General features: G+C 41.1%; 7 protein-coding genes and 1 long non-coding RNA gene across 16 annotated transcripts in view; 1 reads left to right on the top strand and 7 right to left on the bottom strand.

Moving 5' to 3' along the window:
- The window catches only part of pde4a (phosphodiesterase 4A, cAMP-specific), a 78,950-nt gene extending 19,932 nt beyond the window's left edge, over window positions 1–59,018 (bottom strand). Inside the window, exons 1-6 of one of the 2 annotated variants that reach the window (XM_086072123.1) lie at window positions 58,020–59,018; window positions 7,289–7,474; window positions 7,174–7,210; window positions 7,007–7,077; window positions 5,188–5,237; window positions 3,668–3,780 (exon numbers count right to left, since the gene is read on the bottom strand). In XM_086072123.1, coding sequence (XP_085928249.1) covers window positions 3,668–3,780; window positions 5,188–5,237; window positions 7,007–7,077; window positions 7,174–7,210; window positions 7,289–7,474; window positions 58,020–58,321 — 759 coding nt within the window. In that variant the 5' untranslated portion in view covers window positions 58,322–59,018. Of the gene's footprint in view, window positions 1–3,667; window positions 3,781–5,187; window positions 5,238–7,006; window positions 7,078–7,173; window positions 7,211–7,288; window positions 7,475–10,079; window positions 10,378–58,019 lie in introns of those variants that run through there. The other variant, XM_086072209.1, reaches the window with a different exon arrangement.
- On the top strand, window positions 35,375–47,106 carry LOC147182352 (uncharacterized). The gene is made up of 3 exons (XR_015094457.1): window positions 35,375–35,446; window positions 35,538–35,687; window positions 35,899–47,106. It is a non-coding gene; the product is annotated as an uncharacterized LOC147182352 (long non-coding RNA).
- Window positions 59,019–70,177: 11,159 nt separating the features above from the next.
- raver1 (ribonucleoprotein, PTB-binding 1) lies at window positions 70,178–87,970 on the bottom strand. 5 transcript variants are annotated; one of them, XM_086071671.1, is made up of 15 exons: window positions 87,562–87,970; window positions 86,597–86,663; window positions 84,978–85,447; window positions 82,375–82,566; window positions 81,306–81,426; window positions 81,141–81,241; window positions 80,937–81,008; window positions 76,492–76,570; window positions 76,227–76,405; window positions 75,778–75,859; window positions 75,555–75,691; window positions 74,958–75,029; window positions 74,742–74,864; window positions 74,491–74,556; window positions 70,178–71,405 (listed from the first exon to the last, which is right to left on the bottom strand). In XM_086071671.1, the coding sequence occupies exons 1-15, from the start codon at window positions 87,937–87,939 to the stop codon at window positions 71,259–71,261; spliced, it is 2,286 nt and encodes a 761-aa protein (XP_085927797.1). In that variant the 5' UTR covers window positions 87,940–87,970; the 3' UTR covers window positions 70,178–71,258. The 5 variants fall into 5 exon arrangements, with proteins under 5 accessions (XP_085927797.1, XP_085927877.1, XP_085927956.1 ...); XM_086071751.1 differs by having other exon boundaries at window positions 74,958–75,023; XM_086071830.1 differs by having other exon boundaries at window positions 80,973–81,008.
- Window positions 87,971–88,801: 831 nt separating this feature from the next.
- tyk2 (tyrosine kinase 2) lies at window positions 88,802–106,683 on the bottom strand. Of its 4 annotated transcripts, none has more exons than XM_086071316.1 (25): window positions 106,522–106,683; window positions 103,579–103,777; window positions 103,370–103,487; window positions 103,196–103,300; window positions 102,793–102,916; window positions 102,561–102,724; window positions 100,312–100,666; window positions 100,062–100,232; window positions 99,076–99,233; window positions 98,875–98,992; window positions 98,605–98,791; window positions 97,395–97,510; window positions 97,163–97,315; window positions 97,000–97,087; window positions 93,373–93,500; window positions 92,228–92,363; window positions 91,464–91,615; window positions 91,231–91,381; window positions 91,062–91,153; window positions 90,798–90,987; window positions 90,056–90,174; window positions 89,679–89,851; window positions 89,446–89,563; window positions 89,248–89,358; window positions 88,802–89,177 (listed from the first exon to the last, which is right to left on the bottom strand). In XM_086071316.1, the coding sequence occupies exons 2-25, from the start codon at window positions 103,763–103,765 to the stop codon at window positions 89,040–89,042; spliced, it is 3,552 nt and encodes a 1,183-aa protein (XP_085927442.1). In that variant the 5' UTR covers window positions 103,766–103,777; window positions 106,522–106,683; the 3' UTR covers window positions 88,802–89,039. The 4 variants fall into 4 exon arrangements, with proteins under 4 accessions (XP_085927442.1, XP_085927516.1, XP_085927676.1 ...); XM_086071390.1 differs by having other exon boundaries at window positions 98,605–98,788; XM_086071550.1 differs by lacking the exons at window positions 103,579–103,777; window positions 106,522–106,683 and having other exon boundaries at window positions 102,793–102,920; window positions 103,370–103,422.
- A 1,452-nt stretch (window positions 106,684–108,135) lies between these two features.
- LOC147182348 (hsp90 co-chaperone Cdc37-like) lies at window positions 108,136–115,544 on the bottom strand. The gene is made up of 8 exons (XM_086071081.1): window positions 115,015–115,544; window positions 114,159–114,440; window positions 112,324–112,429; window positions 112,119–112,234; window positions 109,509–109,631; window positions 109,237–109,419; window positions 109,090–109,161; window positions 108,136–108,958 (listed from the first exon to the last, which is right to left on the bottom strand). The coding sequence occupies exons 1-8, from the start codon at window positions 115,120–115,122 to the stop codon at window positions 108,818–108,820; spliced, it is 1,131 nt and encodes a 376-aa protein (XP_085927207.1). The 5' UTR covers window positions 115,123–115,544; the 3' UTR covers window positions 108,136–108,817.
- A 143-nt stretch (window positions 115,545–115,687) lies between these two features.
- On the bottom strand, window positions 115,688–116,121 carry cmc4 (C-x(9)-C motif containing 4 homolog (S. cerevisiae)). The gene is made up of 2 exons (XM_086071200.1): window positions 116,004–116,121; window positions 115,688–115,919 (listed from the first exon to the last, which is right to left on the bottom strand). The coding sequence occupies exons 1-2, from the start codon at window positions 116,059–116,061 to the stop codon at window positions 115,783–115,785; spliced, it is 195 nt and encodes a 64-aa protein (XP_085927326.1). The 5' UTR covers window positions 116,062–116,121; the 3' UTR covers window positions 115,688–115,782.
- A 93-nt stretch (window positions 116,122–116,214) lies between these two features.
- On the bottom strand, window positions 116,215–128,126 carry LOC147182346 (vascular cell adhesion protein 1-like). Its single transcript, XM_086081322.1, has 10 exons — window positions 127,773–128,126; window positions 126,565–126,837; window positions 126,142–126,480; window positions 125,118–125,369; window positions 123,819–123,967; window positions 120,964–121,030; window positions 120,577–120,654; window positions 119,488–119,754; window positions 118,239–118,571; window positions 116,215–117,057 (listed from the first exon to the last, which is right to left on the bottom strand). The coding sequence occupies exons 1-10, from the start codon at window positions 127,810–127,812 to the stop codon at window positions 116,786–116,788; spliced, it is 2,070 nt and encodes a 689-aa protein (XP_085937448.1). The 5' UTR covers window positions 127,813–128,126; the 3' UTR covers window positions 116,215–116,785.
- A 2,055-nt stretch (window positions 128,127–130,181) lies between these two features.
- Window positions 130,182–142,535, bottom strand: LOC147182345 (basement membrane-specific heparan sulfate proteoglycan core protein-like). The gene is made up of 11 exons (XM_086070952.1): window positions 142,369–142,535; window positions 140,323–140,592; window positions 138,299–138,628; window positions 137,544–137,783; window positions 137,165–137,428; window positions 135,874–135,981; window positions 134,608–134,868; window positions 134,256–134,414; window positions 132,060–132,278; window positions 130,965–131,207; window positions 130,182–130,588 (listed from the first exon to the last, which is right to left on the bottom strand). Exons 1-11 carry the CDS (start codon window positions 142,424–142,426, stop codon window positions 130,386–130,388), a joined length of 2,355 nt encoding a protein of 784 aa, XP_085927078.1. The 5' UTR covers window positions 142,427–142,535; the 3' UTR covers window positions 130,182–130,385.
- Between the last annotated feature and the right edge of the window lie 803 nt (window positions 142,536–143,338).

The following is a 143,338-nucleotide window of genomic DNA, read 5'->3' as shown; positions in this document are numbered from 1 at the left end:
CGCAAGTGGACCAGTTGGGGAAATGGTGACAGCAGCGCCGCAGGATGACCCGGGTACCGAACGATGACGAAGGGAGACGCGAGAACATGGGGAGGATAGCGAGCAGGGATGGGTGAAAGAAATCCGGGACAGTTCCTTATAGCCACAGTCTGGAAAAACAGGCTCCTTCTCCCTGCGTCGACCGCCCCTCCCCCACGGTACGGCTCCAAGAGGGCCAGTCCTCGTAGCAGTGGATCAGCCCCGTCCGTCCCCAGTCGAGCCCGACGTCCCGCTCCGTGTCACTCCGATGCGATCCCCGCCGCCTTAGGCAGACGCTCCTCCTCCTCTTCCGATGCTGTCGCCTCTAACGCCTCTTTTTCCCCAGGATGCCCGAGACGGCTCTCGCAAGCTAATCAGGCGGCGTGCCTGCGCCCGCTGGCTCCTGCTGGCGGCACCAGCACGCATGCGTGGCGACACGGCGTGTACGTCTGTCGAGAATATGTGTGTGAGTGTGTGAGAGTGAGAGACTGAGTGGGAAGACGGTAGTCAAGTGTCTCTATGTTGGATCTCTGAAGCCTCTCGTTTAACCCCCTTGAGAGATTTTGACACCACATGAGCACAGACAGACGCCCGACTGAATCCTGATTGTTTACATCCAGAGCATGTTAAATATGAACAACACAAGAGACCTTGCGCAATAGAACAAACGGTGCCTGTCGCTTTAAGATGGAACACTACCACAAGAGCGTTGCCTGCGATGTCATTGGATCTCGTGCGGACCACATGGCTTGTGGTCAGAGCGGCGAGCCAATGACGGAAAGGCAGAGGCAGAGCCTGCTGCTGTTCGATAGCAACCAAGGTTACAGCGGAGACATCAGCATCAGGACCACTAGCCCACCCCCCCCCCCCCCCCACCCCACCCGCCACCTCCACGCTCATGTCCTCACCACCGACCATCACTAGTCCTCCCTCGTTGCTCAAAACGCCATGAGGACGTAGTAAAGCACAAGATGCCACACGTAAGAGCTGTGACTCCCAGCTATTGATGAACATTGACAAAGCAGGACAATTAAATGCTCTTCCATGGCAGAATGTGCACAAACTATCAGATTTTTGTCATCGAATTTAATGTATTAGTATTATGCAACTTGGCTGCATAAAGAAACTGAAAAGTATAGTGAACCATTCATTAATACAGTTAGAGACATAGAGTTTCTTAGGTTGAATGTACGTACAATTAACACCAAATTAAGACCAAGGTTTACTGGAAAATATGCCTATAAAAAGGTTAGTTTACCATTTAATTTATTTTTTATTTTTTAACTCATTCACTGCCATTGACGGCTATAGACGTCAAAAATTCATTTGAACTATTTCTTAACATTTTTTCCCACTTTTGTTAACAAGAGTATGAAAACCTAGATTTTTTTATTGTTCATTTAGAGCAGATATAAAATGTGTGATTAATCTTGAATTAACTAGTGAAGTCATGTGACTAATTACGATTAAAAATTGTAATTGCCTGGCGCCCCTAATTTTTAATAATCTTTTCTTTAAAAAAATTGTTTTTGTTAAAAATTAAACAAAAAAGGTTTGTTTTTTAAAAGAAGAAAAGATTATGAAAAATTAGGGCCGTCAGGCGATTAAAATTTGTAATCGTAATTAATGGCATGACTTCACTCGTTAACTCACGATTAATCACACATTTGATATCTGTTCTAAATGTACAAAAAAAATCTAGGTTTTCATACTCTTGTTAACAAAAATGGAAAAAAAATGTTAAACTAATAGAAATAGTTAAAATGATTTTTTTTTTAAAGTCTATAGCTGTCAATTGCAGTGAATGAGTCAAAAATGTCAGTATAAATGTGCACTTATACTTTATCTGTCTCTTTATCTGCATAAAGCTAACCATAGTACATTAGTACAAATGATCTGTCAAAAATATTGTCCTTCCCTGGCCCTGTGCTTTGGATTATTATTAATTTTTTTTTATTAACTTTTCCCAACCAATCACAGTCAGAAAGTGCGAACGATGCGGACATATGGTGTCAATTTGCTGTGCGTTGGTGGGTAATTAGCTGGTCACCGACACATTCCCACACACTGACCTGTTAACTTGTCATCAGTGTTGGGCAGTAACTAGTTACTAGTAATGTGTTACTGTAACTTAGTTACTTTTTACGATAACTAATGCTCTAATGCATTTCTTGTTTAAATACAGTATCACAGTTACAGTTGCAATATGGTGCGTTAGTCAATTACTTAATTGTGCGACACTCGTGAGGACAAGCGGTTCAGAATCAAATAATGAATGGATGGCTGCTGTGTACTGTACTACTTCCTGTTTACAACGGATTGCCGCTGCCGAAGAAGACGCATTGTGGGCTTTTTTGTTGAAGTACACTTTAAAAATAGATTGGTTAAAATAACTACCAATCTAGTAGGTTAAGCTCATATTTGCTTGATTAACCAATCAATTGGTCAGACTTTGATCATTCCGGGTGATTACGGGCATACCAATTTTATTGGTTAGCCACACAAGCAATGAAATCGGTTACAGTAGCAAGTAAATCGAGATAAATTGAACTCGCACGCCAATCGTTCAGTTTATACCTCAGCACTGTAATCATCAGAAGGTCAATAGTTTACAACTATATGACACACAGTAAATTTTGTAGAGTCAATTTTTCTCCAAAAAAGACTGTATTTGGTCAACTTTACACTTGGAAGAGAGTAAAATACTGTACTAAAAAAAAAAAAAAAACTCAAGGGTTGAGGAACGATCCCACAACCTTCAGCATGGAATACAGCCTTTTTACCATTTGAGCTATGCTAGACTTATAGCTAGTTAGCATATTGCTGGTGCGTCCAAAAGGAGACCAAAAATAGAGTGACGAGGATTCCACTTGACTCCTGCAATATATTCACACAGAGCATGAGTGGTATGGGTCAGAGGTGAGATTGGCTGCCTCTGAACCTGAAGGTTCTGTGATTGTTCTTCAGCTGTTGAGTGTGTGGTTTTTTTTCCTTTTGGAATATTTTACCCTCTCATATATGAAGTGTATAAAGTTTACTCTGTTTAGACTGGGACCGAATATAGTCTCTTTCAGAGTAAAATTTACTCTACCATATTTATTGTGCACCTGTTAGAGGGGCCTTTAATTGTGGGCAGGCAAAGCACACCTGTGCAATAACCAAGCAGTCTAATCAGAATCTTCATATGTGACACTTGTGAAATGGAAGCAATCTCTTAAAAAAATAAAAAAGGATAAGTGCTCACTAAAAGATTTGGATTTGATTTAAGATCTGGGAAAATCGTTTTTTTTAATACATCGAACAAGTCTTTAAAAGCTCAGATAGGTTCCAAATCACTCGTGACCCTAATGAGTACAAGACCTATATAGAAAAGGGATGAATAGAATAAATCGGAGGTTGACCAGCGTCCGAGCACAGATTGCATTGGACCTTAGCGATTCCATTGTCAATTATTGCTACAGGTTTGTAAATATGTCAAATCGGCACCAATTTGCTTCGAGTAAGTGTGAGCGAGGCACTTTGATATTTTGCTATAAAGATACGCACGAAACAGGAAAGGCTTAAAGGTGGCCGATTGGGCCTCCTGACTAACATGATGTTAGACAGTAAAGTCTTGGAGTTCGTGTCATGTTTGTGTTGAGACGGGCACCTTGTTGGAGGCCATCTCGCTGACCGAGCGGTGGGTCTGGATGGTCTCCAGCTGGTCCAGACACCAGTCCAACTCTTCCAGTGTCTCCCGAGCCATCTGCTGGTATGTCTCCTCTGGGGGGTGGACAGGGAAACACACACACACACACAACCATTTCAACAAATATACATCAACAAATCTGATTTATTGTGAAAAACTGATTTCCTACATACTGCCATAATTCATGCCAAAGACGTTTTGAATACATATAAATTAGGGGTGTGAATTGCCTAGTACCTGGCGATTCCATTCGTATCACGGTTCATAGGTCACGATTTGATTCGATACCGATTAATCCCGATACGAATCTATAAATTGATTATTGCGATTTTTTAAAACTCAAATTTAGAAAATACTAATCAGTAAACTTGTACATGTACACTGTAGGATTTGTATGAACATTTATTTATTTATCTGAAAATTCAGGATGCAGTCTGTTTCATGTTTGAACAGCACTGAAATAAGATATTAAGGCTTAATGTTCCATTAATATAACATTCTTTCATGCTTAATGTGTGACTCTCAACCCTCAGTAAGATGTTTTGTTGAATATTCCCATAAAAAAATGATGTTTAAAAATCGATTCGGCCGCATATCGAATCGATTTGAGAATGGCGCGCTGTAATATCGCGATATATTGCCGAATTGATTTTTTCTAACACTCCTAATATAAATGAACATACTTTTCACAAGGTCCAACATTTCTTAATTTCTACACTAAATATCTTGTTTTCCTATGTGATATTCACATTTCTTGAAATGGTGAATTTATTCATACAGTACATACAAATCATAATATATTTAAGTAACAATCTTGACAATATTCATAATTTTTTTTTTGCTGCATTTATACAAAAACAAGATTTTCATTGTGCACACTATTGAGACACTTCGTTCGGCACACCTTCTCAATTTATCTAGAGCTGACCTGTGCCAAATTGTGTCCCTCTCATGTAGGTAATTGGAAAAACATCTGATCAAACAATAGCAATAATATACATTTGAAAAATGTGTACAAAATCAATTAAGATACAAGTGAAATGCTACACTGATTACATCCAATGCAGAAGATGGCCAGAAATCATGAAAATAAAATAAAATAAAATAAAATGAAAAAAAAAAGCACATTATAATTTCTCTGTGGAAAGAATTGTAAAAGTATGGTTATATTGTGAATATTTTCATTGTCAATTTTATTTTGATTGTAGTTATATTTTATCTATCGTTTTAATTACTCATGTTTTTTTTTATGAAAAAGCAAAAAAAGCACACGTTTTTATGTTATAACTTTAAATATTTTAATTTATCCTGTACTTTTTTGTGTGCGTATTTTGTATAATTTTTTTTACGAGCGTTTATTAATATAATAATTCGTTTTAGCTACATAATGTTTTATCAATATTAATTTTTTACAATATTATTATTATTATGACTCAATTAACTTTTTAACGTATTTGTTGTTTTGGATCAAATAACCTTACCAGAGAGGGTTGCTTGGGGAACGGTAGGTTGACTTGTAACGGGCGACCTCCTGTGGACAAAAACAGCATTACATCAAAAATCAGAACTGCACGCTGCTGCCCTCTGTCGATCTTTGACACACCTTTCACCATGAGTGCAGCAAATGCTCTTGACACACTCATGGCTTATTTTCACAAATTGCCACACTTATCTTATTCAGTGTGTTTGCTTTATTCGCATGACTATTTACATTGTGGATTCTCACTGAAGGCATCAAAACTAAGAATGAACACGTGTGGAGTTATGTACAGGTGAAAAAACTGAAAACATATTTTAGATTTTTGTTCCTTCAAAATAACCACCCTTTGCTCCGATTACTGCTTAGCACACTTTTGGCATTCTCACCCCTGGAAACTCCTTCAATACTGTTGGAAAACCATTTCAGGTGATTTCTCTTGAAGCTCATTGAGAGAATGCCAAGAGTGTGCAAAAAATCATTAGAGCAAAGTGACTATTTTGAAGAAACTAGAATACAAAACATGTTTTCAATTGTTTCACCTTCCTTTATTGAACAGATCATTTAAGTCTAACCCTGAAATGAAATTATTAATACATCAGTATTTTGTTCAGTTTTTCATGTTTTCTAAAAATAAAAATCAATTATTAACTCATTCACTGCCATTGACGGCTATAGACGTCAAAAAATCATTTGAACCATTTATATTAGTTTAACATTTTTTCCACTTTTAGTATGAAAACCTAAAAAAAATAAAAAATTATTGTACATTTAGAACAAATATAAAATTTGTGATTAATCGTGAGTTAACTAGTGAAGTCATGCGATTAATTATGAAAAATTGTAATCATCTGACGCCCCTAACTTTTAATAATATTTTCTTCTTTTTTTAATTAATTTTAAAAAGTAAAAATAAATAAATAAATAAACTTTTCTTTTTTTTTTTAAAAAGAAAAGATTATTAAAAATTAGGGGCATCAGGCGATACATTTTTAATCATAATTAATCGCATGACTTAACTCACGATTATTCACCAATTTTATACCTGTTCTAAATGTACAATCAAAAAATAATAATCCTCAAAAAAGTGGGAAAAAATGTTAAACTAATAGAAATATGCCGTCAATGGCAGGGAATAAGTTCATGAACATTATTTTAGGATATGTAACTCATTCTACAAAACGGCGGTGCACATGCATTGAAACGCTGAATCACGATTAAAGCTTTAATGCTCCCAAAAATACATAAAACCGTTCTTGTTATGCTTGAAATATATATATTTTTAAAAAGTCAAAGTGTGAACCGTGCTGTTTGTTTCAAATAGCCTTCATAATTGAGCAGCGAGGCGGGAGGCCTTTTCAGGACACCGCTGCATAATTATAGAATGCTGATCATTCTGCTGCATTGCTTTATATATCATTTTGACGCGGAGGCTGAAAGCCTGCCAAAAACAATCGGCTTGCGTCTACTGCATCACAAAAAAAAAAAGAGCATCCTTTTTAGAGTTATTGACTATGTGGTTACACTACAAGGCAGTGAGAGAAATGTGTGCCAGCTGCTGGAGGAGGCGGAGGAGCATCACATAAAGCTGGATAGGGGATACACATACTGATAATTGGGACCGATTTTGAAACCGATCATTCAGCAAAGGCTTGATTCTCAGATGTCTCTGAAAGATTATCTTAAGTGATTATCCTGTGGTGTGTTGAGAATGATTTATTCTGTGTCAACTATCAAGAGTGATTTGAACCCCCAGCCTGCTTGAAAAAAAAAAGGATTAAACTTGCTCAACATTTACGATTGGTGGTCGGGTTGATACTGACTTGTTAGTGGGTGTGGTGACATTGGCGAGGATGGTGAAGTTGCTTCTTACAGATCGTAGGCTGGCCAACACCTGAGGATGGGGGAGGTGAGGGAGGAGAGAGGTGGGACCACCACAATTAGGCACAACTTGAATTATTGGAATGCTGTTGAACAATCAGCAACGCACCTGAGCGAAAGGGGTGACGATCATGTCTTCAGCATGCCTGTGGAGGAAAAGCGATTGGTACCAATTTGGAGCCCCGTGACTCGTGACGGATTCAGGTGGATGTGTGTGCGCTCACCCCTCGCTGTTGATGGAGGAGTTGCGCGACATGGTTTTGGGGGATGTGTCGTAGTCGGAGTCGGAGCGGTACAGGAAGGACTCCCTGCGCTGGCTCTGGGGGAAAGAAGGGTGCAGCACCAAGCCAGGACTCGCCTGCGAATCCATGGGACTGCGTCCCGGCGACGGGCCATTCTCCGAATCGAAGCTGGGGGAGGAGGATGCCAATGTTGATATGTGACCTCGTTTGATAGTGACACCGAGATGCGATACAATAAAGCGTCGCGGGCCGTCACTGCGTGTGAGGCAAAAGATGTGACAGGCGCAGCGTGCAGCTGTTGGATGGCACGCCGCCCGCCACAAGGCTGCTGGAAATGACGTCTACTGACACATTATATTCGCCAGCTAAATGATATGCATGAATCCAGCTTCATACTGTTTCAAAGATTGCTGTTTATGCTCCTTAGACACTTGTCTTGGACAGGAGCGGCGTCAAAAAGGATGCTTTTGCAAAGATAATGGAAAGAATAAATCCGTTTTTGTATATCTGAATCATGACATCAAGATCCATATTATTCATTCTCCTCACACATAAACTTTTTTTACAAAATAAAACATAAAATTCAATAAACACAAATGGAATGCATTAAACATTTTTATTAGGGGTGTCACAAATTAGTGCGTTAATTTTGAGTTTATTTAAAGTTCCTTTAACGCCACAAACTTTTTTAAAGTGTGATTAATGACCGACCCTTACTTGGGAAGCCTGTACGGGGGACATCTAGTCGCAATGCAGCAGACACGTCCACGTCCAAATTTAGCAGTGATACATTTCATAATAATGCATTTATTTGTGGAGACTGGGGTCAAGTTGTATTTTACAATCTTAAAAATATGCAGAATTTCTTCAAGTTAAGTTACTTCATGTTAAAGGTTAGATAGCTCTTAATATGAAAAGAAAAATGCACTGAGCTGTCACCAATGTCTTACAAATGCAATTATGCCATCTAGTGGCTGAAAAATGACCCCAACACAAATCAATATCACACTTGTTTTTTTGTTTTTTTACAGTGCAGTACAGCTTTTAAATTTTAACTCAATTTTATAAATTATTATAAATTTATAAAATTACTGTCTCAATTAGTTTAACACTTTTTCCCACTTTTATGTTAACAAGAGTATGAAAAAAATATTATATTGTACATTTAAAACAGATATAAAATTTTCAATTAATCGTGTGTTAACTATACAAGTCATGCGATTAATTACGATTGCTATTTTTTATATAAACTCGGCACTTAAAAAAAAAAGCTAAACTATGAATATTATATATACTTATATACTCTATATTCTACAACCAGGCTTGGGGAGTAATGGAATACATGTACCGCCGTTACGTAATCAGATTGCAAAAAAAACGTAACTGTATTCCATTACAGTTACAGGAGAAAACATGTAAACAGATTACAGGTACATTTATTAAAAATGGGGATTACTTTGAGGGATTAAAATTTCTATGATGAGAGAGAGTGCGAAAGAGGGCGAGAGAGAGAGAGAGAGAGAGAAAGAGACAGAGAGAGAGCGTGCGTGTGGTTCCTTACAGTGGTGACTGGCATGGTGACACATTTTATATTTAATTAATACAGAGGACTGTGATTTACAAGATTAATACATTTAACAAAGTTCTCATATCAACAGCCAAAGGGGGCATGACTGAAATATGCAAATTTTCAAAATTCCTTTACTAATTAACCTCTGGGGCATGACTGCGATGAGAGTGATCCATAAAATCTGTCTAGTAAACTGAACTATGTCAATCCCAAGCTCAGGACCCCAATGAAGGACAGTCGGTCACTGGGCTGGCGACCTCACAATGTAAAAATAAATAAATAAATAAATAATGCTATGGAAAGAAATCAACCTGCAAAGAGGGGGAAAAACTTGCGGATCAATATCCTCCTAAGGACTGAATGACCTAAGGTCAAATGTTAGCAACAAGCGGTAAATCATTAACAATGCCGTAAACATGTTCTGTTGATTGTGTGATTAATGACATGTACTGTACTAACAGGAAGTTGGGGATATTCGGGATATTTTTTTTAATTTAGTTGCAAGGAATTCCAGTGTCAGTTTTCAGTTTATTTTGTTTGTTTCTACATTGTTAATTGTCACTCATCTGGTTGCGTAATTAATGCTGGCTTGTGGTTTGATGCAGCCGCCATTCATCATTACTTTGGCAGCTGCGTGGGTTTGCGTTCAATATTGCTGATTATAATGCAGATTAATTTATGGGGAAAAAAGAAGAAAATATATATATATATATATATAGAAAGAGGAAAAAAATCACAATCGCAATAGTGAGGAAAAATATATAGCAATTTGATTATTTTGAAAATCATTCAGCCCTTTTATAAATTATCGGCACTATTGGTAATTACTTGTCCTCGGACATGGCCTTAAAAAAGTAAACGTGGTTTATCCATCTCTACAAAACAGAGATACAGAGAGACTGGAAGAGTCACAGAAAGGCTCAGAAGTTTCCCCGTCATAAAACTGCAGTTAAATGTGTTTGTCAGCAAGAACAGTCCTACTCAAACTCCTTTGGACATGTGCATTATGAATTTTGTAGACGGTCAAATAAAGTTCACTTTTACAGGTTATCATTTATTCGGGAAAATTCACCCAAAGCCCAACATTTTTTGTAGGTAGACTATATATGTGTATACAGATTACATAATGTTTGTCAGGCCTGTAAAACAGCACTAGTTTCTGATCCAGTAAAAGCCCTCCACAGAACAGGTGCTCAAATGTACCTGCAGTAACTCTGAGACGAGCGTCTGCGCTCCTGAATGCTGCGGTTGAGTTTCAGACGCCGGAACAAGGCGCAGCCTGCGTATCCGCGAGAATGCTCGCCCGGTGACACGGGTGAGGTGAGCGAGCTGGCCGGAGGTGGCCCCTCCGGACCGTCCCATAACGTCAGCTGTCGCGTCAGCTTCTTCTGAGTCATGGCCGCACTTGGCCCCGCTTCAAAATGTCCGTCCTGTCCTGTACGAGCGTTCCCAACGACCTGGACTCGACTTCAGCGCCACCGTGTCAAATAGCAAAGCCCCCCGATCGTCCCTTCGGTCCCGCCCGCCCGCCCGCATGCCAGCCGAGTCCAAGTGCATCAACATGCATATCCCGCGCGCGGATCCTCGGGCCTCGGCTGCTTCAAATCCTTCCGCTCCCCTCCTCACTTTTCTCCAGATTTATGCAGGTCTCCTTAATCCGTGCCTGCGTCGGGGTCGTTTCAGGTTTGACGGTTAAAAGGAGCGAAGGCAACCCCCCCCAACCCCTCCTGATATTTCATCACCTCAGCTCCACTCCCACCAGAAAAGAACACTCCCACCCTTGCTCCCCGTGAGAGCAGCCGCTTACTTTTCCTAATTAATCAACTTCACGCCCTTCAAATGAATATATGTGTGACAACGTTTGTCTGCCCCCCCCCCCCCGCCCCCCTCACTCTTCACCTCCTTTCCCTGTGGGCCCCGCGAGCATGTGCTCTCAATGTCCTTATCTCATGGCTCACAGTTGCTCTGCAGCAACAGGAAAGCTGATCAGTAACAAACAGACCACAGGCAACAACAACAACAACACGCGCCGTCTGTGTGCGTGTGCGCGCAAGGAGGATTTGCAAGATAGAGAACCACCCAGAAAGAGAGAGAAAATAATAATAATAATAAAGTTTGGAAGGCAACGGTTGACTCACGACCCCCCTGCGCCAGTGTTTACACGTTCCACTATGGTGGCGGCGGGGAGGGGGGGGGGGGGGGGGTTGCGCCCAAAACATTCCAGTGTTTTGACATCAACACCCTTGCTGGGAAGCAACACTTTGTGTGGCCTTTAGATGGGAACAGACACAACTTCGGCTTAATCATCATTTCCACCAGCCACAATTAGACCATTAAATAGCTTTTTCTACCAAGGTGCGAGCGGGTCAAGCACAACTAATTAGGCGATGACATCGGAGATAGGAATATTCGACAGCCTCGGGGGTTTGAGGGCGTTTTTTTTCCACACTTACATGGCCGGATGTTAAAAGGCGGCATTGTTTTTGCGTGTACTATTAGAAGCGCTGCTGGCGGAACGAGCTGAGCTGTTATTTGTTACGTCAATAACAGGAGCCCGCATCGATTGTTATTAACAACATTAGGTTCACACTGCACTTATGGCATTTGGACACAGCGCTGGTACATGTGATTGCTTCACTGCGAAAACGAGAAAGAAGCATTTGGGAAGGGAAGCTCAGCGTGAGTGAATGTGAGAGACCGCTTACATGATAAGAAAAATAATTTTGAAAAAAATCGCATTTTGTGCAGTTTACATGCCTGGGCATCGTGCCAAAAAGATGAAGATGTAAATTGGGATTTGTGATCGTAAATATTGGACAGGTTTAACATTTATGATTGTCTGCTCGGATCATTTACTGAGCATTGGACTGCTACTCACTTTGGATCATCTCGGATTCTAATCAGAATCCTCCTCAAATTATTTAGTACTTAGCAAGTGTCCAAATCTGTTATGGTTGTGCTCTCACTGCGTTGTGTTTTATTTTTTTTCAGTCTCTGATTGAGTAGAGGGGCGTGTCCTCCTGCGCCCGCACCTGTTTCTCATTCACAAATCAACGCTTTATAAGGACTGGAACTGCTGACACTCCTTTTCCGAGTATTGACCTTGCCACGTCCTTGACCAAGAGTCTGACTAAAATCTTTCAATTCCTTTCACTAGCTTCGTTTCTTGTTTCCAGTATCTCACGTGAGTCTTTTGACACGTAGTTTTATGTTGTTGTTTCCTCGGCTTGTTGCCCGAGTGCTTGTTAGGCACGCGTTGAGCCTTTTTTGCTCCGTAGTTTCGTGTTTCCTCAGCTTTACGCTTGAGTGATTGGTATCCACGTGTCGTTTTTCCCACGTCGCTTTTAGTTGATCCGCTTTGTATTTTGTTTTTTCTTATTCGCGTTGTGTGATTTCTACAGCCCACAGGTGAACGGATTGACGGTGCGGCATCGGAATTGAAACTGCCTCCCGAATGCGGTTTCAAACGGATTTCACGTGCTTTGTGACATACAGACTACAAAAGAGCCAGTTTCAGTCTTGATGGGCTAAAAGTTGGATTTTGGCTGGCAGTCTGAACAAGGCCTTTGATCGCATATTTTGCACAATTATCCGTATGTGTGTTACCTGCTTAATTAGCTGATTTTCATCGCATGGGAGGAAAAAGGCTCAAATTTTGAGCAATTATCAGTATGTGTTTACACCACTGAATCAGCTGACACTCCGTCCGTGGTGAATTTGCAATCACTATTATTGAGCAAGTTTAACATTTACAAATTCTTGACCGATTTTCTAAGCAGGTCATAGAAAACCCCCCCGCTGTTAACACAGCCCATGCCTTTGGATAATCGCTCAGGATTGTCTTTAGTCATCAATCAGGCCTTTGATTGTAAGCGTCTAAATAATCGGCATGTACATACCCCGCTGAAGGCAGAGCTCACTCATGAAAACTCCTCACGTTTCAACAAAGACAACTTCAAGGGGGAAACGTCAGGAATCATCATGCTCATGACAGTTGCCATTGTGATTTGCAGAAAGCTGACAATGACTCCATCGTGTGTCAAATAGTGAGCCCGGGCTGCATAATAGCTGATGAAAGCTGGCTAAGTGACTCATGCCCACGGAGGGAGGACCAACACACAAAAAAAAAAAAAACACCCCCATGTTGCACTCTTTGTATTTGGTGTGTTTTCATGTTTTCGCTCACGCTGCAGCAGAAAGGCATGCTCGCATAGGACGCAAGGTGGCGACAAGCCGCGGCCGTGGGCAGCTGGCGTTGCGCGCGAGGAGCATTTCAAGTGCCGACACGATGATCCGAGGCCTTCAGCGGGACGCCGATTTGTTGCAGTTGAGCGGCTCCTTCTTTATGGCAGATAGCGACGTGTCTGCGCTGTGGATGCAGAGGAGCACATTAACTCTCACTGCTGGATGACGCCTGAGGTAAGAGATGTTAGGAAAAGCCATATTTCTGGTGGAGGGATGCGATCGCTGACGTGGAACTTGTAAAAGCACTCGCTACACTCCAGGACTTCAACCAAGCAAAATGTGCCTTCAAAATCTACCGAAACTCGTCAGACTTCAGCAAATGTTGTGAGACGAGAGCAGGGGTGTCAAATTGATTTTTGGCATCGACCACATCGCACTTGTGAAACCATAGAGATATCTGATCTTATTACAGTCGACCCCCGCTGTTCAGGGCGGATAGGGACTGGGCGAGTCTTGCCAAAATATAATATGCCCATTTTAAACACTTTTTTTTTCAACCCTTAAATGGAAGAGACTGTCAATTAGTGTTTTCCACAACAACAATAACAGGATGCAGGTGTCCACTGTACAAAACAAATTGATGACTAACTCAATTGTTCTTTATTTTATTAAAAAAAGAGTGCACTATACTTGCAATATATATATATATATATATATATATAATTAGGGGTGTTAGAAAAAAATCGATTCGGCAATATATTGGGATATTACAGCGTGCAATTCTCGAATCGATTCGATATGCCGAATCGATTTTTAAACATAAATGTTTTATGGGAATATTCAACAAAACTTAATGGAACATTAAGCCTTAATATTTTATTTCAGTGCTGTTCAAACATGAAACAGACTGCAACCTGTTAAATGCAGTGACTCAGTTATAAGCCTGAATTTTCAGATAAATAAATACATTTTCATGCAAATCTTACAGTGTACATGTACAAGTTTACTGATGAGTATTTTCCAAATTTGAGTTTTAAAAAAATCGCAATAATCAATTTATAGATTCACATCGGAATTAATTGGTATAGAATCGAATCGTGACCTATGAATCGAATCGCCAGGTACTAGGCAATTCTCACACACACACACACACACACACACACACACACTTATATATAAATGAAAACTTTTTTTTAGTTGTGATAAGATTTTTTGCAAGAAACACGAAATGAACGCACATGATTTGCTTTAGCAGGCCACATAAAACGATGTGGTGGGCATAACTAAGACTCGCCACACACGCACCGTGTGATGTAGTTCAACCTGACTGGAATAGTGCACACGCAATCCTGCGCATTGAGCAATTCAGCCCGACAGACATGCTGCAAAAGGAAACTATCGGGTTTTGAGGCACCACACACTGTGTATTGTACTGTGTTATTTTTCGTTGAACCACAAAAACAGAGTGTGATTGTCAAGGATGAGAATCCAGGAGAGAGTGTGGACATAAGACCTGTTCGTTGACTGTATCTGGCGCGCGTCATTGGCTTCACTATCTTATTGACAGCAACATATGAAATTATAAATATAGTTAAGTATTGCTGTAAAACAAAATGTTGGTAGACTAATGAATGAATGTATAATTATAATGGGAAATAATGTTCCACCATTCCTACCCTGCAGGTGGCAGCAGATTAGAAAGCAAATTGAGCTTTTACAGCACTTTGTACACTATATGGTCCTCAGACCATATGTCAGACCTTCATGTCCATACTTCTCATGTCTCCCCGTGCTTGCATGTCTTTAAGTGTCTTCTATTTGGCTGGCGACAAGTCCAGGTTGTGCCGCAGCTCTCGTCTGTGCCCAAATCAAATGTAATTCTTCTCTGCCTTTTCTTGAACAAAACCAAATGTATGGAGTATGGACATATTTCTTGTGTATCAGCGTCATTTGCTTATAATATTAGGGCTCTCTTTCAGGGAGTCCTTGTGTGCTGAATAAGCTGGGAAAATCCGGCTGTTCTGCTGCGGCACTTTTTTTTCCTCTCTCTCCCTGTCTTTGCACACATTCATGCCACAAAGAGGAAGGGGGTGGATTAGGTGTCATTAATACAGCAGCCTTCAAAGGGCTGCGGAGCACCGAGTCCAAATGTAGCGATTAGTTTGATTAAACCTCAACGAGGGAAGTGGGCGGGAGGGTTTACATACATTTGCCTCCCTGTGCGCTGACCCCTGCCTGGTCTCCCCGCGCAAATTTTCTTGCCATTGATTATTCATTAGGATTCATGATGAGGAGGCAAGCCCCTGCCACATCAGCGTTTTCCCAAAAGTCTCGCACGGTGTCAGCTTCTGCCACCGCCGCGCTATACGCAGCCATTAATCAGACCTCTCAGCGAAGGAGCGCTTGCTTACACAAGACTGCATTTCGCTGAAAATGGTCAAAATGATGTCGATTTTTCTCTTCCTTTGCAAGATTTGGAATCAACAGAAAACAACAAAGTTGAATACGCTGAAATTGATCTCCAAATGTTTGTTAAAGCTGGACCCAAATAGCAAAATGTGGTTGAATCAATGTTGAAAGTTCAGCTTAAGCATTGAATCTACGTTGAGATCTAAAGTTTAAATGATACAGAAAGCGCAAGGTTGATCAAATGTTGAGTCAACGTTTGCTTTTCAACCATAAATCACACAATGTCAACGTTGATTCAACCGCCATCGAAATTAGAATCTACATCTATCCAGCCATCCATTTTCTTAACCGCTTTTCCTCACAAGGGGTGCTGGAGCCTATCCCAGCTGGCTTCGGGCAGTAGGCGGGGTACACCCTGAACTGGCTGCCAGCCAATCGCAGGGCACACAGAGACGAACAACCACCCGCACTCACAATCACACCTATGGACAATTTGGAGTGTTCAATTAACCTGCCATGCATGTCTTTGGAATGTGGGAGGAAACCGGAGCACCCGGAGAAAACCCACGCCAGCACGGGGAGAACATGCAAACTTCACTCAGGAAGGCCGAAGCCCGGACTCGATCTCACGTCCTTTGCACCGGGAGGCGGGAGGCTGAGACAGCGATTGAAAATGATGTCTCTTTCGGAGAGATCACAACTTAGAAGTGTCGTAGGGACCGCAATTAATGGATTCAGTGTCCTTCAAACATTCAGAAATACTCTTGGTCGAAAGAAAAGATTTGAAAGAAAAGAGTATTTTATTGATTTTTAAGTACTCTCAAGTTCATTGGATTCAGCGTCCCTCAAATAACAAGAAATTGTCCTGCTTGAAACAAAAGGAATTGCAATCATGTAAAATTGCAATTATGCAATATTTATATGTATGATTGTGCAATAATTATAGCAGGCCTGTCCACAGAATAAACCCCAACCCCCCCCCCCCCCCCCTAATCCCTTTCTCCGCTGACGGAGAAAGGCAAACAAAGATTCAACGTTAATTAAAAATGGACATTTCAAACGTTTTAATTCAACCAAAAAGCAATGTAGATGCAATGTCATCTTTTAAACACAAACGTCAATGTTGACATAATGTTGTTGAACCAATGTTGATTGACCAATCAATCTTCAACCGTAGCCAAAAATCAACCTTCTTAACCCTAATTCAATGTTGATATAACATCTTTTGCTATCCGGGGATGCACACATGCTGATAATTAGGCCCATTTGGAACCCGATGACTTCATTATGATTGGCTGATTATCAAATTCCCCTAAAAGATGATCCTGAGCGGTTATCCTGTGATTTGGATTCATTTTTTCCCCTCAACAATCCTGGGAGGGAACTAAATATAGCTGGTAGAGGAGCAACTGCTTGTGTTGAGTGTTTATACAACCTGTCTGAGAAGTCATTCACACAACTAGGAGAAGATTAGCGGACAAGCTAACAGCTAGCCTAGCATCTCCTATTTCTTATTCTAGCCTTCTTTTTTTTCTTTTGGTTATATTTTCACTTAGTCTGGATGCCTTTGGCAGGATGCTGACAGACATCTGGTTTAGGGAGTAGACTCACAATTCTTGGTGGAAATATTATGTGTGTTGGTCATCTAGAGTTCTTCTAAGCTTTTTCCCTTTTTGGGTTTGCCATTTTTTGATGAAGCTTTGGAGCAAGTTTTACGAACAGATGCACTGACTCCAATTTCAATTTATCTGGGCTTGGAACTGCTATGGAGTTGGGCTTTAGATGCGGGAGGACTGGCAGTTGGTGCGAATGTGTGAAAAAAAAAATCCACATTCATTCAAACCTATGCTCCGGGCTTCCTTTCTGCCGTTTGTATGTTCTCACTGTACTTGCGTGAGTTTTTTTCCAGGTACTCAGGCTTCCTCCCACATCCCAAACGGAAACATTTTAGGTTGATAGAAGAAAATGTAAATAAATGTGAGTGTGACTTGTTCATATGGGCCCTGTGATTGACGACGGGTGACCAGAACTGACCTGGCATGCATATTACAGCAGCCATTTTTACAAGCTAATGTTAACAACAGGTACACAATTCCTTTGCTAACTAATATAAACCTTCCCTTAGGCTACTTAAAAAAAAATCACAGTCAATATCCCATCCGTGCACACACATCTTTCCCCCCTGTTCTCTTCAGATCATCAAGTTAATGATTAACCTGCCCGAGTGCATCACCCTCGCGCCCCACTCGCCACACACGTTCAGCCTCGGGGGAGAATGACAGTTATTTCCTGCCCCCGCTTCGTCTTCTGCCAAGCAAGCACAGATGCTTATTTTCAGGCGCAAGCGCCAATCCCCCTTGCTTCCCTCCTCCTACCCGTGAGCCGTGCCTCACCCAGGCATTTAGCACCTGGCTGATTGCTAGAAGTGTGGGGGAGTGCAGTGGATGGGGGATAAGGGCGGCGCTGCTTGGCTTGACCATACTGTATAATCACAGCGACTGAATCATCCTGCCAGCTCGCCATTGAGCATGCGAGGCGCTTTTATTCCGCAGCAATTTATTCCCCAGGCCGGGGCATGCTGTCGGAGCGACGTGCCCGTAACTGACACATCTCCAATGACATGTCCATGCCCGCTTGCCTCAGCTTGCCCTTCGTGTGCTTCTCAGGCAATCACAAGAGGGCGAGGAATGACAGAGTTGGCATTTACAGTACAATGCACAAGAAACAGAAGCTCCCGAACCACGGGCGGGGGCAGTGCGATGGATGCCACACGGGGCGGGGCAAGGCCAAGGCATCCGGCGACCGGAGCTCCATGCGAGCCAAGATGAAGGCATGGACGAGGCCAAAGATGGCACAGCGGGGCATCAGCACTGGGCAAGGGGTTTTAGGAAGCGCGCCAGGGTGATAGTGATGCAGTGTTGCTCGGTAGACATGTTGAGACAAACCATTTCATTTGTTTAATGTCAGGAAAAGCATCACCGCTATCCTCCCAGAAGCCATAACAATCAACAGAAACCTCCTCGCGGACCCGCCTTGTGTTCATTTCCTGCCAGTATTGTCAAACACAATTTTATTAGCATTACATCACAGCACGAACTGCATTTGCAAGCTCTACAGATGCGGTCTAAGTTGATCCTAAATGCATTAGAGAGGGGTTATTGCGAGTAAGGATTCGACTTTCAAGGAGACATACAGTGGTGCCTTGTGACATGAGTTGAATTCATTCCCTGACCAAAACACTTGTACCTCAAATTGTGTTTTTCCCGTTGAAATAAAAAGAAATGCTACTCCTAAAATGAGACAATGATGTAAAATAACATCATGAAATAGAATTCAACAGTTTTTGTCACATTGCATCAGTTGAATGCTGTTCCTTCTGTCCTGCACACTTTGGCCACCTGGGGGCAGTACAAGACAGACGGACGGATATACTCGTCATTGCGGAATCCCACTTGCGTTCTAGACAGTCCTTGGTTGGATGCAGCAGCCAATCATACTGTAGCGGGCGTGTCTCAACTCCTCTTTTAATTCGTCAGTACGGCACGAACAATAGTTATTCTACGCAGATGATAAAGAATATACGCTGAACCAAATTTCAAATGAGACTGGCAATAGACAATTTAAAACTTCTTTTTGGATTAATTGTTCACTATTTTCTCATTGTAAAGTGTGTTGAGTTGAGTACACTGCCACCACATGGTGCTTATATTATAACTCTAAAATATTCAAATCTAATAAACAAGCATGTAAAAGTCAATATTACCTAATATGTCTCCTTTTAAACAGTTTGGGAATCCCTGCTCAGAAGAGTTCAATGCATCATGCACCCTTGGGGTTGAAATGGTGAATAATGCTGTCCCTCTACCCGGGTCCAATATCCAGCACTGTGCCGCATACGGTGTGGTTCGCTCACAGAGCCAAAGATTACAGCAGATTATCTTCCCTGCTGGATCGTGACTTGAGCGCAGAGGGCTGGTCACCAAATTTACAAAACCACAGGTGTCGGCCACGAGCTGACACCTGCTGGATTCCATAGGAAATGGATTTTTTTGATGTGCTAAACCAGAGGGTATTATCGGAGCCGGAACATGGCTGGCAGACGTCCACCACCTCGCAGCCTTTTAAGATATTAATCCTCGATAAACTCCACCTGGATTTAGCGGTCCAGATGAGACACACTCGTTCGACACAATTGGCTTTTATTTGAGGGAATTGCCCTGAAAGCCCCACAGGGAGCCACTCACTACAAAGACTTCCAAGCTTTTCTACAGCCTGCTAAATTCTAACTACGTTATTGCTACTAAAGGAATATTGCCAAATTCAAGTCTTCACACTGCCTTAAATGTTATCTTCCACCCTTGGATGTGATTCAATACAGTCGTTCTATCCAAAAATCTGCTATTACAAAGATAAGCAGGCCAAGGCCAAACAATCCTTAAGTCGTCTGTCTGCCTCTGACTGATTTAATAATCATTTTTAAAAATCAGAGTGCACCAGGCAATAGTGTTCTATTCGATTCCTTTATGTACAAACCACAGTTCCATCTACTGGGTCTGGTGGGTCGCTGCCCCTCTTGGCACGAATTTGAGTGACTGTTATAGCAGAAAGTGGGAAGTGTTTACATTTTGTTAATTCATTGATTACAGACGTCCTGAAGGGACAGTTCGGAAGTCATCATGCCGCTTTTGCTCTATTTTCACTACAACAAAGTCTATAAAAAAAAAAAGGCCAGCCGGGGTTCCAAGTGTGCCGAGCAGATAGCATATGGGCAGTGGTGCGTAAAGTGGGGAGCCATCGGGGGGGCACCCGCATTCTGCAATGTGGGAGGAAACCCTACAAACATAAGGAAAACATGAAAACTGAGCCAAGATTCAAACCCAGAACCTCTCAACTGTGACGCAGATGAGCTAATCACTAGCTCTATCACTATATATATATATATATATATATATATATATTAGGGGTGTGAATTGCCTAGTACCTGGCGATTCGATTCGTATCACGATTCACAGGTCACGATTCGATTCGATACCAATTAATCCCGATACGAATCTATAAATTGATTATTGCGATTTTTTTTTAAACTCAAATTTAGAAAATACAAATCAGTAAACTTGTACATGTACACTGTAAGATTTGTATGAAAATGTATTTATTTATCTGAAAATTCAGGCTTATAACTGAGCCACTGCATTTAACAAACGGGTTGCAGTCTGTTTCACGTTTGAACAGCACTAAAATAAAATATTAAGTCTTAACGTTCCATTAATATAACATGCTTAATGTGGGAATCCTAACCCTAAAAAAAATCGGCCGCATATTAAATCGATTCGAAAATTGCGTGCTGTAATATCGCAATATATTGCCGAATCGATTTTTTCTACCACCCCTACAGCCGTGTCGCATCAATGTGCATCTTGTTATTCAACATGGATGCACGCGTGTGTCTGGCTTCTGTTTGATTTCGTGCTGAGGGACACATTATGATGTTTGCGACTTTTATTGGTTGTTATGTCCATTTATATGAATCATTTGTGAATGAGATTAGAAGCGATCGACAGATTATTTTGGAACAGGTGCCCGAGACGCAGCGTTAGCTTGCAGCTCGGCTAAAAACCACGCCCTAGTTACGACATACATTGTATACATACAAAATCACTTTTTCTTTTATAAACTTAGACCAAAATTCAAACTTTCGTACTGCTCGGAAATGAAAATGGAGACCTTAAAGGAGTTACTTTTGGAGAAATCTCGAAAGTGACATTTTTGTCCAAACGATGTATTTTTGCTATTTACTCAACACTGACCAAACTAAAGTGTTGAAAATGGCTCCTAACAAGTGATAATTTTGGAGGTACAAGGTTTTGACCCGACACCAGCGATATGTATATGTATGTATTATATTTAAAGGCCCGACAGTCATGTTTTTTTGTGTTTTCAGATTGACATTAAATTGATCGATGCGACTTTTCTGATGTGTTGAAATGCTTTTGTCCATCATTGTCACCCTTGAAGGATTAACAATGTCTCAGTGGAACGCTGTATAATGAAACACGAGGTCACAGCCACTCTCAGCTGTCACGTGAAGCGCCGCGGGCGACAGACATCCACTTCCCGACAACACCGCCGACTTCAACTGGGAATGATGGAAAAGGTCACCCATGGCGCTCCTGACTCCTTCATTAAATGTTTGTCGCCCACAGAATACTGGAGAATAACGTTCACTTGCCCTCACTGCCACCAAGAACTTAAGCGTTCCTGAATTGTGATGGTAGCATTTAGCGCTTGAACCCGCGGCTCGGTCTGATTCCAAGCGCCCCGAGCGGCGACGCTCAAGAGCAGCTGCCAACGTGGCCTTTGGATTGAGCCGGGTTGCCAGGTCATGATGACAGATGGCTTCAAGACATACCGCTGAATACATTATGAAAAATGAAGACCTGGGGGATGTGAAAAAGCCTGAAAGAGGCCACTTCCATGTTTGCTGCATTCACTGGCAACTCCCAGTATAGGACATTGTAAAGCAAAGCGGTATTTGTCTTTGTTTTATATGCAAAAGTTCCCATTAGATTTGCATCATGATGCTATAATCACCATATAATGTACAGTACTAATCACCCAGCATTCAAACTGAATAGGGTTCTGCTCAAATGGAGATGAATAAGGGCTGAAATGAATGTAAAAAATTTTTTTTTTTAAATCATAGATTCAGGGAAGCAAGAAGCCCGCTGTTTTGTGAAAGGCATGTGGTACACAAAATTGTTCAGGGGTGTAGCTGGCGTCAAAAAGGTCAAATCAGTACTTGGCTTTTCAGCACTGCAGCCGTCCAGCGCTCTTTAAAATGTCATGGATTGTTTCCAAGAGGCTGATTGATCAAGGCAGCGCTACCTGACTGCATCTCGGGAGTATCCACTTTCCTCATCGCAGCTCCGCAGGGGACGAGGCGCACCATGTCGCCTGCTGCCGCTGCAGTCTAACCTTTAACTGAATCGTGTTTTAATTCAAATGTGCCAAGATAAAACACAAAGTGTATGTCAATTCCCAAAGGCCATTTGGGAGTGGTGATTCCCCCCACCCTGCTGTGTTTATACCCGCCATTTGGAATTCCGAAGGAGAGATGCTCTTTGTTTAACGAGCATCCTCCTTTAGTACGTCTTCCTCCTCCTCGTCTCCAAAACAGATGGATGGTGTGACTCGCCTTTGTAGTTTCCCGCCACTCGCAGACAAATGACTAGATGAGCGACAAAAACACTGGCGAGTGTGTCGTCCGTTGGCTTTTGATGTCTAATGGACTTCGTCCGGGTAAGGATGGATGCAGGCGGCAGCCTCCTGCTGAATTTAATGAGCCGGATTTTTAGCTGCTCTGACCGGCCCTTCATGGAAAGCGGAAGAGAGCACTTTTTTAGCAAGCCAATTACGGCCAGCGGTGTGTTGATGCGTGAAGCAAACGAGTTGACGGAAGGTGGACTGCTGACTTCTACCACCGCCACCCCCGGCCTCCCTCTCTCAGCCGGCAAGCCCACACAAGCGCGCGTGTATTTTTAGGAGGTGGTGACTCCCTCTCTGCAGGCTTTTCTTTTCATACAAACTGAGAAAATAAAACACGAAGACAGAGGAGAGACGAGTGTGACTCATCCACAGCTACCACCGTGTCACTGTGACTGTTCCTCCTCATCTATTTCTAGGTTCCGTTCAAAGGAATAAAGCTATCTCGCTAGATTTCCAGCTCCTGTAGGATTTATCGTTCACTGCCATGTAGCCAACTCGACGGGCAGCAGCTAACTATAGCTAACAATTGTAGATTTCACTATTCATCACAAGTCTGCCCCACCAGATTTGATCATTTCTCTACTGTAATTAGCTAACTACTGTACATTTTATTAAGTGCAAAGTAACAACTTTATTGAGGTAAACTGCTTATGTATGGATGTATTAGTGTACTGTATACATGTAACCTTCACTATGTAACAAATCTAGCGATTGGGCTATTTTGCTAGCAGGCTAGCTGGTGAGCAGCCATTGAGCAAACGACTCCAGATTTTGTAGCTAACTGCAATAATAAATGTAACTACCGATACATCTATCTCCCTCACTTGCAAGCAATATTCCTATCTATTTTAGATTTGATCATTTGCTGGACTGCAACTAGCCAGATAGCAGCTATCTAGCTAACTATTGTGGATTTCATATTTCATTATTCACGCCAATGTAAAAAGTCCGACTTGTTGCTACATACATTCCCGGTAGAAGTGGAAGCATCAATACATTTTGAGCCTCCACAGGGGTGAAAGTGGCTAGAATTTCTTACCGGAACTCCCTGACATAAAGGTCGCCGCGCAGCCAGAATTAATTAATTTATTTATTTATTTTATTTTTGGGGGTGATGGGGGGGACAGGTCTTACACATGCATTAAGCTACATTACACTAACATGATTGCAACAAGGCATTTATGAGAAACTGCTTTCTTTTGTTGCACTCTAATGTGTAAGTAACTTTGTGTGAATAAAAACTGTTGCAATTTCCTTGACTGTGAGTATGTCAAACCGCAAACTTTGAATACTGCTCTTGTAAAATCCTTTTTTTCCCTCAGTTTTATAAATAATTGTATTTTGTTAGCTGTTGTGAGAAAACATCTAATGATTTTGACTTGTGGTGCTCACAGAATGCCAAAGGGACAATGCATTTTGGGGGCACTGACTACTTGTAAGACACAGAAATGTGATTTTTTACACATAGGTGAGCAAGTTTTGGGAGAGATATGAGCTTTTGCAGATGATCCAAAGAGTTGTGCAAAATCATCCAAGTTCTTTTTGGCAAAAGAACTAAGTGAATGCAGATGAGCCAAAGCAATTGAGAAGGATCTTTGCAGTTGTACCGACTCTTTGTTTGGGAAAGGAACTTAGAGTGAAGCATGTGTGAGCAGTTTTGGGATAGATATGTGCTTTTGATAATGAACAGATGCTAATGCTAATATTGAATTGATATATATATACACCCCGCCCCTTTTTTCTTTTTCAAATTAACTAATGTTGTAAATGTTTGGCCCTAAAGAAACCTACATAATTATATTGTTTCAAAGAATGTTTAAACATTTTTTGTTTTGTACCAACAAATAAATGATTGTTTGAATAATTGCGATTTCAGTTACCGTATACCAAAATAATCGTGATTAATGTTGTTTTTGTCATAATCGAGTAGCACTAACTCAGTTTTTCATAAACACGCATGCACGTACAAAAAAAAGTACATCTTAGAATGAATTTTTACAATGTAACAAACCCTTCCATCCATCTATCCATGCAGGCTTCAATCTCCGCATCCTCTTTCTTAATATGAATTCATGCCACATTGAATCCAATCAACAAGCAAAACGCCCACTAATAAGCAGCCTTTGCATCAAATTTGTCATATGCCGCACAAAGATGGCGGGACGACCATTACTCGGCAGCAACGGATAATTATGCGTGGTGATGTAACGCAGCGAGCAAATAAGCCTTGCCCAGCATGCAGCCGAGTGAAGAAGCGTTCAAGGTTGATTTGACATCGAAATGGTCCACTTACATCGTCACGCCCGCAACCGTCCTCTCATTTGTTAGCTGCGTGGGCGAACTAAAGGCAGGGAAACACGTCGATGGATTGCCTCCTTGCACTTTTATTTGGATGAGTTAGTCATTGTCAACCCCATCGACAGCACGCAAACCATGTACACATTTTTACATACATTTTCAAAAGGTGTATATTGGGAGATTTTATGTTCCGTTTTTTTTTTTAATGGCCTTTTTCCTGATCGTGACATTTTCACTATATTGTGTTATTATGAATTCCACTAGGCAAGACACACGCTGCTGCAACATGATTGGCTGCTGTTGTTTTTTCGCATCGAGTGTTCTAAGAATGTATGGGAGACCAGGGCTTGATGTCACTATGAGAACGAAAATGTGTACCAGTTGAAAGACCAAAGTTGTAGGTCTATATTTAGTATTCAAGTCATTTTCATATTTTGTGTTAGTGCAGAGTTATAAGCAATCAAATAGAGTGTGGCTAAGTTGTTTCACTACAGTATATGAGGCAACACACTATTTGCCCCAAAATTAACACGAGCTCCTCTGCGTTTACAATGTAGTCGTTAACCATATCAATGGAAAAAAGGGCACTTTTAACACGTTCAGTGAGGCAGATTTGATTCTTGGGTCAGGGTTCATCCTGTCCAAAATACGTGTTAGCTGCCTAAAGCTATGTGCTTTAAAAACAATGTTGAAGCTAACACTCATTAGCTGCTCAAATGAAAGAAATCTAGATGAACTTGTTTGGTTTGGCCACAGAATATTATTGAATAGTTTGATTGAAAGATTATGAAATTGAGGTTTAAAAAAAAGAAGAAGAAAAAAAAAGAGCTAAAACAGTTGCTACATGATGTTCCTCTGCAGGAGTGTCAGGGGAGTTTACGCTATATCTAGCCAATTGCTACATTAAGCTGATAAGCTCCTGATAAAAGCACAATTTAAAGGATCTTGTTTTATGTTATGCCTACCATGAATTATTAGCACCGTGTAATTACTATCCCTGTTGCAAATGTTTCCTGGCCTCCCCGGAGATGAAATGTAGCAATTAGCATGACTGTACTCCACTATTAAGAGTACAATTCCCATAAGATTTAATAGAGAGGAGAATCCCATTAGTGGGATTAGACTAACAATACGTGCATTTATGGGCCGTTAGCAAGGTAAAGGCGGGATGGCAACCACGTGTGTGTACAGCCCTCAGAAAGTGTCCTCGCAACGGGCCGGTTGAATGAGCCGCATTTGTTTGATGTCTGTCTGTCGTGTTCACTCTTGTGTCACTCACTGCCCGGCCGGCTGCCCCGAACAGCCTCATTTCTTTTTATTTTCTTTCACCACAATTCCTTCCCCCCTCCAAAATGTTCCATAATTCAAATGTGCTTCTTCTGTTTCCACTTGGCATCACTTTGCACCAGACGCACGCCGTCTGTTGTCCAAGGCGTCTGGAAAAGTCGTCGGCGCCAAATGAAGCAGGGAGATGTTTAAATCATATCGTGAAAGGTGTATTTTTATTTCCTTTTTTTTCAGCTTTTGAGCGGTGCTCGCCGCTCGTCTGCTTTTGCCCGGAGGGAGGTGTGGGGCCTGCCATTGCGAGCGGCAAAAAAATATAAAAAATAGCCAGTGACTTAAAGGTGCATTGTGCCGTTTAAAAAGGTAAACCTTTTTCTACATCATGCATGCTCCACCAATGCCCAGATGAGTACGAAGAGCCCTGAGCTTTTATCTTTATTTATTGTAGAGTGTGCGGACTCTTCACACTCCAGTTTCTTTGGGGAGGGGCGGAGTTCTTCTCACCTCATTTGAAGTCATGTCTTCGTTTGTCAACTGTGGCTGTCGCTTTAAGATCGTACACGTACTCTGACACAAATGCCGCAGTTACTCTTTGGGCCAGAGGTGGCAGTCGCGAGTAAAAAAAGTGACAAACTGCACAAAGATCCTTTAAGCAATACGGATGAATTCTTCAGGTCAGAAGGGTCTGTTGTATTTACTTCTCCAACATGTTGTCCAGGAGATTAAAGGTAGCAAGACAACAGAACACTGCACTAAAGCGGAGACTGTGGAGTATGATATCATTCGGAGCTAAATCACAGCAACTGGTGAGGACTTTCTCGTTTACGCACACACATACACAATAGCTGCCACATGCACTGAGTGTTTCACTATTGCTCCATTAGTGGCAGCAACAGATGGTCACACAGAAAGCAGTGCTGCAGGAACATCAGAGCGAGCTGCAGTGGTTTCAGCTGTGTGATAGCGACAAACGCTTTACCAGCAGGCTGAACGAGTCACTGAACGGTCCCGTGCCATCGGATGCGGGTGTAACCGTGAAGACATTACACACTCACTGCACTCTTAAAAAAAAAAAAAGAAAAAAAAACTCACACGGGCCAAAGGTGCTGCGCTCTGCTTGGCAAGCAGAAGTGGCGCTCTTTATAGGCCTCAGGCGATGTAAATAACTTGGACCCCCTTAAAAAAAATCTCCACGGTTTCGTTAAAACGTTCCACCTGAAGACACATGCATAGTGCATGACAGAGCAACAGGCGGTGCTGGAGACATAAAGCCGTTTGAAAGCTTTTCAAGATAAGGCACAATAATAACGGTGGCTCGAGAAAAGAGCAAACCGTTGTGGACAGAAAGTGAAGTCAAAAGGCAATAAAATGTTTTATGCTCCCCCATTAACCTAAACATGGCATTCTGAGTAATATTGTGTTTGAGGAATATGAATTTAGCAGCAAAATCCACACAATTTTATCCACCTCAGGGGACGGCCATTTTGCCACTTGCCGTTGACTGAAAATGACATCACAGGGTCAAAGTGTAACGACCGTCACGGGTCACGGCTCACCTCTTTGCTAGGTTTGGTTTTGTGGTGTTTGCAAGCACCAGCTAATGATTGGCATCACGGTTTTAGAAGAAACCAATATTTGAATGCAAACTAAATATTAACATGTTAAGAGGAAGAACACTCACACATTTGAGCACCGTATGGCATATGGTGTAGAAAGCACGAAATAAGCACAGGCAATTTACAATTCTAAAAACAGTTGGGTCATAAATAACTCAATTATAGGTTAAAAAAAAAAAAGGACCCGTGACTCTGATTAGTTCAATTTGACTCAACTCTTTTTCTTTTTCATTCTATTATTAGTATTTAGGTCAAATCAAAACCAAAAATGTTGTTATTTTGTGGGTTGTTCATTTGACACGTTGTGGTCATTTCCTTTTTTGACCCATGATTGGGTTATTTTTGACCCAATTGCTTTTAAAGTGCAGCCACATATATATATATATATATATATATATATATATATATATATATATATATATATATGTTTTAAAGATCAATGTACTTACAGTAGTAGTAGGAAATAAAACTATATTCTTCTTTGCTTGTGTATACATGACTGTACAGTATTATATTGCCTCCTAGTGGAAGTGGCGGGCACAGCAGAAGGAGCAGCACAATGAACTGGATTCAATCATGACGCACAAACTGCTTAAATCTTTACATTGTATTTATGTGATTACTCTAAGGTTTTATAAAGTGTACAAACCACAAAAGGACTTTAAATGGTGACTGTTCAAATTATGTGCGTTTCCGTTGCTAACAAAATCGAAAGTAGTCAGTAACAGAAAAATGAAAAAAAAAGTGTTTGGTGTGGACGTATGGCAAGCAGAGGCTGGAAAGTGAAGCGAAGCTCAATGAAAGAGCGAGAAGCGAGGCTGGTTGTGTTAATCTCATTACACCGAGAGCCCCGAGGCTCCTCTGGCCCTATTTATAGCAGCCTGACAGAAAAGAGAAAGGCCGGCCTTCGTATGTACGCTGCCGTCGTCGCTGTTGCTTATGCAACTGAGTGGCAAACGATGACGCCAATCCCACGGGGGCCCTCGTGTCAACCGGAGGAAGACAATGGCCGAGGTGATGTGTAAAAACATGAGCTTCCCTCGCCACACTCGCCACCATGAAAAGTGCAATCCCGAGACTGGGTGCAATATTCCATCAAATACAAACGATGTCGTTCGTGTGTGTTTAAAGACGCTTCCCAGTGTGTCTTCGGAGTGGTCAACTTGCCAAAAAGAGGGAAAAAATGAGGCGAGATGAGAAACAGCACCGTTTGGAGAGGACTCAATTTTGATCCTCTCACAACAACAAAAGCCCTCATTTCCCACAAGTAATCACACAATCAGCCCCGGGACACACACTCATGCACATCACACTGTGTGAACACACACACTCACTCACTCACTCAGAGCGAGAGGGAACTCAGACTGGGGGAGTTAATTACCTAGGTTCTGTTTTCACCAGCGTGGGTTTGTTTATGTGGCACTTCCTCTATTCATTTTTTTTTTTTTAAATGACAGTTATTTTTGCTCCCATTAATGTGTTTATTAGTGACAATGCGAAAAGTAATGAGGTCATAAAATGATTACAAAATAAATAAATAAATTTAAATCATTGTGATACCCCCCTTGCATGAGGATTTAAAAGTGAAACCCGAGTAGGGTGATGACATAGATTTGTCATCAGGATGTATAAGCTCTGCTACAAAACATAAAAAAATTAAATGAAATTCAATCTCGCAGACCAGCACTGGACCACGGACCAATGATTAGTTGGGGACTGTTTTAATATAGTGGATTATTCAATTAAATTATTTAAGAATATATTTTTATATTATTTTACATATATAATTATCAATTACAACATTTTATGATTTTTCTAAATGTATAAAATATATACATAAAATATGTGAGTGAATAATTAAATAAAAAACAGTAACTTTATTTGATTAATATTATTAACACTTACAAAAATAATTCAATGTAATTAATTGTAATGGTTTAATAATGAATACACGTATTTCATTTCAAATTAAATCAATAAAAATCATTACTAGCAGCAATTAACTAACAATTATTTTAATAATTGATTCATCTTTTGATTATTTTGTCAATGAATCGATGAACGTGATTTAAAAAAATGTTTTCATTCCCATCTTTTATTCAAAAACAGGAAATTATTTGAAATTGACAGGGCTGAAAAAACACAAACAAATTAATTATGATTCAGTCCCTGGTGGTGCCTAACATACCATCATAACCTTGCCTACAAGATGAATTGTCACGAGATTTGTGAGTTCACAAAGCCCGAGAATCCATCTTGTACCGAGACCACTGATTTTCACCAATCCCAAACAATTACAAAGCAAAATTGTGTTTGAGAGCGGGAGATGCGGCTGAGTCGAAAACAAGAAGCAATTACTCAGTTTCCTTGTTCAATGAAGAACAGCGAGAGGTGCTGGTAAAGATGCTTGTGCTTGTTTTTGTTTTTTGTTTTAACCTATGATGACAACGACGGCGACATTTCCATCCGTTGCTCTGATTGGTTAAAACAAAAGTTTGGTAGACGTGCACAAGTTGCACATTGCCCAATCAGCTCCAAGTATTGTACAAAATGTCCCGCCTTTCCCGAGCAAATCACCAATCACAAATCGATATTGTGGAGAATTTTTTTGAGTAATTCACATGATCAATCTAGCTATTGCCAGTTTAAACATGTCAGGAAAGGCAAAAAATGATGATCATTGGTTCCCAAAACAAAAGCAGTCGTTTGAAATTGTCTTATTTTGAAAAAAACGCAAAGGAAATCAGTTTGCTTTCATGGAGGACCACAGAAATGAGAGAATTTGAGAGGCTGAAATTCTGGGGATTTTGACAATTTTAAGTTTCTCTATAAAGTAATCAATTGATTTGATAATCGATTCATTATGGATTAAGCGTTTTCCATCTAGTAATTGAAAACAAATTAGATACATGGTTAATATTACATAAAAAATGCACTATTCAATCACATTCTCATGAGATCTGACTAAAATTGTCAAACGTGCACTCAAGATCAAAAGTTGCAATGTCAACCCAACCATTTGGCTGCAATTCATTAATTGAAATCAACTTTTTTGTTTGTTGAATCTTATCAGATTAGTTGGTAATTTCTTGTGTTGATGTAGAAAATAAGTCTGGATTTGTTCTTGTTATGTCTGCCTCTAAAGAAATATGGAGGCGTGATTGCACAGCTGACACACGTTTAAGCGTTGGCAGAGGTTGCGCATATTTTATTTTTTTTATTTGTTGCGGTATGGAGAAGAAGAAAAAAGACGTAGAAGAAGAGCAAGATGCGCTCCACTGACCCCCGGGCGGCGCAATTGGTCCGTCTGCCCTCTGACACATTGAATGCGCCGCACCGATGTGTGAACGCGAGTGTGTGACCTACAAGGAGACAGGTTGTGCTCACACGTGGATCCGGGCGCGCTCGCTGGCCTCCTTGACACTCGCCCCAAGCGCCTTTCGTGCATCGTGGAAAATTCTTGTGGCGGCTGCAGGTGGTCGCTTTTATTCCATTCTGCGCACATGGGACTATTTTGTCTATTTGTTTTTCCTTTTTCTCTTGGACTTAGACAGGAAGCTGCAAGCATTCCTGAGATGACATCAACAATAAAGAGTGAACCATGAGCTGTTCATTGAAGTACGTACAGTATACTCCTCTGCATCGCAGCTTCCTGGTTACACTATGTTGCAGATTTTTTTGGTACAATTTTGTATTTTGCTGTCTCAAGTCCATTTTAGTTGTAATTCCACTGCCAACCACTAGATTGTGCCACACTTTCACAATTTTGTTTGCCACTGTGTACATTTGAAAGAAGAAGAATGAAAACAGGAAGTATTTCGGCTCGGCATAGTTTTTGCTGACAACTTGAAAAATGTCTGATTAGACCTTTTTTTTTCTTTGGTAAGAAATTAATAAAGAAAAGAAAATGAAAAAAAAGAAAAGAAAGTTTTTGCTGACAACTATTGAATGACAAATCTTCTTGAATCCTTATTTTTACGCTTATGGAACGCAATGACTGGGCAACATGATTGTTATTGATGTATATTGTGAGATCCTAAGTTAAGTTTGTTTGTTTGGAGGGGGGGTGGGACGGGATTTGCTTATTGTAAATAATAATAATAATAATAATAATACTGTATGTGTCTTTTTGTGCCTGTATTCATGTTAGTATGTGTCCATTTCTCATGGTCTCTCACAATATATAAAATATTCTTAAATGTGTTTGTAGTATTTTTAAAGTGAGTTTAAAGACCTTTAAAAACCTGGATCATAATCATTATAAAAACATGCTCTAGTCTCAATAAGCGTACCTAATGAAGTGTCCTTTTGGCATTTTTAACTGCCAAAGTTCAATTTTGCACATCTTTTAACCGACTTTAAATCATTCGAATGTCACTACCAATTGCCTGACATTTGAATTCCAAACTCAACATTTCACTGCTTTGACAGCACCAAAGTCAACAGAGCAGGAGGTGCATGTTTTTGGTAAGCGGAGGCTGACGTATATTTCATGCACCAATCGCTCCCAGATGCTCAGGCGCAGGAAGCCCGACCTTCCCTGAAATGAAGCTGCGAGCTTCCGTGACGCCCCCCCCCCCCCAACCTCCTCAGCATCATCATTTCCTCCTACACGTTTCCACTTGTGCTCATTTGCACATCATCTCCTGCAACGTCGGCGATATGTTCCATTTTGACGCCGTGTGGAATAAAAGCATTGGGACGGTGAAAATGGAAGAAAATACGGAGCTGTAGCTACACAACAGCTTCCACTCACTGATGTGGGATCTGCTGGCTTATCATATTTGTTCGAGTTCAACCTAAAGGGTGTTTGGTGGGCTTCTTCCACTCCAAACTCAACTCACCACACCACAAACATATCTCAATCAATGAGGTACAGTACGACTCAAGAGCTGTACCTTTTCGAGTGGAAATTTTTAATTTGGTTTGATTCAGCGGTAATTATGTTTTGATTCAATCTGGTACGGCTGTATGTACTAACAACAAAATGTCTCCAAAGCCCAAGCTATTCAAGTTAATTTGATTCAGAAACAACAAATCATCAGCAACATCCAACTGATTTGTACCGATTTATAACTTTTTGATCGTTGTTTTGACTGGTTCAAGCTGTATCGACACTTATTCATTAGTTCGTGGACTTAAGCACTCAGATCTTTTAAATCAAAACTAAGTAGACCTTAACTCATTTGCTCCCAAAAATGTATAAATATGTTCTATTTTAAATATATTACTATGCTCCCAAAGACGTAATTATACGGGTTTTTATGTGTTTTTCTTACGCTAGATCATACAGAAGGCTTCGATGCAGCCTCTGAACTGAAGAGAATGGTTGAAGCAATGGTAGTTATTACAAAAACGGCCAACAGTTGGCAGCAGAGTATAAGAGGTCAACCAGGGCCATGTTGAAAAAAATAAACTAAATTACTCACAATTCTAAATAGATTTGTGAATAATGATGAAACTTAGCTATATTCTAATGCTAATTGTTGCAAAACGAAGACAGATAGAAATGTACTTTTTCCTGATGAAAGAAAATACATTTTTTGGGTCGGTTCCATGTTTTTATAGCAATAGAACACAATATTCTGTGGGCCTTGCAAAATCAGTCAGAATCCAGTAAAACGAAGAGGGCTGCTTCAGTGGAAATGGCTGGGAGTGAATGAGCTAATAGACAGACAGTATAATACAATACTCACAGTCATATAGTCTTCATCCTCCGCGTAGAACACCTAATATTAGCGCTGTACTGATGACCAGGAGAGAGGAGTTTGAATGTCACTTCAGTTCTACGCAGAACACACCCTGCTGATGTCATATATCGATTCAAATTTTGATACATGGGGTGCTATACAATTTTATACATTTTGTATGAGTAACAATTCTATTCAGTTCATTTAAATCGTAACTGATTTTCCGATTCAAAACGTTTTTTGTTACACTCCAAATGTTTTAATAGACCAGAAAAAAGCCTTCACCAAACTGCTGGTAGCATAAAATTGTCCAATATATCTTGGTGAGGAAGGTCTCGACCCAGCCCTGATTGACTAATTAACTGACGGGAAGCTTTGTCCAAATAATTCTATCCATGGACGGCCCCATTTTCAAAAGAGCCGTGCCGGTATAAGCACAAAACGAGACGCTCAATCCCAATTGGTAAAGGTGCACAATGTTAAATGAATACCTGTCTGATCGCATCCATCAAAACACAGCACTTATCTCGGCTAAGGCAGAATAGACAAAGAAGTGAATCAAACAAGCTTGTATTGTTAAGCATTCACAGCCTTCATTGTCGCAACAACAATTGGGAACCAAATAATAAATGCAATAAAAGCATAAATAATAAGAGTCTGATTCACATGGCGGCTAGAGAATGAACAAATGTCTGGACAAAGACGAGTGTTATTGGATTGGGCTGAACACGTACACACACACACACAGAGAAGTCTGCCACTATCAGCACCATCTGTGCCCGCTCTTTGAAGACTCCAGCAAGCTCATTTTGGGATGCGACATCCACGCTGGTGTGTGTACAGCTCAACGTGTCTGAGGCGCTTCCAAAAATGGAGTACGATGATTCTATATCATTGCTTCATGTCATTTGAAAGTTATATTACAGTGTAACTAACGTTCAGTGCATTGCAACGTGTCACGTTTGTGTTAATATCACCAAAACAGTTGAATTTCCACAGTCTGACATTACGTCAAAACGTCAACAAGTCAAAATGCCAAAAACAAGATGTCAACCATCTTAACTCATTCACTGCCATTGACGGCTATAAACGTCAAAAATTCATTTGAACTATTTCTATTAGTTTAACATTTTTTTCCCACTTTTGTTAACAAGAGTGTAAAAACCTAGAATTGTTTTATTGTACATTTAGAACAGTTATAAAATTTGAGATTAATCGTGAGTTAACTAGTGAAGTCATGCAATTAATTACAATTAATAATTCTAATCGCCTGATGCCCCTAATTTTTAATAATCTTTTTTTTTGTTTTTAAATCACATCAGGTGATAACAATTTTAATTGTAATTAATCACATGACTTCAATAATTAACTCACGATTAATCACACATTTTATATCTGTTCTAAATGTACAGTATTTTTTTTAGGTTTTCATAGTCTTATTAACAAAAGTGGAAAAAGTGTAAAACTAATAGAAAGAGTTCAAATGAATTTTGGACATCAATAGCCGTCAATGGCAGTGAATGAGTTAATAGGCTCGCAAACTTTTGTCTTTTTCACTCATCATCAGCTTTTTCATGAAATGCTTCACTTATTCCAGAAGCTTTTTTTATTGTATTTATTTAATGTGTGACACTAATCAACTAAAACTCCAATCTATAAAACACTGCTTCACAGGTTTAATGAGTGCATATGATTGACGTCGGTCCTGTCCAATGATGTGAGACTTCAAGCCAGCCAATGGCAGTGCAGTGAGATCGCACAGAAAGCCTTTTTCTGAAGGGCGTGTTTAAAAGCCATCGGAAGCCTAACAGTCACGTCCTGGGTTCGAATCTCATGTGTTTCAACACACTTAAGTGTGCTGGTTGCGATTTAATATGCCATTCAAGATCCTTTTCTTATGTATTTTCCAACAGATTGATTACTGGCGTGGCGACACAAGTGCGGCGTACATATGCTGTACTTGCTTTCATCTTGCATCCGCAGAGTTGACTTGAACCATCCACTCAGCTCGACTCTCCCCTGACATCGCTCACATTAATGCGACAGGACGCTCTGCTCGACAGGTGTACGCCGTTTGTTCTTTCTGCATCACTGATTCTATGTGTGTGCGTGTGCGTGCGTGCGCACTATTGCGCGTTTGTCATCCTCAGTCAGACAGACAGCAGCCCAGAGCGGGTTCCGCTGGGGACGTACTCCTCGGTGGTACACATTTGACATGTGGGCTCCGTTTACAAGATAACATCCATCAATCTTCTACTGCTTATCCCGTTCTAGGTGGCGGGCAGAGCTGGAGCCTATCTCAGCTGACTTTTGGCGAGGAAGGTATGGCAACAATCGCAGGGCACATGTAAACACTTATGGACAATTTAGAGTATTGGACTCATTCATTCATTCATTAATTCATTCATTCACTGCCAGCCCCCAGTTAAAACGGATTTTTGTCGTCTACATCCTTCAATGGCAGTGAATGAGTTAACTCATTTGGAATGTGGAAGGAAACCCACATAAGAACAGGGACAAGATATAGACTCTGCACAGAAAGGCCATAGCCAGAATTCAAACCCAGAACTTCGGAGCTGTCAGACGTGCCGGGGATAATCTTCCACCATGGTGACCTACGTGGCAATCGAGTAAAAACATGACTTCTACTTTTTGTGATTGTCAAAACATGCATGCCAGGCCACTAGTTGGCGATACCACTTTTTCACATGACCTAATTTTTTACACTACACTACAATAATTCAATATTGTCGAAATTAATGTCTAAAATTACAAATTGTGATAAGTCTCTTGTATTGGCGTTTTTAGGTGTACCTAATAAATTGTCCTACGTGTATATTCAACTATCAAATTTTGCAAAAATATTTCAACTGGTTTTGCATGATTAAAGTGTAGCTAAGGGCCTGATATGTGAACTATTAAATCAACAACAAAAAGTCATGATTGATGCTTCAGAGCTGAAAGTCGAACCCAGAACCCTTTGTCTGTGATGGAGATGTGCCAAAACAAAACAAAAATAAAATAATGGAAACACCGTCATAATCATGGCAGGCCTTTAGTAGGTAGGCCCCTCTTATTTCGCCCCATTTTTCATGGGAGTGTTTACCAGCATTTTATGAAGAATTTTGGGGGTTGAAAAGAATTTGTTTTTTTTCAATGTATTTCAATTATACATGGATTTCGAGCCGACCCGGTCCCTACTGTAGTTTCGTCTTTCCCTAAAACATGCACATTTTATTTATTCAATTATGCTATTGGGTTGCTAACGATTTGGGGCTAAGCGCTGTCTCTCTAAGCTTTTCCCCAAGCTATCACAGATTTCATACTCGCCATTGGCTCAGCAATATGTTCTCTCGGGAACTTCTTTAAATTATGAAAAGCGGCGTAATATGTCTCCTTTAATATGAGCGAGTGGCTGATGATGGATGTGTGATGTGATTAATGTTGTGTTGTCGTGAGGGAGGACAAAGCTGCAGCGGGAGAATCCCAGCAAGCAATCAGACAAGACGTACAATGCGGCAGCAAAGCAGAGCAGAGATGCAATCAATGCGAGTCATTTACGACGGGCTCCGAATGATCACAAAGAGATAAGCAATCACAGCCAGTCCCTTTTTCTTAAGCACAAAGGGAGCCGGTCCAGTCGTGTTATTGGATAGTTGTGTTGCACAATGGAAAGTTGGGTTGCATTACGATGTAAGTAGCGCAGCGGATTTGAACACACGAGAGCGTGTAATACAGTTTGGTGGCGTTATTACGCCAAAGCAAGCACGACAGGAAGGCTTGTGTGGCGGAGGAACAGGTGGCTTTCGCTTGTGATTTCGTGAGGCTTTTGTTTCCTCTCGCCGGGATTGCTGCCCAGTCGCACCTCTCAGCACAATGAAACAAAACCAAAAAAAAAACATTACAGGAATCCTCCATTGGCTTTACAATATATCATTAAATCAAGGGGAGGGGGGCCATTTCACACCTAAATCTATGAAAACAATATGATCAAATTAAAAGGGACATATAATGGGAAGTCAACTTTCATTGTTTGCATACAAACATTTCGGTCTCTGGAGTACCCCCCCACCAATCAGGTGTGAAATTAAACAACCAAGTAAATCCTTTCTGATTTTTTTTCTGTGAGCGAATCATTATGCTTCCTAAATTATCCAGTGGTGACTGAAATTGCAGTCGGCACACGGTGGGGTGAACATTCTGCTCTGGAGAGACTCTGCGTCTCCAGACGTCTCAGATAGCACCACAAAAGGTCGCTACATTTAATTCTACTCGTTTATTTTTTAATTGCAGCTAGGGGGGTTGGAAAAGTAGCCAAGTTGGCAAAACTGAGAACAGTTCAGTGTTGTTGTAGCTGCTAATGGCTAACATTTACTTTCCGTTGTACATGTTATCTGGTCAATATAAAGCACCGCAGCCTGCGTTATTGTGAATGTCATCGGTTTTGTTTTTCACACAGTTCACTGGCGCCGGGCAAAAACCTCATACCTCCAAAATCATCTCTCTTCAGGAGACGCCAAAAATGACATTTTTGTTCAATTAATAATAATGCATTGCCTCGTCAAAGAGAGCAAGCCATTTTCAACACTTCATTTGTAAAAAATAAAAAATAGCACCCACACGTGGATTCGCCAATAGTATATAGATTTGTGATATAATACTAAATTGATCAACATTAGAGGTTTCGGCCTGGCGCCAGCAAAATGCTCTCACGTTTAGCGTTTTACACTTACACTCGTATTATATGTATATATTTTGGTCTTTAGGGCGAGGCTTATGCCAAAATAAAGGCAGTAGATCATTTATCTACTACTACGACTAAACATCTAAAATATATTCTATATACAAAAATCTACCAACCAACTGAAATAAAGCCGTTTTCCCCCACCTCCATCTTTGCATTCTCCTACATTGCGATGTCGATTTGAATTTAATAATTGCTCAGGCCTACCTGCCACCACTGGAAAAATCTGAATTCTGAGTTTTCTTGAAGGCTTTTATTTAAGTGCACCAGATTGAGGAACAGCAGATACAAAGAGGGTCACAAAGGCCACCAGCTGAGCTCAAAGTGGTCATGCATGGCATCTGAAGCGAAGCGAGCTCAATGAGCCGAGAGCAAACACAAAAGACGGACCTTGGACGCCAGCCGCACGCCTCCCCGGTCGGCAAACAATCCGCTCGCGCCCGACGTCTCCGCCATGTGCCGGAGCGCCGGATTCCCGGCCCTGCGGAAGCTAATTAGCGCAAAGCGGGAATTCGCGCAGTGCACTCCGCGCCGTCAACAGATGGTCGCACGGTCACAAATGACATGTATTTGCCGGGGTGGTTTTCTTGAACGCTCGCTCAGTGAGACTTGTGCTCCTCGGCGTCGATTAAAGTATAAATCAACAACGAAATGCCGCGCTCTTGCTAATTAACTGTAGCTCATTATGAGCTAAATGATGATGGCAGCGGGCCCGTGAGGCAGGCAAAAGAGCAGCTTCCTCTGTAGAGACTTTCTGCGTTTTCATGCCGAGTAAAGGATGCAAGTAGCGCTTCATTGCTCTGATTCAAGAGGACATATTACGGGAAATGGACTTTTTAATTGTTTGTATACAAATATTGTAGTTGGCCATGCCTATTTCTGAATTCAGTGGTGCCTCACTCATCTTCTCCCACTGAATAAATGGAAATGCCATTAAACCATTCCGGTCTGTCAAACAAAGTGTTTGTATTCCTTGAAATATGAGCCTTCATTTGGACATTTTGTAGCTTTGACTTGTGAGTGCAAACTTGAGCTATCGTACGGGCACTTTATGGTGGCAGTGAACTCAACTCAATTCACTTCACAATGAGCAGTGGTTTGGCAAACAGTGAACAATTATTTAAAATGGAAGCACTCCCAGTCGACGTTTACTGTCAAATTAAGCATAAAACAAAAATAATTGCAGATTGCGCATTTAAGTAACCACAGCTTTGACATGGGATAGTCCGCTTAGCTTAATGCTAACATACCATTTAAAACGCCATTGACATGCTAGCGTCGATAGCAGTGGTTGTAGAAGAAACAATACTCAGAGTGGTATCCTTTATCCTCTATGAAAAATTACTAATATTACAGTATCTTACAGAGTGACTTTTTACAGTAGTAGTAGTAGAAGTACTATTAAGTGTGCAGAAAAACAGGCGGTAACCGTGACAACAGAATGGCGGGGAAAGACTTAAGTTTGGTGTCAGTCATTGATGCTCGCCTTTGGAAGTTCCCGCGGCATGGCGGCCACGGGACATGGTGACTGATGCGCTTGTATTAGCATATTCTGGAGAGAGTGTCGAACAAAAGATGCCGGAGGGGGAAGCAGAGGAAGACATGCAGTAGGAGGAGCGCTGCCATTTTGTCAAAGATGCGAATTATGAAAATCCACATACAACTGTCTGACACCTATTCTAAATGCATAGTTGGGTAGAATTATATACAGTATACATTGCTCAGCATAAATGAGTACATCCCAACAACAACATCTTTAGCTTCCTTTCAGAATCAAGATTTTTTATGGGATACTACTATACTTCAAAATACTCCCACAAATGTGGGCTAATGATTGCAAACAATATTTGTTAATTAGTACGCACACACAAAAGTAGTTTTCTTAACAAATTTCTTAAAGAACATTTTGACAACTTGTTCATTCCAGGCCTAGCAGACATGTTGCTATCCATAAAAGTCATGGAGGTCATACAAAATTTGATGTAACCATTTTTGTTTTGGGGTATATTCATTTTTTGCATTAGTTATTTTCTTTAAATTTTCCGAAGGGGACCTACCAAATGTTGCATATATTACTGAATGCTAACATCGTGACTGTCGTGGATTTAGAGCGTCTGTCACCGTCAATCTGTCATTCGTCGATTGCACAGCAAAATGAGCGTCCGTCAATGGTCATTCGTCAATCCGTCACCTGCCTCAGAGAGACCACACTTCACACACTTACCAACAATTATTAACAACTTATTATTTGGAGTGAGTGAGTGAGCGTGCAGCCCAGCGAGCAGGGGCTAGCAGGCGCGGCAAGTAAGAGCAGCAAGACCTCGCTGGAGTGGCTAACAAGAGCGGCTAGCAAGAACTAGCTAGAACGGCTAACAAGAGCAACTAGTGGGAAAAGCTAGCGAGAGCAAAGCACAGTGTTGGAGAGGCTAGTTTTGGACTGTATAGGTGCGATTCAAATAGAGTATCTCTTTTCGCCCTCGGGGTGTTGGGTCAGAACACAAAGCAACAGTGGAGCGAAGATGTGGATTGGCAGTTATAATCCAGGAACATCAGCAAGACCGCGGTTACAGTAGTTGCACTTTGTTGTACAGGCACACAGGCATGGGCTGCTATGATGCAGGCATTGTGGCTAACTATGGATGCTTGTAATCCTGAAGTCCGGTGTATGCATGGTCTGATCATCAATGTGTGTGTGAATGTGTGTATGGTTCAATGTGTGGTTCTGCAATAAACAGAAAAACAATACAGCGTATGAGTGTAAATACTTGATTCTGTTAAGTTATTAACATTGTTTTTCAGTTTCAATTTATATTTTAGCCGTTTTGGATTTAGTTATAGCAGTATGGCTCAATGAATAGAATTGTATTATCTGTCTCACTCTCAAAAGAAGGGCAACGGGTTTATTCCATTTGCTATCTTGAAGGGAGTTTTAGTCTCTGCCGGTCGGAAGGGAGGCACAGGCTGATTATTATTGTTTTTCTCTAATCTGATTTATACCCATGGGAACAGATTCTCTTGTATTCACTGAGTTGTAAACAAATGTACTGTGGGCTGATGGGAGGAGACTTTTCGTATTCACCCACTTTTCAATAAATAATGATGTGCCGGAGTAGACGACACACAATCTGATGGAACACGGCTTCAGTGTCGTCAGTTTTTGTCATCAGAAGCTTCTGATAATTATAATACCTTTGCAAAGGGACTTCTTCACCAGAATCTCACCATTCAGTTAATTGAACACGCAAAGAGTACAATACTTAATATTGTCTACTCTAACAAATGGTGTCCCCGACGCTGAATTATAACGAATGGTCTCCTCCGCTGAATTCTAACGGATGGTGGTATTCTGACGTAGAGCAAGCTGTGGCGTTCACGGACGGGCGGAACTTCTAGGCCTAAATAAATAAAGTACGGTAAGTGGAGACTTTTATCCACGTAGGGAGGTTCTGTCTGTTTGGGTCCGCTGCAACTGGTTTTTCGTCTTCCAAATTGTCTAAATTTTAAATGAGATCTGTGTGAACAAGTTGTAGTTTGATGTCGTTATAGTTGGGATAATTCCTACGATATTGAACTAAACACGTCGTGGGGTGGTGCATTTAGAATTGACGTAAATGCAGCCTGTAGAGATGAAGTTTTTTTTAAACGGGAAGAAGTAGTGAATTTAATTTGTTAATTTGTTTTGTTTTTCGTCAACGCTACGAAGAATCCTTAGACCATAATATATATTGAATAAAAGGGTTACCGGATGACGTAAAAAGTCTTTCTTTTTACTAAGTATCGCGAAGATTATGGTATTGCGCTCTGTCTTTTTTGGCAGTTTTGGCCGATTGGAGGACTACTATCATAATTGCTCATGACTCTTGGTGAGAACGTCCTCGTACACGTAATATGTTTTTTGAAAAAGCGCCTGTTTGAAATTGAACAGTATTGAGGGGTCCAGGTTGATTACAGCGATGATTGGATTTTGTATCACTGTATTTGCAATCGAGAGATTACGTGAATTTTATTTTATTTTTGGCGCTCCTACGATTGTAGTTTTGAGGTCAGGATTACCGTATGAATTCCTTTTGTTCTACGGTTGAATTCGATAGCGCGTGACAAGTTATTTTAAAAATGAGCGCCTTGCAAAAATTTTGCAATATATGGAGAACAGTTTAGCTCAGCGGGATTGGATAACCGCTGTGTATAAACGAGAGGTCACGTGATTCTTATGTGTGTGTTGTGTGGCCATATGTGTTAACCTATTGAACTATTATACTAAAAGTGAGACGTCACTGTATTGATAAATATTAATACTACTTGCGTAAAATAGAAACCGAAAGTAAAAATAACCTATAAACAAAATGGAGGCGATTTCGACCCGGATACAGAATGGTTTGTCCTGAATGCGCTTCCGGTTTATAGTCGGGATTTGTGAGTCGCAGCCATGCGAAAAAACAAAAAAAAAAAGCGTAGATGAAAGACGAAAAAACAAACTATGGATCGATTGTATGAAAAGCTTTCGCTGGACAAAATGGTACGTCAGACTTTTGTATTTTCTTTGTTGGTAATGATGTAGTGGCTGAATTTGATGCTAAAATGACTCCAGCATTTGTGGAGCAGTTTACGGGTGGTTTGTTCGAAGTTAACCCGTTTACTGAAATCACCGTACAAAACTGCGGTTTAAATGCCATAAGATTTGTAGACAACGAATTGAAGTTAACCCGTTTACTGAAATCACCGTACAAAACTGCGGTTTAAATGCCATAAGATTTGTAGACAACGAATTGATAGAATAAAACCGTTTATTATTTTCTAATGATTAAAGAGTGTGTGCGTATGTATTTGAGTGTGTGACCTAGCTTCTAAAAGGTGGGGGCTATTATTGTTTGATTGTGAGTGAGAAATGTGATTTTGTTTTTGTTTTTTCAATATCTTTAACTAAGTTTGGTGTTGTTTTTGTGTGAGATGAGACTGTTGTGATAGTGGCGTTTGTTTTATTAATGGGAATGTGGTAAAATAGGTTTTGCGATGTATAATGTTAAGATCCCCCCCCCCCCCCGTTTCTAGGTTAGAAGAAAAGGAGGGGGCTGTGCGTTAGAGCATAATGTGTCCTCGTAAAGGGATTTTTTCTTTGTCAAAATGGTAAGAGAGGAATGATAAACAATAAAAAAATAAGTAATAGTATTTGAAAGATATTGTTGAGTTTTTGTAGAAGAATATTAACTTAGTGTTTTATTTTTTTTATTTTTTTTTAGTGACTGAGCTAATAGTCTTTACACTTTAATGATTGATGAAGATGGTTAATTTGTTAACTTTCCTTTTTCGGGACAAATGAATTAAGAATAATGATAAAATAATGGTATTTTGTTTGAGCTATGTTGAGTTGACATAATTATGCCTACATCTGTACAGCTGTGGCTAGAAGTAAGATAGTTGAATAAGAAGTTATAAATGTTTTTGAAATTGACATAATGATAATGATTTTTAATATTTGTTTTTTCTCTGAGTGTGTCATTTCAGAAACTGATGTTTGAGTTCCAAGGCAGATGAGGGTTTGATGGTCTTCACTGATTACAAAATGCGAACGGGATGCGCCCCAGCTGCTGATACGTTGTATTTGCAAGTATTGCTAGTAGCTATTTTGAAGGGGTATTTTACAAAAAAAAAAAAAAAAAGGCTGTTTTTTTTTTGTTTTTTTTTACAAAACATTTTTGAAAGCAGGAAGTGAACTGTCTTGCTGTGATCCCATTTCCTCAGTCTGGCATTGTAGTGCATTGGATCGGCCAGGTGCATTCGTTGGTCGAGGTGCGCCTGGAAGGACCGAAAATGTGTCATCGGATCCACATTGCAGACAGCGTCTGAATGGATGTGGCAGTGATCAAAGGTCAAAAGCCCAGAGCAACAGTCTTCTCCTCCTGTGCCTAAAAAAACATGATGTTCACCTTCCACAATGCCCAGTGACTGTGTACAAGCCTCATTACAGAGATGTCTCCTCTCATCGAACTTTGTCTGACACAGCCCCGCCCTGAACATTGACTTTTGAAAGCTGGTGGTCTGACTGGGATGCGACCCTTTGATCAGTAAAATGCTGCACGGTGTATGCAAGGCATTTTTAATGTGTTGAGTGGGGAACTGTGATCTATAGCAAGATATTTCAGGAAATTGAAAACGACATATGTAAATTTGAAATGAGGGATTGAGAAAATTTATTTCAATCTATAGCCTACTAAATTTTTGCCTATATTTTTGGGAGAATCAGTTTCTGAATTGGTACAATGGGAATTTTATTAATATGATATGATACGATATACTTTTATTTTCCCCGTGAGGAACTTTTTTGGACTTCGTCCAGCTGCAGCTACAGTATAAAATAAATTATAGAATAAAATGAGTAGTAACAAGTAAAAGACTAACTAAGAGTTTGATGGTTAATTTTAGATTTTTTTTTTTTACAAGCACTGTGATTTATGAATCCCAGAAATATTTTGTGTGCTGTGTTTTTTATGAGCCCCACTAATCTGTAAAAGAGGTGAGGTTGATTAGCAGTTAAAATAATTTTAGTTTGCTTAACTGGAGGAGAATTACATTAATATGGTTACTTCTGTTTTTATGGCCCCAAAGTCATCATATATTAGTGTCTTAAATTGTATCTGCTTGTGCTCATTTTTATTGTAGTGTTTTGTAGTTTTTTCGTTTACCTCATGGCCTGACTTAGAAAAAATCAGTGGATCTTTGTCAAAATGAGGGAGTTTATGTTTAAGAAATTAACCAATGTAGACGAATTAGAAAATTAAATACAAAATTTAAAGGTTGTGGGTTAGAAAATTAAAAACATACTTAAAAACAAAATTAAAAAGGTTGTGGGGTATCGGCCTACACTCCAATTGACAGGATGAGTTTGAATGGGATAATTCACAGTTTGAGTTTGAAGAAATCTACAGGGAACAAAACAAGAGCGGAAGAAAGGTAAGCTTGCAGCGGGAAAGAGGACAATAATGCATATTCGCCGAATGAAGGTAATTATATTATATTATATCTTTTATCTCAGAATCACATTTGAAAAATGTAATGTTTGGAGCCCAGTGTTTGCAAAAGAGTATAGATAATATGAATATATGTGAGCTTTTTCCAGGATCATCATGATTCGGCCGGTCATGGGATTCTGGGAAGAGAATATATGTATGCTAGTAAAATGATTCCTTTCAGGATGGTGAAAGGCACAGTTATGCAAATTTAGAACAAATTTAGTCGTGGTAAAAAATTACCTATTATTGAACAAAACCTATTTGAAAAATAAATATTTACAAGCTCTGTCTTATATTAATGAATGAGCGAATGTCATTCAACTCAATCAAAGGCTGGGCTCTATTTTAATGTCACAAAAATAGATATTTTCCTGTTCCAACAGCACAGGACCTACGGATCTTAACCAAATAACATTTACTAATCCCAACTAACAAAAACTATCAGGGTTTTTCCTCCAAATAAAATTTATGTGGGTTTATGAGAAGACTAAAAACATATTCCGCTCTCAGGTTGAAAGGAGAGACGAAATTCCACAACTGGTCTACAAGGCTGCCGGCTATCTCATCAACTGATGATCATCAATCTTATCACCTCCGACCTGGGAGCCACGTCAGCTGACCCAGTGTTCGGTTCTGGAGCGGCCGTTTCGACATCATTCGACATCGTTTTGACATCATTCAACGGATCAAGTCAAGTGCCTTTTCTTGGGCAATCATTCCACGAAGAGTCACATTTTCGGGCAGAATAATCCCGGTGACAAATCGAAGAATTTGGGTAGTCTACCCCAGATTCTTAAAGAAGAGAAAAACTATTGCGTCACTTTTTTCATTTATCAAAGAACTTCATCACGAGATGGCTTCAGAGAACACATATTCGTCTGCCGATACATTGCGACACTTTTTAATGAACAACATTTTATGTTAAGCCTCACATATGCTATGCTTATTCCACTAAAAATCTTTTAAATGTATCAAATTGTTTTTTAATGTCATAAGATTGCTAAACTACCTCCTCTTCTGTCAAAGGGATGTTTTAATGATAATTATTTCCACCACACAACCATTGAAAAAAATGTTTTAATGTGTTGAGCTCTCAAGAGCTCAAATGAGGGAATGTTAAGTTATTAACATTGTTTTTCAGTTTCAATTTATATTTTAGTCGTTTTGGATTTAGTTATAGCAGTATGGCTCAATGAATAGAATTGTATTATCTGTCTCACTCTCAAAAGAAGGGCAACGGGTTTATTCCATTTGCTATCTTGAAGGTAGTTTTAGTCTCTGCCGGTCGGAAGGGAGGCACGGGCTGATTATTATTGTTTTTCTCTAATCTGATTTATACCCATGGGAACAGATTCTCTTGTATTCACTGAGTTGTAAACAAATGTACTGTGGGCTGATGGGAGGAGACTTTTCGTATTCACCCACTTTTCAATAAATAATGATGTGCCGGAGTAGACGACACACAATCTGATGGAACACGGCTTCAGTGTCGTCAGTTTTTGTCATCAGAAGCTTCTGATAATTATAATACCTTTGCAAAGGGACTTCTTCACCAGAATCTCACCATTCAGTTAATTGAACACGCAAAGAGTACAATACTTAATATTGTCTACTCTAACAATTCCTAATAAACACAAATACAGTATTGCATTACTTAACAGCACACATTGATTGGCTAAATAACTGGGCTGCAACATTACTAATTTTACATGAACAAGCACTATGTTAGCTGTGCACATGAATGGCTATACACACACACACACACACACACACACACACACACACACACACACACACACACACACACACACACACACACACACACAAAGTTGTACAACATACTAAACATGAGCTAATTACTCAAAAGTATGACGCCAATAACGAATCACTAACCATTATTGTGGCCGACTACGGCCGTGGACGTCGCGTAATGGCGCCGCGCAGTGAGAGCATAATGTCCCAAACTGACGGCAGACATGACGTGCAAAGTGGGACAAAACATGCAAATAAGCACACAAAACTTTAGTGAACTTCTCTACTCATGTCTAACACGCAGAAGAGAACACATTTATGTAGTTAAATGGTGTTTAAGACACTTAATTAGTTACATGGCGAACTTCAAAGAGGTACTCAACGAGCTGTCAATCAAATCGGCGTCGGAGCTTAATAAGGCGCACAAGACACACGGTAGTGTGACAAATAAACACGGTACACATAAACTAAAACACTTAGTGTACTCACTTTTGGTCAAAGACGCACATGATCACCACAGCTCGCAACGCATTCTGTCATGGCGGCGTCCAACTGCACAATAACCGCTGCGCAACAAGTAATGGACCCAGAATGCAATGCGCGAATCACATAAGTAAATTTTATGACGTTACTCTATTCTTAACGTGGAATATGGAACATATACAAATATAATAATGATGACTATTGTTAGATTATTAACATTGTTTTTCTGTTTCAATTTATATTTTTCAAAGTGTTTTGATAGATTAGTTAGATATGTTACAACTGTTCCCCATATGTTAGTTAATCTGTAGTCTTTTGTTCTCTTCCCTGGGGAAGTAAGGTTTCTGATTCAAAAAATGAGAGATGTCTGACCTAATGGCCGTCTGCGTGAATCCCTGGTGCCAGGAGGCGCCGGGAGCCAATTGTTTACCCACATCTGTTGTGGACTAAAATAACTGAATGTAAGATATTCAAATTGTATTTCACTCTGCTGACAGGACAAGATGAAAGGGGGGGCACAATCTCTTCCTCAAAGGCTGTACTCTGTGTGGAGTTTTATGGGGGCTGGCAGGAAATGCCACATGTGGTGCTCGATGTCTGTTTGGGCAAAAGGTACTTCTTTGTCAATGAAGGGGGAGGGAACTGTTTTTGTATAAATGTATGCGTGTACTTTGAGATGGTTACACTTTTTTGGACCAGAGCTGTTTGAGCCAGGTTCTAAAGATGTCTTTCAGACTCTGAAATAAAGCTGGCAAACTTCTCCACAAGACTTCAACTTTGAATTTTATTTGAACACGCAGAAATCAAAGAAATGATTTCCAACACTATTAATATTTGGAACCTTTTTAACAGAGAGAGAGAGACAAGTGGCGGAAGCCCGAAACACAGGACTCAGCGACGACCACATGCCAGTCCCATCTATGGAAGGCAAGTGGCGGTCGACCCGTTAGGTCCAGCACGAGTTCTAAGCACCACCAGAGGCTAACTACATTCGCAAAGTTTTTCTCCTTCGGGTAGCAATAGCAGAAAGATGGTGGCGAAACAAGTCAGTCTCCTGTAAGGCACAGCACGGCCTATGTAATATAATTCGTGATTATTAGACCTACAATTATATAAAAATATATATTCTTTAAAAATGAATGAATTGTTAGTTCGCTACACCTTTTAATCAGGCATCCGTCTGACATGTATGCCTTTAGTTCCCGATCATAAGAAGGCCACAGGAGGCTAATACCAGTATAAGCCATCAAAGTGAGTACCGATACCTTGAAATATGGCCGGGTATAAGCCCGATACTGAAATATGGTATGGGTACTCACCTATCCCTAGTGGAGCATGTAAATGGCACATCAGCAGAGATCTTCAGTCAGAAACATTTTATTTGGAATGAAAAAAAAAGAAAGAAGTGTCCATGGAAACCATGTAAAGCCAGTAAATTGTGTAATTTAGACCACAAGTCGTTGGTTAGCAAAATTGCTCATCAAAGAAAATTGTGATTTTTGAGCCTTGTATATATAGTAACCAAAACTGGAATTACATGCCAAAATAAAGACAAAAATTGTTCTTCTTCTTTTCGTGTCTTCAAATGTTATATGTTATATGACTCCCATTTCTGCGCACAGTTCTTTGCATGTGCATTGAACTCTGCAAGGTCTTTCTGGCTACAAGGGTTGGGCAGTAGAGGGCAGATGAGACCGGGGTCCATAGTGTGGTCTGCTTCTCCACATTCACAGATGGTTGGTCCAGTCTTGTAGCCCCGTTTATTTATAACTAAATAAATCATAATAAATAATAATTGTTGAAATAGCATGATCGCAAACCCGGATCCCGCGTTGGAAGGGGTTTAAATATATATATATATTAGAGTTGTTTACCATGCCGCTCTGGTTTCTCACCTCAACCTTGTCCCAAACTATTCCAACAGCGCCTCACGAGCAGATTGATCTTCTGGAGCTCCAGATGAGGTCTCGACCGATTCCGACCAAGTGATTGAATGGACTTCATTTCGCACAATAATGAGGTCATCCGGCGGGTCGATCGGCAGCCGACCAATTTAAGAGCAATTACCTCCCTCTTGCCACGCACTCACTTCATCAAGTTTGCTCTTGAGGTAACGCGAGAACAATCCTTACACACACGTATTAACGTTCGAGTGTTGATGGTGCTTGTGTTGGAGTGGTGGGGGGGCACACTCAACCTTATAGCAGCGATTCTCAACTGTTGTGACCCTGGGACTCGCATTTTCCTATTGTTGGAAACTTGCGAACCACAGTTCAAATGCAAAAGCAGGCAGCTCAATTGCTGTGAATTGAGTAAAAGGAGTTTTTTTCATTTCTGGCTTTAAGTTGCACGGTGGCAGTGACTCAACTCACTTCACAACAAGCAGCAGTTTGGCAAATATAATTAGTTAATTGTTTAAAAAAATATATAAAAAAGAGGCTTCACCCTGACCCTGACAATATTTCAGAAACAAAAAAACTGCTAACTTTGAATATGGGCTTCTTATGCCACGTTTTTAACTATAAATTGATTATGAATTGTGTCATTTTGTTATACGGCAAATGCGTCTCAGAGAGAAAAAAACACAAACACTGTCACAAAGTTTGCGTTTTTGTTCGAATTCAAAATAATTTGCAACATTTTCTGTATACTGCAGCATTTTTCACAACAAATGTTTTTTTTCTTCTTAAATCTGTGTTGCCGATTTTTTTCAATGGCAACAACGTTTTGGAGATTTAAAAAAAATAAATAAATACTAGCATCGTTTAAAAGTCATAATTTTTGTCTGAATTTTGGTTTTGGACTGTCAAAGATGCAAATTATTTTTGACGTTTTAGTGTTGGGGCAAAAAACGTCTGTGTGGCGCCATATTCAGGTTAAACACTGGGATGAACACAATTTGGATGTTTGCCCTCTCATTGAGTTGGAGTAGTAGCATTTTGCTAACTTTTTTCAGGCTAGTGATTTATTAGCATAGCATTTGGTTAGTTTATTTAGCATAGCTTGTCGTAGCATAGACATTATTTAGATCGTAGTTTCCACTGCTGCTGTCAATCACAGCCAGACCACGCCAAACCCTCTTCCGGGCAACACTCCCTTTGAGCAACCATTTTCAAATATTAGTGAGCAAGAGTCTGGTTGAGGGGTGAATTACGCTTTAAGATAGTGACAGTTTTTTGTATACTAAACGAAAACCGTTCACATTGTCTGGTATTTACATTTTGATGTCTACATGAGTAGTGTAAGTGTAAGTGCATTTTTTTCCACCTAAAAAGGCCTCTGCGCAGACAGATTGGCGCACAGTGAAAACGTTTTTATTCTCCCGCCTGTCTGCCGCCATATCTCCGACATGACACCATATTCCCCGTAGGCCAAGCGCCATCGAAGCAGAAGTGCCAGCAGACTCGCACGGAGCCGCTTCTCCATCCGGCTCGCCTTGAGCTATGCGGCGCTCCCGATAAAGAGATGAGGCATGTGGCTCCCAGCGCTCTGTGGACATGAGCGGAGAGGCAGCGGAGATGCTCGCTCATTGGAATATGTGGAAAAAGAATGAATAGCGCATAAACACGACGGAAATCCTTCTGGCCTCCCACCCATTCGGACATCAAAAAGATAAAAACGAGGCGCATGGCACTCCGTACAAGCTGAGGGTCAGACGCTAACCTGTGTGCGGCCCACTCCTAAACACACACACGCAATAGCTCTCGCCACTATCTGCCAGCTTCCATTCCTGCAGCACAAACACCCACACAAACACACACAAACGGAGTCAGTTTAGTGCGCTTGTAGGAATCAAATGATCTCCATCTCTCTCACCGTGAGCCGCCCACAGACGGAGAAAGGCAGGCGCTCGGTCCTAGCGGACGGGAGATTGAACTACCCTGGAGCGTGTCTGGAGGACCCTGACGTAAAGCGGCCTTTTCCTTCAATCTGCCGCCTGCCGGGGGCCTGCCCCGAGGAACAATGCGGGTAGATAAAGGGAAAAAAACAAATATGGACGACGGAGAAGGAAGATGGACCCTAACGGCGCTTTACAGACATTCGCAGGGAATTGTTATCGGGCTAATAAACACACTGATTCAGAGGAAGGAGCAAGATGGCTGGATGTAAACGAAGGCCATGGCTATTTTTACAGATCGTATCTATTCTCTCTAGGCTATTTTTATGACTATTTTCAAGAAAAGGTTTATGGGATCTGAGATTGAGTCTTAAATTTTATTTTTACTTGCCGGGGTCTACGTAATCGATTTCAATTGTTGTTTGGACCACTTGGTGTGGGGGGGGGGGGGGGGGGCATGTTTGGGCCTACTTGACACTTCAAGTGCAGTACATTCGGCCAGTGTAAGTGTGCGATAAACATTACTCTTACGCAGCACATCCTCCGCCACGTTTAGACCACCCAATACAAAATACAAACATTCAACTGCACATGGACATGCCTGATAATGCGTCTGCACCAGGCCTGGCCAACCTGCGGCGCTATGGCCGGTTTCATGCAGTTCCAGTCCAGGTCCAGAAAGCTCAAACCCTGACACAGTTTGGCTTTAGCCACAGGTGCTTCAATTCAACAGGTGGAGATGAGCTTCTTTACCTGTGGCTAAAGCCAATTTGTGAAGGCCCACAGAATATTGAGTTCTATTATTATAAAGACATGGAACATACCAAAAGAAAGATTAGAGTCTCTTCTTTCATCAGAAAAGCAGCAATTAGCATTAGAATATAGCTAAATGTCACAAATCTGTTTAAAACACTGGCGAAAAGAGCTTTTTGCAACATGGCCCCGGTTGATCTTTTATACTCTGCTGCCGCCTGCTGGCCATTTTTGTAATAACTACCATTGATCTAAGCGACCTCTTCGGGTCAGAGGCTGCATCAAAGCCTTCTGTATGCTCTAGCATAAAAAAATAAAATAAAAATTGTATAAAAACATTTTTGGGACCATGGCAATATTTAAAATAGAATGTTTGTATACGTTTTGGGGAGCAAATGAGTGGGATTAACTCTTTGACTGCCAGACGTTTTCAGAAAAGGGATGCCGCCAGTGCCAGCCGATTTAAGCATTTTGACTGATTTTCAAGGTCCACAGAAAATGTTCTGTTTGGACTATGGAAACACACGTACTACCAAATGAAAGATTGGACTTTCATCTTTCATCAGAAAAAAAGAGTTTGTTTCTACCTTATTCCGTTCTTTAGTAATCAACAATAGAAAATGGTTAGTTTGACCCAATTTCGCCTGTGTTGGACCAAAATACGGAGAAATCAAGCTTTTAGTGAAACGATATTATTTCATGCATTCTAGTGAATTTGACACTTCTTTTTGTCCATGAATGATGCCACAAACACCTAAATAGTGCTTTACTTCTATAAAACACTACCACCAAGAATGAAAAAGTGTTTTTTGATAGCAAAATACGTTTATTTACATTCAACAGTGTAACAATTTGACAACAATTTGGCAAACTATTTACAAATGTGTGCAACTGTGGTGCTATTTACAAATATGTGGATGTTTCAACGACAGTTTTTCTTTTTGTAACACTCTCCTGCGTGCAAGGAGACGCAACAGCATTTGCACAAGATTGCCTCTTCGCGTGCGCCACTTTCTTGCCGGCCGTTTTTTTCCGGGGAATAGCAAGTATATACTGCAGTGTGTCATCAAGTCTAATATCAGGATCATGCTACGGTTACGTTACGGTGGTGTTACGTCTCGCTTCCCCGTGTCCTTCAGTTGCTATACCGGGTTGGTAGGAGATGTTCTGATCCATTTTATCCACTCCATTCATGGTGGCATCGTAGTCCAGAAACAGTGTCTTCTCCGTGATCAGACTGTACCCGCTCCTCCGATGAATATGCATTGGACTCGGGGTACTCTTCATTGTCCGATCGAATGTCCGCTTGTGCAGCTCCGCGTTTTCCGGCCTTAGCAGCGCTAGCCGCGCTAGCCGCGCTTTGCCGGTGGGGCTTACTACGTGTTCATAACAGTCACGTTGGCGTAGAGCTCGGAGTCATCTTCATCATCATCATCAATCTGCATTGGTCGATGCCAACTCTCCATCGCCCGATCGAATGTCCGATTGTGTAGAAGTACCCGGCCGGCTATTGTGCGCGTTTTCCGGCCTTAGCAGCGCTAGCCGCGCTAGCCGCGCTTAGCCGTGAGGCTTACTACGTGTTCATAACAGTCACGCCAAAGCTTCCAACTTTGGCGTAGAGCTCGTTGTCATCATCATCGTTGACATCAATGCGCTTTTTAGTATTGATTGATGCTTTCCGTCTTTGAAAAAAATGCTCAAGCTGAGCTGCTTGTAACCGGTTGCTTGGTCAAGCCATTGTGGCTTGGATCAGCCATTGTCTCCTCAACACTCTAGCTCCGCCTCACGTCTTCTACTGACGCCCACGGTGGGCGGCCCATCCAACCTTGTGCAAAGAGAGTCATCGCTGCCCTCTAGGGGCCAAAACGAGTCTTTGACTAATCAGATCAGCCTGATACTTTCAGCACAGCTGCCCAAGGCTTTCCTGCACCCGTTTTTGAAAAAAAAAAAAAAAAACATAGGGGACGTCTTTTAACGTCCTCGGCGCCCTTCCCTAGGTTTATGCTAAACGTTTTATAACGTTTATGGCAGTCAAAGAGTTAAACACAGTTTTTTGTTGAATGTAATGAATGTAAGCCGGCTTCACATCTTCAGCGGCACTCCAGTTCACTTCATGCAAACACCAACCAGGAATTGCCAAAGGGGACTGAACTTGGCAAGCACAGGTCGCTGATTTTGAAAGGTCAGGTTGACAGAGTTGTCCCCAAAATGTATGAAAGATCAACTTGCTTGGAGCATTCGCACATACAATGAAGGGGAGTTTGTCAAAACATGCAAAAGAGAGCCAAGGACTGAGGAGATGGGATGGGGGAAGTTGATGAGTGTCCATTGGTATTAGGTGGTTTTCTCAGAAGAAAAAATAAATAAATAATAATAAAATGTATTAGGTGTTTTTTTGCAGTAGCACTGTAAATATTGCCCCTAAAATAGCAACATGGCAAGCTTTCCCAAAAATGACAGTCTGTCAAAATGCGAAGTCTGCTTGGAATTGCCTTTTCAATCTGAGCACCAAGAATTTTGAAAAGTGGGCAAAAAACGTTTTCAAATGACAGTAAAAGGCGATTATTTGTCGATCTCCTCGACACTTGGAGAGTGTCTTCTCCGATTGGCTGACACGTTTAAGGCAAAAACATACACCAATAAGCTCTTACAGGCCGAAATTCCAAGAGGTTCTCCAACTCAACAGGTAAGAATTAGCGTGGCGCTTCAAACGGTGGAACATTATTTGTGAGAAGAGCCATGTGGCTAGTTTAATATGTCATGTACTTGAGGAATAATAAATGTTGTAAATTTATTTGTTTCAGGGTATTTAACGCTTATCATGTTGCTACTTAAAATGGTTTAAATTATCTTCTACTTCTAAACGCAAATATATATATATATATATATATATATATATATATATATATATATATATAATTAATGCTGACACTCCTCTTGCCCTTTATTCATAATGAAAAGCCACAGTACAAATCAGAACACTTGACAACTAGAGATAAACCAGTAATTGGAGAATGTTTGAGTAATTTGTCAACATTTAGCACAATTATCGCTATTTGTCAATGCATTTCTGCCATTTGGAGAATGTTACTGGCAGTTGCAGCGCCACCTGGTGTTCTGGTGTGTGCTTGACAGCCTGCAAACGTGTTCACTTGCAGGCAGTGCCTCGAGTTACGAGGGAATACACTCGTGAATTTTTCCAGATACGAGCCTACGGTAAGCCGATTTTTTTTGCTTTGACTTGTGATCACAAACTTGAGATAAGAGAGTTGTGAGGTGGATGTGACCTCAGCTCATTTCAAAACAAGCAGTAGTTGTGCAAAAGGTGAGCAATTATTCAGGGGGGGGGGGGGGCTTAAGCAGCTTCAAGCTGCTTGTTGCAACTCGCAGTTGACTCTTACTGTCAAACTAAACATCAAATTAGGACGATTACAAGATGTGTAATTAAAACAACCAGCAATGCGTTTTTTAGCTTATTGCTAATGCTAACACGTAATGTGAAATATATTAATGGCAAAATTAATTGAAATAAAAAGTGTGACAAAACTGCCAAATTCTATTTAATTATGCCAGGGGCTCATTAAAATAAACAACATTTGGTAGTTTTTTTTTTCTTGAGGAAGGGGGAAGGAATTCATGACAAAGTCAAAGGAACAAGAACAGAAGCTTTGAGAGGAGCGTCACATGCAATGATGTAAGCTTTTACAGTCAACCTTGCACAACAAGTTTTCATCCAGCAGGCCAAAAAGAAGCAGCTGCAGCTATCAAGAGGATAAATGGAGCTGCCGTGGTGTGAGCGCCAAGTAATCGTATCAAAAACCGCATTGTTCCATGACTCACACTTGATGAAATGCACTTCATCTAATCGACTTGATTAACACGCGTTGCGTAATTCCATCTCTGTGTGTTTTGCGAGCTGCCGCACTTTTTGGAGCGAGTCGTACGGCTTTGCGACGTTATTTGCCCGTCGCCTCTCAAGCGGGAGCAGCCGCCGTGTGACACCTTGACGAAAGAACGGCGTGACAGTCCGCCGACAGCGCCGCCGCCTAACTCTGTCACATGCGTTTAACGTACCCGAGGGTACGTTCCGGCCGGTCCGCTCGCAACGCGGCCAAAAACTGTTCAAGCGCCCCACGATCCGGGCCCTTGGGAAATTTCAATACCACAACTCGGAAAAGTGAGAGCAAATGCCACTCAAAGTTGAATTTGATGAAGATGTGGTAGTGGCATGTCACATGACTACAAACTGTCCTACACTACAGTGATAATAAAAAGTCTACACACCCTGCCCTGTTCGAAAGCCTGCTTTTTGTGATTTTAGACCAAGAACAAGATAAATCATTTCAAAACTCTTTTTTTTTCTTTAATGCGACCTACAACCTGCAAAACTCAACAAATGAAATATGTGGTTGCGTAAGTGCGCACACCCTCTCATCACTGGGATGTTGCTGTTCAGACTAAATCCATCACATTCAAGCTCAACTGCAGTCAGCCACCACTTAAAGTACTTCTAATTACAGTATACACAAATAAACTTTAGCTGTTTTTGTAGGCTTTTCTCTACATTTTTTTTTTCGCTCTCTAGTAAAAGCCTTAGACAAGGTAGGAATCATGAATAGTTCAGAATAGTGGTTTTAGCACAAGAAAGGGGTCAAAGCAAAGAGTACCAGCAATGGGGAGAAGTGCAGAACTGCGAGGCAGATCTGGCAACTTCTAGTCCACAGTTGATGCCCAGAAAGCATCTCTGCTTGGCATAGTATCCTATTTGGCAGAATGTTGCATCAGCATCTAATGACTTTTGATAAAGTGCACTAAAACTTCAGTTCTATAGAGAAATATGTGATTGTGAATTTGTTACTATGTAGGGATTACTGCAGTTATTCACGAGTTTACCTTGAAAACTCATAAGGTGCGTTGAAGGAAATCAGCCAATTTTCACTTAATTGGTCAGATTTTTTATTTATTTACAAATCTTCAATCCACGCTAGCACCATATAGTGACAGGCAGGCAGAACAATGAAATGCTCTTATGATGGCAGGACACAATTTACTGCGTATCCACGGTTTACGATATTTTTGCTAGTTTGTGCCATGAGAATGGTTGGGAAACACTTAATGTCTGTAGACCATTCCTACTGAGATGGGGGAATGACAAGATGTATGTCATCTCATGACCTCTTAGGCTGTTTTCGAAAGTGCAAGAATTACATTTGAAAAGTATTGTTTTCAGTTTTTGTATACAGCTCTCTTCAAGATCGCTTCAACATACTTGCTTGACACCAATTATTGTACTACTTTCCTTCTTAGACAAGACTTTGGCGGCATCTTGAGGAACATAAAGGTGTTTCACAAAGACTACAAAAACTCACAAGATTTGTCAACGAAAAGCTCAGGATGGGTTAAAAAAAAAATTGCAAGTTTAAGTATAGTTAACATTGAAATCTTGCATTGTATCTAGTGCCTTTAACTGATTTTTATTTTTTTTTGCACAGATTTCTTTCGAGTGGGTGGATCTCACCTGACAATCCAAAGGCACTATTATACGCACCAACATTCCAAAAAAGAGGAGAAAATAAATAAATAAAAATAAACCCACGCGTTCCTGCACCACCACGCACAAAAACGACTCACGTCACTTAACCCTGCGGGCTCATGCGTTATTTACATTAAAAAAAAAAAAGCATCCCACCCCTCTTCCTTTCCTCTCTCTCTCGCCCCCTTCTCCTTCCACCCCCTTGCTGTCGTTCGGCAGTTTTACGCATACGGCTGGTTTGCTATCACTGGGATGTTTTGCGAGGCACACCCGTCTTCCTCTTACCGTCTGGTGGCCACACAGTGGCCGATGGACGCGTGCGTGGTGCCGTGAAAGGACGAGGGCCAGGACATGCGCGACTTCTTGAGGCCGGGCCGGTCGCTGGTGTCCACGGCGTCCGAGCGCTCCATGTGCCGCTGGTGGTGGCGGCGGTCGGTGTCGGAGTAGCCGCGGTGCTTGATCTTAATGGGGGTGCGAGGCTGCCTCCAGAGGTGCTGCGGGGGCTTCAGGGTCGCCTGTCCCTCGCGGGGCACCGGCAGAGAGAGGGACAGGCTCTTCTTGGAGCACGGCGTGGGCGCTTCCATCATAGTGCAAAAAAAAAGATGTAGCACTAAAATCAGAGCGAATTTTTAAAAAGATCTAAGAATTGATTTTGGAACTTGACGCGTGGCTAATATGGCTCTTTTCTACGTCGCTGCACTTGAGCGCAAAGTCCAGACATACAGAACATGGGGAGGGATAACAAATCACAGTGCTCATGTGGCGTCCGGAGTCCAAATCATCCACAAATGTGCGCTACTCTGATTAATCTCATGGTGGTCAATTGTAATTTAATCCATCATCTGTCGGTTGGTCCAGCATTCAGGTGAGGAGGTGCCGCTTCTCCTGAACTTTGACGCCTCCTCTTGTTTCATGGCGCACCAGCAGGGTTGTTCGTTTAAGGAGAATCTATTGCTTTCTTCCCAAGACACTTATTGCAGAAACTCGCCAGTGGGGAGTACCGCCGCGGGGTGCGCGGCGTTTATTGCTCTTGCAAAGAAATTCCAAGAAATTCCCAGCGAGCTACGACGAGGAGCGGCTGGATGCGCCCCGACGGCGCGGGGAAGCCTCCCGAGATTCCTCCATGGACGGACGTGGAGATGAACGAACGCTCTTTCATCTACACTCGCCTTTGCCCTGACCATCCGGGCCCTCCTTTTCTTCACATCCACCCCGAAAAAAAAAAGGAGGTTCTCCTTCAGTGTGGTTCCATCACTCCCTCGTCTTCATCCTCACTGCTGGAGTTCTCCGACTGTATTGGCTTCCTCTTCTCTATCCCCCCCTCCCTCCCTCCTTCTCTCTCTCTCTCCCTTTCTCTCTCCCTCGGTCTGTCTGCTGGCCTCCGTGGTGGTTGGTTGCTTGCCTGTTCTCCTCCACGATTTGTCAGCTCAACCTTTTATGTGCTCATCCATTGTGGTAGTATTTTTTTTTTTTTTTTGCCCCCTCCTCTCTCGTGTCGTCGCAGAAAATCACTTCTGGCATGTTTTTCCACTTTTTGCTTCTCTTAAAAAAATAAAAATGTAACTATAACTAACGAAGTGCAGCCGTCCATGTGCGTTTTCCTGGCAGTAAGACAAATTGACCAGCAGTGACGTTTGACTTAAACTGCGTTGGTCCTTTTGACAAAGAGAAAACTTGCTCACCCTTAAAATGCTGGTTAAAAGTAAGCCAAATTGAGTGAAATAGCAAACTCGGCGCTGGGTCCAAATTCCAAAAGGGACCGAGGCAAGCCAATGCTGGAATGACCCATAAGTGGTTACCAGGTTAGATGTGGTTAAAAATACAACAATACTCATTTTATTACCAACATTTTCAAAGAAGAAGAAGAAGCAACTTTCCTGTTAGGGGTCACCACACCACAGCAGTTTTTAAACCTGATGCCCTTCCTGACACAATCCAACCCTTTTAAGCTATAGTCTTGGGACATAGGGACCCGACTGGATGTCACTGTGGTCCAAAGTCAGCGGTGTAACCCAATGAACATTAAATTTACTTCTGCTTGTGTCCAAAATGGGGATCTGCTTGGTCAAAATAAAACAATCTTGGGTTAAGATAACGCAATCTGCTGGTTAGGAAAACAACTCAGGTTTTTATTATTATTATTTTTTTTTTTTAGAACAGGAAATAGAAGTCATGCCCAATACAGTAGAGCTGTAAAGCTGCATCAACGCAAGCCCCATGCCTGAATTAAATGGAAATACCATCTATCTGTTTCCAGTAGCACTCTAAAATATATTTTACAAAAACGCTCAGTAGTGACATGAAAGAAAATGTAAGAAATGTTTCTTTTTTTTTTTGTTTCAATTCAATAGACATTGAGATGCTCCTTCTGGTCCGCAAGCTTTGGCCACCTTGAGGTGGTATAAAACTCAAAACGAAAGGTCTTGTTCCTGGCTCCATTTTCCATGACAGTTGAAAAATGAATGTCTTTTTGTTTTGTTTTCACACCAAATCCCACAACAACGGAGCGTTGTAGTGTGTAATGACCACTACATCCCGGGTGGCTCTATACACTGTAATTAATGTGCTCCGTTAACAAACGACACTCTGAGGGATGGTTCCCTTCTCATTCACCCCAACCCCCATTTTTAATTCAATCTTTATTTCTATTTATTTTTGTGCTCATGGCAGCAGAAGCATTGATACAACGCGATTTGGGTGTCAGTGGAAAGAAAAACTGCGTCATTAAGCGAGGTGAGAAAAATCATGCGTATTGTACAGAAGAATGTACACAGACTCAATTAAAAAAAAAAAGAATAAATGATGTTTTTTTCAGAATATCAACAAAAATGTTGGAGGAGCTTACCTGGGGTGACACAGATTTCTGATGGAGCTATAATATATATTACTTGTAATTCATGATGAATGTATTTAATTTGATTTTTATTATGAAAATTGCACACATTTTTCTTTTAACCATAATCTTTTATTCATTTTATTTGTGTTTATTTTATATATGTACCGTAATGAAATGTTATATTAATTTTTACATTAGTACATTTTTAAAGGACATTTTCTTATTCATGAAACTTATTTTATTTAATATTTTACTTAAACATTTGTGACTATGTACGTATTTAATTTATATAATCGTGAAAATTTATTTTTATTTTTCTCAGGTCATTTTTTTTATTTTATAAATATAAATAATTTAAACATAAGCATTTATAGATTAGATTTTTATTCATATATAATTGCATTTATTTTGTATAAACCTTTATTTATATTTTGTGATTTTGTATTTTGTAATATTGATATTAATTTAATTGTGTACAATTTATATATTGCGCATATCATTGTTTTTATTTTAAATTTTATTCATGTAATTTGTACCCAAATATTGCACACATTTTTTGATTACCTTTTCCTCCATATAATTATATTTATTTTATATAATCTCATAAAAAAAAGTGTGGTTTATGCATTTTATTCTATTTAATAAAATACATAATAGAATCCCATTATGCAGAATATGATTGTGCTCAATTAACTTATATTTTTTCTAAATTAGCATTTATATGATTTTTAAAAAAAAATGTATAAATGTAAATAAAAAGTCACAGTTTTACTCATAACGTAAATTATTTTTATAATGTATGTGTAATTATTTTATTTACTGTATATAAATGCAGACATTAGAATTTTGATTTCATTTAATGTTAATTAAATTAATTACCATTATTTATTTTACATTTTCTAAACAAAAAAAAATACTCACATTTTCACGTTACTTTATTACACATGCACTACAAAATTAGTTTTGTATTAATTTCTATTTATTTTAATTAACTATAATTTCTCTAATTCTAATTTAGGGGGTTTGGTAGGTTACTCTGTAGTTTTGTTTCAAAATCAAGCAAAGTGCGTGTCTTCGGAATAAATATGAAAGTGTAATTACAATATTTTACATTCTAGTTTGATAAATCATTTACATTTTATTTATTCTATTCCATTGTCTTTAAATTTTCCATTTCACATACAAATCAGTATTAACAGTCAACACAGCTCATTAAGGAAAATTTCCCAAAAGTTCAGGTGGCACTGTCTTGATACGTACATGACGTCATCGTACCACACGACATTTCCGCCAGCACTGAAGGCTCAGTAAGCGTCCTTCTTACTTTATGGCCGTCAAAATGTCTCGGCTATGCGTTATGTGCTCACGTGGGCCAGCAATAATTGAAATGTCAAGCGGCCCCCGTATTTGTGGAGCCGTACTGTCCGCAATATGAATAATATCTGCAGAGATACAACTCAATCATGTGAGTCATGGCTTGGCCCGAGGGGGGGGGGGGGGGGGGGGTCTTAGAGGGAAGGGGAAGGGGTGGTAAGGGGGAGGGAGTAAGTGGACCTGCTAGTTCAGCTGCCCTCCAGTCAACCTTCCCCGCATGGCTATGAATAATGCATTCATACGTCAGATGAGTTTTGGGGTGAGACGCTTAATAGGGCTTCAACTCAACAATTTGGCCATTTTGGCCTTGGAGACAATCGAGTCGTTTCAGCTACGCACCGTGATGGGAATGTTGGGAATGCTGGGAATGGATGCCATCTGGGCCAGAGGAGACCAAATAAAATATTCTTGCTGCCCTGCCGGAGTGCGTGCTTGTTTGTCCACCTAAAGCGAGTTACACGACAATCAGGCTACGTTTGAGTATTTTTCCCTCCCTTATGGTGAAAATTAGCAAAAGGCCCCAAAACATATTTTTACGCTTGCATAACAATTAAGAATGTTCAAAACAAAAAATAATATTTCACTTCTTCCTCACTATAGATTAGCGCTTATCGAGTGAAATTGCAAAATGTAGTTTGCTAGCTATGCCTACAGCCCGAAAATGCACATTCCCTTCAGATAGTCAACTGGTGTGGCCAGTTTAGAGTGCCTCGTCGTCAGCTGTGAGCGCACATGCCCCGTAGAACAAGGGAGTGAGAAAGGGAAGGGGGAATTTTCTTTTTAAAAAGTCTGACTTGACAGTCAGCATCAGCATGACGGGACTGTGTGGCGACTCTAGAGCGCCTCATTGTTGGTCATGAGCGCATACATGTCACGGAGAGAAGGTGAAAACAGTGATGCCAACTTGGCAACTTTCTTGCTATAACTGGTGACTTTTGTTGTTGTTGTCAAAACCCACAAATCTAGCGACTTTTTCTGGAGACTCTGTAAATAAATCTTTTGATGAAATTTTCAGTTGCATGAGGCGGGCGATTACGGAAGCGTATTGCTGCCACACTAAGAAAAGAAAAAAACGAGCCATATCACGTTTTAACATGATAAATATGTTAAAACATGTAAAATGATTATTTTGCTGCATATACGGAAAGGCTTTAGTTTGCCGTACGAGTCGACGTGCCACATAAAATTAGGCCCAGGCTTAACGTAAACACGTGGGATCAGGCGATTTCTCTGCCTTTGCGCGACACCACGGGGGTCTAAAAACTTCCACTCAGGATAAATGACGCCACCTCCAGCGGGTCCGACTGATTCTTCCTCCTATACAGTCCCATGCACTTTCAATTCCGTCTGCGAGAACGCAACGCATACTTATTAATACGCCATCAACTGTGCTTAGCAATTGTAAAATCTCGCCATGCCTTAAAGCAAGCATGAAATAGAACTTAATCAAATAATTTTAATGAACTGCGTTATCCATTCTGCAGAGGCGCCGTTCCTCTGCTACTACTGCTTCGAAGTGATTTATCATGTTTTAACGTGATGTGGCTCTCGTTTTGTTTTTCCTCGGTGTGGCAGCAATACGCTTCCGTAGGCGATAACTGCCTGTTCGTGTGACCTCACCTACGCAGGAAAACTCCTTAGAAACGTAGCGGCAGTCATTTCCTGCATGTTGGACCTGAAGGTTTCCACTGACTGCTGACAGGAGACACGAGACGAGGCCCGCTCGGGGGGGAACAGGACGTCCCGTCGTGTCGAGAGGGGCCAGGCCGGGTTTCACCCCGGGGACTCCGACTGCTCCACCAAACTGGATTTCAGAGCTTGCTCGGTTCCGGGAAAGTTGCGCTAATGGCGTCGCCGGTATGAAGAAGCAGAAACCTGAGAAGGGAGGCCAGTGTCGGAGTGACCGCATGGTCGTTTCCCCTGAAGCCTCTGCAAACTATTAGCGGACACAGGACACCAGGAAACTCGATTCCACACACACACATTTTGGGAAAATCTATGACAGCATTGGGGACAAAAGCATAAAGCAGGACTCGTAGTAGAGCTGAAATGGATTTGCATGAATATGGCACTGCCCTTTTGGGATTTTACAGCCATTTTTTTTAACACTCATTTCGAGGCTCTCGGAAGCAATTGGTCAAAGTGACGTTACATTTATTGCTTGCAGTCCGTCCCACACACGAGTTCCTCCACGTGAATGTGCAGAAAGAAGGAAAATAGAGAGGAAAAACAACTCTTCCACCCAAAAATAGCAAGCACGCACGCACACACACAGAGAATGTTTTGACAATATCTCGTAATTGGATGCTGATCAGGTGCCAGACAAGTGGCAGCCAAGGATATGAGAGGAAGGAGCGCAACTGTGGAGACTATTAACATTGAGCAGGCTCTTATGAGGGAAGAGAGTGGAAATGACGAGAGGTAGCTTCAGGAGAATCTTTGTTTTTTCCACTGCGGTGCTTCAAACTCTCAGGAAAGACGACAGCGACAGCAGGTTCAGGAAAATACATTTGAAATTCTGGTAGCGAGCGTGTGCTGTTTCGTTTCGTAGTATTTCTGTGGAGTGCATCAAAGCTTCACTGCTTTTTCTACAGATGTCAATATGCACACACATTTCTGCCCGAACACATACATTAATAGCCTAATTACCATAGATATATAGTATGTTTATGCTTAGTTTGGTCATTTGAAGGAAGAAATTTGGATTCATGAAGAGACTGTAGGTAGCAAAACACTGGAGCACTACAGCTAAGCGGAGACTGCGGAGTACAATAATCTTAGTATTTTAAATCTCCTGTATTCTGAGTGGAATTGCATTCTAACAACAACAATAATAATAATTCTGAATATCATCTGTGTAAGAACACTAGATGGCTTGTGCATGCGGCGAGCCAATGATAAGCAACATCGTCACTGGGCAGCCATCTTGGGACAGGGCCATTACAGTCAAAAGCACTTTGAAATAACTGTAGATTGCTCAACTCTCCCAAATTCTCAACCAATTATCATTTTTGTTGCTGGATGTAATGTTTGCATATGGTCAATCAACATTTCACAGATGTCTATTAGCACCTCCTATTGGTGAAGGTCAGACACTACGGCGAGTTGGCAACTGAGCACTAGTTCCGTACATGTACAAGAAGGAAGGTAGATTTAAAAAAATAAAAATAAAAAAGCCGCTGTGAGCACATCATTGTCGTACAAACAATAAATATCACAGATATTTCACAAAAAATGACACAAACAAATTTGCCACGTTTTTGTTTTTTTTAAATCAGCGCTAAAAAAAACTCTGCTATGTTAAGGGCTGTAAAACGGTCAAGAATTCAGCAAGTTAAAAGGTATTAAAGTAGGTAAACCTGACAATTGACTACATCACAGCATACCAGAGAAGTCCCCTGTCCTAAAATGGCCGACCAGTGACGACGCTGTCATCCCCTTTAATCCTGCTTTTAAACACTAGAGCAAGCAACGGGAGTAAATTGATTTTATAACAGTTTGTTTTATAATGAAGCGTCATTCCATGCCAAATCAGCCAGTGGGTTTAACTAAACATATTTTCATTTAAATGAAACTGAAATTGCTGTATTTGTTAATAGTGATGGCACAACACAAGATTGTAAATTTTAGGTCAATTGGGAGCAGGAATTTGGGAACAAGGACACATTGAAGAACATTAATTGAAGCACATTGAATTGGGTTAAAAGGGGCGTGGCCGCCTTCCTTCAAACCCTTATACCTCAGGAGCTACTGAGTCAAATCCAAATCTGCAATCATTTAGAAGATTGGTGCATATTTTTAGTAACCTTTAGTTTTAGCTGACCTTAAAATTGACCTTGTGGATCACCAAACGTAATCTCTCCCATGTCTAAAAGAAAAGTTTCAGAGAGTTAAGGAGTCAAAGTATCTCTAACATCCGATTTTCATTGACTAGTCATATATTCAATGACTAGCGTTATCTTCAAGCAGAATATCTGTGCCCGCCTGTCATATAATAAGATGTAAGATAATTAAATTTGGGTCCAAATGGAGTCCAATGGCGCGAAAGAGTGCGTGGTAGCTACCTTCCACGCTGTGTAGCTTAATGGAGTGTTTGTCACCGAGGGGAAGTGAGCGGCTTCTCTCTGACTAATGCTGCTATAAACAGCAGCCGCACGCTCCACATACGCCACTTGCTTACATTTTTAGCATTAAAAAAAATAATAAAAAAATTGCAGCACACAGCGTCACAATAAATCATTCCCATTTGGAGCGTGTAAGAGATGAAGAAGGGCAAAAAATCATTTCTGCAACTTTTGCTATTTTGCGGTAGCGGTTCTTAAACTGAGATTCCTGGATCCTCAATCAGTCCACTACATCTAGCTTGCAGGTGTGAAAAACAATTTGGAATCAATTATGCTGTATGATTTTTCAAAAAGTGCACACCATAGAGATTGGGATTGGCCCACTATAGTATTAATTTCATTAATGACTCAGTTTCGAGCCGCTACTCCTCCGCGTTGAGAGGAACCAGTTGAGGTGGCTCGGGTATCTGGTTCGGATGCCTCCTGGACGCCTCCCTGAAGAGGTGTTCCGGGCATGTCTCACCGGCGGGAGGCTTCGGGGACGACCCAGGACACGCTGGAGAGACTATGTCTCTTGCCTTGGGATCCCGCTGGAGGAGCTGGTTGAAGTGGCTGGGGAGAGGGAAGTCTGGGCGACCCGACCCCGGATAAGCGATGGTAGATGATGGATGGATGGATGGACAAAGATAAGATGACAAGTATATGATTTTGCAAAATCCCGTCTGTGCTAATCTGTCACTGTGACACTGTCATGTGACGCCCCCCCCCCTTTTTTTTTTTTTAATATGCAGCTAGCGAATGCAACATGCGCAAACACATAAAACAGACATGAGGTCAATTCAAGGTGAAAGATTAAATTATAGTTATAACGTAACATTATTCCAACGGCTATAACGTTCCAATAATAATGTTAATGCAACCGCTAACTTACTAGCCTCGTAGCATGGAGCCATAGTTGCCACTGTAATTGTGTGTGAAGTTGTTTTGCATCAAAAAGATGAGAGAACATTTTTATGTGAAATAGTTTTACATCCGAAATGTTCAATATTCTGCTGACAAAAAATATATACAGGGGCTAAGATTAAATGATTGTCCTGACTAAAACATTGACAGTTTTTGTTGACTAAAACTAGACAAATAAAATTGTTTTCTTGGACTAAAATGAAGACTAAAATGCTAGATTTATAGTCGACTAAAAGTTAACCAAAAAATGTGCGTGATTGAACCTGAGACTAAATTTTAAAATGTCTGATAAAATTAACACTACGGCCCAGCAATAAAACAAACCAGTTACTCCTCCTTACCTGAGCTTTGGGACAATTAAAAGCTCTGTTATCTTATATAATATCAGACAAATCTGAAATCCCTGTATGTGTAAAGAAAACCCTTCCAGAATAAAAGGCGCAACATTACGAAAATATGTAATGTCGCTGTATTTTTCAAACTCACTTGTTAAAATGACTTTGTTCCCTTGTTGTACTACGACAATATCGTCACTTAACTCTCAACTTAAAATAACTTTATTTTTTCTTACAAAACGACAACTATTTTTCATAACATGACTTTTTTCCCTTCAAAAACTAGGCAACTTTTTAATACCTATACGGTATTTAGGGTTTCACACGGTACCTGATAGGAGTGGTGCGCGTGCAAATTTTTTAAAGGCATGAGCCATCTATCGGCTGATTTTTGGCTTTGACTTGATAATAGCGCGAGTGGCAGGTGAGTTGCTTTACAACAAGCAGCAGCTTGGCAGATAACATTACTAAACTAAACTAAACATAAAACAAAGAGAATACATTTGTCGTTAAAACAACTATATCACCTCTGTTAGCTTAGTGCAAACCTACAATGGGATACATCAGGCTAACAATTAGCATCTATGTGGTGGTGTTTAAGCAATACACAAAAATTTACTGCATGTTTTTTTTTTTATAAAGTCTAAAATTATAAAGTATTTTTCTCATGAAAAAAAATACAGAAATGTTTTTGGGGAGGCTGGAACAGATTAATGGCCCCTTCACTCATTTCAGTAGGGAAAGATTATTTGACACAGTGTTATAAATTATTACTGTGGACACGAAAACTAATTAAAGTCTAGTTGCAACTGTAGTTACATTTAATTGCTGTTAAGAATATGAACAAGTTCATGAAAAATGGCTTCTTGTGAGGGTCACAACATTTGAGAAACCCTGGCTTGGGGAATGGCAGAAGAATTCAGCATGAGTGTGAATATGGTATGAAAGCAATCTCAATGTGTCTGACTTGCGTCCTTCCGAGCTGCTGCAGGTCTGACAGCATTCAAGCTGATAAATACTACAGAAATAAAGCGGGCCGCCGGTGAACCGCTGCACAGGTAATGACAGCGGGGCTGGAAATAAACCAACCTGCCTTATCATTTCTGTGGTATTTGAAAATAGAATTTTTTTTAAATGAACATATTGGAAAATTGGAGCATTGCAAGCTCGGCCTGGAGAAGAACTTAATCAAAACATTTTATCCTCTGAGGAAGAGGGGTTTTGTTTACTTTTTATAGCAACACTTTCAGGGCCGTGACACTTCAGTGCTGCTTCCCTCAATCACATCAACACACTTAATTTGACCCATTGAATTAAAGAGGACGTTTGTCAAAGTAACATTAGTTAATTGGCCGCCTCAACAATGGAGGCGTGGAACATAGTCCAGTCGGACTCAATGTCCCCGCCTCTCCCGAGACAAGGAAGAAGTTCTGCCGGAGGTGGGTCTTTCTGACAGGGGATTCCGCCAGATGTTCCGGGCAAACCCTCACACAATATGTTTGGGTCGGACCGGTATCTTCCCCCACCATCGGAAGCCAACTACACCACCAGGTGGTGATCAGTTGACAGCTCCGACCCTCTCTTCACCCGCATGTCCAAAACATGCAAATCCGATGACAACCACAAAGTCGATCCTCGAACCGCGGCCTATGGTGTCCTGGTGCCAAGTGCACATATGGACACCCTTGGGTTTGAAGTTGGTGTTCGTTATGGACAATCCGTGACGAGTACAGAAGTCCAATAACAGAAGACCGCTCGGGTTCTGATCGGGAGGGGGAGGGGCGTTCCTCCCAATCACGCCCCTCCAGGTCTCACTGTCATTGCCCGTGAAGTCCCAAAGCAGAATGAGGAAGTCCCCAGGAGGAGCGCTCTCCAGCACACCCTCCAAGGACTCCAAAAAGGGTGCGTACTCTGAGCTGCACAAACAACAGTCAGGACCCGTACTCATGACACAATTCAATAGAATGTACAGGATTAATCAGTTTTGGCCACATTTTGTCCTTGAATATAATGGACAAGAAATTATATCGCTATGTGACGGAAAATCCTGTCAAAGAGTTTTGTTTTGAGGTCAGCCTAAAACCTCATTTGACCCAACATGACATCTGTCATTCCTGGTTTAGACTGAAGCCAAATGTCATCACGCTGTGCCCTGACATTTCTGGTTTTGTGAATTTTCACGCTGCTTGTTATCAGCATTGAGGGCAATTATTCGTCCCTCCTCCACAACAAGCTGCTAAATATTCATGCCGACTCCTCGATACTGTTACACGCTGCTAATGGGCCCATTAGAAGCACCCGCGGCCCTACCGCCTGATAACAGGGTGGCAAGCGTGGCACGCCAACAAGGGCAAGGGCACCTCAAGCGGAGCGCGCAGCTCAGGCGACAGATGTTTGGCTGCAATGAGAACTTAACTTGTTTACTGTGCAGATGCTTCACTTCAACACGTCACCTTGAAGATGCTCCCCTTTTACCAGCCTTTTTGTTGTTGCGTGACACCGGCTCACTTGTCACACACGGGTAATGTGATGTCGCTTTTGACTGGCGTACAATGTACGGTAACTAACTAAACGCCAATCAAGTCTAAACGTTCCATTGGCTTTACACGGGCACTTGTTTTGCACCAGAGGTCCCCCTACAGGTGGAAGGTGAAGATTACAGCCTGTCAAGTGCTAACCGAAGCACTTAAATGGTAATCAAAAATTGATTTCAAAAGCACATTATTATTATTATTATTTTTTTACTTGCTGCATTAGCAATAGGAAATTACAGTGAGGTCAACTAGCAGGTATGCCAACTGTTTACTGCTACAGTATGGGAATTACCCGTCCCTTTAAGCCCCCCCAAAAATGAAGTGACAGCAGAGTGAGTGAGTTTAAATAACATTTACTTTCTCTCTCTTACAAACACACACACAAATTACAAAGTTGACCATGGAAGAGACAGCAGTTACAATCAAGCCAATGGAGGTAATTGACCATCAAGAGTTTTGGACCGTGTCTCTCGGTCTATCAACAAGCTGCAAATTCACTCATAAGCACAGGACCAGAGGACAATCTGGTTGTGGAACACAAACATTTCTGTTAGAGAGAGAAAGGGGATCAAACTATTTACACTGCAAATAAAAGACAAAGGCGGTAACGGCCAACACTGGGCAGGAACGGCGTCAAGGCTGAGGATAGTCAATCATCTTCTTGCAAGGAGGTAATGGGTTCTTTATAATCAAACTCTTCATTTGAACTAAAACATGTTTAAAAAAAAAAAAACGTAAAAAGGAAGGTAGGTGGGTGGGTGGGGACACACCATGGTGAATTGTTTGGACTGCCAGAGATCCATTTAACAACATCTGGACTTAAACGCCTCAAAACAAAAAACAAGCATTGTGATCCGTGCGCTTCAAATGCACTCAACTAGTGGAGGCGGGGTGGGGAACGAGACAACTCAAGAGTGCCTATCAAAAGACAAGAAAACAACATAGAACAAGGTTGGGGAGATTTTCTTTTTTTTATCAGTTCTGTCAAGGCAGCAGTGTGGGGTGGACAGCGAGGAAGAGGGGCACCATAAAACAGGTGGGGGATGTGAGTTGGGTGGTGTACGTTGACAATGAAGGCATCCCTTTGTCTGAACAGGGACATCACTTCAGTGACATAATCAAAATAATGGCCAAACCATCTGCTTACTTGCCACACACAAAAAAAGGAAAATTCGGACTTGATTAAGCTTAACTTTGCAAAGTCAACTAAGAAGAAATTTAAAGGGCTATTTAAAAAATAAAAATAAAATAAAAATGGCAACACACTAAAATTATATATACAAACACAAAAAGAAGGGAGGGAAAAAAAACAACCAAAAATTCCAATAGGAAACAATTGGAACGAGTGCCATTCCGTGTACGAGATCCCATCACGTACTGGCTTCTCACGACGCCATTTTGTGTTATCATTTTCCCTTTTAGAAGATGCGCTTGCGTTTCAGGTAGGAGTCTGCGTAATGGCCGCCCAGGCCCTGGGAGTGCTGGCCCACGTAACCTCCCTCAGGGCTCGGCTCTGGAGACGGGATGAGGCGGGAGAAGACACGCTTGTGGCTGCCGATGGGGGTCTAAAGTGGGATTGCCAAAGTAGGTTTTGAGCGGCATGAAAAACAACAACAACAACAAAAAAAAAAGGGGGGGGTCATCCTTTACATAATCCAATTGTGGATGCTGTGTCAGCAATATCCCACATCTTTTGGATTTAGTTTCAGTGGCAAAGGTGGAAAAACACCCTATGTGGCCATTTTGTTGATGCTAAAGAGGCTATAAGGAAGCTTTGGTGCGACCCCATTTAAAAAAGTTAAATCGTGGAAATTTTTACCATTGGCAATATTTGCTTAAGGTAAACACGTCTGGCACAGTCATATTAAATCAACTTTCAAATTCTCATTATTATTTTACTTATAGAAGTTTCAAACATCTTAAAGCAAGTGGTTCTCAAACATTTTACACCAAGTACAATGACCCCAAAAAAAAAAAAAATACTTGGCTCTCCAAGAACTACCATCTTGACAACATAAAAATACAGTAGGCATAATTGCTCACATTAACACCATTAAATACAGAGAGGGGAGGAGGGGATTCATTCAAACTAGTTAAAATTGTACGTTAAACATTTGAAAACAAAACTCTTCTAAAAGATCAAATGCATCTTAACTGTATTTGATAAAAATAAATACAGTTTGTCACAGTAAGCGCACGTAGTAAACTTTAATTCAGTAATTGTTTCATGTACCACTAGAGGGAGCACACATACCACTTTCGGTACTGTGCTTGTACTACATTGAGAATCACCGAGTTCAGATTCTTTTTTTCCAAAAATAGTTTAAAAATTTATTTTTATTAATAAAATAAAAATTCACATTTGTACTAATAAACACATCCATCCATCCAATATTTACCGCTTATCTGGGGTCGCGGCGGCTGCAGCATGAGAAGGGAAACCCAGACTTCCCATTCCCCAACCACTTCATTCAGCTCTAAGGCCAGCCGAGAGACACAGCCTGTGTCCAAATTCACAAGGCTGGGTGATGTCACTCCCGGCGCGACTCGACAGGACTTACAAACCCAATTCCCCAAAAAGTCAGGACACGTGAATAAAAACTGAATGCAATTTATGTGGAAGTGTCAAATTTTTATATTTTATTCATTTATGTCAAAAGTTTAAACGGAGAAAATGTATAATTTTAAGGGGAAACTATGTTGATTTTAAATTCCATGGTGTCAACAAATCTAAAAAAAGTTGGGACAAGGCCATTTTCACTACTGTGAGGCATCCCCTCTTCTTCTTACAATAGTCTGCCAAATGTGCTCTCGAAGTGAAAGAAGTGGACTGCAGGCTGGCCATTTTTAATAGCCGGATCCTTTTCCTCCGCAGCCATGATGCTGCATGTGGTCTGGGCATTATCGTGTTGAGAAATGCAAGATCTTCTCTGAAAGTGATGATGCCTTGATGGGAGCATATGTTGTTCTCCAATCTCAATTTACCTTTCTGCATTGACGATTCCTTTCCAGATGTGGCAGCTGCCCATGCCACACACACTCATGCAAGCCTATACCATCACAGATGCAGGCTTATAAACGGAGTGCTGATAACAACTTAGCTTGTCCTCTTGAGTCAGTATGATATAGCACCCCAGTTTTCCACAAAGAACTTCCAATCGTGATTCATCTGACCACAAAACAGGTTTCCACTTTGCCCAGAGAAACGCCTGCGCTTCTTGGTCTGCTTCTTCTTTGTACTGTGGCGTTTCATCTGGCAACGGCGGCTTGTGTTCACCCACAATGTTTTCTGGAAGTATTGCGGAGCCCTTTCTGTGATTTCCCTTACAGTGCACATTCCTGTTTGCGGTGCAGTCACGTTTAAGGGCATCCAGTATATTTCGGCCTTGACCCTTACACACAGAGAGTGTTCCAGATTCTCTGAATCTTTGGATGATGTTATGCACTGTAGATGATGAATACTTCAACTTTCTTTGCAATTTTTTGCTGGTAAACACCTTTCTGATATTCCTCCACTATCTTTCTGCGCAACATTGGAGGAATTGGTGATTCTCTCCCCATCTTGGCTTCTGAGAGACACTGCCACTCCGAGAAGCTCTTTTTATACTCCAATCAAGTTGCCAATGGACCTCATTAGTGCTAACTGGTCTTCCAGCTGTTTTTTTACAAGTTCAATTGACTTAGCGTCTTATTGCTACCTGTCCCAACTTTTTTGAGATTTGTTGGCACCATGACATTTACAATCAACATATGTTCCCCTTAAAATGATACATTTTCTCAGTTTAAACTTTTGACCTGTCATCTATGTTCTATTCTGAACAAAATATTGTAATTTGGCACTTCCACATAATTGCATTCAGTTTTTATTCACAATTTGTATAGTGTCCCAACTTTTGGGGAATTGGGTTTGTACACATGAATGGACTGTCAATGCTGCTTGTCGGTAGTGCATTGACCGACAGTCCATTCATGTGTAAATCCGTGCTTGCGATGGAGTCGCGCCAGGAGTGACGTCATGCAGCCGACAAATTTGGCCCTCAGAGGACCCGTGAATTTGGACACAACCAGTCCCGCCAGCGTGTCCTGGGTTGTCCCCGGGGCCTCCCGCCGGTGGGACATGCCTGGAACACCTCACCGGGGAGGCATCCGAACCAGATGTCCGAGCCACCTCAACTAGTTCACCTCAACACGGAGAAGTAGCGGCTCAACACTGAGTCCTTCCCAGATGACCAAACTTCTCACCCTATCTCTAAGGGAGAGCCCGGATACCCTGCGGAGGAAACTCATTTTGGCCGCTTGTATCTGGGATCTTGTTCTTTCGGTCACAACCCACAGCTCGTGACCATAGGTGAGGGTAGGAACGTAGATCGACTGGTATTTTATTTTCACAGTACATATATTTCTAGTTATTTTTTGTGAGTTTTATTTCTTTTTATATCAAATTACTCTGCACACATCTGCTTACACTAAATTATCTTCCTGGTGCAACCCTTCCCATTTACAAAGCTGCTTGAAGCACACTTGATTGCAATCCCTAGTGGTTGGGTGTCCTCATTTCCAACGCACACACTATTCAATCATACTTTTTTTTTTTATGTGTTGCAAAAGTCTGTGCTCTATTATTATTATTATTATTTAAAACAGAATCACCTTTATTGTGTTGACAAATCCTGGAGGGTAGCCAGAGGTGTTGCTCACAGGAGGCATCCCCACAGCCTGAGGACAAACCAAGCTACTTTGAGTGTGGGCACTTTAGTACACAAACATCTGCAATGGTGATTGAACATGGCCTTTTTCTTTGCTACAGAGCGCGCACACACTGACAAGTAAAAATCGATAGCGCTGCATTTAAAGAGAAGGCTTAAAACAAAAACATAAAGTGACATCAGCTTCGGACTCACCCTGTTGAGCTGACTGGGAGGCAGGCAGCCATTAGCGGAGGCGTCCGAGCTGAAATACGAGGTTGGGGGCGGGCTGGGCGGCAAAGTGAAGTGGCGCTGACTCAAGTCTGATGGACAAGAGAGCTGTAGAAAACCGAAGGGGGTGGGGGGCGTGTCACACTGCTGCCAAGGCACCATCCATTTCATCTCATTCAGATAATTAAAGTGTGCAGCTACCTGCTGCCCGAAGCCAGTCAAGTCACCCATATGGTGATTCTCCTGCTCCTCGTACAACTGCTGCAGCTGATCCTGACCACAAACATCATGTTGAACAACTCAGATATTTTATACAACCACTCAATAATTAGCGAACATGGAGGATGTCAAAAGCTAGAGATAAGAACACCAGTTTGTACAACTGGATTCACAGTGAGATTATATATCCTATTTGCTCAAATGGGGTAAAATACTTCATTCATCCACAGAGAGATTGAGGATAAACCTTCTGTGCACAGTATTGTGTTTAACAAGTGTGGCACATGACTTACTAAAAAGATGCAAAGGTCTTTAGGCAAAGATTTTTTTCGTTGTTGTAGCACTGTTAAAACATTTGAGAGCGGGCCGCCAACAAAGCCAAGTTACCAAGTTAGCAGGGTACTTCCTGAAAGCCTGGCGAATAAAACACTGGGGGAAACCCTGCAATGCATTTGACCAAATACTGTAGTTCCCCTTTTAATCAAATGTAGTGGTGGCCATAGAATTTCCCAGAAAGGAAGTAATCCACAAGGCAACATTACATCGTTTCGACTGAAAACAAAAACTGTGCTTGCTTACCTGGTGGAGAGGAGAATATTCATCACTGTAAGAGTCCTGGTAGCGCAGGTTGTAGCAAGGGTGCATGCTGAGGTGCTGGTTGGAAACATTACTTAGCATGGGTCTCTTCCTGTACGGGTGAGGTCTGCAGTTGGCTCCTGGAGGAGATGAGTCAATGTGGAGAAAGCCAGCCGTGAGATATTAGACTCTGAACCCAGCACAGGGACAGACTGGGGATACTCACCTGAGGGAAATGTATTGTTGACGGAGACAAAGGAACTCTGGGGAGGAGTCACACTTTTGGTCGAGTCTCCTAAAATGGAGACCTGGGGGGGATCCCAAGTAATGTTAACGAGACTAACATTCCTGGATCAAAAATATATATTATCTTTTAGTTGGTATTGTTCAATACAAATGATTGTAGATTTTGTGCCTGATCTTTATGGCCTACTACAACTTGTGGGGCTTCATTAAAGCATTGGATTCTTAGCTGACCTAAAAACCAAACAGATGGATCTAATGTCGACAACATATTTATCGGTTCATCAAAAACCACACGCTCATTTTCTATTTTTAATGTCGACCATTTCAAATGCACGTCATGTGGTTTTGAGTCTATATAGAGGGAATTATGGAAGATTAAAAGCCAAATGAGGCATGATGTATCATGGGGTGCGATGCGATAGGCCTCACCGCTTGCGCCACGAGGCCGTCTGGCCCCATCATGCCGCCCAGCAGCGGCACAGACACACCCTGCAGAGTGGGAGAGGGAGTCTGCGGGAAGCTGGGAGACTCCTGGTCCCTTGCCATCGCTCTGCTCAAAGGCGCCGGATTCAACGGGGGCAGCGGGTCCAGACCTGAGACTACCCCACCTGTTTGTTACATTATGCAATACATAAAATGAAGACATTTTCATTTTTAAAATTAGATCAAGGGGTGACATTGGGCTGTGTCAGACCTTGGGGCAGATCTCCGAGCAGATGGATTCCCTGCTGGACAGGCAGCGGAGCCAGAGGATTCTCCGCCAGTAGTCCTGCCTGCTGGGCATAGGAGCGAAAAAGCAGAGGCTGAGTTGCATTGGAAGGTCACAAGCAGGCCAGCGATGCGAAAGCACTCAACTCACACACCACAAACACACAGAAACATTACATACTCACTACTTTTTTTTTTTTGGCTTGTAGCAATTTATACTGATAATGTATAAACGCAAGAATCACCAAAAACACCAAGATGACATGTAAATACACTCACTCACCTACTAACTTAAGGTATGCCAGCTAAAGTGCCAAATCTACAAAATAAAGCCTTTACAAAGCCAATGCTCTTTTAGATTGGCACAGACAAAGATTGAATTTGTTTTTGCGGTTGTAGAAATGTAAAAAGCTCTACTAATAATACTATGTATAGCAAATTTGAGTCGGAAGCTTGATACTAAAGCTCCACAAATTTTATTTTATTTATTATTATTATTATTATTATTTTTGCCATTTCATGGTTATTGTACATCATGCAGGCCCCGTTGAGGACCGTTTTTAGCCGTGACATTCAATGGAGGAGAACATCACTGTTTGGTGGTTGCACATTCACGGCAGCACGTTTGCGTCAGCGAGCTGTGACACCGGGAGAGTTTTGTCAATGCGGAGCAAAGTGTGTCCCGGAGAAGATGTAGAGCGCAATGACAGCCGGAGTTATAAAAGTCAAGTGATGTGCGAGATATGACTAAATAGGACTGGAGAAGTGATTTATTTATTTTTTACTCGCCATCAAACGCACTTTCGGCTTTTACATTTGTAGCAAACCTGAGTGACGTCTATGATCTCGGCGTCCCCTCTTCCGGGTCAATAGAGACTTCAGTCATACGCCACTCCATCTTGTCAGAATGCCGGCAGCAGAGTTTTGAATAGGGCTGAAAATTATTAATTGCATTTGCAATATAATCACAATTTGACAAAATGAGATTCTCTAATTGCAACGGCTACGAGGGTTTGGGGACGGGGAGGGTTCACAAAAGTGCGGTTTCTATTTCACAAGACATTGAGGCAAGTATCTAACATGCTTTATCCTTTTCACTTGACAATACTTTTTTTTTATTACCGTGTCTATTTTGCGTTTTTTCTGCGGACGTCGTACGCATGTTGGAGCAAAGTGTGTGAAAGTGTGAGCCACTATGGCTGTCTGATTGTGTGTTGAGGGCTGGTTGCGGATGGAAATTTTTTCAAGTTGATGCACCTTCGACAACTGCAATCATCCAATATTGTTGGTATCAGACATGCCTGTAAAAAACAAAAACCAGGTAGATGCATCCTCAGGTCAAATGATTTGAAAATGGTAGCATGCTTAAGTTGTCAAGCGGTGAAATATTAAGATGAGAAATTCAGCTGTATGATTCATTAATGAAACCAAAGACAGACTTAAATATGTTACTCTTTAATTAATGGATGAGACGCCATAGAGTTGTCACGCCTGAAACTTTGTGATATGTAGGAAGTGGCAAAGCCAGATTTGTTTGCATTATTGTTGTAATCTACATTTTAGTTTGTGTCTTACTGATTTATAGTAGCTATATACTTATGTTTACGCAGAATTATTGCACGTATTTAGTACATACATTTTATACCTGTAATTGTAGTCGATACACTGTCTCTCATATTAATGCTTCATTTGCCTTTATCATTGTAGCCTATAATAATGGGGCCTTGAAGAAAAAAAAATGCAAATGAAATGGCAATTGACCTTTCGCAAAAGTCCCGTTGACGCTTCCAAGTCAGACATCCTTCTGGACACTTACAATGTAAATGAACGTACCAGAGCATGTGAGTGAGTGTTTTTGGTAGAGCAGAACTGGGTGTGTATCGATTCTAATTTCCTCAAATCGATTAGATTTTGATTCACAAGAGTTCAATTCAATTAGATTTTGATTTCCCCCCCCCCCCCGATTCGATTTGATTCACTTCAATCCGATACTGATTCATTATGGAACATCAATTCTTCTTAAATATGAAGGACATTTATTTTATTTTGGGTTTGAATTCAAACATTTCTTTGTTGTATAGTCTTTCGAAACTGCATAGTGTAGCGGTTTATATTATTGTTACGTTTGCTATTATTGTATTTTGAGTATGATCCCTTCTCTGTGCGGAGGCACACCCACACATTTCCCCTATGGACATTATGTACCACCGAATGACTGGATAGCCGATAGGCCAAGACTTTTGAAGTTGCGAGGCCGCCATATTGCTCTTCTCAAGAAACGTTCTCGGCATACGATCGTAAACATTTACAGTATCAAAATTGGAGAAGATTTGAGACAGTACTTAGTAGAAACAGCATGATTTATGGTGTTTTAAATTTGTTAAACATAAACAAAAGGATATCAGACATTTTACAGTTTGCCTTAAATACATGTATAAATGAAATGTTTAATTATGTTTACAGGAGGAAACTTGTATATTTTGTTTGTTAAAGAATTCTAACTGCAATTCAACAAAAGATGCCTGTGCCAAATCTAATATTGGGGTCTAAAGAACTGAGCGATAAAAGAAAAAGAGGGTCTTCAAAGCAGCACATACCGTCCATTTTTTTTACTTGTGATTACCCCGGCACATGATTGTAGTTAAAAAATGTCAACTTTGCATTCATAAAATTTCTCATTTCTAGTTCCTGGTCGTAAAATGGCTGAAAGAGGGCGGCCCATAATGGTATCTGTCACCGCCGCGATTATTGTCGGATACCTTCAAATAAGACTGGTATTGACACCAATACGATACCTGGTATCGGTAGTCATCCATCATAGTCAGGGTGATACCACCTCTGCCTCAATTTGAGCCAGGAAAAAACCCTGATTAGCATCAGCAAGGACGAGATGAAAATATTTTCATAATTCAATAATTGTTAATATAAATCAAAAAGATTCAGAATTGTTTAAGTGCAATAAGTCAGGTATTTTCTAAATGATTTCAATTAATGTGAACAGTAAATTTCAAGAAAACAGTAAAAATAAATAAATATCATTTAAAATTATATTTTCTTATGAATTTATGGGAAAATGTGATATTAAAATAATAGATTCATGGTTTTGGGAATCAATATCAGCCCTAGAAACCCCAGCACTAGTTATTGGAGCAATAAAAGAGCGATATCTTCCAGATTGAGGCAAAAGGGTTTTCAGTATGCAGTGAAAGGAAATATTAATCATATCAAAATATGCAGAAAAGCGGACTTCACAACTATCCAGGCTAAAGCATACAAGTCTCAAGATAAGTTTGAGGTAAACCACAACTTTTTTTTTTATTGTAATCATGCAAAAATTATTCCCATTCTTAATAAACATACCTGTAAACTGATTATGTGTTGTTTTCTTTGAGACAGAATGGTTTATTTTGAGGTAACAAAATGCTCCGTGAAAGGTGAAAACAAAATAAGTTCAAAGTGCCTGTTACGATGCTATGGTCACTTTGTGCAAATCGATGAAACGTCAGAGAGCTCCCAGTATGAGACCACGCGTAAACTAATTAGTAGGACGTAAAGTTACCCTGCTAACATTAATGACTATGATCAAGATCAACTTAGCAAGTTATGTATGACTCAAAGATTTGTAAAAATACAGTGACTGAGCACAGACTGATGCCGGTTTATGTCCGTCGATTGGGCTAAAGATGGTCTTTCTTGGTCTATGTATTTTTATGAGGCAAGGCGCCATTCGCCGATTTTGGTGATGAATGGCCGAACTTTGATGTCCAGTTTTGTGGATGATATTAACTCGAGAGCTTAAGTGAATTTGACAACACAGGTCAAAGCTGGCATTATAGCTACTTTACAGGTTCTTACCTTGGCGCAAACGTAGGAATGCTTATTTATCTTGGAGACATTTAGCTGGGAGAGAGCCGTCCACAGTGCGTAATCCATTGAAGACGTCGCTCTACTTTGTGGATTCCTCATGTCCAATTTACACAATCTCTGGGCACATCGCTTCACTAGTTTGCTTGTGGGAACTTTGTTTGGTTTTAATGAAGCCGCCAAAAGTTTTGAGAACCGGTTTACAATGGATTTGAGCGGAGACGAACTTGATGGACCTTGGCCGTTTGGGGGTGTGGTTTGCGAAAGGTCAATTGCAATTTTGAGGGGGGAAATAAAACGCAATTAGATTGTCCATAATCATTCAGCTCTATCCAGTTGCAATTTATTGATGGCGTTTTTAAATGTAAATGTAAATTGAGCATTATCATCTTTCAAACGGCAGACTTATTTGCTACAGCTCTTGTTTTGATCTCATGAGGCGGAGCCTGCATATCTAATGAAGCAGCAGGTGAGTGCATGTCCTAGTTTGTTACATGAAGGTGTTTTTGGGCGTAAACAGGAAGAAAGCACTTCACACGGTCAGGGACAAACACCATTAGCACTCACACAGGGCACTAGAGGGCCTTCATGACTGTACAGCACCTGAGCCCAAAGAAGAGGATTTCCCAGAAAGACTTGCTGATGGCAAAGTGGGAAGGAGACGAAGGGATGAGTGCGTCGTAAGAATGAATCAAAGCTGTCTGAATGCTTAAGGGTTGAGAGGAGGATAGGGAAACATTTTTATTAAATAAATAAAAAAGTGGTTGGCACCTGCTGGGCTTTCGCCTGATTTTGTAGTAGCAACTGGAGCAGCATAGCGGGTAGGGCCGGGTTGGTGAGCAGCGGCATGGCGGGTACCGCCCCGAGGAGACCTGTGCGGCAGGATGTCAAGCTTGGCGGTAGAAAAACAACAGGGTGGGAGGACGTTCTCGTCACCTTGTTTGTGGCCCTGTGACAGCGGGTTGAGGAGCATTTGGAGGGCGGCCGGGTTGTTGAGGCCCGACAGGATCTGCATGGCGGTGGGGTCCGGGAGGAGACCCTTGCCCCTATTCACAGACTGAGGGTTGGATCATTAGACAGTGAGGAGTCGGGACACATCAAACAACTAAACCCTTTGATGACATTTGGGATGCCCCAATCCGATACTTGGTTGGATTATCGGCCTAGATATTGGAAAATAAATTGGATCGGGTATCTGTGGCAATGGTCCTGATCCACAGAGACTCGCCAATTACGACGTGAAAGGAGGAGGTAAATATTTCGCACAATTGCCACATTGGCGCGGCAGAGTTGTCTGTCAGAATTGCACTGGGGGAACATCGCTATACCAGGCATAAGTGTCCGTATGCAAATTGCATACAGTAATCCGACAATCGTTGATGCGGACAGTGACTTGGAATCAAATCAATCAAACTTGGAAAACTCCTCTATCAAATGACCACGGATTCAGTCAGTTACATTATCAATGACATAAAAGGTAAAAAGTAACAGCTGCAATCATTATTTGAAAAAAAAAAAAAAAAAAAAAAAAAAAGTCAACAACAATGGTGCGTACTCCACAACAAAAAAATGTCAACGTCTCAATAACTCGTCATGCGCCATTGGGCATCAAATACAGCTTGACGACGACGTCATGGCAACTCAGCTGATGCCACAGATTTTCAAAAGGATTCAGGTCTGGAAAAATTGCAGGCCATTCATTCACTCTAATATGGCTAGGATATTTTTATACCGTTTAGCCACATTAGCTAAAAGGTTTCATGACTATTTTGTCATATTCTCAGTGACAGCATTTTATTTTTATTTTACATTGGTTTTAAAATCCCTATTTGCACTGACAAATCCATTACAAAGAGGTTTTGTTTGTGATACCAAGCTAGGGAAGCTGTTGGTTCATTTACAACTGTTGCTCAGTTATTGAATAAACAATCCATAATACATTTCCTCATGCACAGCTATAGAGACTATACTTGACTGTATTACAAAGTGGGTTTGTTGCACTTACCATGGTCTGGGCTGCAATCAAAGCGGCAAGCATGCTCCGGCCAGGTGGGCCAGGGGCACAGAAGGACGCCCTGATGTGCGTGCCGCCCAGCAAACGGCCATCTGACAGTTGCTGAGCCTCCTCAGCCATCTCAGTCGTGGCAAACTCCAGCACCGCGAAGCGCCGGAAACTTCCATCTTGTCCCTGAGCCAACTGGGGGGGGGGGGGGCATTTCAAAACAAATCTACAAGCAACCACTACCCCTTGAACATGAGCTTGTCATAAAAAAAGAAAAGTGGAGTAAGCAAGTCTTGCCTTTGTTACAAGCACAATGAAACACAGCCTACCTTAACAAGAGTTCAGCGTATGCATATGCGAGTGCCTCAGGAGCTTACAATTGTGAAAACAAAAATAAACCACATAAAAACTACTATGACCCTGAATGGAAGCATTTTGGCTGCAATTTGCAGAATGAAAACTAAAAGGCACCAGAAAATGAGCGGCCATACATGTGCCGTAAAGAGACACATGCTATGATTCCAGAAACGTCTGCTGGATGACAGCACCTAGGGGAGTCAGGCGGTCATCACCATGGAAACCAGCAATGCTCCGGGTGGCCACTTGCAATCTGGGCTAAAGGTGAATGGAGATGACCAATTTATCTCCCCAGCAAAAAAAAAAGAAAAAAGGAAAGAAACAAAAACATCCTCTACCATCAGGTCAAATACACACTGTTTTTTTGTCTGTCCTCATGAAAATACATTCGGCTATAAAGTGCATACCAAAAAGGCAGGTGGCGCCATTACCCCTAAAGAGCGGGCACAAATGAACAACAATGCAATGTGGATGGAACACATTACTGGAATGTTTCACTTCCATGGTAGCCTAGAAATACTGGACAGTGGCAGAAAGAACTTATAACTTTTGCCTTCCCGACCAGCACAAATATGAAATATAAAGTCAAGCAAAACTGAAATGTTGACCTGTAGTTTTAAGGGGATCCCTATATTAGCATTTATAAACTCCTAGTAACTTTCAAGAATAGGAAATCTGGATTGTAGCCAAAGAATTGGGAGAAAACAATTGTGGAGAACAAAGTACACGACATCACACACGTGAATATTTATAGATACCTATCACTGTCCAAATACAGTACAAAACATGTGGGCAGAAAATGAGTCACCATGAAGTGGCAAAGGGGGATCCAAATGTTCTAAATGTTGCAACAGTGTGGCAAGCAATGTTCCCTAAGCTGCTAACGTGTGCAATTGTGCACTGCTCTCACCCTCTTGCCGTACAGCAAATGTTCACAGTGCAATAAAAATAAAAAATAAAACAGAGCTAAAATGCGTCAATAAATTGAAGTTGATTTGGCATATGTAGTTGACGAAGCGGTAAGAATGGTAAAAGTATGGGAGCATTTCAGAAAGAAATTCGCACCATATCATGTAACCTATTGTCACATGGACCATGCTCTCTGTCTAGGTTAATTTGACCTAGTTTCGGGTCCTATATGCAGCTTCTTTACAGTGATATTAATGTTCATGTACCTTAATAATATAACATTACCCCTGCGGAGGGCTTGGGCTCTGTTATTATGACTACCATTGATTTGTGACTTGCTTGTTACCATGGTGACAAGTGCAGTATAGCCTACACAAACTCACTACGCTCCTAACGCTCATTAACCGGATATTTAAAGTTTATTGGAAGAGTTCTTGCAACTCCGAACTGCGTGCGAATTAGCACACTTTGGCTGGCTCAGTGCAGGGCCAGCAAGTCATTTGGATGCACAAGGCAAACTGACAGTAGTCAAAGCTCCCACAACAACCCCCGCCCCTTCTCTTTTTGCTAATTTTGGTCAAAATGTGAGTTATGTACTTCTTATAGGGCATTTTGTCCTGCTTTTTAAATCTGCTAAAAATGATCTGACAGCGTAAGTTAGCCTACTAATATTTACCACCAAATATTTTTTAATCTTAATGTTAAGCATCATTGAAATATGTGAATTTGAAAAAAATTCTCATAGTTACCCAGCTATGTAAAGATTTGATGATTACTATCGAACAAGCACTCAGCACTTTTACGGTAATTACTAGTAATAACATCATTCAACATTAAATGTTTACCTTTTCAACCATTTTTATACTCATCGTTGATGAAAAGCATCACTCATGTAACTCTTCATATATTTGGTATTGGTATATACTATTGAAGCCATAACATGAAAAACATGATTATTACCAAATTCACATTTTCTTACATTGATTTATATCAAACTGGACCAATTCACGATACACATACTTTCAAGAGTGGCATCAAATACTTAATCCTTAACTGATTCTTACAAATTGGGGATCTTTTTTTTTTTTTACGGCACAAATCTCCACTTAATGATCTCCTCCATTTTGTTATTTAGGTGTTTTTTATTTTTTATTTTTTTGTAACATACCTACATTTGTGTAATTTGTTATAATGTCAGGTTTTGGACAAGTGTGATACTGGTTTGGCCACCATGTATAAGCCCTGACGTTGCTCACCGTGGTGCAAGGAATGCTCAGGGAGTTTGTGTGAATGCTCAGACGCGTTGGCAAATTAAAAGGAACATCGGTGGAGTGTCTGACCTGACAGAAGACTGGTGGGTGGGCATCAGCCAGCGCATTGCGCAGGTCTTGGGCGGTCAGAAGACTCTGAGGCAGGCGGTCCACACAGAGACACTTTGAGTGCAGCAGCGGGTACGTGAGCGAGCCCACCTCGGTCCAGTGCACGTAGAGCATGCGCGAGCCCAGCTGCTTCCCGAGCAGCTCCGACTTGGCACGGGCCGCAGAGTCCTTCTTCATGTACTCCACAAAGCCGTAGCCCTTGGAGTGGCCGCTGGACGCTCGGTACACCAGGAAGCAGCGCTCCAGGTTGCCGAAGGGGCGCACCAGCTCCTCGAACTGCTGCTGGGTGAAGGAGCGCGGCAGGTTGGCGATGCACAGCAGGGCGTCAGTGGGCTGCAGCTGCACGGAGATTTCCCGATCGCGAAGTGCATGCTGGTGAAACTCCTTGATAGCACTTTGTGCCTGCTCACCGTTGAGCAGCGTCACAAAAGCTGCGGGCAAGGGGAGCGATAAAATGTTAGTATACAGTAGTATAGCAACCGAGTTAATATTTAACATGGGCTGGGTAATATGCCCTTAAAATATAATCCAATGTTTTCCCCTACCCCAAAAAAAAACTATTTCTGATTTGGTACTTTTCAGCTGCTTCTGGAGGAACCCCTTCTCCGATTTGCTGACAAGGTTCAGTTAAAAATACAGTATCTACCCATAAGCTTGTATGTGGCAAAATTCAAACGGGGGCCTCTTGCCCGAAATACTTTACTTAAATAGCGCAAATTGAACCTTATTCACGAGAAGAGCTCTGTTGACAGCAGTATACGTCATTTACTTAAGTAATCTTTTTTTTATGTGAATTTGTTAGAGAGCGAATATGAGAACATAGAATAACTACACTGATCAACACATCTTATTTTTTAGGTCAGAGAGGAAAATGAGATTCTCTACAGGGTGTCCACAAAGTCTGGGTACATTGGAGATTTTCACTCTTATTTAATGACGATGGCTCTGTCTAAAGAAGAATGAATTGTTTTGGTACTCTTAAGTGAACGACAAGGTCTTATCGCAAAATTGCAGAACAATTTAACTAACCTTTGACTATTCCATCGAGTTAACCTGAATTTTACAAAGCGCATCATATTATGCGTTGAGAATGATGGAAATCATGGTGATTTTTTTTTTTTTTAATAAACATAGGATTGAACAAAACTGTTTTGATTTAAGAATTATGTTGTTGTTTTTTACCATGTACCCACAACCACACTTTAGACACCCTGTAGATTTTGTTGTTGTTGTAGTAGTAGTAGAAAATCTTCCCTTGTTTTTCTGTCTAGCACCTTAGGTTTTCTAATATAACAATGACATGCATTATACTTAGACCTATTTATGAATTAAGGGTTGTTTAGCAACAGGTGGATTTTTTTTTATTTAAACGTCATAGCTACAGATAATGACATGGTAAAAGTTATACAGTATTGCGTAAGCTATTATAGGTCAAAGTTACAACAAAAAATCTCAAAAAAACTGAAATGCGAGGAAAAAAAGTAATCCTTTCTCAGCTGACATTGTGTGTTATCAGTCAAAAACGTTCATATTATGCTTTATTTTTTATGTATCATTATTTTAAACCACATATTACCAACCTGTGCCCTTGTATTTGTCTACAAAGCAGTACTTCAGGTCATAGTTCCCCAGCAGCTCATGAACCTCCTGGAATAGAAAGTGCAAAAAATAATTCATACATTTACCTATAAAAAAAAAATACAAAAATTATTCTAATGCAAATAATCACACATCCATAAATATATACATTCTGATGGGAGACAAGGAAAGTGCACCTGTGGGGTACTGGGAAGGGGGATGGGGTCTGCAGAGGCTAATGACTGACTCTTTGTTGGGAGGAGAAAATTGTTCTACGCTGCGTTTGTCCATTCACAAACGAATGGCGATGCTGTCGAGCACTTTCTGAAGCGTTTTGTCCACACGCCTTCCACCTTTTGTTAGAACGAAACTCGCATCTCGAAACCCCACCAACTACTAAACATCCCCCTTTTACTTGAACAATGGTATCGCCCGCAGGCCCCACTGCTCCGCACGAGTCAGGCACGTTCCAAAACGAGGGGGGGGCAGATGACATCATGAGTTTATCAGACGAGTTGATGTGGTTAGATTTGACTTTGGGCCAACGTAAAGGGAATAATTAGGTGTGTAAAGTGTGATCAATGCACAATGGTGACTGGGACAGTCGTCCAATTAACTTACATAAATCCTCGGACCGACGCGGACGTTCGCGAGGCCTGACTGACAACTCGGACCACACTTGACAGTTAACTGAACGGCTGGAGTTGACTTAAGTTAAACACAAACACATTCGTTGTACAATTAACAACTAATAACTTCGTTCGTACTGTAAGGTACGGCTATTTTCAAGAGAGCGATTCAATATGCGCATTGATGGCGCTAATTGTCGTTAATAAACTACTGTTGTGTTTAATGGCCAGGGGGCTAACAAGAGTAGCATGGCACGGCTATGTTAACACTAGCCAAACGACTCCTGTCACTCACTCAGTCAGTCAGTTAGTTAGTCAGTCAAAGTATTCATGCCTACTTGATTGGTGATGTCAGACGGCAGATTTTTGATGATAATCTTCCTGCGGTTGTAAAACTCCCGGCGAGTTTTCTCCAAGCGGCTTTGAATCTCTTGGGGGCTCAGTGATGTCCAATCTTCGTCGGCCCTCCGCTGACCCTCGCGTCCCGCTGTTGGGACCTCTTCGCCGGCTTCGAACTCGGGATGCCGGCGCTCTCCGGGTCTCCACTTTTCGCAGTCGGCGGGTGCAGCGACGTTGTAGTTTTCGTGGAGCGGACGGGAGACGAAGCCGAGCGCTGTGTCTGAGCTTGCTTCTTTGGCGTTTGCGCTCACAGACACGACGGCCGCCATCGCTCGACTTGGTGGAAGTTTTGGTCGCTCTGGAAAAGCCAGTCGCATTTGAGCAGTTTAAACAATACACACATGGGCCTAACGCCGTCTGCGATTGGACGAGAGTTACGTGACGTCAGTGGGTGGGGTTACGGGTGTTTGAGTCATGCCCAAAGCGGAAATGACCCAATGTGACGGTCAAGGACAAGCTCAGTCTCTCCTTTTTACTTTTTCTTTCTTTCTTTCTTTTTTTTTCTTTCTTTCTAATATTATCCTATCTATACAATTAAAATTTTAATATTTGTGGTTTACTAGGTTGACTACGTAGGCAGTATTTGAACTGAAGCAGGTATAGTTGGGGAGGGGGGGGGGAGGGGGTTCACGAGTCTACTGGTCTAGCTTCATAAGCACACTTTATTAATATCTTGGCATGCTTTTCTTCCCACAATTACACACATCATTAACAGCCAGTGCATGGTGTTCTGAAGACGATTGTCAAATTGTGTGCTGAAAATGTTAATCAAAAGCCTCCCCATAACTCTTACAAATGTATACCTACTTTTGCACCGGCAGTTTTAAGGGGTATTTTCATTTAAAAATTGTCTGTACCATTTCGCTTTCAGTGTAGATTTTCAACTTGTTGAAAAGGCCGAGAAGCAGTATTAGCTACTTAGCAACAAAAAAAGAGTAAGTCCCCAATCCCCATGAGTACTCCACCACACAGGGACACAGACAAACAAAAAGCTCAGCCACTTTCGGTAGAATTCCAGGGTGGTCCATCAGATGCTGGCGTCATCAGGGACCCTTCTGAAACCATTTACTGTCAAAGCATGGTCCGAATGATCCTGTAGATGTATTGCTGGTGCCAACCACTGTGAATGTGCATTGTACACGCAATGATGGGAAGGAAAAAAAAAAGGGAAAACCCACGGGGAATCTGGAAAATTATTTATTAAACCAATAAACTGTTAGGTTTGGTAAAAATCGAATGCAAAAATCTAACAACCATGTAAAATGTACAAAAATTCAACAACCAAATGCGTACTTACAAATTTACAGTATTTCGGTCTGTTGACCCTTTTTTCATGATGCTCCTTGTGCGTCATAATGATGCCAGACCACAATTTATGGAGGAAGCTGACAATTGTAAATGTATTTCTAAGTGGTATTCAAGCAGATTGGAATCCAGAGTTAAAAAAGTCAACACTTGGCTGCGAGCGGATATCCTCCAGCTTCTCAAAGAGGGAATGGAACGACGGTCTTTTTGCCGGATCTTGATCCCAACACTGCATGGTTATACTCCTCAGCTGTCCTCAGGGAAAATAGAGTATTAGACACCCCTTCAAGCCCAAAAATAAATGTCATGATATTCTTTACCTCGGGTGAGCAGTGTTTGGGGCAAGGCAAGCGCTGCTGCCGCTCCAACAAGCCAATAAGCACATTCACGTTCATCTCGCTGGGCATAATTCCCGCCATCTGGCTAAACTTCTACAAAGCAGAAGACGTGCTGCGTTTGAAACAGAGTCACATGCAAATGTGCGTTTAGGGCTGGCTGGCTCCACGAGGACGACATACCGTTGGTGGGCTTTGGTTCGGGTCGCAGCGGGTCAGGATCTCGTACAGCGTCACGCCAAAGGACCAAACATCGGATTGAAATGAAAATTTGCTTATTTTCAGGCACTCGAGGGCATACCTGTAAAACACACATCATCAAATAACTGACATCATGTTGGCCATCCCTTCTAATAGACACCATGCCCCGATTGGTCGACGAGTGTGTGTTCTCAATGTGTGTGTCACAAACTCACCAGAATACTGGACTGTCACCGTCCTCCGACACGCGGTAGTAGGTGTCATTCTCAGGGATATGTTTGGATAGGCCAAAGTCTGCAATCTTTACCAAGCTGTTGTTTTTCACTAAGATGTTACGTGCGGCGAGGTCCCGATGGATGTATCGCTTTGAGTGCAAGTATTCCATCCCCTATGAAAATGTATCAGATAAAATATGACGACTTATCATATTACAGTACATTTCAAACTAAAACTGAATGGCAAAAGGGATTCACTTTAAGAGGTGAATTTTGTTTTGGGACACATGGGCATCGTGAGCATAAAATGAAATTCTCATTTCCATACAGCAGGTATGAAATCTACGCGGCATAGCAAAGTCAAGTGAACAGCTCACCTGGCAGATCTGCTGAGCAAACAGCAGGCGCTGGGACATACTGACTTCTTGTTTTCGAAGGTATTTTTCCAGGCTGCCTAACGGGAGGAACTCCATTATGAGCTGTACCACCTGTCCTCCTGTCAACAGATCACACTAAGGAAGTTAGAAATCTTGTGTTTCGGAATGGAACCTGCAAGTCCAAGTTGACCCTACAGTTTGGACCATTTTAAGGCTTGACCAACATTTTTCCTGTTTCTATTAAGTGTTTGTCATCTTTGCACATTTGTACAGGCGACTATTTTGCGTGCTTGACTTTTGGCTCCAATTGCACGGCTTGCCTGCTTTTTCATTGGACTCAGACGAAATGCAACGCTAGTTAAGAAATGCATGACTTTTTTCATTTTACCATGGTCTTTATTAAATATTGGACACAAGTACTGTAATACACATTTAAAAAAACTAACACTGAAAATAACTAAAGCTAAGCATTTTTTTTTAAATAACTAAAACTAATAAAAAACTAACAGAACCGCCCTAATAACTAACTAATTAAAACAAAACAAAAAAAACACGAAATAAAAACGAGCTAAAATGAAAATACCAAAACTATAATAACCCTTTTTTGACTGAAGAATGCCAGAATTTTTTTAAAGGCACTATATATCTCATTCAACACAATGTCTATACAATTAATGTGGGAAAGCTGGACGTCAAAATTGTATGACTGAAACCTATTTACATGAAACATCTGAGGACTCACCCATTTCAGTGCAGCATCCTTTGTACTTGACAATGTTGCAGTGATCGAGGGACTTGAGGGTCTCGATCTCCTTCAGCCAGTACTTGGGCAAGGGGCCGTTCTCTTGTTTTAAAGCCTTGACGGCCACGAGCTCTCCAGTGCCATCGTTGGCGGGGTCGTACATGTACAGCGTCACCATTCCAAAATTACCCTTAAGATGGACGGCGTGAGCCGTTAGTTCAGCTACATGGAAGGAACAAAAGGCCCATTGGGGGATTAACTCACCTTTCCTAAAATGCTCTTCTTTTTCAAATGACGCTTGAAAAATGTGGTGGATTGAGCCTGAGGAAGTGTTTCAGTGGGGGATATATCAGGATCTGTGCAGAGGATAAAATAATAAACGCCAAGATTAAGAATAATTGTCATTTAAATGTGAACATCTTTCGGAGCGTACTTTTTCTCATGATGTCGATGAGGTCTCTGAGCAAAGAACTGAAGGAAGGCCTCTCCAAGGGCTCGTAGACGAGACACTTGTTGATGAAGATGGCCAGGTCCTGGGAGGACGGCTCCAACAACTTGCCCTTTTGCTGATAGAAGCGCTCTTTCTGTGGAAAGGAGTCAGATGGAGGTGATTCGACTCTTAGCGGCCACTACGGTATATCCCGTAAATGACGGCTCGGGGCCAACCTCCATCAACGTGGCGCCACTAATGGGGAGATGGCCGTCATTGCAGATTTCCAGCAGTGTGACGCCGAAGCTCCACTGGTCAGCGCCGATGCCGACGGGCGCCTTGCTGTAAACGCACTCAGGAGCGATCCAGGGAATACGCTCGAGTCGCTCTGGAGCAAGGGGGCGATGGCATAAAAGTACTTGGTAAGATTTATGTGCGACTAGGCATGAGAATTTTACTATATTTATCAGTTTATTTAATGTAACTTTCCAAAACTAGAAAAGACTGAGCCGTATTTTGGCTAAGCGGGGGATTAGGTGCAAATAGGACAAAAGTCAATAGATGGTATTTCCAGTCACAAAAAGTATATAGAATGAAATAAACGATGCTCTTGGCTCAATTTACTCACAAATATACTTTCTCAGTGTGAAAGATGGGCCAGATTAGTTGAACACAAAGCAGCCATACTTGCAGGAATTGAAGAAAGACACACGGCAAGATACTAAATAATGTTAATGTAACATTTTTGGGACCAAAGCTGTGAAATTAGATAATCTCCAGTAGGACTCTTTTACTGTATACTAATTAGACACAGCAGAGGTTGGGAAATAGTTTCTCTAAATGGTCCATACATAAGTATTGGTATGCCCTACAAAATTCCTATGAACATGTAACAAAATGTACTCTCCAAGAATTTGCACTCTAAGCTGGTGGTACACTTTAAACATACAACATTTAAATATAGTACATTTCACCCAGTGTCATTATTTATGGTACTGACCTTCCTGGAAAAGTATATTGACGGCAATGCCTGGGTCACTCAGCTTGACTGAAGGAGATGAACCTTGCCCCAGACCTCGTCTCGCCACAAGGACATTCCTGGCACAAACATTTCCGTGGGTGACGCCTTTAGTGGCCTACAAAAATTCAGATCCCGTTGGAGTTAGCTACCTGTCAGGCACGCTAAATTTGACATCTGTCACGAGACAAATTAGCACCACATCACATGATCTATCGCAGGGTGTGTGCTGAGGAATAGCTAGCTCTATGCTCCTGCTATGCAGCTGCATACACGGCATTTGCACTGCATGTTTTTTTGTTTTTTGCATAGACGTGTCATGGCAGCCGAAAGAAGAAAAAATGAAAAACATTTTAAAGGGGGAGTTAACTCTAAACATTTTTTGACAATGATATGTTATATGTGACCTCCCTAGTCTAAACATGGCATTCTGATTAATATCACATTTGTGGAATGAGTTATGAAGCAAAATCCAGCCGTTATTATCCATCTCAGGGGCGGCCATTTTGCCACTTACTGTCGACTGAAAATGACATCACAGTTGCTAAGGGTTCACCTGTTTTCTGAAGCGGAGCTGTGATTGGTTGGTACCTGAGACCTGTGCAACTCTGATGTCATTTTCACTCGACAGCAAGTGGCGAAATGGCCACCTTCTAAAAACTGCTGGATTTTGCTGCTTAACTCATATTCCACTAAACCAATATTAACCATAATACTGTATTTAGACTAGCGGGGCTGCATACAACATATTATTGTCAATACTTTTTGGGGGGAGGGGTGGGGTTGACCTCCCTTTTAAAATGTGGCTAAAAATCCAATCTATCTCTGCCATTATCATTCCAACATATCAAATAAACAAAATAATTGGCAACGTTTTTGGAAGTTATTCATATGTTCCGTCAATGACATATCAGTTATGTGCCACCCGGACATGAAAATACACGTTAAATCAGAATAGGGCATTTACTGTAGACCAGCAGTGCAAGTCCCGCCTTAAATGAGGGCTAATTTCCGGACTGGCTGGAAATGAAACATCCCTCTTCAAAAAGTTCACTATAGCCGTGCGGCCAGTAAAGTGACACGAACTGACGTAGAAAGACGAAGCATACAAATGAAGCGCAACTTACTAGGTAGTTCAAGGCACAGACAACTTGTTTGGCTACAATAAATTTCCACCGAGAAGTCAACTTGGCTTTTTCTCTGCGAAGGAAAACGTCCAAAGGCCCAAATTCCACAAACTCCTCCACCATGATGTCTGCAAGGGAAGAAGGCGCAAGAAGTTTACTTTTAACGCTAACACATCAACCTCTAGTGATCAGACCTACGTGAAGATCAATATGAACATCACAGCATTAGTTCAAAGTCTTTTTCTTCGTCTTTTTGTTTCTGTGTTAATTTTTTTCCTCCCAAAGAAGCAGCAGCTTCAATGAGGGGTGGTAAGGGAATAAGTGTCATGTCAGTCAGGTCAATGTTCAAGCCTGCTAGTGTTAATTTTATCAGACATTTTAAAATTTGGTCTCAGTTTTAGTACAGTTTTAATCACGCTTGTTAGTTTTTATCATAGACAACCTCACCCCGTTTTTATTTAGTCAACTTTTAGTCGACTATAAGTGTAGCATTTTTGTCTTTATTTTAGTCCAAGAAAACAATTTTATTCGTTTAGTTTTAGTCACTCCTCTGTGAGTCATCACCTTATCGTGGTGGAGGGGTTTGCGTATCCCAATGAGCCTATGAGCTATGTTGTCTGGGACTTCATGCCCCTTTAGGGTCACCCATGGCAAACAAGTCCTAGGTGAGGGACCAGACAAATAATGGTTTAAAAAGACCCCTATGATGAACGTCAATTTTGGATTGCAGTTTCCTTTGCCCGGACACGGGTCACCGGGGCCCCCCTCTGGAGGCAAGGCTGGAGGTGGCGCTCGAAGGTGCGCGTCTGGTGGCTGGGGCCTATACCTATGGGGCCCGGCCAGGCACAGCCCGAAAAGGCAACGTGGGTCCCTCTTCCCATGGGCTCATCACCATCATCAGGGGTTAGGGTGTGCAGTGAGCTGGGCGGCAGCCAAAGGCAGGGACCTTGGCGGTCCGACCCCTGGCTACTGAAGCTAGTGTCCATATGTGCACCAGGACATCTTACGCCGCATTTCGATGATCGACTTTGTAGTCGTGTCATTGGATTTGCGGCCGCATGTGTTGGACACTCGGGTGAAGAGAGGGGCGGAGCTGTCAACTGATCACAACCTACCTGGTGGTGTGTTGGCTCTGATGGCAGGGTAAGATGCTGGTCCGACGTTTGGGTCTGCTGGGAACGTCTGGCAGAATCCCCTGTCAGAAAAAGTTTCAACACCCACCCCCGGCGGAACTTCTCCCATGTCCCGGGGGAGGCGGGGGACATTGAGTCCGAGTGGACCATGTTCCGTGCCTCCATTGTTGAGGCGGCTGATGGGAGCTGTGGCCGTAAGGTGTTTGGTGCATGTCGTGTCGGCAATCCTCTAACCCGCTGTTGGACACCAGCGGTAAGGGATACCTACAAGCTGAAGAAAGAGTCCTATCGTGCCCTTTTTGGCCTGTGGGACTCCGGAGGCAGCTGACATTTTTCAGCTGGCCAAGCGGAATGCAGCTTCGGCGGTCGCTGAGGCAAAAACTCGGACATGGGAGGAGTTCGGTGAGGCCATGGAAAACGACTCCCGGACGGCTTCGGAGAAATTCTGGTCCACTATCCGGCGTTTTAGGAGAGGAAAGCAGTGCGCCATTAACACTGTGTATAGTGGAGATGGGGTGCTGCTGACCTCGACCTGGGATGTCGTGAATCGGTGGGGAGAATACTTCAAAGACTTCCTCAATTTCACCGACACGTCTTCCTTTGAGGAAGCCGGTCTGGGGACTCTGAGGTGGGCTCCCCTATCTCTGGGGTTGAAGTCACTGAGGTGGTTAGAAAGCTCCTCTGTGGCAAGGCCCCGGGGGTGGATGAGATCCGCCCAGAATTCCTAAAGGCTCTGGATGTTTTAGTCAACAAAAACTGTCATTTTAGTCAGGACAATCATTTTACCCCTGTATATATATATTTTTGTCAGGCGATAATGTTGACCTTTTCGGATATAAAACTATTTCACATAAAATGTTCTCATATTTTTTATGACAAACAACTTCACACACAATTTCAGTGGCTACTATGGCTCCATGCTACGAGCGTGTAAATAAACCAGCATTAGTTAGCGGTTGGATTAACATTATTGTTGGAACGTTATAGCCGTTGGATTAACGTTACGTTATAACTATAATTTACTTTTTCCACCTCCTGTCTGTCCCATGCGTTTGTGCATGTTGCACTCGCTAGCTGCAGATTTCAAAGAGGGCGTGTCACTGTGTGTCACATCACAGTGTCACAGTGACAGATTAGAAGAGACAGGATTTTACAAAATCAGTATAATCTTTGTTTATAAACTAAAATGTTCTTTGATTTTAGTCCAGTTTTTATTAAGTGAAGTACATTTTCATCTCGTCTTTATTAGTCAACGAAAATGCATACAGATTTAGTCCTAGTTACTGTTTATTAATGAGGGTTTTTGGTCTAGTCTAGTTTTTGTCCAGTGAAAAATGTGTGTTGACGCAAATATTTTTATTTAACGAAATGAACACTAGTTCAAGCATCACTGAGCATTAAGGTCAAATGACACATTGAGAAAGAGCATCTTGTATGTGTGCGTGTGTGTATGTATGTGTTTTGTTACATGGTAGGGCCAATATATCGGGATTTCACAGAGTCGTGGGGCCCACCCGTCCTTGTGGGGCCATTTTGCTGGCCCCCACAAGTTTAGACCTCTTTTTGAGAGTCAAGATATGGTTGTAGAGTTTAGGTTTGAATTGGGTTATGGTTGAGGTTAGGGTAAGGAATGGGAGTAGGTAATCATTTGGTGGCGTCCGTGGCTCAGGGTGTAGAGACGGTCGTTCAGTAACCAGAAGGTCGGCTGTTCGATCCCTGCTCTCCCCAAGTCATGTGTTGTTGTGTCCTTGGACAAAACACTTCACACACATTGTCTCCAGTATCACTCACACTTGTGTATGAATGGTGCGAATGTTTGGTGGTGGTCGGAAGGGCAGTAGGCGCGCACTGGCAGCCACGCTTCTGTCAGCCTGCCCCAGGGCAGCTGTGGCTGCTAAAGTAGTTTACCGCCACCTATGTGTGAGTGCATGAATAATGTATCCATTCCATTGTAAAGCGTCTTTGGGTGTCAGGAAAAGCGCTATATAAATCCGATACATTATTATTTATGATGGTTGGGGTTAGGGGAAGGGGCTAGGAAATGCATTATGTCAATGAGATGGCCCCACAAAGATAGCACCGTGAGGATGTGTGAGCGTGTGTGTGTGGTCTTGTTTTTGTTACATAGTGGGGCCAACATTTCGGGATTTCACAATTTAACGAAATTAACACTAGTTCAAGCATCACTGAGCATTAAGGTCAAATGACACATTGAGAAAGAGCATCTTGTATGTGTGCGTGTGTGTATGTGTTTTGTTACATGGTAGGGTCAATATATCGGGATTTCACAGAGTTGAAGCCCCCCCCCCCACACCCCCCCCCCCCCCCACCCCCCGTCCATGTGGAGCCATTTCACTGGACCCCACAAGTTTAGACCTCTTTTTGAGGTTGAAGACTTGGTTTTAGAGTTTAGGTTTGCGTGCGTGCGTCCGTGTGTGTGTGTAGAGGAATTATGAAAGAGGGAAGTAGAAGACTCTGTGGTGTGTGCTCTCACTTTCAGATCCGTTGACAGACAGACCATGGACAAACACCAGGTGACTGTGAGACACCTGCCTCAAGACACTTGCCATCTCAAAGAAAGCCTAAAACAAAGCATTGATTTTCAATCAATAGTTGACAGTTATTCACAGAGCGGTCACGGTGTGACGAGCGCTTACAGATGTGATATCTTCCTGGCTTTGCTCGAGAACCTTGAGCACCACTTGGTCCTTCTTGTATTCATTGCCGTTCAAGTTGTCCTCCTGCTCATCAGCTGCTTTCAGATGTGCCAAGTAAATGTGAGTTCTAGTGCCAAAACCCAAATGCTGCCCCTGTCCGTAAATACGCACGAGTCAGCTAAGTAGCATTGAATTCACAAAGCTTCAATGGTGCAACAAACAAGCTTCTAACCAGAATGAGGTCTCTGTACTTGATCTGGAAGCATAGCTCCAACTTGTTTGGCGATAGAGTGCGCACGTTGTCACCGCCGTCCACACCGTGTCTCTTCACGAGGAGATTGGAAAGCTCTGCGGCAGATGAACGTGGTCAGCGGCACAACACAAACTACACCGTCAAAGACATTTGGCCTTCATTGTTTAGTGTTCATTAAAAGTCACCAATACAACAGAAGGCATCAGACGCATGTCAAACTGAAAAATAAACCTATCTAATGTATCCAAATCTATTCGGACAGAAGGTCATAAAGCCCATTAGACAGCGGATTTATATCAACAGCCAATGGAAAAATCTCCATTCTGCCAATTCAATCCAGTCTTTTTATTATTAGCAGTAGTTAGGGATAGCCGTTAAGTTGAAATGAATTCGTTCAAAATGGGGAAAGTTAAACAATTAATTTTAAAACTTTATTGTAATGCTAATTGCTATGTAAGCCCACTCACGCTTGTATAAATAAATGAATAAATAAATAAATAAATACATGTGTTTTTTTCCATGTTGGATGCCCCTTTCTGTTAGTGGATTTAAAAAAAATCAATCTCAGAAGCCCGTTTCCCAAGTGACTGGCCATCAAGCAAAAGTAAGTAGTGATGGTCTGACTGAGTTTTTTGTGTGTGTGTGTGTGTGTGTGTGTTTTTTTTGTTAGATCGTCAGGAAAGATCTTCCCCAATTAAAATTAGATTTTAAAAATCAACTGACAGAAACGGGCTTTTGACTGCAATTAAAATAATAATAATAATAATAAAAAAATTAGAAAAATCCACTAGCAAAAACAGGCTTCTTACAGTAAAAAATGCCTTAATTCATAGATACATACACACACGCGCACACACACATATATATATATATATAAATATATATATACACATGCATACAGATACATACATACATACACATATATATATATATATATATATATATATATAGATACACATGCATACATATACATACATACATACATACATACACACATAGATACATAGATAGATAGATAGATAGTGGGCTTAAAAATGTTTTTCTTAGTTCAGAGCTGACTTTGTCGGCTGCCCCACCCTTACCCATTTAAGAGGCCCTAAAGAACTCTAAAGGCTATAAAGTGTGCAAAAAAAATCTGCACCTGACTGTGGAGCCATGTAAGATGGCAGTACGTTAAATAAACACAAACCTCCTTGCTGGGGCCGACAGCACTTTTTAATAGTATAGCTCTCGGTGTCGGACTTGAGAATGTAGTCCTTCAGAGTTACTATGAGCTCCTTCACACTGGAGAATTTCTCCTGCCAGCCGTCCAATGAGAAGACGGAATCTTTATGCTGGATGCAAAACAGCTTGTGGCTCGCCATCGATCCGTTCTGCTGGCCATCGACAATTCTTTGTTTAAAAAAACACTGTCACCTCCACTGAGCTGCGATAACTCAGACATAGGGAGAGCACTCACCTGGATTTTGTTTGGCACAGCCAGGACTAGTCGATGATAGTTGAGAATGCTCCAGCGTACGAGACAAGCTTCTTCTTCTGCTTCCTCCTTTTTCAGCTTGTGTAGCACAAAGTCATCACTGGAAACACACCACAGTTGCAACAAAGCATGTTTGTGTGGTGCTTACAGAGTACCACAGAGAGCTTGAAGACAAAAACTCACTGCATCGGTCCATGCAGTCCATTAGCGACACTCAGCAGCACCCTGGGGGGCGCCACCTCATGACAAAGATAGTGGTGGGCGTCCGCAGTCAGCCGGTAGTATCCATCGAGCAGGGAGATGAAGGAGCGGGCCTCTTGGTTGGAGCGCATCTCAACCTCCTACATGCACAGTCACAAAGACAACAAGTGGCGCTTACCAGCACAGCTGCCACCTACAGACGCATTCACATTCGAAAGACACAAAATTGCCAGAAGGTATAGCGACCTCGCGGAGAGGCTTGGAAATGGGTTTGGCGGATGAATGACTTATAAACGATTAAAGGGGCGGTCAACCTGAAACATTTCTTGGCAATAATATGTTATATGTGACCTTACTAGTCTAAACATGACATTCTGATTAATATTACATTTGTGGAAAATGAGTTATGCGGCAAAATGCAACCGTTTTTATCCATCTCAGGGGCGGCCATTTTGCCACTTGATGTCGACTGAAGATGACATCACAGTTGCTCAGGGCTCGGGCAATGACCAATCACAGTTCAGCTGTTTTCTGAAGATAAGCTGTGATTGGTTGTTACCTGAGACCTGTCTGATGTCATTTTCACTTGACAGCAAGTGGCAAAATGGCTGCCTTCTGAAATTGATTAAAATGGCTGGATTTTACTGTTTAACTCATATTCCACTAATGCAATATTAACCAGAATACCGTATTTAGACTAGTGGGGCTGTATAGAACATATTATTGTCAAGAAAATTCTGGGGGTATTGACTTCCCCTATAAAAAAAAAGGCATTGGCTAACTAGCGGAAACTCTAAATGAAAAAAGGAGGGGGGGACACCAATTATTTTAGTGCTCAAGTAGCTCCAACTGCCAAAGACAACTTTCTGGTATGCTTTTAACATACTTGGCCAATCAAGAGGAATGATGCTAATACATCTCAAACGATGCAGCAGATATATAACAGAAATATGAAGCAGCGCTCTCACCATGCATTTATTGTCCTGAGTGCTAATGCAAACATTATCATCGCTGATGGCTACGTGAATTATATCTGGGAAGTCACAGAAGGTTTTCCACTCAACGGGAGTGACAGCTCTCTGTTGGCTGGGCCGGCGCTTTGTTTTTCTTCCGTAGTCGCTGCTCAGGATGCTGTTAGGCTGCGTGACAAAACATGTGCAAAAATGGAGTGAGAAAGAAAGAGGAAGTAGCAACGCTTCCTGCGACAATATGACAAACCTTCTCACAGCACGTCGTTTCCCTCCACTGTAGCCCCATGGCGGAAGATACCATCAACTCGTGCGCGGGAGCGGCCTTGCTATCCCCTCTCAAAGCGCCCTGATTTGCGTCTTCGTCGTCCCTGCTCAGTCTCAGGCGGCACACGGCGAAGGTCTCGGTGCCGAAACGCGGCACCAAGCACTCGAGAGCGCAGAGGTACTTGCAAATAATCTCCTTAACGTCCGGCTGCTTTGCTTCCATGACGTTCTGGTTTTTGCGCATGGATTGTTGAAACATCCAGCGGAGCCTTAGTTTTGTAAGAACGTTGTCTTCTGATATGAACTTGGCGTAAGACTTCGGGATGCATTTTACAAAGCTGGAAGGGACAACAATGTTATGGGACCTGGCCTTAGATATCACTCACAGAATTACAAAGTATAGCATTGAAATAAGACAATAATGAAGTTGGGGGAGACCGTGTTTGCTGGTCTCATGGAAAATGTCGATATTCACTCTAAAATTACTGCTTTATCCTCATAATATTGACACTTTTTTTCTCCCAACATTTCTTGGTCCTATCATTTTGTCTTCTTATTCCCCAAACAACACATTCATGTAATAATGACTTTAGTGTTTTTAAAATCTTGTTTGTTTGTTTTTGCATGTATTTTATATCTTGTCTTTTCTTCTTGTAATATCACAATTTATGTCTTTATAATTTTACTCTTTTGCGCTGAAAAAAACCCAAAAACTTGTTATTCCTGCAATATTATACCTGTACAGTGGAACCTCGGAGTTTGAATGTCTTGGAACTCGTACAAATCGGACTTCAACCAAAACATCTGAGTAAAAAAGGCCTCGGAGTTTGAACTCATTTTCGGAGTTCCTTGAAAACGGGTAGCCGAGCGAAGCCGAGCGAAGCCGAGCGAAGCCGAGCGAAGCCGAGCGAAGCCGAGCGAAGCCGAGCGAAGTAGAATGCTCACGTTGCGGTAGTTGAGACGATGCACTGCTCATTTCCAGTCGTGAATACCCCCGGAGGTGCTCCATACTCGCGAGTGCATTTTGATTTGTCCACGACAATTTTCTTCGCCATGGGCCCAAAGAAAGACAAGAGTGCCAGTGGCAGCAAAGAAAAACATACAGTGCTACGAACCACAGTGGAATTAGGAAGGAGATTATCGCGCCGTTGTAACTACCGTGACCACTTCTGTAAATACTGGCACGAGGACCCCCCTTAGCTGTTCAACAACGTACCTGACGTTAAACAACGCACGCAAGTACCGCTTAGTAGTCTAACAGTATGCTCAATGTAAAATACACAAACTCAGCACTGAACTAAAGCTAGCATTAACATAGCATTTATCATCCACTGACGCCATCGCACCACAAGAGGTAAGGTAAGGTATTTTATTGTTTAAATACTGTAAATGTAAAAAACATAAAAATAAATTAAAATAGGAATTTTCTGTTTTTGGAGCTTGGGAACGGATTAATTGCATTTACATTATTTCCTATGGGATAATGTTTCGGAGGTTGAATAATTCAGACTTTGAACACTTCGCAGGAACGAATTATGTTCAAACTCCGAGGTACCACTGTATGTAATTCCTATATTATGGCCTTTCCCTGAAATATTAGGACTTTTTAGTTTTTTTTACTTTTTTCTTCAAAAAAATATGATTTCATCTGATAGTATGCCTTTATTTTTGCAACATATTTCCTTCAAGAATACGACTTCAACCTTAATTTAAATGACAAAATTCTTGCAATATAACCCTGACTTTTTTCTTTTATTATAACTTTATTCTTGTAGTGGTATTACTTTTTTCTTGTAATATTGTTTTCTAAAAAGTACATTATAATATAAAACTTCATTCTTGTAATATTATTATATATTTGCAATATTACTACAACTTTTTCTTGAGAATATATGACTTCATCCTTGCAATATTATGACTTTTTTCTTGTAATATTATAATGACTTTCTCCTTGCAATATTATGGATTCTGTATCGTAATTTCACAATATTTTTCTGAGAAAAAAGACTATATCTGTAATATTATTTAATATTAAGACTTTACAACCTTTCCTTCACTACTCTTAATACTTCTTACAATCAACTAAGAACGTACCTTTGTGGATATTGCAGATCAGTTTTGATTGACACTGCAAAACAGTGTCTATAAAATACGGATGATCCTCTTCATAAGGTCAGGCCTTTGGATATAGCTGATTAGAGTGCGCACGTGTCCCGGGTGTAAAGATATTACCTGGTCTTTTTTGCAACATGCTGCAAGGTACTGCCCGTCTGGAGCGCCAGCTGGATGAGGTTGAGCATGGCCATGCCCAAGCTCTCGGTTTTAAAGTGACTTAGCTCCTCCTCTGAGCTTAAGTTCTCCATGGGAATGAGTTCGTTCACAAAGTCATATTTAGCCTGTCGGGAAGACACGGCTCTGTCAGGGGACCGGCGAGGCAACGCACTGCGAGAAGTCCGACACACACCTGGGCGTATAAATACTCCACTGATTGGATTTCCAGCAGCGGTTTGCCGAGGGCAACGGTGGCGCCATCTGTCTCGCAGAGACGTGCAGTCAGGGCAGGCACAACCTCCCTATCCCCTCCTCCCCTGCATGTAAAGACAAAAAAACGTCAACAACCTAATGATTACATTAAATTATTTTCCCTTTTAGTTACCCGCTCCATGCTTTGCATTGATTTCCAATCCACTTATGTCAATGAGTTCATTGTTAAAATGAATAAAATAACATAAATATTCAATAGTTTTTCTTGCTATCACGTTGTTGAAAACAAATGTTTCAACTGAGGTCCAAATTTAAATAAGAGGCTAATCATCTATTTTGGATTAATATGTTTATATCCGACTCCAGAGGAGTTGGTGCCTCACCAGTCATGAACCTCGCCGCACGTCACTGTTGTCTCGCTCTTGACAGTGAAACGAGTCACAACTGGCTCTTTGTCATTAAGTCCGTGCCAATTGCGAAAGTAGAACCTGCACACAAGGAAACAGCTATTTGCAGTGACACGATGGCGCCTTTTTGTGTGCAATGGCATTACCTACCTCATTCGGTAGTGGAGAATAAGACAATGGTCTGGGTGAAAAATGTGATTTGGACTGTACCAGCAGCATGACAGGGGGTCATACAGCGCAAACAACACATGGAATAGAGGCGTTATCCCTGTTTAAGGCACACAGTTAGGTTACACACTTCACATAACCTCATTTTATACATTATTCATTTTCATCTGGGTCAAAGCCATTCTTCTCACCGACAGCCTCTGCAGCTGAAATGCACAGCTCCTCTGCGGTGATCGGTTCCGCGGCCGTGTGTGACAAATAACACTCCTCGTTGGGGCTCCAGAAGAGGTACACGTGGATGCCGCCATCCTGAGGGTTTACCAGGGGTTGCGCTGAGGTCCTTCGCTTGGAAAGCTTGGACCACCTCCTGACAGGCATGACGGAAGACGCCTGATTCGCGCAAGCACACACACACACGTTATTGACATGTAAAAATCTCAACCTGCACAGTGGTTAGCAAATCTGCTTCACAGTTCCGGGGTTGGAGGTTTGAATCTGAGCTGTCCACATGCTTGTGTGGGTTGTGTCTGGGCACTGCAGTCAGCGGTGTGCGTGGGTGGTGGTTTTTGGGGTGGGGGGGTGGGGGGGGTTTGAAGTGGTTATGCTGAATCTCCACCATCAAAGGTTGAATAGTTTTACTGTATTTGATTTTATCATGTAGGTAGGACAGTTTACTAAAAGTAACGAAGGCCCATCATAAACCAGTGCAATATTGCTAACCTGTGCTTTAAAAAAATATATACAACAAATGTATTACACTAGCACATAAGTCTCGTTTTAAACTAGTTTGCACACAGCGACATATAGAAGCATACAGCGGGGGTCCTGACTGCAGACGTGCTCCTTCCCTCCACCCCACTCGTTAAGTGTAATTGCACTACTACTACTACTACAACACAGTCAATGGCGGTGGCACTCTCATCGTCAGCGTGTGCCCAGGGAGTCAATTTGAGAACTCTGGACATCACGTGACTAATCCCCGTATTCCATCCAAGTGAATTCACATCTCTTTTTGATGAAAAGGACATAATGATACATGTGCAAGCTGGACAGGTTGGGTATTACAGATCCCTATCAACCACCAGGAGTGCTTTTTACAACTATTGTGAGATGACAGTGGTGAGTATCTGTGCACTGCAAAACTTGCTCATTGTAGCCATTAATCCTGACTTGTTCAAAAACCATCATAAATTGTTTTATTCGTTTATTCATTCGCTTTTGTTATTATAAGTAAAGGTGTTTAATATATTGTGTTTCTGAGTTAATGTTGCTGATCAATTTGTATTTATTATCATAGATCGCATTGCATTTTAATTTTCACTTAATTTTATTTATTGATTTATGTATTTCCCCTTTTAAAAAAAAAAAGAAAGGGGGGGCAGAAAGACTTAAAACATATCATATCTGGCCCTATTCACCACAAAATAAAAGTAGTTTTTCAGCTTCAATTACCCGGTCAAAAAATAATCATATTTGAATTTCAGGCAAATTGATGCACTTTAATTTTTTTGTGGCAGGCTAAAAAACACATGCAATGCAAGTTATTCTTTGCTTAAGTTGTCTATATTGTTTCCCGTTTTCTTTCATGTTATTAAGGATACATGGAATGTTGTTGTTGGCGGCCGTGGCTCAGGGTGTAGAGACGATCGTTCAGTAACCAGAAGGTCGGCTGTTCAATCCCTGCTCTCCCCAAGTCATGTGTCGTGTCCTTGGGCAAGGCCCTTCAAACACATTGCTTCCAGAGCTACTCACACTGGTGTATGCAAGGGGGCGGCACGGAGGCTGACTGGTTAGCATGTCCGCCTCCCTGTCCAGAGGACGTGTAATTGAGTCCGGGCTTCGGCCTTCCTGCGTGGAGTTTGCATGTTCTCCCCGTGCCTGCGTGGGTGTTCTCCGGGTGCTCCGGTTTCCCCCCACATTCCAAAGACATGCATGTCAGGTCAATTGAACACTCTAAATTGTTCCTAGGTGTGATTGTGAGTGTTGTTCGTCTCTGTGTGCCCTGGATTGGCTGGCAACCAGTTCAGGGTGTACCCCGTCTACTGCCCGAAGCCAGCTGGGATAGGCTCCAGCGTCCCCCGCGACCCTTTTGAAGACTACGCAGTTAAGAAAATGGATGGATGTTGTTATGCAGAGCTGTACTAATATGATTTTTCTAGACAAATAATACTATTTATAGTGGTGGCGGAGAGTTGGGGTGCGTGAAATGCTTTATATAATAATAGTTGGGACGCACATATGCCTATATGTGCATAATATCTATCCATCATACATCTATTCATCTATTATTCATTAACATATGCACGTATTTTGTTTAAATTATTTGTATTTATTTTTTTCCGAGTAACGCTTGTTTTTAAGTTCATAGATTTGTATTTATGGCCTAAATGTGTATTTGAGACAGAGACGGCGAAACACAGGGTTGCTACAGCCCCAACAGAAATATCTGCGTCGCCCTAGACAAGCTCCTCCAATATTTTGTTGTTATTATAAAACATATTTATGAATTACTTTCTCGGTCATGCCCCCTCCTCCACGTACCAGCCAAGCCCCCCAATTAGCACCAACAGAGAAAAAAACTGGAGCCGTGACTGATTTGATACAAATATTCTATTATGACTTCACTACTAGCGTATAGTGATAAACAACGACACGACATGTAACCTTCGCAAACATTAGTCGGAACGGAACTCTGTCATAAATCGATGACGCCTACAGTATACATTAAATTGGTGTTCAACACATTTTCTTTACAATTTCACTAATTGATTACAAAAAAAGATTTCACTACTTGATTACTATAACTAATGAGATATATTTTTTTTTAACGAAAGAGATTAAATAAATATAATATGTATCTTTTTACGTTGCGATTAGATTACATAGCGTCAGAAACACATGTAAATTAAGCATTCAGAAGGAAAAAAAATACATAAATGAACCAAGGTGATATATGATAAGTTACTATAAGAAAAAGAAAAAAAAACAAGGTTTCGGCAGTATCCGGAAACATTGTGGTGGTATGTCAACTACAACTGGGGTGGCAAACAGGTCCTCGTCATTTTATCTCAACGTTGTTGTAGTGACTACGTCATGACGGAAAGGACAGAACGAGACCAAGTAGAGAAGTTTACCTTTCAACGGCGACCTTTTAAAGTAATATCCGCTTGTAGACGTTGTAAATCGATGTTAAGACTTCCATCAAGTTGCCAGCATATTACTATTTGCATTTCTCTCACACACGCTAGTCTCGTACCATCGAAAGTTTACTTCCTCAAATCAATACCGGAAATGACGTTGGAGCAGTAGCCTTAAAGCCACCCACGCACAACCGGTAATACAAGATCAATACTTTGATAACCCACAAGGGAAAATCATTGTTCCAGCAGTCTCCAAAATGAAAACAACACAAGGCAACGCAGGCATGACGTACTACTAATATCAAAAACAAGAAAATTATTCAACATTGCACCCATAAAAGTATTTTTGTTTGATTAAAAACGAAGGTCATGTAATTTAAATGGCGTCTGAAAGTCCAAAAGGGTGAACAAAGTGTCAAATGTTGACAGTAAAGAGGGTGCAATAGAAACGAATGGTAGGCTATCATGGGGAAGGATTTCCTGTCAACGATGGACGCAAACACTGAATTTTATGGGAAAATGTAAGCGCTGACAATTTAGGCACTGACATAAAAAATAAATATTTTGTTGCGATTCATAGAAAAAAATTAATAACTAAATATATAGTAGTTCATAAAATGGAGAAATGTCTTTGCACAGCCGCCAGTGGTCATGCTGCTAGGCAGCGGGAGCTCGTGTGTGGCAACTGGAAAGAAGAATTCCCCGCACACTGACAGGACTTCACTCTAAATAAAGTGTTTTAGGGGAAAAACGCGTTTTGCGTGCATTGTCATCAGGCTCACCTCAAATCAACCATACATACTTACGAAACTAACTGGGCACAAACAACAGCTATATAATAAAATGACACTTTGATATGAATATTTTTCTGATTGTGTTAATTGGTTTGAGTGACACTCCATAAAAGCAGAACATAAAAAACAGGAGGACTTACCTTTGGTCAGCACAATCAACTTGATGTAATAGCTACCGAGTCATGTGGTTTACTTTTTTCTTTTCTATTCCTCTCAATGTAACTCAAAAGGTTAACGACAGGGTTGTGTTGTTTAGCGATGTTTACTGCCTTTTAAAATGTCTGTTAAAACAAAACAGAACATTTCCAGGAATTCCGACAGCAGTCGGCTGTTCTATAGCCGATTTGTTCGACCTCTTTTTGAAAAGGTTTTAAAATTATTTAAATTAAAAGTTGTCATATTAATACTGTGTTTAATTGCTTTATGGCGGTAACAGCAGAAAGTGAAACCAAGCACACCTGTCATTTCTGGACATGTGTCATCCCTTGCAATGCCGCGCAACGCCCTGTAGGTCAATGTAGTAAACAACCTTTGAACTTTGACACAGCTTCAGTGAGCAGGTCAAGCATTAACTAAACATTTTCCCCCTTTTTGTTTTGGGGCTTTGATGGGAAAATGTACATAAAACATAAACCTGGTAGACCCATCCATCCATTTTCCGAACCGCTTAGTCCAATTTATGAAATAGACGTGAAGGTAAAGCCAAATCCGTACAACACGAGCTTCTGATAAGCAGCATAGGCTTCATTGCTCGGCGATGGTAGATATTGGGTGATGTGCAACATACCCATAGTGTAGTAAATGAAGTGCTGTCTCCATGAATGAAAATGCTTTTATTGTTTGTGTGGGTTCTCTTTTCCCCACTCCGCTACGGGCTCGGCTTTCGCAAGTACAAGTCGCAGTTGTCAAGGCGCCGCCCCTGGTCATCGAAGCCAAGCTTGCCATTTGGCCCTGCGGTTTCTAGAGATGCTCATGTCTATCTTCAAGCAGGTTCATTTGAGCAATACAAGAAATGTTTGAAATGTTACTTAAAAATCACCTGCGCAGGTCATAAAACAAACTCATTCATTGAAGTTCAATTATTTCCTATGGGAAATTTAGTTTGTCATTTGGAAATGCTTTATAAATAAAACTAAACACCGGTCTCAAGAATTTGGGTAAACTGGTGGGACATACAACCAGACTACAGTGACTGCTCAAGTTATACATCTAAAGTCAAACAAACCAACGCGTTTGAAGGGAAAGTGAGAGTAAAAAATAAGTCGAGTGTACAGAAAACATTTTGTGTCCAAGTATTATGTCAAAGAAAAAGACCTCAAAAGACAAGCTGTGGTTATTTCCCAAGCATAATTCATCAATAATAAAGGACAGCCAATAAGCTCAATATGTGTGTCTAGCTCATTTTCTCACAAGGCAAGCTAGTCGCACACCTAATGGGGTTGCCGTGAGTTTGTAGCAGGTTACGTAAGTACATTCGCCAACGGCCTCCCTGTTGGTCAGTCCTTTTTTACTTCTTCCGGCTCTTCTTTAACATCCTCGTAAGTGGCGTCTTCCTCTTTCTCGTCCCCGTCGTCCGGCTTGGAGTTGGGGACCCAAAGGCCAGAGTCGATGCAGCGCTTCATGTGCACCTTGGCCTCCTGAATCCCAGCCCCCCACAAAAAATGGATACAAAACAAATAAAGCATGAGGAGTCCCTTCTTTCTAGCATGGGTGGACAGCTCACGCACCATCACCTGGTCCAATCAGGTACAACCAAAAAGTCGCTTACCGTTGGATCCATCTTGCTAATAGCATCTTGTAACATTTGGATATTCTTGTCATCAAAGCATTTCTGCATCTCCTGCAGTTGTAAAAAAAATAAAATAAGTGTGAGGCATTTCAAAGTCAGACCTTCATAGAATGCTAAAGGACTGACCTGTGGCAGACTCTCGTACACATCAACAGGATCGAGTCCCCCTGGTCCTAAGCGCTTCTGTCGCTCTTCTTCCTCGTACTCCTTCATGGCTTTCTCGATGCGGATCTTGGCCCTGCCGCGTACGCGCCCCCTAAAAGACTCCAGCTCGTCGTTGAACGCGTCCTGATACTGTTGATCTGACGTCTGTGGAACAACAGAGTGCCAAAGATTTTTTTTTTAATTTTAGACCCAAAATTATTTTCAGTAGCAGCTTGAGGAAAACAGCAGCCCACCTTGATCTTGGCAAAAAACTGACGAAAGCATCCTCGGGGGTCCACCTTGAGGCTTTTTGCCAACTCCAGAATAAACTGCATGACGATGGTCTGATGAGCCACTTGCTCCATCAACGCATGTTTCTATTGAAAGGAGCCAAAACAGATGTGTTGTTCTTTAAAGGACATTTGTGTGTCGGTAAATACTGTAGCCATAACAAAAGTATTGCAATTTATCGTGGTACAACAGTTTAGGATATCTGTTTCAGATTGAGGTTTGTTCCCCTGTCGGATTTTGCCAAAGTGCAAACCCTAAATTTGCTCACATTGGATGATTCTAATTAAAATGGACGACTTTCTGTTTTCAATTTTGGGCATAGGTCCTTAAGACTTTTTCCATGTGTCCTAGTATAGACATTGCCAGTGAATTTACAATTGATTGGTAAAACAGGTGCCAAGGGCGATTAATTTTCTCAAACTTTTCAGGGGGCAACACATTTTACTGGGGGAAATGGATTCCACATACAACGGTGCCTTGGGATCAGGCTTGGGGAGTAACGGAATACATGTACCGCCGTTACGTAATCAGATTTTTTTTATTTTATGTAACTGTATTCCGTTAGTTACAGGAAAAAACATGTAATCAGATTACAGGTACATTTATTAAAAATGGGGATTACTTCGAGGGATTACAATTTCTACGATGAGAGAGAGTGCAAAAGAGGGCGAGAGAGAGAGAGACAGTGCAAGAGAGAGACAGAGCGAGAGAGCGCGTGAACGCCCGCGCAAGTGGGACCGTTGCTATCTATCTATCCATCCAGCTATCCATCCATCCATCAAACTGTGAGGTGTGGTTGCTTTATGTTCGAAAACAGCATATAGCCTTCAATCAATCAATAAATCAATCAATAGCCTACATGCTTTTTAATTAATTAAGGGTTTTTGCTATTTGTAGGCTGCCCGGGTCCCTATCACCCGCAAATAGCAGGGGCACATTGTATAGAATATATATTGTGGTGATATTTATTTTTATTTTGTCTTCATGAGCATACTCAATATTGGAGTAATCCAAAAGTAATCCAGTTACATTACTTTGATATTATGGTACTTGGATTACGTTACTAACTACATTTTTTAGCAGGTAACTTGTAACTGTAACAGATTACATTTTAAAAGTAACCCTCCCAACCCTGCGTGGGATACAAGTTAGCAAAAATAAAAATGTTTTTAATAAGGAAAAACAGCACTCTATAATACTGTACTTTATGCAAACAGAGAAATAATTAAATAGATGGTAAAGAATTAAACAGTTTGAGCAGCAAACCTATTTCTTGTGCTGCGCCTTGGCCACCAAAGGCAGCACGATAGAGACAAAAACAAAGAATATGATTACTTCTTATTCTACTACAACTGTGACTTGGCAAGATGGTATAAGATTAGCCATTAGGATAAAGAATGTATTCATGAGTACTTTAAAACTACAAATGGCGACGCTAACCGTTAGCATATCAATGCCATTTTGCATTGTTTGTCATCATTGAGCAAAGCTGACTTCCCGAAGGCAAAGCTTGTGGTTGCATCACTGGTGTAGGGCTGAAACCTCCAAAAATAACATTTTGTAAATTTCATTTTTTCACAAATCTATAGCACTGGTCAGTCCACACGCATAGGATTTATTTATTATGATTATAATTATTTTTAACAAATTATTGACCTATTAAAAGTGTTAAAATTTGCTCCTCTCCCTTCTCCTTATGCTCCCTGCTGCCTTTGTCTCGTGTTGTCTCTTAATTTATTACTCCATTTCTTCCAAAAATCGAACCCTGGATTTGGACAGCAGGTCTCTCGACATAATTGACAAAAAAAGAAGAGCTGGTAGACGGGAGTCGGTTTGTCCCAAGGGGACGATTGCGGCTGCATGCACCTTGGATTCCTGGAACTAATGGAAGATAGTGTGCCTCTATCTATCCTGTCCATTGTGGAAGACATCTATGCTATTGGAATTCTGATAACAGCTATCCTGCTGCTGGAGTGGGCAGTTTCCTGTTTTATTGTAAAAGTCAGCCGACGGGAGCAGCTCTATTGGAAGTTAACAAGTTTCCGGTCTTCTGGATTCTGTCTTGAGACACTGCGCAAATGGTAAATAATGTGGAGATGTTGGAGTTTCATCTTGGAAAATTTGATTATTAAATTGGACTCATTATTGCCCTCCGAGCTCCAGCCAAAAACTCAAGGTCAACTGTTATTATTGTCAGCCTGTTCCCAAAACAAAACAAAACTTCTCTCGTGGAAGGGAGCTCCCACCTACCTAAATTGTGTGCCCTTCGACCGAAGACATCAACTGGGACACTTCCTTCAACGCCTTCTGCTCCTATATTTCTCCCCCCGTGAACTCCCAAGTTTGCAAACTCCCTTCATGCTAGGACGGCGTCAGAGACCAACAGCAAAGTAGCGACAAATGAATTGATACACCACCTGTATGGGCTTTATTGACTGATTTGCTTAACAGCATAATGCTTATTAGAAAGCTAAGCATTCCCTTTGATGTGCAAACATTTCCAGGCATATATCGCCAACCATCCATCCATAACATATAAATATAGCCGAGTTAAAAAAGCGGGAGCGCATTACCTCCTCCACTTCAAGGTCGATGCACATAATGACCAGGTAGTTGGCCGTCTCCTCGCACACCAGATGAGGGTTGTCAGACAAGTACTTCTGGCTGTCATCCCAGCGCCGTAGCATGCCTGACGGGGAAGACAACACGGCGGGAGGATTTAGCACACCTCTCAGCGGGAAGTACGCAACCAGCGGCGAGGCCGACGCCAATCCTCACCAAAGTGTTTGATTTGCTTCTCATGTTGCTCCACAAAGGTCTTGTGCTTCTTCTCTTTGTCCTCTTCAGACTCCTCTACTACTTCGGGTTTGAGGTTGACAACACTCTGCAAAAACAGACCCAAAAATATTTCAGGAAACCACAAACGTTTGGTTTTGAGAACTTGATCAGCCGCTGGTGGAAATTTCCAGTGAAAAGATGCATCACACTATTGCGTTATTTTATTTTATTTATTTATTTTTAAGTAGAGCTGGCCACAAGCAATGACAAGAGTTTTTGTGATTTTGCCTTCATGCACCACTACAATAGATTTTAAGTAAAACAATCAACATTTCATTGAGGACGCATAATTGTCCACAGCTGTAAATGTGAAAATTGTTTGTCTATACGTGGCCTAGCATTTGATGGCAAAAGTCAGCTGGGATAGGTGACAATAGAAAACAATAGCACAATAGAAAAAAGATTTTTAACACCATTTCCCGGGTTCAAAAGTATTTTAACTTTGAGATATTCTCCACAAAATGACTGTCACTCATAAACATAAATGTCGCTTTTTGTGAGAACTAACTTAAAATAAAAGTTCAACGACGACACTTCAATTGTTTTGTTGTTGTTGTCCTTAAGACTTATGCTACGGAGCGCTCTCCAATATTTCATTCGCTCTTCTGCCAATCTTACCGGACTGCCATAATACCCATGCCATGGAAAACCGCCACCATAATCCCTGCACCAAAACCCCCCAAACCCTCACTAATCACTTGGACTCCCCTGGTAACTTTGCCAGGATCCTCTTTTGGGCGACAGTTCCGGCCTCAACACGCTACAGAAACACCTACTGATTTTGCCCCCAAAGTCAATCACTCATATTAACCACAAATGAAGAAACGTGCAGAAGCAGCTAAATGGCTTATTTTAACATGTTCACGAATAAAATAAACGTGTCATTAGGGAATTGTCAGGCCAGAGTATGATATCAGAGACAATCCATTTGGATTAAATTCACCTTTATTAAAGGATAAAATGTTTGATACTTCATATGCATTTTACTTTAAATAAATATTGCTTCAATATTCTGTCGGTGACACTGAGCCGGAGGGGTAGAACATGCAGCTGAAAAATCAAACGTGCCTTGTATGCTATGTATAGCTATATCAATGACGCGTGTCAGCGCCATATATAGAGAGTTTGGCCAACTCGGTTTCTGCAGGGTAACAAGATGGCGTCCGTGTCATGTGACCAGCAGTTGACCCATCACAGCGTGTGATGGGTCAACTGCTGGTCACATGACATATGGATGCCATCTTGTTCCCCTGCTGAAACCGAGTTGGCCAAACTTTTTCTATGTATGGCTCTGACTCATGTGATACGCCAGCTCTCTCTAGTGGTATGCAAAACAATCCATGAATTAAATGTTCAAACTGCATAATACTACAACAGCTTCTTTCTTTTCTTTTTTTCACTCAGTAGAGTGCATTTGTTCATTTTCAGTTCTCTTGTCTTTAACTTATCAATAAAATATATCTGAATTTAATGTTGTGGAACAATTTGTTTTCAAATAATTGTTTAGGTACAATGTAAATCCAACTTTTATGTGCAATAAATTTGAATTGATTCAACCAGCACAGTTTTGTGCTTTTCTATAAGCGTTAATGATCAAACTGCAAAATGTTACAGTGGTTTACATTATTAATAAATACAAATTTTAAGAATAAAACCTCTGCTTCGTTGGTCTTTGTAGTAGTACGTGGACAACGAAGCATACTTTTTGACGTGACCCTTAATGTAAAAGGTTTGAGAACCACTGCAGTACATGTATTGGCCAAGGGTTGCCCCACCTTGCTGAAGCCTTCTTTGCTGAGCGTGTCCACGTTCCATGGCATCTTCTTCTCTTCCTGGGTGTGATCTTCAAGCTTCCTCTCCCAGTCGCGCTGCTCCTTCTTCAGTTTCTTCTCCTCCACCTGCGCTTTGCTCAGGTCGGGCTTGCTTTCGTCCGTTGTCGACAGGCTCAGCTCCTGGATTTTCTTTTGTACTTCTGACATCTTGCGGCGGCACTCCGTGAGTCCCTTGTTTAGGTCTTTTGTTTTGTGCTGGAATTCTTCCATTCGCTCCACACGGGCCTGGAAATGACACGTTCACTGTTGGCTTCAGGCTGGATTTACTACTTGTTAGTGACATTGTAAATCTGAGGCATAAGTAGCAGCATAATGAGAAAATACCTTGAATTAGACAAGAACAAAAATAAAATATGTAATGACAGTGGCCAGCGAAATAAAGACGAGTTTACCTTGTGCATGTAGTTTGTATCAACAGTGGAAACAGACATATTTTGTGTCAAATGAAATGCTCATAGAAATACACATCCACAAATAAATAAATACAATAAATAATGGTATCAAATCTGAATTTTGTCATGTGTTTTTGCTGCATTTACTGATATGAGAGTACCATACCAAGGCACCATCTAGTAATTTAAAATGTCCAATACTGCATAGTGATATACATATCTGGCAGAGTCTAACAAGACTGAGCATCGTCTGTTTACATTATAGCGATTATACTCTTGTGTGCTGAATGAATTCTCATCAAGTAGCACTTCGTGGATTGCAAAAATCCTCGCGACCTCACTAAAAGCCTAACTACTGATCTATTACTATTATTCCTTCACTGTCGTATCCTGGCATCAATCTGTACCTGATGTCTCCACCTAAAGAGACTCGGTGTGTCGATGTTTGGGTGGGTGTCATCTTCGTCGTCCGACACCTCAATGTGGTCCCACACGCTGTAGTCTATTCCGGACATGTTTGAAGAATCTCAAAGCAGGTAGCGTTAGCTTTGAGGGGCTAGTGGGATCCCGCTGAAACAGCGAAGGTCTGACGAATCTAAGTTGAACTGATAAGCATAAATCGAGGAAGATGCTAAACTCTGAAGCACGTTGGATTGCAAAGAGCCGTCGTTTTTGCCTCAACTAAATAGACAATTTAAAATACGAAGAAAAAGCTAACGTTAGCCTGCCTAGAATTTCTAGAAAGTACTGCTGTGCATTTCCCGTGTACGTCGTACGTCTTTACGTCACACCATGGCGCCCTTACGTGTTTAGCTCCTCCCGCTCATGAAACCCCCGCTGAGAATTGTATTTTACAATACAGTAATTCAGTGTTTTCTTAATAGCATAAAACATAAACAAGTTAAAATGGTAAATTATCGCAATGTAATAATTCATCTCATAGCTGCCCTTTGGTTCTGCTATACGTCGTGCGTCTAACGTCACGAGACGAGTTGGGTTGCTCCGCCCCTTAAAAAGGAAGATCTATTATAACATGTAATCGATTAATCTCATAATATGAATAAATCACATTGTAAACAATTATCTAATATATCAATATTTTATTGAATAAACCATAATCCAACCAATCATGCTTCCAGCCGTTGGTCCACATAAACAAGACATCAAGGTGGAGGCTACGTGCTGGGTTTCCTCTCCGTGTGTTCGGGGTCTTTAAAACCGGAGCAGCAGAGGGAGTTTGCGCCATGTATCCGGCAGCACCGCCGCATGTCATCGATCACATCCGTGCACAAGCTCTCCACATACTTGTTAGCTGCCCGAATAGAACCAAGTTAGCATTGTGCACACGTCGTTTGGAAACATGTCGTTTATAAGACGCATTTCGATCGCGATATACCTTGTAAACATGCCTGGATGGCACAAGCGTGCTTTTTGCAAGGGTCTTTTGCTGGCATTGCTGAGAGGAAACGTCTTCCGCATTCGCCTGTAATGTTTTGATCACGTGACGCACAGCGAGCCAATTGAGTTTCTTAGAAGTGTCACAGCGACATCGGTTGACTATTGATGGTATGGCAGTGTAGCAAGTTATTCGAGAGACATCGTCATAACACTTTTCGTTTTACTGTTTTATTGAACTTAATTTATTTACATGACATTCAACCAATTTATGTATTAAATTATACACACTGTACAGTGAATGGTTGTAAAATTCTGCAAAGAAAGCATATCATCTTTGCTTCTATTTTATTTTTAAATAAAATGTGTTGTCATGTGTTTTCTCCAAAGACTGACACATTTGTTTATTCATTCAAAATGATTAAAATGACAATATTTTTTTATTTTCCAGAAATTGTACAAATTGTAAGGATCCTAATTTGTGCCAATCGGTGGACTGCCCCAGTGACAAGCCATTTGACCATTGAAGGTAAACATTTAGCACTTTTTTTTCCTGGCAGTAGAAAATGGATGGATGGATAAATCCACATGTTGAATTTCTGATTTATAGATGCAACTGTGCAGACTGTTGTGGTAATGGAACATATCATGGCTAAGGACATCAGGAACTATTTGATGAAATATGCTAACTATACTGTACTAGACATCTATCTATATTAAAAAATATTCAGGACAAATCTAGCATAAATACTGAATGCGTTCTAAAAATGTCTGGTGGTTGGTTCACACCTTCTGTCTACCTTTGCTCTTGGCTTTGACAGTGAACTGCTTGCTCTTTTTCCCTAGCGCATTGGAGGCGGTGCAGGTGTAGGTTCCGGGCAGCAGCGAGGAGGAGGTAAGCACGGCTTCTTGGTCGTTCTCCTTTTTTTGCTCCAGCTCGGGTTGCCAACTGTAGACAGGTGCCGGGTTCCCTGCAGCGGTGCAGTTTAATGTTGTTTCACCACCTTCTGGCACCTCCACGCTTTCTGCCTCGGCACTTTGGAACGTCGGAGGAACTACAATGGGGGGATAATATGCATCAAATGTTTGACAGGAGGCGGGTCCATATTATGGAAAATTTAATGAATGTTAAATTAAAAAAAAAAAAAATCCAAGTGAATGTTTAGCTATCTGCCTATTTCTGAAAATGTGTCCATGAGGGATCTGTTCTGCACTTTAACTAAATTACGGCCATGGATATTTATGTTCGTCAACTACAAGTATTAAATTCACTCTTCTGTTTGACATGTTTCTACCCCCCCTTTTTTTTTTTTAAATATCAGAAACCAATGTTTTTGGTCAAACCAACCCATGCTCTACGACTGATTACTGAAGAACAGAAAAAGCTAGTAATTAATATTTTTTGGGCTGAAATATTTTTTCTTTTGGTAGGTTCTGTGTTATTGTCATAGAACATACTTTGCTTTGGGTCTTGACAGATTAGCCAAAATGCTCTAAAATGACTGGAAATGTAGGGAAATCTGCTTTGAAAACATCTGGTAGTGATTTGAGTCAAAACAATTGTAAAAGCAATGAAAGATAATTTTTTTTATTTAACGTAATGTTTAGACGAAAATAAATTAGATGAATATAATTATGAACACACCGTACAATTAAAAACAAAACATAACAAAGGGAATTTAAAATAAATTAATTAATCTGCACTTATTTTATACGATAACCATCTTCTGAGTTTCTTCACCCATGACTAGCCTGGCTGGGTGAAGATCAACATTAATTTTAAGCAACAGCTAGTTCCTGGTTCCTGGACGACAAAGTCTGAAACACAACATGCAGTGACACTGTCATGCAGAAACCCTCACATGGCCCATGAGGGTAAGCAGAGCTGCAATGATGTTTTTTAGCGGTTCACAGATTGGCTTTAGCGAAGAGTGTGATATTGTTAGTTAGTGCTGGTAACACGAATCGGCACAGCAGTTAATGAGGCAAGATGAGGGCTGGCTGGTTCAATTGCTGGACACAGAACCGCCCCCTTAAAACAGACTCATTTAATCAAAGCAAGAAATAGCGCGTACAGATTGTGTGAAAATAGTTTATCATTGGATTATTTTCACTGATATGTTATTAAAACACTTTTTAACTGTCTTATATGGGGGGGGGGGGGGGTAATACTGATGAGAATTAGATGCCAGGCCAGAAGAACCCCCCGCTGCTATTTTAGAGGATTTCAACTCACAGTACACAGATGCTCTCAGCGACTCAGAGGTAACAGTTGGGGGCGGTTGCGGTCCCTCCGGTCCGAGTTCCAGCTCGGCCACGCAGCTGTACAGAGCACCGTTGTCGGCCTCGGAGGGCGTGATGACAAGGATGGAGGAGACTTGCACCGGCGAGGGAGAAGTCAGGTCAGTAAAGGAGCGGTTGTACACCTCGTTGTGCCCCCTGTACCACTTCAAGTTGAGGTACTGAACGGGAGCGACGTTTTGGACCTCACACAGCAGCTGGTACTCCTTTCCTGCCACCATTGGTCCGGTATGATTCGCCACTGTGATAGTGACGCTGTCTGGGCTTTCTGTGAGAGAAAAAAAACACACATTTAAGAAATGCTTAACTACAAATGTGTAAGTTAAAAACAAATAAACAATAACCACAATAAATGTAATACAAATAAATATAACAATAAACACTAAAATATATACTGTACATTAAACTAAAAGCTAATAAACCAAGGAAAAATGCAAATGATGAGAATATGACAAATTAAAACAATAAAAAAAAAAAAAAGAAGAAAAATAACCCATTGTAACACAAGATGAAAACAGAATTAAACAATAATTTAAAAAAAATCTATAGAAAATGAATTATAGAGATAAAAAATAATACTAATTTTAATTGTAAAAACTAACTACTAGAATATGACATTAAAATGAAAAACAAAAAAAATGAAAATACATGGTAAAAATATGGTAAAAATAAGAAAACTTTTGAACAAATAAATTGTAACATAATAATAATAAAATAAAACACCACAAAAAACAAACAGAACTTAAACAAATTAAAAATATACTGAATTACTCTATATTTACAATAATACATTAGAATAATAAGAACAAATAAACAAACTAATAAATAAATAGGCATAATTATAAAACAAAAAAGTGTAAATTCTTAAAATAATTTAAAAGAAAGAAAGAAGGAAAAAAATTGGTTAAACAAGAAATGAAATGATCAAAAAAAAAATTTTTTTTAAACAAATATAGTATAGGACCAAAACAAAATTGTAAAAAATATATCAAAAAATAACAAATACATTTTTTTTTATAAAATGAACATAAATAATCAATTGCAAACAAAAATGAATATTTAAAAAGTAATACTGTAAAAACAAAAAAAGATGGCAAAGACGCCAAAATAATACCAAAGAAAATAGAGCGAACTATAGTCATGTGCACAGGGCTGATCTAAATGATGTCAAGTGTTGATCTCACTGAAGAGGACGAGGTTGAGCTTCTCCTCGCACTGGCGCGGCGTGGTGAAGAACACCCCATAGCAGATGGGCTCCTCGATCCAGTCGATGAGGCTGTCCACCTTCCATTGGACGCTCGGACCTTGCTGCGTGTGCGCGGCGCTGATGGCCGACTCCCAGCCCAGCACGCGCACCGGCCGGATGGCCTCGCAAATCACCGACACCGGCTCCCCGAAACCTACCACCACCCTGGCGGGCTTGAGGATGAGGGAGCAGCCGTCACCTGAAACTGATACAAAAAGCAGTCAACACAAATCCAAATAGCTCAGGGGGATCGTGAGCTTTTTGTTACATGTTTTGAATTAAAAAATAGCGCTCTTGTAAAATATAGACATAAAAGCACAATAAAATAGATTGTTGTGAAGTGTAGCTAAGCCAAAAGTAACACACACAGGAGCCTGTTTATGTGCATGTGCTTTTAAAAAGGACGGGGCCTAGTGAGTGACATCAGAAGATCTGATCCATTCTCCTTGCAAGTGTTTTTGTTTTGTGTTGGTGTGTTTCACTATTTGTCGTGTTCAATAAATGTCTGAAAGTGAATCAGTGTGTGGCTTTTTTTTAATCTCCCCTCAATGCTCCTTAAGAGTGTATTCATTTTGTTTTGTGTTTTTGTTCTTTTTAAGTTGTTTTGCTGTTTGCAGCTTGAAAAACTTGTAAGATCAGCCACTTGTAAATCAAGGTACCACTGTGTTTGTAACTTGTTCTAACAAATACACCACTTGAGAGTGCTGTTTCCACATTAAGTGATTTAAAGGGGTCACGAGTTACAGCAAAATGTGCCAATAGGGTAAAAAACACGAGTACACAAGGTCCAGAGGAATTTCACAACATGCCCCCAAAAAAAACACATTAAGCTAGAGGGGGATTTTGTGTAGACAATTTATGCTACAAAGTGAAGAGCAATCACCTCAATGACCTATTTAAGGCTGCAAAGATGCAGATGAAGAATGCACATAACCTTACGTAACACATCAGTTGACATCAACAATCATTACCGACTACCGTGCCACTAAACCCCGAAGCTGTATAAAAGGATAAAACAGCCTCCTACCTGAGCAAAACATGCACAGTGCCACAATCCACTGCAGAGGCACCACATTGGCCATGTTCACTTGATGGCGAAGGAGCCCTGGATAAGAAAAAACCCAAGTTACACAAGCTTGGCAAACTCTGCAGGGAACAATACTTGTTGGACACAAGGGCCCCCTTCATCCCAGCCGACTTCAGTGTGTGTGTGTGTGTGTGTGTGTGTGTGTGTGTGTGTGTGTGCGTGTGTGTGTGTGTGTGTGTGTGTGTGTAGTGGGGGGAGAGAAGGGAAGAATGGTGATTTGACAGGTGCAAGGAGATCCCCACTGCCTTGTCAAATTTTAGACATGAAGTTAATGCAGTTACAAAATGCTAGGCAGTCAAATCTTGAATTGAATATGGTTATTTTCACTTATATGTGCGTTCATGGCCTGCCAGGCCAGCCGGCGGGAGTGTTGCCGTTGTTTCCCAGGCTCACACTGTGATCAGAATGCTGCACGACTGCAGCGCCATTGGATGCTCTGTGTTGTATTTACAGTGTGCGCAGCTGCAAAACACAACAGAACAAGAAAAAAATGCAATGAAATGAGGTTGGTATCACTTCATTAATGCAAAATGGAACTTTTGAGCTCTGAAAACAAAGGAAGCATATAGTACAGTTATATTAAAAACAAAACAAAACACAGATTTCTTAAAGTAGTGTACTACCCGACAAACTTTTTCTTCTGTGAGGGCCACATACAAAAAAAAAGGAAGTATTCAAGGGCCAATTTGAAATGTTTTGACTAATCTATTAAAGACTGGTTTTATACAGTGGTGCCTTGAGATACACGTTTGATTTGTCCCGTGACCACGCTTGCAACTCAAAACCAATTTTCTTCATTTAAAATGAGCAGGATAAACCTCGCCAGGCTGTTGTGGACGGGAGCGGAATGTAAAGAACGAGGCAAATGAGCAGACTTTACCATCCACTTAATTAGTATGGCAGCCTCACAATGTGTGGGTGAATGAGAACAGCAGCCGGCCAAGAGGGGGCCGAAGAAGCAAAGTAAAGTCTGGCACGCATACAGTTAAAAACTAGCAAGTCAAATCTGTATTCTACTTAAAGGGGAAGTCTACCCCAAAATGTTCTTTACAATAATATGTTGTATGTGCCCCCTACTACTCTAAACAGAGTATTCTGAACAATGTTGCATGTGTGGAATATGAATTAAGCAGCACGATCCACCACTTTTATCCATCGCATGGGACGGCCATTTTGCCACTTGCTGTCGACTGAAAATGACATCACAGTTGCCCAGGGCTCAGGTAACGACTAAACACGGCTAAGCTTAAAACAAACAAACAGGGGAGCCGTGACTGTGATTGGTTGTTTCCTGAGCCCTGAGCAACTGTGATGTTATTCTCAGTCAACAGAAAGAGTCAAAAGGGCTGCCCCAGAGATTTCCACCGATATGAACCACTTGTGGTTCGGACCAATCACAGAGCGACATTGTATTTGGGGGCGGGATATGCAGCTGTGACGAACACAAGAAGCGCTGAAAGTGGGAAGAAACAAACCAAACATGGCGACCCCGGTGGACAAATGTGTGGATGCTGCAATTAATTCTGTTCTCGCTGAATTAGTCTCTTGTATCCGCATATCAACATTGCAAAACCGACAACATAAACTCAACTCCATGATATCAGCTAGTCACAACAGTCGCATGTCGGTGACGACATTTTCATCCTTTGCCATGATTGGTCACGATTCTACTTCGTCCAATCAGCTCAAAGTGTTGTACGGCATGCCCCGCCTTTCCCGAGCATATCAACGCGGAGCAGTCCCAGACCGATATTGTGGAGAACTCCCTCGAGTGAAGCCCAAATTTGCCAGGCTAGGATTTTGCTGCTTATCTTATATTCCACACACACAATAACATTTAACATTGTTAGCTGTAACACACGTGCAATATATATAAATATATATTCACTGAATGATAACACTCAAATAAGGTAAAACTACTCACCCTTTTAAGACACCAAACAAACACGCAATGGAGACAGAGGCAAACAGGAAGCATTCAGTGCACTACTGTACCCTAGTGGACTTTTTGGGTACTGCAGAGTTAAATAATCTGATCTGAGTAATATTTAACATTAACATCATTACTTTAAAATAAAGTGAAGCTATTGTTGTGTGAAAAAAGTACGGTAAAAAAACTAAAATAAAAACTAAAAACTCAACTTTTGAAGACAATGACATTTAGAGCAATACTATAGCATATGCCATTTTTTAAGTATTGCAGGGATTGATAAAATTATATTTTTATTGTAAGTGACATAAAGGGGACAGTGTATGAAATATCCAGATTGTACCAATAATTTGAGGGAGCTCTCACACAAGACACCTTGCTTGTTTGCCTTTATATCTCCCAAATATACAGTAAGTGTTTCCATCACAAATGAACCGCGCATGTTGATGTTCACGGATCGGTTTGTTAGAAACATCAGACATGCAGTTATGATACCAGACATTTTGTAATTGGGGCTTTCATAGCATATTAAACATAAAGGAAAAAGACCAAATGCTTTTTAATAAATACAAAAAAAAAGTGAGATCAGTACATACATAGTTGTACGCGACCCTTGTGAGGACAAGCGGTACAGAAAATGGATGGATGGAAGTACATACATATTATTTTGTTTTCCTTGCATGCTATCACATTTTTGAAGAGTGTGAAATTGATCGAAGCATTTGGCTTCATATTTTTATATCCGACTCCAGAGGAGTCAGTGCTTCACAAGTCCTGATCCTCACCGCACGTCACTGGCTTGCAGTGCAAAAATAAATCCAGTTTCACGGAAGGGGACGAGAACATATGCAAATCATCCAGTGATTAAAATAGCTTCACAGGCATATAAAAAGAGCAAACACAAATAGAAAATACACCACGCAAAATACAAACAATTACGGCGCACATACTGCAAAACCAGCAGCTATACTGTGTACAGCTGCACCTTAAAATGTGGACGTGCAATTTGGAATCCATAAATCGTTGTTAAGTAGCGAACAATGGACTTGACTTGCTCTCTTAGCAGCAAGTTTACAACTCTTATGCAAATTAGCTAAAAATAGGCATTTGTATCTAAGTACAGACACATACAGTACCTACACAACTCAGTCAAGCAAGTGGTGAAACAACAGCACATGCAGAGACACACTTTCATTGTGAAATTGTAGTTGGAGAAATGTATGGGAAAAAAAAAATCTAACAAGGCTCATACAGGACCTGACGTAGCGCGTCCAGGAAGATAGCTGCCCTTGTTGCAAGAAAATGTCCCTTGGGGAGTGACAAAAAAAAGCCCCAGAATGCCGAGCACGACTGCCAGGGCCACAAACACTCCGAGAACTGCCGCCAAGGTTGTTCGAGTCCCTGCGGGAGACGGGAGTTTTTGTTATTGTCTTGTCAAGAATTCTCACTTTGCGACGGTGTGGTCCCATAAATTTTCTGTCTGAGACACACCCCGCATGCCACAACGAGCATGATGATAAAAAACACAGCAATTGCAATCCCAGCAGTGGTCCCGGAGCGACTACCTGATGAGGGAGGGAAAACAGCAATAACCAGGTGAAAGTTACACAACATTGAGCCAGACTGGAAGGTGACTATTAGGGCCCGACCGATATGGAATGAAAGGCCGATTCTGGGGGGGAATTGATAACCGATTAATTGCCCGAATCGCCTGTTTTTGTCCCTTACTGCTTACTAGGGGTGTGCCCCAAAAATCGATTCTCATTTAGTACGATTCAGAATCGATTTTAAATGTCCCAAAATCGATTTTATTTAAATTATTTTATACTGTCTTGCCTTTCTTTGTGTGTGCCTTTAATTGGAGCGCTGTTCATGTTGTACCCGATTTGGCCACTAAGGAGCAGTGTGGTTCCACACTGTTAAGTTGCAGCCACATTAGAGTAGAAGGAAAAAGTCATGATCAAGTTACTACAATAAAAGTTGTTTTTTTGCAGAGTGGAGTCGTTCTTTTATAAATGTGCCGCGACTAGCGTGCTAATTAGCATTAGCGAATCAGACTGGAGTAGATCATTACAATTCCTTGCACATGTATAGATTGAATCAAAAATCGTTCTTAATCGAAAATCGCTTCTGAATCGGATCACAGACCCAAAAATCTGAATCAAATCGGGAGAAATTAAAAGATTCCCACCGCTACTGCTTACAACAACAATAACATGGATTATGCGCAAAAAACATTTTATTTGCTTTTCATTTGCTTACTTTTCAAAAGAAAATTTTTGCATGATGTCATTTGACGTTCAATCACATTTCTTCTACTCCATTATTTCTTTTGCCATGAAGTGATGACTGCAAGCACCTTTCTAAAGGCCTCGTTGCATGTCAAAAAAACATGTCCCCTTTTACAGAGTTACAGTTGCGTGTACAGAAACAGGAGCCAATGTCAAATGCCATGCAACTTTTTCACTTCCTGCCCATACCTAATGAAAAGCATTAAAGTCTAATATTTAAAAAATCGGTCAGGCCCGAGTGAAGATGCTGAAGAGCTTACTTGCAGCTTTGGTGACTGTGAAACGTTTGGTGGTGGTCCCCTCAGAATTAACGGCGGTGCACTCATAAGTGCCTGGATGCTTGAAAGAAGAGTCGAAAATAGCTTGCGTTCCATTAGGCACTTGGGATGTGTAAGGAATCTTCCAGCTGTATTCCGGCGCTGGGTTCCCTGAGGCGCTGCAATTTAAACTCATTCGGCTGCCAACGGGAAGTGTCACTGCCTCATCCTTTGGTTGGATGAAGGTCGGCGGGTCTGTTGACACAAGATTACATTTACAGTTACAGACGATATCCATTCCCAGCACACGTTAGCCCTGATTAGCTCCTATCTTGTCCTCTCCTTACAGTGTATAGCACTGCCTGGCTCACTGCTAAAATCCTGTCTCGTCTTGTACAATTTGCTCAAGTCCTGTGACTGTCCTATTTGCTACTTTACCCATTCAATTTTCTCCTGTCCTGTCTATTCCTATTTGCTAGCTCCTTGCATCCTGCACACTTCGCCCATCTGTCTCGTCCTGTTCTCGTTGCAACCGGTTGCATCCCTTCCTCACACGGCGTACCACTGCCTGACTGACTGCTCCTGTCCTGACCCATTTGCTCTTGTCCTTTGTGCTTCTGCCCTGTCCTATTTACTAGTTTCCACATCCGATGTGCTTCCGTCCTGTCTAATCCTGTCCTGTTTGCTACTTGCCACATCTTAGATGTGTGTGTCCTGTTCTGTCCTGTCCTATATGCTCCTGTCTTGTACTAATGGCTACTTTTCTTTTTTTATTCTATGCTCCAGCTATGCCTTGTTCTGTCCTATTTGCTACTTGCTGCATCCTTTTTACACAGGGTGTAGTGACTGCCTAGCCCTCAAATCCTGTCCTGCTGTCCTGTCCTGTTTACTCTTGTCCTAAATGCTCTCATCCTGTCCATTATTCGCCACATCCCTTCTCACAGGGTGTAGCACTGCATGGGACATTGCTCTTGTCCTGTCCTTTCCTTTTCTAGTTACTATCCTTCCTCACTAGCTGTAGACTTACAATGCACAATCAGCTCGAGTGGCTCCGACGATATCTCTGGAAGATTTGGCCCCAATGGACCAAAGTCCGTCCTTGCCACACAGCGGAAATGCTCTCCGTTATACTCTCTCTTGGCTAACAATGCGAGGCGAAGCGATCTGGAAACTGGCTCATCAGCGGCAATATCGTCTTGATTGTGGAACCACACTTTGTCCATGCGCTCATTGCGATAGAGCAATTCCAAAGAGACATTTTGTATTGGCGCAACCTGAATGACATCACACAGCATTATAAAGATGTCCCACTCCTTGAAGGGGCCAACATGATCTTCCAACGATATGGTCACATTGTCCGCCATTTCTGCAAGCAGAAGTAACAAAGTGAGGCACACAGGGACGTTGACGTCGATCTGGTGAAGGATCATCACGTCCACATAAAACTTACTGTAGACGGTAACGGGTAACACCTTAGTACACTGAGAACCGTTGAGATTGACAAAGCAGATGGGACCCACACGCCACTTTTGCAACGAATCTATTTGCAATGTGAGGTTGGTCACGCCCTTCACCAGTCCCGTTCCTCCGTATGGCGACTCCCAGCCCATTCCCTTTGCTTGATCGGATAAAGACTTGCATACCGCCGAGACGGAGCCGCCGAAAGGCACCACCACACGGGCAGGACTCATTTCCACTGGACAGGAGGTGCTCGCAGCCTTTGCTGGAAGAATACACACGCACAATGTGATCAAACATAATAGTTAAATATGCATTGTAAAAATGAAGAACTACACCTTTTCACTCCTCTTCTGCGTATCTTGGCAGCAGTGATGGGAAATAACAAAGCTATCTTTATTACTGTGTACATAAGTAAAATTTTCAGGTATCTGTGCTTTACTAAGTACAGCAGGTGATAAAATCATTGCGAATGTGCAGCCCTTTCTGGTGTGCACAACGGGGTTATAATAGTTTAGGGTTTTAGTTTATATTTTGTTTTTAAATCTACTGTAGTTAGTTTTCATTCGTTCTAGTCTCACCACAGTTTTATAAACCTTTCCTTTCATTTTAGCTGAAACTCTTCTATCACACGTGACACTTTTCTCCACCTGTTCCAGCCTGCCTGCACACGCTTCTTCACTTATTTTCCACACTCTCCATTGCTCTGGACTGTTGACCCTAAATACTTAAACTCCTCCATCTTCTTGGTCTCTTCTCTATACTATAATTTTAGTTTTCGTTAGTTTTAACATAAAATATAGTTTACATTCGTAGACATACTGTTGCCATTCACACGCTTTTGAGCAAATGAGAGTAAATTAAGACAATTATCATTTCAGTGTATATTATTTTTTTGACATTGTTTGTTTCTGATTAAAAACACGGTATATGCCTTGGCTGGATAAATGGTTGGAAAACACCATCTTTTTTGCCCTAAGGTGGGCGTGTACTTTAAACTTTAAATCACACACGGTTGATGACCACGAGTGCCACCACTACTGTTTTAACACACACAAAGTATTTCATAGATAGTGTGGATGCTTACACCGGTATTCAGTGCTCACAAAAAGTTCATAAAACAAGCAAGCGTTTACGACGCGGCTAAGCTATGCTAACATATGTGAATAAATACACAGGAAGGGGGGAAATAACTCTTACCTGCATACGTTACTAAGCAGCTGAACAGGATGACAATCATCGTCAATGCCACAAAACAGAGACTGTTAAGACTATATTATGTTTTTGTTTTGTTGTTGTTGTTTTTTAAAGATGGTAAAGGGGTTCCCTCGCCCTCGTAGGACAAAAAAAAAAGCACCAAAATAAAACTAGAGCTGAGAGCTGCGTTTAAGTGTTGTTCAGTAATGATACAACGCCAGGAGTAATCGGTAAGTACAGCCCGTGCCACAACACGTCAATTCACGGTGCGTCAATGTTAAAATTTGCGCAAAGTAATGTTTCGACAGATAAAAAAATCCGGCCAACCGCGTCATTGTGTCAACACGTCATGAGTGTACAAACTCCTCTGCAGCATTCCTCCCGATGACTCTGAAAGCAGCACGGGAAGGAGTTCAAGAACATGGGGATTCCCACAATCCAAAACAATCCTGGATCAAAAACATGGATTCTGATCATGTATTATAATAGTTATACGTCCAAGCACATTTTTATTGTTCTCTGTGTACCCCACATAGGGGAGAGTGGGATAAGTAGTAACAACTTTTACCTAAAGTGTCTTTTACGCAAGGGGATTACAGAAAACTCTCCAACTAAAATATGTTAAGGATGTTGTGCATCCCTGGGAGGAATCACTTTGCATCTTCAATAAAGTGTTTGAGAAATATAGCTTTAGAAAAAAAGTGGTTTTGTGGCACAGTTTGCCCCCAGTGCTTGTGCCATTAGTCAGAATTTAGTGGGGTAAATTGTGCCATTAAGTACTGAAGTAAAAAAGCAAATTTGAATCGAAAAAACGATAATGCTATATAACAGGAAGACAAATTCAATACAAAATTTGATCTGCAGGTTTCAGAGGCCTTTTCTTTCATTCTTTTTCTTTTCCTGTTCCGCTTTTTTATCTTCTTTCTTTGTTAGCCTTCCCTAACTCCATCTACTCAGGTGTGTCAGTTCTTTTTTTCCACTTTCTTTTTTTTTTAACAATTCTGTTCTCTCTTTCTGTGGATTTTGGCAAGGGAAAAATAACTTCTGAAGACACATAACCCAAGTGAGCATAACAACCAGATTTGTCACTTGGTGAGTGGTCGGGAGGGTAATTGAGCGTATGTTTTTCTTATCCCAGTTTTTTTTTTTTATGGCCATCCTGCAGATATTTATCTCCTTTCCAACCTGGCGTATGGTCTTCCCCTCTTTAACGGCTCTTTCCAATTCCTCAAGGTAAATTGAAACCCTCTCTGTCTTCCTCTTGTATCTGGTGGCATGATTAATTTTGGTCAAAAATTAAGAATGGCACGTACTTTTAGTGATCAAATGTAAGAATACAGTTTACAACAACAATAAAATATAATAAAGTAATATAGAGTAAATAATTATATTTTAGGGCACAAATTATCCCAAGCCCACCATTTTGAAACAAAAAAAAAAAGCATCCTCAGCTGTTTTGAGCCAGCATCATGCTAACCATATAGACTCATGATGTAGCTTACTAAAGCACTAAAACATGTATTTTCAAAGTTGTCTATAATCGTTAAAGCACAGCAAATAAAAAAAAACGTAATCATAGAAATTTTACTTTGGAGGCAAACTCCCCCCCCCCCCCCCCCACAACATATTTAACTTAAATGTATTTCCCTTTTTTACCGGATGAGCGAAATGGATGTCCCTTCAAAAATGTGGTCACGTGACCAACTTCTTCTATGGTTTTCTCAATAACAGGGGTGGAACTACTTGCCCCTTGACACAAATTACCCCGCTCTCCCCTACATAAAAAAAAGAATATTGGGCTTGACAAACTAGTGCAAAACTAGTACTAAAACTAGTAGTGAGTAGTGATTTTAAAAGCAATTTTGTTTAAAAAGCCACACATTTAATAATAAAAATCCTCTCAGTTATAAATATGTACAGCAAGATTCACAAATGTGGACACCACTTTCACATTGCAGTCTTTTGTCCACTCTTCAAATACAAAGTTTTAAAATACATACAATATTCAATAAAGTATGAAACATTCATTCATAGAAAAGCGTCTCAAAGCAGACACACAATTCCCTTAACTGCACCAGGCACAGATAAAGAGAGAGAGGCTACAGAAGCACAAGTGCACAGTGGGTAACCGAGAGCACCGTGAAAGGACAAAAGGCTCAGTGATTGACACACGTCACGTTGTTTCGCAAATCAAGCACAGCTGATTAGTCAAGAAAAGTAGTGCACTTCCTCAGTTCAAACCGCAAAGGCCTAAAAGCCACCGCACACTTGTGTCAGTTAGTGAAACGACGTCATACAAACCACACCACACCAGTTAGGGTAGGAAAGCAAACATCCATCCATCCATTTCATAATTATATTAAACTCCCTTTTGTGCTCATTAAACATTCAAGAGCCAGCTTATGCGGTCTCCTTTTCTTTTCTTTTCTTTTCTTTTCTACCTCTCTGTCCAGTGAACCAGATAGTAAATACTGACGCGTACAGCGCAAGGCAGTCTTTAAAAGGATCTGATAAAGAGTCAAATCTGGAAGAAGACATGACTGTGAATCCAGTGTGAGTCAGCCACCAGACAGCTTGTCCTTGTGGGGTGGGGGGTGGGGGGTTGACGCTGTCCCATCACGACAGCTTGGTCATAGGGAACTGCGAGTCCCAGCCGTTGTGTGCCACGTTGGCGCTGTGGCTGCTGAGTTTCGGGTTCTTCAGGCTGTAGCGGCGCATCTTGGTGTTCTTGTAGTAGATGGAGTATATGAAGAGGAAAATAGCTGAGATGGCCACCACAGTGGCTGCCACAAAGCCGGCGATGAGGGGCAGGTAGTCCTCTGCAGTGGCGACAACAGAACCCAGCAAAGACTGTCAGTTGTTTTTTATATATATATATTAATGACTTAAATTGTTTTAAATAATACTACAATTCTTAAGCAGAGGGACAAATTGTTATGTGTGGTTTTGCCAATTTTAACATTTTGACTATCCCCATGTTTCTTACTGCATGCAGATGAAAACTGTTTGCAGGCTTGTGCCAGCCTCCTTGTATCTCTCTGATGTCATAAAACAGACACAATATATCTTTGCTGGACGCCATTTGCGTCAAAGGGAAACGATAACTCATTCATGTTTGTACTGTATATATGAAGCTCTAAGACCTTTGAAAAGGAGTTGAGGAAGATGACATTAAGGTTTTAATAGTGGCACTACCTTTTGGGACCACTTCAACCTCGCGGACGACCGAAGCCACGTGATTGACGGCCATGCAGATGTAGCGGCCTGCCTCCACAACAGTGATGTTGCCTCTGGACTCCCAAGAGGTCTTTTCGGCGACGTTTGACCAGTAGATGGCGGGTGGTGGCTGACCGTCTGCTTCACACACAAGCTCCTCGGGGTAACCTCGGAACAGCGGGACGACTTTCGGGAGCTTTGTGGTGTTGATGACCGGCTTGTCTGTTCGAGGCAAGAGTAGGCACAGTTTGAAGACATACACCAAATTGTTATTTTGAATACAGTAAAACCCTGCGAATCATTGGGAATATGTTCCAGACTCACAAAGTTAACAATCCTGTTCATTGGAAACAAGTGCGTTGGCGGAGGGAAACAGCCAAAACCTGCAGGACTCCGGCCTTCGAGGACCGAGTTTGGACACCACTGCTCTAGTGTTTCAAGCTTATGCTGCATTTGAGGAAAGTGGAAAGTCTGACTTTTCCGACTTCAAACTAGAAAGTGTGTAAGAGAACACCCGTGAGGTTACTTGATAGTGGTGACCCCCTTGGAGAGACCAATCGTAAATGGCAAAACAACGTACATAATGTAAACGGATATGTATTTATCCTGATTGTTACTTAGTTATTTAACATATGTTCACGTAGCACAACGTGATTTGGAATGACTGCGTTAACTAGAACAACAAACAATGTATTGGAATCAGCCATCTTTGCCGTTTACATTTGCTTCGAACGCTTTAAGGTTGGAACTGCGACAGTTCGAGTGGGATAAGTTCGACTTCCCATCTTTCTTGAATGCAGCAGTACAGTACTACCAAAATTCGAAGATGCATTACACTTGGAGCTTACTGTAGGCATCTTTTTTGATAGAAACACTTAGGCCTACTACGTTGCTATATCGTAATATTGGTCATTACTCTGATTTGTTAGGTGACACTTGGTGTAATAAGTTAGAGAACCACCGCTATATTGTATTCATATTCATGTAAATCGCTTTTAAAAAAAAACATTAAAAAATGGTCGCTAAAAAAATCTGCGATATAGCAGGAGCAAACTGGCATGAAAGATAACTCACAGTTGACCCTGAGGCTGATAGCATGTGACATCACGGAGGGTAATAGCTGCGGTCCGGCCGGTCCCAACTCCAAGAGAGCCTCGCAACTTAAAGCGGCTTGATGATGCGTTCGATTGAGGAGGAAACTGGCACTGGCAGATACGTTCACCGGCATCCTGGACATGCCCGGTTCACACGACATGTTCGAATCTTCCAGGCAGTCGGCCAATCGTAAAGGCTCTGAAGGACATTTTTTGGGGGGAAAAATGCATTTTGCTATTTGAATTTCCACAAAAAGGCAGTGTTGACATCGCAAGTCTATCTTGCAAGATCTCAAACTAACCACATCTTATATGAAAGGTTTATGAGATGAGGTCAAAATATGAACGATAACACACAATTTTTTTTAAATGACAAATACCGGCCTTACTATAATCAATCAAATGTTTGATGGGACAATGGTCAGATCATTTGAACAACTATTTGGGCTTGAACCTAACGATTTATACAGATACCTTCAAATAAGACACCATCTTATGAGCCATAAAGAGCGAGAGATACTAAGTAGAAGCCCAAACAAAGTCGAGGAATATTTCATTTCTGTGGCACAGTCAGGTAGTCCAAATAAGAAACATCTTTCTCATTTATATAAAAGGATATGTTATGACACTTCATTAAATACACTAGATATCAAGGAAAAGTGGGAAATGGAACTGAATACTATAAATCAAGACAATATATGGGAAGAGTTGTGTAGGGACAGTCACAAAGGATTGAGAAGTCAACTATGGAATGAATTTGATTGGAAATTAAAAATGAGGTATTTTAATACTCCTCTTAAGATTTCTAAATTTGTAAAGGCACCCTTACCTGATAGGTGCTGGAGGAATTGTGGGGGAATTGGTGACTATCTACATATCTTTTGGGACTGTCCTATAATTGAAGGATTTTGGAAAAATGTTAAGGTAGAAATGGAAAAAATTGTAAAAAGTAAATGTTCCGTTAGATCCGGTGGTGTACGTACTTGGAGATGTGACAATATGATTCAAGACAAAGGTATATTTTACGGATTCTGTTATTGATTGCTAAGAAAATGATAACGGTGAATTGGAGGACTATTTCTGCACCAAATATAGGGCAGTTGAGACAGAGACTGAAGCAGGTTTACACCATGGAACAAATGACTGCGAGGCTGCAAATGACAATGGATCTTTTTACTCGTGGATGGAAAGATGTGGTGTCTTATCTGGACTCTTTTTAGAAAAGCAGAATGATTTGTCTTGGAATAGTTAACTCTGATGTTTGAATTGTTGTTACGGTGCATGCATTTTATTAATTTTTTTTCTCGAAGTCAGTTTTATTCTTTTGATTAAGCATAATGTTGTGTTAATTGTGAAAATGGAAAATAAAAAGTTCAACAAAAAAAAGACAAATACCAATTTAACAACAACAAAATAATATTACAAGATCACATTTGTATAAAATTATTGGGAAAAAATGAGAATCTATATCTATCTATCTATCTATATATATATATATATATATATATATATATATATATATATATATATATATATATATATATATATATATATATATTAGGGGTGTGAATTGCCTAGTACCTGGAGATTCGATTCGTATCACGATTCATAGGTCACGATTCAATTCGATACAGATTAATCCCGATACGAACCTATAAATTGATTATTGCGATTTTTTTTAAAAGTCAAATTTAGAAAATATTAATGAGTAAACTTGTACACTGTAAGATTTGTATGAAAATGTATTTATCTGAAAATTCAGGCTTGTAACTGAGCCACTGCATTTAGCAAACAGGTTGCAGTCTGTTTCATGTCTGAACAGCACTGAAATAAAAATATTAAGGCTTAATGTTCCATTAACATAACATTCTTCCATGCTTAATGTGTGAATCCTAACCCTAAGTAAGACGTTTTGTTGAATATTCCCATAAAAAATGTATGTTTAAAAATCGATTCGGCCGCATATCGAATCGATTCGAGAATTGCACGCTGTAATATCGCGATATATTGCCAAATCGATTTTTTTAACACCCCTAATATATATATATATATATATGTGCTTTGTCAACGATAACACCAAAGTGAGATTTAGACTTTTTTTTTTCTCTCTCTAAATATGGTTAAAGGTTTAGCATACTTTGGAATTGGAAGATTCTTTGGCTTTATTTTTCCTTACCTTTGACTGACGGCTCAATGGTTCGATTGCCGTGAAACCAGCGCACAACGAGGCTTTGTGCCGGAGCCACGTTAGTGATGTCACAATGTAGCTTGCACAGCTTGCCCTCCAAAAAGATGGCCTTGTTGATTGGACGGACGGTGACACTGTCTGGCATTTCTGGTTGTGACCATTGAAAAAAGTGAAAAGACAGAAGCACACATGAACGTAGTGACTCCCAACCACTCTGCAGTGAGAGTATATTAGATAAGCTGCTCAAAATTGTACAATTTTACTTACTCACACCAAGTAAGTACATTTCTACCATTCATTTCATTATTTTTTTAGATTTAGAGAATAAAACGATACACACTGTAGAGGGTGAAGTTCAGAGGCTTCTGACAAATGACTTGCCCCTGGAGGAAGGCACTGCAGAGAGGAGTAGAGTCCCAGTCTTTGTGGGTGTCAGGAGTCCAAGTTGTTCCGTTGAAGCGCAAAGCATGCCCATCCAGCCAGGCCATGGCTCGAGGGGCATTGGAGCTGGTGAACAGGCACGTGGCATTCTGGCTTTCGCCTTTGTATTTTAGCACCAGGGTCTCTGGGTGTATCCTAATGGGGCATTCATGGTGCTCACCTGTAGAGTCAATGGGAGATAAATAGAAATATCACAACAACATCGAAGGAAAAAAATGATGGATCGTGTACAGGTGCTACAATTTGACTCGAGAATGGGATGCATGGCAACAAGGGGCTTTTCCATACACACATGTGGTGCTGCAGTGCAATGTTGCGCTGACATTTGGGAGTTTGTAATACAAAAGCTGTTTGTCAAGGTTCAACAGGAAAGGAAGGCAGTCAGGAAGGAAAGACCCTCCCAAGTCTGCTCCTGTGGTCTCCGTGCTGGACTTGAACCCAACATCCACCACCTCGGTCCACATTCCTCAATTCACACAAACGCAACCCTTCCAAGGGGTATGTGTTGTTGTTTTAATATAAAACGATAACACAGTTAAAACACTTCATCGCAAACCAAGTGCGTATTTGTTCTTCCGATAAAAGAAGCATTTCAAATGTGTGTGGTCTTCCTCTGCTAACCAAAACAGCAAACAACCGCAGGATTATTTTTAGAAAACTGTCATATTTTTTATCATTCACATTACCAACCGTTTTACTCACTCGACTGTGCTCCGTTCGACAGCAACAGCGACAGCTCAAAAGTCAGGAAGACTGAAATAAGTAGACGCCACTTGAAATCATCCATTTGACTTTTTGTTTTTCTCGCCCCCTCTCGTAACGGCTCTCTCGCGGCTTCCGTTAGCTAGCCAAGGTTGGCTCCGGCCGGGCGGCGTCCCTCTCCCGTGTGCGTGTGTCAGCTTCTCCCGGAGGCAGCTGAGCGACCGAGCTAAAAGCTAAAAGCTACATGCTCGGCTATTCCGTGCTCCTCCCGCCGGAGAGGAAACATGACAGTGGTCCTGCCTGCTGACCCACCCCACCTCCTTATTCAGAGTGACTGCCAGTGCTGTGCATGCGCAATCACGCCACAGTTACGAACATGGAACGTGAACTGTCCAACGACTAAATGTACATTTATTAATGGTCATTATGTGGATACTACTGACACAATTAGTATTTTTGTTACCACATAAGACTTCGTCGCTCCCATCATCGCAGTTGTTCTCTCCGTCACACTTCCGACGAGACAAGATGCAGGTTCCACTAGCACACCGAAACCAGCCTGGCTCGCACCCTGTCACACATACGCACACACACACACACATACAAACAATCCTTCAATGTCACACACATATAGAACAAATTTCAGGGCGAAGGAATTTCCCCTTCGATGTGCTGCTGTAGTTTCTTCACTTAGAATTCAAAGATTTCCACATTTATCTTTATTTGTCGGTGAATAGCCGAACACATGAACATGGTGCGATAGAAGTTGGCCACTCGTCAACTAGTCCAGGGTGCACTGGACCACTAACCCAAAGCTGGCTCCAGTTATCGTCCACTCTAGTGAGGACAGGCAATACAGTAAATGCAAATGGGTGGGTGGATGGATGGATAATGCATGCATCTGCCTGCTGTGTGAAATTTGTTGCTGACCTAAATTATAGACTATGGCTACCTCTGTAGAATTGTTAAAATGTCAATTTAAAGTGGAAGGCAGCCCCCAAGTTTTCCTATGCAGCCCCACTAGTCTAAACACGGTATTCTGATTAATATTGTGTTTGTGAGATATGAGTTAAGCAGCTAAATCCAACCGTTTTTATCCTTCTCAAGGGGCGGCCATTTTGCCACTTGCTGTCGACTAAAAATGATATCACAGTTACTTAGGGCTCAGGCAACAACCAATCATGACTCAGCTTCAGAAAACAGGTAAGCTGTTGGTCATTAGGCCTACCTGAACCCTGAGCAACTAATGTAATTTTCACTTGACAGCAAGTGGCAAAATGGCCGCTCCCTGAGAGAAATAAAAACAAGGTGGGTGGGGGTACATACAACATATTATTGTAAAGACGTGTTTTGGTTAAACCACAATTAGAATGCAAATAGTCTTTTGCTCGGCCTTAACCCCTGACATTTGAATTTTGGTCTGTTGCTCTGCTCCTTCCTTTCTCCTGTTCGGTCTTTAGGTGCTCCAAGTGAGGCTGTTAGTAAGAACTCTGCATCGACCGACCGGGACAGGTACTGAGGAGAACAATTCTGCCAGAGGAGTTGACATGTAGCACTTTATTTATGGTCATCCTGGAAGATTTATTGTTTTCCCTAAATGGCTTATCTTTGAGTTTTCCCTTCCCTTGCATGAGGGTTCTAGACTATGGATGTCGTTCGTGAACTGTGTGCCTGAGAAGCACTTTGAGAGTCTTTAATGATTCAGAGTTATATAAATAAACTTGACTTGCTTCAGGAGTGTGTACGAACCTCACCTTTTACACTCACTGTGACTTGTTTAAAGACGGTCCCTCTTTCGTTACTGGCGTGGCACGTGTAGACGCCTGTGTTGTGTGAAGCCACATTTGGGATCAGCAGACGGGAAACTCCGTCTTCATTGACCTGATCTACGTTGAGGAAAGTGGGTGCACTCCAGGAGTACTCGGGTCGCGGGTTGCCTCTGGTGGAGCACTTGAGACATACTTCTGAGCCCAGCTCTACTTCAACGTCTTCCAGCTCCTCTATCGGTGAGGGTGGATCTGACCACAACAATTCGTGGATAGGACTTCAGTTTTCTCTAACAGCATTTCAACATTCTGAACAGCAGACATAGTGGTCAATGGCAACAGAAGAAAATACAACAGACACACTCACATACAACATTGAGGTCCACTGTGGCATTGACCATGCTTGAAAACAAGGTGGCAACAACAACATACTGCCCCGTGTCGTATCTCGTCAGCGTCTCCGGTAAGTCCACCTCCTCTCCGTCTTTGTACCAGGTGATCAGAGGTTCGGAAGACCCACCCCTCACGGAACAGGAGAGGTTGTGAGGAGCGTACTCCACCGCAGTGTAGTTATTTGGACAAGTCAGCTCTATGTCTTCTGTGTCATCTGAAAAAGGAAGACTAAAATGAGTGCCAAATGGCTCTTACAACCCTCTTTTTCATGGTGAATTATTTAAAAAGAAGACCAAAATTTTGATGCCATGCTCAGCCCACATTAGATGGCATAGATGTCGATTTTGCATCACCCATCTGTCTAGGATACCTGCTTCCAATATCCAGGTGCCAATTACCAGAAGCTAACGCTAATCTGCCCTTTACTAGTTTCGATATGATAGCAGGGCATTGCACCTTGGCAGTTTCTGCACAAAAGTGACAGTGTGCCAGACAGTTTAGTCGCTTGAAAGTGGCTCTGGGTGCAGTTGTTATGTAAATCGGATTCACCCCACTTCCACCCCACTGTTTTGTAACACTGTTACTCTTTTGTAACAGTGGGGTGGAAGTATACAATGTCACACTTGAATACTGCAGAGGGCAGAGACTTTAGAGACAACCTTTTTGTAAATATTAGGAAAAGCTGTTCAAAAAATCCTGTGTCTCAATGAGTACTATACTCATACTTACATTCAACAGTGAGGTTGAACTCGGGTGAAAATACACTGAGTTGAGGCCCCTCAGGTGTCAGGTCCAACACTGCCTCGCATTTGAGCTTGACAAGCTGCTGCTGTTCTGAAGATGGTCCAAAGTATTGATAGTCGTAGCCCAAGACAAGATCAACGGGCCCCTTAATGGACCCCTCAGGGCGTCTTTCCATGATGACTGTTTCGCCTTTATACCACCGCACTGTGACTCTTTGAATCGGCGCTATCGTGCTGATGACACATTTCAGTTCAATCGACTCTCCTTCTTTTACAACAGAATTGTTGGCTTGGATGAAGATCTTTTCTGGAAACGCTGGAGAAGGAAGAAAATAAAAGGGATCAGACAGTCATATAATTTGATTCCAGTGGGCTGGGCGATAATGGGGAAGATAATAATCACATTTTTTTTTTTATTGATGTTGAAATCACGGTTAATAAACACGATTATTCACTGATTCCAAAACGTAATATTTATTCAACTACCAGAACTCAATTTGAAACATAGCTTAAAAGAACAACCAGAAAATGAGTTAGTGACAAAGCAGAATAATATATTAAGTAAAAAAACCAAAAACAAAGCAATAAGTAATAATAAGAAATACCGGGTGTTTCTGCTGTGTGTGCCTTGGCCTCTTAGGGGCAGTGTGGCACAGTACATGCATGGGGTCTATACTTACAATGAGATAAGAAGAGTAGAAGAAGAAAGTTGCGATTGAACATTATTATTGTAACTCGTTTTTTTCACATATTAGGATAAATATCGCTATGGCCCTGAGTATTGTTATATTACCTCTCTTTATGTGTTTCAACAATGCTTGTGTGTGAATGTTGGTTACTTTGAAGGAATATCACACCCAGAACTCAATGCTAATTTTTTATAGGATTTTATATTGACTGCTAGCCTTAGCACTGAGCATGTTTGTAAAATGCATTAGAGTATGTGTTGTAAATGTAATATGCAGTGTGTGTGATTTGTTGTGTGTGTTTAGTTCTATGCTGTAAAAAAAAAAGAAAAGTTAAAAAAAACGGTAATTTTCCGGCAGCTGGGGCGCCAGAAATATACTGTGATACAACAGAAAATTACTTTCTTGTATAAACACAGTTTTTAACTGTAATTTTAACACGATTGTATGTAATATAACAGTATATGGGAAAAATGTGATTAATCTTTCAAAACATGGCCGATAACTGTTGAAAAACTAGATACTGGGTTGAAGATTGCAAAAGTTTACTGTTAGGGTAATTCATTTATATAGCATTTTTCCACCTTACAAGGCTTTACATTTTGACTAGTCATTCACCTTCTGATGACACAGCATTAAAAGTTCTGCATTTTGCTTAAGGAAACTTTAACATGTCTACCAAGGCAGATTGAACCCAGAACCTCAGGGATACCAGACGACCACGCTACCACTGATCCACGCTACCACTTTTGTTTATAATTTTAGATCTTATGAAATGTATACGCGGTAGTCATGCCTCAGCAGAAGTAGCATCCATAAGTACAATTCTTTGCTTTGCGTATTATTCATCCTCTCAAGTTTTCCCCTTTACCTATATATCATTAGATGTCCTTTAAAAAAAAAAAGTAAATTCAGAAAGAAATTATTGTATTGTTTTTTTTTTTACTGTTAGTTTCTCAGTAAATATTGTTTTTTTCTTCTTTTTTGGGGGGTGGGGGGTACAGTTATTCCATTAATTTGGTGGAATTCTGATACGTTTGTGAATGTATTTTAACAATCAATATATGTATTTCTAATGGAGTTTTTTTTTTTAAAGAACAGAAATATTGTGTGTTTTTACAGTTGCAGAATAACATTTATCACACGCATGCTGTGCAAGCAACACGATACATTCAGTGTCCTTTCACAATGCAGGAACTTGCACACTGAGCAGTTTGGCATATGAATAGCTTTCCTTAGATTTTAATGTCTTTATGAACATAGCCAAATAAAAATTGGATTAATTGCCCATGCCAGGCCAGCCATAGTGTATATCAGTACTCACTGTAAACGACCACGCTTGGCTTCTTGGAGCACTGTGCCTGCCCGCTTTGTGGCGCCGGGCTGAGGAAGCATGCGGGCGAGATGTTCCACGTCGTGAGTGCGTCCACACTCCAAGTCAAATGGTGCACAGGCTTCAGGCCCGTGCCACCTAGCGGAGCCTCCCAACCCATCCCTTTGTACAGGGGGTCGGATGTGCTGCAGTTGATCAATATAGGGTCTCCGTATCGCACCGCCACCCTGGGGGGGCTCAGCTCGATGGGGCAGCAGGTACCTGCATGAAGTGATATGATTATTGCTTCAGTCCGCAGTTATTGTAGAAATATGCAGTAGTGCCGTGAGATATGAGTTGAATTCATAACGTGACTATGCTTGTAACTCAAAACACAGGGATATCAAATTGTTTTTCCCCATTGAAATGACAAAATGCCATTAATCCATTATAGACTTCACCACAAACTAATTTTGATGTTTTTTTGTTTGTTTTTTAATAAGGAAATGTTCACTCTCTAATATTGTATTTTATATAAACAAAAGTAGCTTAATTAAATGCGCTGTAAAATATTAAACAGTTTGTGCATCACGATTTAATGCTGCAGTCCAACTCATTGTGCTGCTCTTGCTTCCGTTATGTCCACCTTGGCCACTGGGAGGCAGCGTAATACTGAACAGTCATGCAGACAAACGAAGAATAGACTTCTTCTTTTACTACTCCTCAGCAAGCATCTGTAATATTTGTCATTTCTCGTACTGGATAAAGAATATATGCCTGTGAGTATTGTTATTATCTGTATATAATTTTTTTTATATGTACAAGTATAGTTTACTTAAATTTTTTTATCTGGAGCCAGATTTCATTTTGTACGGAAGCGTATTGCTGCCACACCAACAAAAAACAAAAACAAGAGCCATATCACGTTTTAACATGATAAATATGTTCAAACATGAAACTTATCATGTAAAAACATGAAAATTATCATGTTAAAACGTGATATGACTGTTGTTGTTTTTTATTCTTGGTGTGGCAGCAATACGCTTCCGTAATTTTGTGCAACCACTTGATGAAATAAAATTGGGTACCATTTTTCGCTTTGTATGTGCCGTTCTACCATTTGAGTTGCGAAACCGCAACTATCTGTCATGTCTGGGAAGATCTGGTTTTGGTTGAGGGTCCCGATTGGTCCTGAGTGGGTTCCAGCCCTTCCGCGGGTTGACCAATCCGGGCCCTCAGCCACTTGTGCCTGGCCCCAGGTATGGCTAGTTACCCAATTAGTGTGGGTGTATTTAGTTCCCGAGTGGTGATCAGTCGGCGTGGGATCATTGCCGCTTGTCACGGTCACCAACGGAGTTCTGGCTGTCATTTTGATTTTGTATCTTTTCAGTTTGTTGTTTAGTTAGCATTAACCAACCCTGGTTAGTGTTTTCTGTAAAATAAAGCACGCCAGTCTCGCCCGCACTCCTGCTGTGGTTCTCCTGCCTCCCTGCATTTTGGGTCCTCCACTTCACACGCCGACAGACACCACGCCGCTCCGTGACCACACCGTAACACGATCAAAACTAACTGTTTGATTGTAGGTAAAAGCATAATAATTAACAAGTAACGAAAAGCATGACAAGACCAGAGAGCAAGACTTCCTGGGGGCCCCAAGCATGTTGGGAGCCCCTGTGAAGCACCACACGCCCTAGCCCCTCCTCATCAACACATCAGTAATCCCCGCCGATTGTTTAAATATCAGTCAGCAAAACATTTTGCAACACAATTTGTAATTTGGCATACTTGTGGATAAGTATCTATCTATCTATCTCTCTATCTATCTATCTCTCTATCTACAGTACTTTTTTTAAGAAAGAAATTGAAGCCACGTTGTAGTCAATTGACACCACCAATTTGAAGGTTCAACTGTAGCTGGGTCTTATGTTCAAAATTATGGTTCTTAGCAGATACGCTTGCAGAGAGGAAATAATGATATATACAATTATTTATGTATCTATTTATTTATTGAATAGTTGGGGCAGCTTGCTAGACTAAAAAGCAAAGAGGTGTGCCTACCTGTGGCACTGAGCAGAAGTCCCACCAAGAGCCGCACAAATGTTGTCCTTTTGCCCATTTTACGATGGCAAAAAAAAAAGTTCCTTCTTGAGTGATTCCCTTCCCGGCTCAGCTCCACTTGTGTACCACTCTCCTGCCTTGCACAAATGTCAAGTACAGGAGAAGGAGCAACAGAAAGAGAGAGAGAGAAAAGGAGGCGCTTTCACTTGATATGTGTGTGTGAGAGAGCGAGAGATTCCTGTCTCCAATGAGTCTTACGCTGCAAAGTCAGCACGCCAGCTGCATTCGGGTGCAGATCGGGACATCAAAATGACCACCCATGTCACAAACACGCAGTTGTTAAATGTCAAATTGATTGCTTGTAGACACACTGAAGGCAAACATATCCGATCAAACTTCTTAATGACACTAATGACGCAATCAGGAGGTTTTCTCGATGGGTGGAAGAAGCTATAGCTGTGCATTAGGGTTTCCCTGTTGGTACAGTTGTAGCAATAATTTTGGTTATGTAAGGGTTGTTTGAGAGCTCAAGGCTATTCATTATTTTCTGTTAAATATTGTATTGTAATGTATTGGTTCGTTAAAAAAAAGTTGTACCAATGAGAGTTGCTATTTTGATTATTCAGAAATATTTACAATAAAAGACAAAGATTATAGAGCTCTGCTGACCACGGTAAATTGACAGGGGGAGCTTGTTTTCTTTTTTCTTTTTGTTTGTTAGTTTATTTTTTCTGGCACAGCTACAATTCCACTTCAAGTTTCAGGAACGTTTAGTTCTTGTACTTGTAGATCTTGGAGTCTTGAGTGTTACTTTACTTTACAATTATAGATTACTTTGCTATAAGAAAATAAATCAATGCATCTTTTGAATTACACACTCCTGATTCGTCGCTGAAATTAATGCTAGTGTTTATTTTTCCCCACATTTAAAAAAAAATGACTTTAAAGAGCTTCTTTGTACCACCATCCA

This window comes from Leptonotus elevatus, chromosome 1, assembly GCF_054856555.1.
Source record: "Leptonotus elevatus isolate MCC_2025b chromosome 1, RoL_Lele_1.0, whole genome shotgun sequence".
In the NCBI taxonomy this organism is placed as follows: domain Eukaryota; kingdom Metazoa; phylum Chordata; class Actinopteri; order Syngnathiformes; family Syngnathidae; genus Leptonotus; species Leptonotus elevatus.
Note: the sequence above shows the minus strand (reverse complement) of the source record. Positions and strands in the feature narration are given on the sequence as shown.

What these genes read in the sequence shown, in the direction of transcription:
- tyk2 (XM_086071316.1), bottom strand. Translation starts at nt 103,765, where the DNA reads ATGCCTGTCAGGAGGTGGTCCAAGCTTTCCAAGCGAAGGACCTCAGCG. An exon ending in GTGGCGCCACGTTGATGGAG is followed by an intron (nt 91,382 to 91,463) that starts GTTGGCCCCGAG and finishes TCCTTTCCACAG; the next exon opens with AAAGAGCGCTTCTATCAGCA. An exon ending in AGGATGCTGCACTGAAATGG is followed by an intron (nt 90,175 to 90,797) that starts GTGAGTCCTCAG and finishes ATCTGTTGACAG; the next exon opens with GAGGACAGGTGGTACAGCTC.
- LOC147182348 (XM_086071081.1), bottom strand. Translation starts at nt 115,122, where the DNA reads ATGTCCGGAATAGACTACAGCGTGTGGGACCACATTGAGGTGTCGGAC. An exon ending in TCTTTAGGTGGAGACATCAG is followed by an intron (nt 114,441 to 115,014) that starts GTACAGATTGAT and finishes TGTCATTTCCAG; the next exon opens with GCCCGTGTGGAGCGAATGGA. An exon ending in TGTACGAGAGTCTGCCACAG is followed by an intron (nt 109,162 to 109,236) that starts GTCAGTCCTTTA and finishes TTACAACTGCAG; the next exon opens with GAGATGCAGAAATGCTTTGA.
- raver1 (XM_086071671.1), bottom strand. Translation starts at nt 87,939, where the DNA reads ATGCGACTGGCTTTTCCAGAGCGACCAAAACTTCCACCAAGTCGAGCG. An exon ending in CGTCTGACATCACCAATCAA is followed by an intron (nt 86,664 to 87,561) that starts GTAGGCATGAAT and finishes TTTCTATTCCAG; the next exon opens with GAGGTTCATGAGCTGCTGGG. An exon ending in AGACAAATACAAGGGCACAG is followed by an intron (nt 85,448 to 86,596) that starts GTTGGTAATATG and finishes CCTTGCCCGCAG; the next exon opens with CTTTTGTGACGCTGCTCAAC.
- LOC147182346 (XM_086081322.1), bottom strand. Translation starts at nt 127,812, where the DNA reads ATGATTGTCATCCTGTTCAGCTGCTTAGTAACGTATGCAG. An exon ending in GTTACCCGTTACCGTCTACA is followed by an intron (nt 126,481 to 126,564) that starts GTAAGTTTTATG and finishes TTCTGCTTGCAG; the next exon opens with AAATGGCGGACAATGTGACC. An exon ending in GCTCAACCTCGTCCTCTTCA is followed by an intron (nt 118,572 to 119,487) that starts GTGAGATCAACA and finishes TTTCTCTCACAG; the next exon opens with AAAGCCCAGACAGCGTCACT.
- cmc4 (XM_086071200.1), bottom strand. Translation starts at nt 116,061, where the DNA reads ATGCCAGCAAAAGACCCTTGCAAAAAGCACGCTTGTGCCATCCAGGCA. An exon ending in CATCCAGGCATGTTTACAAG is followed by an intron (nt 115,920 to 116,003) that starts GTATATCGCGAT and finishes CTATTCGGGCAG; the next exon opens with CTAACAAGTATGTGGAGAGC.
- LOC147182345 (XM_086070952.1), bottom strand. Translation starts at nt 142,426, where the DNA reads ATGGGCAAAAGGACAACATTTGTGCGGCTCTTGGTGGGACTTCTGCTC. An exon ending in AGTGGACCTCAATGTTGTAT is followed by an intron (nt 137,429 to 137,543) that starts GTGAGTGTGTCT and finishes TGTTGTGGTCAG; the next exon opens with ATCCACCCTCACCGATAGAG. An exon ending in TCTGAACTTCACCCTCTACA is followed by an intron (nt 134,415 to 134,607) that starts GTGTGTATCGTT and finishes GGTCACAACCAG; the next exon opens with AAATGCCAGACAGTGTCACC.